This window comes from Numida meleagris, chromosome 1 (assembly GCF_002078875.1).
Source record: "Numida meleagris isolate 19003 breed g44 Domestic line chromosome 1, NumMel1.0, whole genome shotgun sequence".
Lineage (NCBI taxonomy): Eukaryota > Metazoa > Chordata > Aves > Galliformes > Numididae > Numida > Numida meleagris.
Genome location: NC_034409.1, coordinates 74860702 through 75004880, shown reverse-complemented (window position 1 = coordinate 75004880; position 144179 = coordinate 74860702). Strand labels below are relative to the sequence as shown.

The following is a 144179-nucleotide window of genomic DNA, read 5'->3' as shown; positions in this document are numbered from 1 at the left end:
CATCTGCGTGGGGTCACTTTAAGATAAACTGAGAAATATCCAGAGAAATATATTGTTGTTCCAGGGATTTTAGCTTTTTTAGGAGTGTGGAGTTTCATTCTAGTAGCAGAAATGTGCAAAAAGGAGCACAAGGTCTCAACATTTCCTTTCCAACAGGACCAGTGACAGAAATTTTGTTTTTGAAGAAACCAAGGATTATAATCTAACACTAAGCTTCGACCCAAACCATCTTGTGATAAGTAAAGCAGACAGTGGAAAAGCTGGACACAGTGGTTTTCTGCCTATATTGAAATATCACTGCAAACATCTTCCACGTTTTCTCTTGCAGGTGCGGTAATGAGCATCACAATATTTGCAATGATAAGTATTTATTTAAATGTCTTCCTTCTATTACTTGGATGTGTAGTTATGCTCCAAGAGAAGACTGACAGAAGACTGTCTTTCTGTAATTCAACTATATACTTCTGAGCTGTTACATTTAGTTGAATTGAAAGTCTTGATCACCTAAGTACTGTTACCCTTCCCTGAACATTTGGGGTTTGCACTGGTGGTCTATGGAGATTGGAATAATATGGCGCATTAACCAGAAATGTTAGTTGCCACTGTGATTTTAGATGCATTTTCTTTCACACTGAATGTGAAATGACAGGAAGGGGGAAACTGACGGCTTTTCTTCTGTCCCTGCAGTCTTGTCACTAGCTTGAAAACCTGTAGAAACTCCATTAGGATGGATCTGACTGTGGCCATTTCTACACAAGAACTCTCTTTGTGGTTATTTAATAATATTAATAAATCAAAAAGGCTTGTTAGATAGATGTGTAAGCTGTGTAAGCCCTGTCTCTGAGATTGAGTTTGTGTTCTTCTACACCACTGTTAACAATAATGAAAATTTGGACCTCAGAACTCAAAACAACATACTGACATTGCAGGAGGCAGAACAGTCATAAGCCTTTATAGACTTCTGTATCTGCCCTCCATAAAGAGAAACAAATAACAAAAAGTCAGTAGATGGTATTTTAATGAAACGCCTTTTTAAAAATTACATTCTGTAAGGGTTGACTTTCAGAATCTTTGTATAGAACCCACGCATTAAAAAATCTGCATAATTTATTTACTGTATTTGAAGTTGCCTTATGTAAATAAGAGTAGAGAAAATGTGCTGATTTTTATTATGTTTTATAAATCAATGTAGACTAAGTCTACTTAATCCAGTCCAGAGCTGAATAACAGCTATTGGGATTTGGCTTCCATTTTCCTAAGGTAACTTGAATGTTAAATAAATAAATAAAAATTGGAAAAAAATACAAAAGGGAGCAGAATCTTTTACCGTTAGTAAATGATTCCTCAGGCAACTTTGCCTAATATTTTTTTTATGAGAAGTGGTGTGGACCATTTTAAATATTTTCTTGGTCTGGAGAATCAGCAGTTTTAGAAAAAATTTCAGGCGATAAAGGCCAGCAGACATAACGGGTCCCAAAAGAGAAATATATTAAATTTATCTTGTAAATTAAGGCGTATAGACATTTGCTGTGCCCGTTTGAACCTCACGAGGCACCAGACAAACATTTCAGCTGGTTTAATGCGATCTGACTCAGATTGGGAAACAGCAATATTTGCAATAACACAAAAGGTAAAGCACTTTTGCTGTGATATTCTGCATGAATATACTGCTCCAGGATTTGGTTCAGTGTTTTGTATTTCATGATGTAGGTATATCCTAAACTTCCAAAGCAGTATTTCTCCGTTTTGCTGTTGCAATGTGTCTTTCTCTCCCTTCTAACAATATTGCAATAATTTCAAAAAAAATATTCCTGCCCTCCTTGAATCTGCTAACCTCAAAATATCTTCTAAGCCAGTGACTCCCGAGTTTATGATAATTCATTGAGAAAAAATGTTTTTATCCAGCTGCATGTAGTAAAATGTGAAGTATTTAGCTAAAAATAAAAATCTTAAATTTATGGACTGTCTTGTCTGCTCTTTTGTGTCTAAAATAAATATAATGGGATAATTTCTGTGTTTGTTTCTGGTGGTCATGGACATCAACTGACAAAACATTTGGGTCACTTTGGTTAAATTTTTTGGATAAAATCTGCTTTTCCACAACAATCCACTTAGGAAATTCCTTTATACAGTATTTGTATAGAATTCCAAATACCGATTTTCAGTGCAAAGCAGGAACTATCAACATCCCCTTGTCTCTCCCTTTTCTTTTTACTCATTGAGGGGTTGGTGAAAACTGCTGTAGAAGCTCTTTGGAGAAGAAGCTATATCTTCACATTTGTGAAATAACATACTTCCGACTGAGAGTCCTTGCTATACCTGCTTGCAGTAAAAAAGACGTAGAGAGTTTTCTCAGTAATATACATGCAACCCCCCCCCCCAAAAAAAAAAAATAGATGCAGACAACCCAGTTTTGCTTATATAGCTCCCTAAATTTGATGTTTACAACTGTTATTAAAAAGTATTTACTGCGATGTTCCTTCTAGCCTGGTTAAGGGCTTTATCTTCTATTACGCTTTTAAGAAATCACATTAAAAAAAAAAAATCTACCAGTAAGATTAATGGGACAAATCCTGATAAATGAATTTCCATAAACTCCTGCTGAAATCTATTTAATATGCTTGAGAAACTCAGCTGTAAACAGAAGGTCCTTCTCCTTTATTGAATATGAGTAAAATTGCTAATAAATTAAAACCAGGCTTTGTATTTGCACTTTTTTTGTTGTTGTTTGCAATATCTAGTTTTCGTCCCAATCATATGTGCTATGTCTCTGATTTCAATAATAAGTACAACAACAAAACCATCCTTATCTATGTGTTGTATAGAAGTAAAAAAAGTAGACCCCAACTTGATTTTTGGAAAGCTCTCCCAATTGGGAGTAAACTAATCCAACGAATACTTTGTTTGTATAGGTTTAGCTAATACTGATAACTATTTATTACAATTTAAAATAAAGAATTTTAGTGTACAAAATTAATAAGTTTCTAGGAGGACAATATTTGCGACACATCCCAGTCAACTATAGTACTGGTAAAATAAAGAGAGAATGACAGTTGTTTGGCAAAATCATTCTGTGCATCAATTCTAGCCCAACTGGAGGAAGAAGGCAAAGTTGAAGAGTGAAAGAACCTCAGAGCCAGCTACTGGAGTCATGTAGAGGAACAGTCACCCTGGCCTGTAGTGCCACCTACTAGAGGGAGTGTGGTGATCTCAGCACCAGTCACTGGTGGGATCCGTGTGTGTTTATGAGCGCAACAGGTGCAAGCAACTAGTCAGGCCAGGGCTGTTAGGCACCCATGGACTATGGTAGCTGCTACTGGGGAGAGTGAGAGTCCTAATGTCAGTAGTTAGAGGGGCCATAGCTCCTTGGATCTGAAAGAGCAGATTTGAGCTTGGAGTGCCAGCTGCTGAGGGGACCAGTGTGAATGAACTGGATGCCAGCTACTACTCAGACCAGAGGTGTAGTTGCCCCCAGCCTGTGGTGTCAGTTACTGCAATGAGTTAGAAGGAGTGGTTCAGTGCAAGCTACTGTAGCAAGTGGGGTGTAGTGGAGTTCCCTACTCCCAGCCATTGGGGTGGGAACAACGCATTTTCCAAAACCAGCTATTGGAGCTGGAATTGGAATGACTGGGCCTGTGTGTGATTTGAAATGATAAGTGCTAGATACTGTGGGTGGCACCACAGGTGGATTTAGTGTCAGCTACTAGAGTCAGGCTGAGGGTTTATGTACCAACAGCCTTCGATGTCTGCTACGGGAGCAGGTGAAGGTCACCTCTAGACCTAGGGAGAGCCCCGTGTACTCTGAGTCCATATTGCCAGCTACTGATGAACAAGTGTGAATGAACTTGGTGCCAGCTACTGGAATGAGACTGGGGTATAGGCCTGCCAACTGTGGTGCGAGCTACTAGGGCAAATAGGATACTTAGTGTTGGTAGTTGAAGGATCCTCTTTAGGGCTCGGGAAAGCCCCACAGATTCTGAGCACAGAATTCTGGTTACTGGGGGAATCAGTGTGAGTGGACTGGGCACCTGCTATTGGAGTCAGACTGGGGATGCAGGTCCCCAGGTTGTGATGCCAGCTACTAGAGTGGTCCTAACATCAGCTACTGGAGTGAGTGGAGATCTTCTACTCCCAGTCATTGGGGTGGGAGCGGTATGTGTGTTACCAAACCAGCTACTGGGGTGGACTAGTGTGAACGAGGTGAGTGCAATGCTTTGCACTGGTGGCTGGAGCAAGGTGTGGGTCACAGCTTGTGTGCATGGTTCTGGCTGCTGTGGTGGGGGACAATGGGGGAAGTGTCTGTATCTTCCCAGTCTGGTGTGAGGGGGCTGTACGTGTGTATTCACTAGAAAAGTTTAAGCTGGACCAGCTGATGAGCAGTGGAGGCTTCAGGTTCAGGTTGAGGTGACGTGTGGGTGGTGTGGCCTTGCTGGTATTCCCAGTGGGACTTGTGAATGAGGGATGAGTACGTGTGTTTGCAGTGAACTTCAAGCTAGACGAGCCAGTGAGTAGGTGACCTGTGAAGCTGCTAAGAGGGCCCAGGATCTGGGCAGGGGTGCTGGACAAACAGAGTATCTGTGCTAGATACTTGAAGTTGGAAATGTGTGCATGCTTGTGAACATAGAGGGTGCTGCGTGTCTGCCTTCAATAGTGAACTTCTATCTCTTCCAGCAGCCAGAGAGGATGGGAGGGTCTCAGCGATCTGTGCCTATGTTCTATGTGAGTCTTGTGTATAAGTGTTGTTGAAGGCAGCCTTTGGCTAGGGCAGCCTTTGTGGCCAGTTGTATCAGTGACCTGTCATTGCCTGTGTGTCTCTGGGATATGTGCTCTGCTTTGCTACTGGCAAATGCAGCAGCCATTTCTTCCAGACTGGGCTGTCGTACTGGTTTCCTGGATGCTGGGCAGTGGCTGTACAGAAACGATGCTGGGCCAGAGTGGCTGGAGGAAGCAGCCACACTTGCTCTTATTGCTCTTTTTTACCTCACTTAACAGAGGTGTTCCTCCTCATCAGGGGGTCACAGGTTTTGCCATCCAGCAGCAGTTCTTGTCTAAGTAGCTGCTTGATTTTATAGATAGTGCTCACTGTGCTGCTGTCTCCCTCTTCCAGGATAGGTTTCTCCATATCCTGGCAACACAGCACCTGGGTATTGATAATGTTGATGGGCTTAATCAGTCTGCGAATGGGTGTCCCTGACGCCCTCTGGGTAGCATAGCACTTGGGTGTTGATAATGCTGATGTCCCTATCTCCCTGAGTGCCTCCACATCCTGGGGCCAGAGAGGTGTAGGAGAGAAGGGAGCAGAGGTATGCATGAACAGCCCACTTACATATTATGGATGTTTGCCTTATCATTGGTTATGCTAACCATATTGTCAGGAGTTGGGAGAAAGGGATACAGGTCACATAGGACCATTTTGCTTCTACAAAAAATGTCCACACCTCCTTAAATACTTTTTGCTGTAGAGAGAGGCTTTGAAAAGGAAAAGAAGAATCACAGCTGTCCAATTTCTGAAGCAATTTTTGCACTAAATGAATGAGAAATATGCATTGTATTTTTAAACTGCTTATAAACCATGTGCTCTGCCTAGGTTTCTGAAGAATTGTGCTATAAGGTTTTAGTTGCAGATGATGGTGACTTAGGAAATGCTGGAACTTGAACTAAAAGTGATAAAAGCAAAAATTTCAAAGTTGAAAAGACTATGTGGGAAATAATTTGTTATCTTGTCACTGAACTGGAAGGTGAAATAGCAAGAATAATTTTGAGTAGGAACAATGCAGATGCAAGCAGAAGAGGTTTGAACTAAGATACCATCTTCACTGATCTCTGAAGATATCGCAGCTGCTCATAATCTTTCCAGAAATCAGTCATTACAACTTTTGTCCATAGATGGGCATGCTGCATGCTACTTCCAAACATTACTATTTACAAGGAACAAGAAACAACCTAAGTGATTCAGATATGAGTTAGTTCCTTATTAAGGCTTTGTCATTGTACTGTTAGCTTGATTCATCTCCTGGGAAAAGTACCCTTGACTGTGGAAGCAACAGAGTCTTGCTTGCTCTAATATAATACGGCAGGGACGTAGCTGAAATTCTTGAGGGCACTTGTGTGCTCATTCTTCTTATGTCTCAACATTCGGGATGTGCCTCATCAATTCCCATTGGCAAGACTGCATAATACTCCACATATGAAATGATCGGGAATGGATCATAAATGTCAATGTGCAAAAGGTCACTTTCATGGCATTGTATTAACAGTCAACACCGGCTGTGGGTAGGCTGCACACACATATCTGGATGTCGATCACAATTCAAAAACATGTGACCTTTAACAAATACTAATCTCACTAGGGAGGGGTTGATGGAAGCAGTGGCTCACTAGCTTGCATATGGCAAACCCAGATGGATTTGTAGCCTAACAGTTTCACCAGACTCACGCTCTGATGGAATCCATACTGAAAGAAAACATGTGGTCAGTCCAGGCTATTAGGATGTGCTAAGATCTTTAGCCACCACCTTCTCACAAGCCCAGATGTTTTCCTTCCCTTCTCTGTGAAGCACAAAGATGGGACATTTTGAAATGTTTTTCAAATTTGAACTCAATTTGATTAGAATTGTCATTCCCTCTCTTTGCCACTCCATACAGGAGTTGCTGTTTATGGCTTTCTTCAATGTTTTCTCTTTATGAATATTTGATTTGTAGCAAACATAACTGAATGTGATTGCTGAGTATTTTAAAGAGTGCTTCAAGGGCTTTCCAATACCTGTAGTTAGTGAACTGGGTGCTATGAGAATATGACGAGCACTCTCTTAGGGAAAACACAAATGTAATCAAAGTGGTGCTTCTCTTATTGACAGAAAAACTTGTGCAGACCAAATGATCTTGTGTCAGAGCTACCTCCTCACAATACAGAACACAGGTGACCTATTTAAACATGGATAGATATGAATGATGAAAAGTAAGATGTTTTCTAGCTAAAGAACTCTTGAGTCTTTATTTAGGTCTTTGGAAAACATCAGTAATATTAATTTTTAGAAAAAGATATTCTCCAGAGAATATAGAATTTCTGACTAAAACGATGAAGTAGCATAGTCAGAAATTATTCTTTTATATAATATTCTTTTATACCCTTTTCTACAGATATCCCCTTTTTTCCTTCTGCTCCTCTTTCTCTCCACACTTCATCACCCAACTCCCCCCACAGATATATAGAGCTCTAGAGTTTTCAGCACAGTCTCAGTCCAGGATCTGTCTGTGAACAGTCCTACTGGTCGCAAGGTTAAACCTTCCTCAGAGTGGTACCTGTAGCTTTTGAGCCCATCAATTAGTATGACCGAGAGGTTTGTTTCTTGTGATTATCTTCCACCTTATAAGTCCTCAATCAATCAGGTAACCCTGCTGGTAAAAACATTTCTACTTTTTAACCTGCTCATAGCATGACCAGACTTGGTTCCCAACACTACCTCCCTTTATTAATATCTCTTGTTGCCTTGGAAAAGGGCCTTAACCAGATAACCTTCTAGTAAGCCTAGGATTGCATTTGTTTGTGGGCCATCTTCACTTATGCACTGATCCTTACGCAAAATAGTGTACACACTAGTACCTTCAGTATAGGCTCACAATAAAAACAAGGGAATCTAATTAATAAAACTGAATAAAGAGAAGCAAAATGGCACCTGTTATAGTGTTGAGTGTGCATAATAATTCTAAAAAGATTGGACCCATGAGAAGACATAATTTTTTCTCTACAACAATAGAGAAAAAGGAGCCACGTCTTCTCATATCATAATGGAATTGTCGTTCAGAGTGAAATGGCTGAAGGTAAAAAATGAGATAACTTACTCATTTACAAAACAGTTATTCATGATCATCTCTAAATAATCCTGATTACTGAAAGCCATAAAAAGTCTATCTGCACATACAATCATTTTTGCCAGGCATCTATACCTAAGATCTGTTGAATCAATGTATATTTCTTCTCAGAAACTGCAGTTTGTTCTTGAACTTGACTGAGCATAAGAGACATTGTGCAGTCCAACCTTTTCTAATTCATACAATCATATAATCATTTGGATTGGAAGGGACATTTAAAAACCTTCTCATCCAAACTCCATGCTTTAGGCAGGGACAGCTTGCACTAAATCAGACTGGTCAGAGTCTCATCAAACCTGACCTTGAGCACTTCCAGTGATGGGACATAAACATCTCCTCTGGGCAACCTGTTCCAGTTCCTCACCATTGTCTTAGTAAAGAATTTCTTCCTTATGTCTTGTGTAAACCTGCTCTCTTCTGGTTTAAAACCATTAACCCAGACATGACCAACCAATGGGCCACAGGTGGAACAGCACAACCCATCATGACCCATATCACCATGGCAGTGGCTCTTCCCCACCGAGTGGCCTGGCTCAGCCCCAGGCGTGGACCATTGCTCAGCAACAACCAAACACTGGCGTGCGATTGGCACTGTCTGGGCTGAAATCAAGGCAAAGGGAGGGTGCAGTGCAGTGCTGACTTCCTCTCACACCTGTTGCACACACTCAGTTGCACTGAAACTTTCGTGAAACTTTTACTTGCTGAGTAAAATGCAGTGACTGCTGATACTAATAGTTCAACCTAGCTAATGCCATCTCAAAAGCAAACAGAATCCCCAAAAAGAAAAACTGTGGACGAAGGAAGAGTGTTAAAAGAAAAATGGGCAGATGAGTATTTTCTTTTCAAGATGAATAATATGATACTGTGCTTAATTTGTAAGGAAATTGTGTCAGTTTTCAAAGACTACAATTTGAAAATACATTATGTGCAGAAACATGCTGCCCAATTCAATGAATATCAAGGAATGCTACATAAATACAAAATAGTGGAACTGAAAAAAAGGCTTTCATCCCAATAAAATCTTTTTTAAAAAGTTCAAATTCAAACAGACTCTGTTATAAAAGTTAACTATGTTGTAGCAAATCTGATTACAAAAAGAAATCAAATCCATTTATTGATGATGAATTTATTAAACAATGTATGGAATGTGTGTTTGATATAATTTGTCCTGATAAAAAAATAGATTTTTTTAAAGTCGGTTTGTCTCACCAGACGTATTCAGGCAAACTGAAGAAATAGGAAAATATTTCAAAAGAAGTTTGGAGAGTAAAGCTGCTAATTTGAAATGTAGTGCTCTGGTGATAGATGAAAGTACTGATGCTACTGATATGGCTCAACAAGCCATTTTCATTAGTGCTATTGATAATGAATAGAATGTCGCTGAAGAAATGACTTCTTTGGTGCCATTAAAAGCCACAACTAAATCTCTTGATTTGTATGAAGCAATAAAAGAAACTTTTAGAATCACAGAACTGTTTAGATTGAAAATACCTTCAATATCACCAAGTCCAACCATCAACCTGATCTACCAAGTCTTGTCTCTTAACCATGTCCCTTGGTGCCACCTCCTTGGTTGAGGTCTTAAACACCTCCATGGATGGAGACTTACAAAATCTGGATAGAGAATCACTATAAAATTGTTAAGGTTGGTAGAGACCACTAAGATCATGCAGTCCAAATGTCAACCCATCACCACTATGCCCACTAAACCTTGTCACTCAGTGTGACATCCACCCTTTTATTGAATACCTCCAGGGATGGTGACTCCATTGCTTCCCTGGGCAGCCTGTTCCAATACCTCACTACTCTTTCTGAGAAGAAATTTTTCCTAACATCTAACCTGAACATCTCCTGGTGCAACTTAAGGCCATTACCTCTTGAGCCTGTTGTGAATATGTTGTGAATCCAGGTGAAAAGCCACATAAACAAGCCAGGAGTAAAATGCACATGACAATAAATGTTAGAAGCCTAACTGAATGACCTGAACAAGTTATCTGTGGAATACATTGACATTTTTCTATGCCAGAATAAGTTGTCACAAAATTATTATCTCTTCTCATACTTCCCACTTGTGAGTTAACTGGATTCATTACATTGGAAAGACAAACTTCATTCTTTATTAACTTTGGTACTGACATTATAGATTTAAGTGGAATCACTTTAGTGCCAAGGACTTCCAGCAATAACAAGTGTTAAGAGAATAAAAGTCAAAGAATTACAAAGTGGGCCTCCCCAGTCATTTGCTCAAGGAGTAGGATACACATACATGTAATTGTTCTGATATCTAGAATGATTTCATCACAAGGAAATATTAAGGGATGGAAAACGAATGTTACTTCAACTGTCAGGTTGAATCATAGAGTCATAGAATCATAGAACCGTAGAATAACTTGGGTTGGAAAGGATCTCAAAGATCATCTAGTTCCAGTGTCCCTGCCATGGGCAGGGTTGCTAACCACTAAATCAGACAGTAGATCAGGTTGCCCAGGGCCCCATCCAACCTGGCTATGAACACCTACAGGGATTTGGCATTCAAAACTTCTCTGGGCAGCCTGTTCTAGCACCTCACCACTCTCTCAGTAAAAAATTTTCCTCTGACATCTAATCTAAATCTCTCCTCTTTTAGTTTAAAACTGTTTCCCCTTGTCCTATCACTATCAGATCACATAAAAAGTGTGTCTCCCTCCTTGCTATAAGCAATTTTACTGATGATGTTAAGATGAGTGTTGCAGTTGATGCGATAAAGGGAGGGGATGCCATTCAGAGAGATCTGGACAAGCTTGAAAAGAGGACCCAGGAGAACATAATGAGATCCATCAAGGTGCTGCACTCAGTTTGGGGAAATCCTAGATAATGTGTACAAGTACTTAAAGGGAGCTTAATGATTTTTTGCACTGTCTGATAGTGATAGTACAATGGGGATGGTTTTAAACTGAAAAAGGGGAGGTTTAGATTAGATATTAGGGGGAAATGTAGTTTGCACTTTTACATCAAAAATTGGCTGGCACATTTCCTATTACATAATGCTGTACGACTTCTCTAAATGTTCACAAATGTGTACATTTGTTCTCCAGACTTTCAATCTGCTCTTTCTCCATAATGTTGTGGTGATACAAACCATCTGCATAGTTGCTTCTGAAGGAGAAGATTAAGTATCTCTCCTTACAGGTCAAATGAGACAATAGATGTTGCTCAGTTTTCTTTTTAATTTTCTGTTTATTTCCCCCCCCTCCTGGTAAAAACAACAGCAGCAACACCAAAACCAATGAAAAAAAAAAAAACAAAACACCCACAATCCATTCCTCACCTTTTTTTCCTTCTTTCTCCTTTCAATAAAGTCAAGTTGAAATTCATGACCTTGGGGCTACCATTAAAAATTGAGGTGACACAAAATATCTGAAAGATAATCCTTCAGCAGCTATAATGTCATTACAGTGCATATATATATAACTTTGTTTTTGATCACTATGAATGTACCTTCCATCTTCCTTCAGCACCCAAGCGGAGTCTTACTTTCTGCTTATTTAATGAAAGCACACGTCTGAATAAATGTTAGTTTGCCAGAGCATAATAACAGATGACACATAAGTAAAGGAGGAAAGCTGAACCTCAGCTTTTCATCAGCATCCTACATGATCAGTGATGCTTGAAGTCTGTAGGGGAGTGTATTTGCAAGAGGTTCAGTGTAGCTACTGCACGAGAGGACTGCACCTATCATTCAGACTATGACAGGTTTTACAACTCTATTTACTTTCCACTAATTACAACAGCTGCTTCAATTGAAGTGATTAGCATGAAGAAATGTGGATAGATATAATGCTTCTCATCTAGAGCTAAACTTAAAGCAAAAACAAGTGTCTATTTATTCCAGTAAGACCCAGGTGACTAAGAAGCCATTATGCAGTCAAGGAGAATTGGAAATAGTAAGAACTGATAATCCTAAGAGAAGAAATACACTCTCTGAGTTATATTAGGAAGAGATTCTTTGGATAAAAATGTGGGAAAATGTCTGGAATGTCTACAGGGGTAACACTGTGCTGATCATTCATAGGTAAATTAAAGCAATGAGAACTTCTTTGAAATGAAGCATTTTTCCAAAAGCCTTGAAGAAAATGAGAGTTTCTGTACATGCCACTGAGTGCAGAAGGCATATTCACAGAAAACCCAATGAGTAACTGTGGTTTCCTACTTAGATTTTACACAGTAGCTAGAATAGAGCCCATGATAAGTCCAGATTCTACTGATGTAATTGATTTTACAGGGTGGAAATGCCATGTGCTGTTGTATTATAAATATTTCTAAATAATGAACTGGAGGTGTATGGATTCTTTTACACTTAAGGCTGAGAAAGAGCACTGAACTATTCTTATAACCTGCAACTCTTTCCTGGAGAATTTAAAGAATAACTTCTGAAAGCTTACATGTGGAACAATGGAAACTTTTGGGATCTTTAATTCAGGGAAACAATCATTTGTGCTTTATTCAGACAGATATTGGGAAAATCTTCTCCAAGTATATCATCAAAGTTATGGCATAAATGCATTTTAATTGACATTTGATTCTTCTTGCTTCACATGTTAAGCATGAACAGAGAAAAAAAAAAGAAACAAGCCACCCATAATTTATGAGGAAAATAATACAAAGATAATGATCTATTGAGGTCTGAAAATGGTAATGAAGATATTGCCTGATCCTTCGGCAGACTTCTTTGTACAAACCTCCTAAATACTCTTGGCTCCATATTTCTGCCCTTGAGGTACCCTGGTCTCCAAAATTTCATTGATAGGTCATGTATGCAATTACCCAAATCCTGTCAACACTGAGTTTTAAAGTATTTAAACCCTGGAGAGATTCTGAGTTATCTGTAAACCTCATGTGTGAAATTTAATTTTCTAGGTATGTTCTCAGGCTGTGATAATGGCAGTATTTTGCCTTCACTTTGGGTGGACACAGTGCTACAGCCCTTATATCCCATACTCAATTTGAATTTGAACTCATGTTTTCCAGTATGTCGTAAGACTCTTTAGCAGTGGTCAGTTCTTCAGAGCTCTTAAATTTAAAAAAATATATATTTTGGAACTCTTTCTCAGAGCATTATGAAGAAAAGCTTATTTTCAAAGTAGGTGAGAGATGTAGTAATAATAATTCAGTAACCTGGTTCAGGGCAATCCCAAACATAAATATAGGCCAGGCAATGAGTGGAGTGAGAGCAGCTCTGCGGAGAAGTATATTTGTGGATTAAAAACTGACTATGAGCTTGCAGACCACAAATCATAACCTGGGCTGCATCAAAAGAAGTGTAGCTAGCAGGCTGAGGGAGTTAATTCTCCCTTTCCACTCCACTCATGTAAGACTCCACCTGGAGTACTGTGTTTAACATATGAAAGACTTGGACCTGTTAGAGCAAGTTTGGAGGATGGCCATGGAGATGCTCAGAGGACTTGAACAACTCTCCTATGTAGAAAGGCTGACAGAGTTGAGGCTGCTCATCCTGAAGAAGAGAGGGCACCAGGGAGACCTTTCAGTGGCCTTCTAGTACTTGAAGGGGGCCTGCAAAAAAATAGGGAGGGACTCATTGTCAGGGAGTATAGTGACAGGACAAAGGGAATGGTTTTAAGCTAAAAGAGGTAGATTTAGATGAAACATAGAGAAGAAATTCTTTACTATTAGAGTACTGAGAGACTGGAACAAACTGTCCAGAGGAGTTGTGCCCCACCCCTGGAAATCTTCAAGGCCGGGTTGGATAGGACTTTAGGCAAGCTGATCTAGTGGAAGGTGTCTCTGCTCATGCCAGGGGAGTTGGAACTACATGATCATTAATGTCCCTTCCGAAGCAAACCATTTTGTGATTCTATTATTCTATAGAAGGCCTTTTTGTTGTCTTTAACATCTCTGGCTGGATTCGATTCCATTAATTCTTTAGCTTTTCTAACATCATCCCTAGATGCTCAGAGTATGTCTCTGTATTCCTCCCAGGCTACCTGTCCTTGCTTCCAGTTTCTCTAGGCTTCCTCTTTGTGTTTGAGTTTGGCAAGGATTTCATCCTTGTAGGTCTCCTGGCATTTTTGATTGACTTCCTATGGGTAGGACTGCTCTTGAGCTTAGAGGAAGCAAACCGTGAATATTAACAATCTGTCTTGTGCCTCTCTTCCCTCCTAGACTTTATCCAAGAGGACTCTTCCAAAGGGAGAAGAGGTCAAATTCAGCTGTTCTGAAGCCCAGGACTGTGAGCTTGCACTTCATATTCTTCCCTGCCCTCAGGATCTTGAACTGCACTATCTCATGGTCACTGAAGACAAAGTTACATTTGACATTCACATTTCCAACAAGTTTCTCTTTGTTGGTATGTGGTCCAGCACAGCACCCCTTTCCTTGTTGTCTCCTCTGTCACTTGAAAGAGGAAATCAATAATTCACTCCAGGAACCTCCTGGATTTCTTATGTTCTGCTCTGTTGTCCCTCCAACAGATATCAGGGTTGTTAAAGTCCTAGAAGCAAACAATAAGCACCTGCAAAAATGAGGATGCTCCTATATGTCTGTAGAGGACCTCATGTACTCACTTTATCTGGTCATGTGGCCTGTTGCAAACTCACACTGTAGCATCACCAAATGCTATCCTCCCTCTAATCATCACCCATAAGTTCTTGATTGGCTTCTCATCCATTCCCAAGTAAAGCTCTAGACACTCCAGCTGCTCCAACTTGTCCTTCCTAAAAAGCATGTTTCTTCATTGCAACACTCCAGTTATGGGAGTCATCTCACCATGTCACCATGCTCCCAGATAGACTGTAGCTATATTACTGCACACATATCTCTAATTCATCATATTTATTCTCCATACTGCATGCATTAGTACACAGGCACCCTAGCATATTGAATTCCTAGAGAGAGCTTGGTAAATTTCTTCATAGTAGAGCCTTGTAAGCACTTCCTTTCTTACATTCAAGTGCTGGAAGTGACCTCGTTCAAGACCCTTTTTGCTGATTCTTTGATTCCTTCCCATCACATCACTACTTGCCCTTTATTCAGCAGCCTTGTCCATCATTCCCTAGCAGGGCTGCTTGCGATTCTTGCCCTCTTTTTTTTTTTTTTTTTCTTGGAAGCTAAATGCTTCCGAATCTTGAAATTCATGCCACTTTTCAATCAAAAAACAGTAGGGATTTTTAACAAGCTGAGAAGTCTTACTGGAAACTACTGCGCACATAGTGGCTCAGTCTTAATCCTCAACTCACTATGAAGTATTACTTTAGATTGTTTTTTGCATCCTCCACTTCAGGGAATAGCAGGACTTGCAGAGGTAACCAGACTTATCAGTATGGCTTACACTTTACTTCTTTTGGGAATCTGTCAATATAATACTCAGAGATATTATTCTAACTGTTGAATAAGATACCTAGAGATATCTGAATTCTCCAAAGAAGGATTTGTGAACATCAAATCTCTCACTTCATTGCTATCCTTGGCCTCCTTTTTCTTTAATTAAAACTTCTTTATATTCATAAATGTTTATTAGGATATGTATGTTAGGATATGAAAAAAATGCATCAAGAAGGCTTTTATATTTTAGAGTTTGTATTATTGCCATGCTTTAAAAATTTCGGTAATCTAATCAGGAAGCAGAGCCATTACTAAAGGATTTTGAAACCCACCATGACTGAATCTATTTGTTTTATTTGCTTCCAGATAAAATCATTGTATTAACGTGTCAGAGTTGTCAGAGTAGTCAGAGTTGTCATCATGTACTGCTGCACGATATTACTTCTGTAACACGTACCATGCTTTGCCATTTTTGATTTTGTAAAATGATTAAATCTGGAAAACAATAAAAAATACTGCTTGCCTCTTAATACCTAGTATAAACTTGTGAAATTAATAGTTCATGTGGAGTTAGACATTTAATGTTCAAATAAGAAAAATGAATCTAAGAGTATAATAACAAAGAGTAGATGATAAGTATTTATGGGTTGGCTCCATATTTAAGGTTAATTTCTCAATGAGTTACACTTCAAAATGACTGAATCAGAAGATAATAAATCAGTATTCCCAAATATCAGATTTCTGCTCTTGGCTGTGTTTTTAAAGAGGGAAGGGAGGGAGTGGGAATGTGGGAATTAATTCCCACCTGAAGTTAGCTAAATCATGATAAAGTCCTAATTGAGAGATGGCTCTTGATAATGTTAGAGGTAGTACTGTGTCCCTTTTAGGCTTAAACGTGCCTTTTAACTCCAGTGAAAACTGTAATGTTCACAAGGCTACTTACTTTCTTCTCCCTACCTGAAGTACTAAGGCCTGAAAAGTAGGCCTTAAACCAAAACTGACCTCTAGATGAATCTCACAATCCAACATTATACATCGTCAGTATCTGATCATTAGCAAAGTATGTATAATTATTAGCAAAATATATATATATATATAATATATATATTATATATAACCTCATTAGCAAGAGGTGTAGCTTAGATACAGCATTATGAGAATGTATTAACCTTTCCTTGTTTAGAAGCATAGTGTCAAGGCCTACTAGTACACAAACTTCCTTGATTCCTCTTTGAGCCCTGGCCAGGCTTGAGATGGAATCCAAAGGGAGAATGAAAACAAATGTTTCCACCTAATTGTCATGTAAACTTGTTTATTCAACAGTATAAAGGCTGGACACTCTTGCAGCAAAGTTGGAGACTTCACCTATGAGTGGACGCACTGTGTAGGACCTTCCAGTTGCTGAGAAAGGCTCTCCAAATCTTTGTTGCAACCAGGGCTCCCCAGTGACTGTGGATCTGGATGATGGTAAAGTATTAGGGCAATTGGTGATATATCTTTTTTAATCACTGTCACTATCCTCATGTAGTAATGGTTAGGTGCATTGCTTTGTTCTCTATTATTCTTGCTGTACGGTTTCACTTATCTCATTGCTTTAAACTTGAGTAAAGATAAAAGCATTCCTTTAACTTGACCTTTGTGCTGACCTCCATCCACTGGCAAAACACTACCCACTGTAATAGTTCTTACCATCAGAATGGCAAATTCAGTATGTAATTATTTATAATCTTTCTGTGCCTTACACAACAACTCTTAGTCTTTCCTAGTATCAGAGAAGTTACAGATGTTAGGAACTTAAAAGCTATCTACCATAATGGTGTTGGAAATTATCAGTAAAGACTGGGAGCTAGCTGGCTACACTGAGATAAATTAAATTTAGTATTATTGTTCCCATTTTGCATATGATGAAATCATGATGCAGAGCTGAAGTGTCCAAGGGAATAGATGCATTTGGCAGCACAGTTGTCTTTATACTATATATTTCTTTACACCAGTGCACACAGCCTGGGAAAGAAGCATGAAGGTTTGGAAAACATAGCACAACTAGAAAACTGTGACCACATTACGATCACAGAGACATAGTGGGATGATTCACATGACTGAAGCATGGTGATTGAGGGCTACAAGCTTTTCAGAAGAGACAGGCAGGGAAGGAGAGGAGGAGGAGCTGCTATTTACATTAAGAGTTGGATAGAGTGCAAAGAGCTATCTCTGACAAACAGCTATGATCAGGCTGAGAGTTTGTGGGTGAAAATCAGGGACTGGACTATAAAGGACATCTGGTTGTTGGAGTCTGCTACAAGCTGCTTGACCAGAGGGAAGCCAGTGGATGAGGCCTTTTTCTCCATCTACAAGAGGTGTCATGCTCACAGGAGGTTTTCAGTCACCTGGATGTCTCCTGAGAAGGTAACACAACAGAATGTAAGCAATGCAGAAGACTTCTGGAGTGCGTTGAGGATAACTTCGTGGTCCAGATATTAGACAAACTGACCGGATAAGTGTTTCCGGACCTGCTGTTCACCAACGCAGAGGAGCTCATTACAGAGGTTAAGACTGCAGGCACTCTGGGCTTAGTGACAATGCCCTGGTAGAGCTTGTGATCTGGAGGATGGGCTTAGCAAAAATCAAAGTCAGGACCCCAAGCCTCAGGAGAGCAAATTTCAAGCTATTTAAGGAATTACTAGATAAGATTCCCAGGAAAGCTGTCCTTAAAGGCAAAGAAGCGGAACAGAGTTGGCAACTTTTTAAGAATGCCTTTCTGAGAGCACAAGAATTCTCTGTCCCAGAGTACAGAAATACAAGCAGAGGAGGCAGGAAACCAGCATGGCTGAGCAAGGCCCTGTCAGTCAAACTGAGTAGTAAAAAGGACAGGTACAGGCAGTGGAAGCGAGGACATGTTGCCTGGGAAGAATAAAGGGAAGCTGTCCAGACATGCAGAGATGGGATCAGGAAAGCCAAGGCACAGGTGGAACAGCACTTGGCAAGTGATGTGAAAAATAACAAGAAGAGATTTTACAGGTATACTGGTCAAAAGAGACAGGCCAAAGAAAGGGTACTCCTTCTCATAAGTGAGAAGGGAAAAATGGCTTCAAGAGACATAGAGAAGGCTGAAGTACTCAGTGGTTCTTTGTCTTAGTCTTCACCGGCAGCCAGGCTTCTCATTCTCTCACATCCCTGAATCTCACATACCTGAACCTCTAGGTGGGGACTGGGGAAGAAAATCTCTCCCAACAGTCAGAGAAGAGCAAGTTCGAAACCACCTCATGACAATGAATGCGTGTAAGTCCACTGTGCCCAGTGACATGCATCCCAGGGTCCTGAAGGAGTTGGCTGATGTGGTTGTCAAGCCACTCTCCAACATATTTGGATTATTGTGGCCATCAAGTGAAGTCCCCGGTGACTGGAAAAGGGAAACATTACTCCCATTTTGAAGAAAGAAGAAAGGAAGACCTGGAAAACTGCATGCTGATGAGCCTCAGGTCTGTGCCTGGAAAAATCATGGAACAGATCCTTCTGAAAGACATGTTAAGGCACATGAGGGATGAGGAGGTGATATGATACAGACAGCGTGGCTTCACCATGGGCAGATCATGCCTGACCAGTCTGGTGGCCTTCTATGACGGAGTGATGGCTCTGGTGGACAAAAGAACTGATGTTGTCTACCTAGAATTGTGCAAGGCCTTTGACATGGTCCTGCACGACATCCTTATCTCTAAATTGGCGAGATATGGATTTGAAGGGTGGACTATTCAGTGGATAAAGAATTGGTCAGATGATCATAGCCAGAGAATTGTGGTCAATGGATCTATGTCCAGGTGGAAACCAGTGATGGGTGGTGTCTGCCAGGAGTCCATCTTGGGACCAATACACTTTAACATCTTTATCAGTGACATAGATGATGGGATCTAGAACACCCACAGTAAGTTTGTGGACAATACCAAGTTGAGTGTTGCAGTTGATATGACAGAAGAAAGGGATGCCATCCAGAGGAACCTGGACAGACTTTAGAAATGAACCCATGTGATCCTAATTAGCCTCAACAAGGCCAAGTGCAAGGTTTGTCAGGGAAATCCCAGATAGGAGTACAGTCTGGGAGAAGAACTCCTTGGGAGTAGTTCTTCTGAGAAGGACTTTGGGGTCCTGCTAGATGAAAAACTTTAGAAGCCAGCAGCATGTTCTTGTAGCCCAAAAGGCCAGCAGTATCCTGGGACACATCAAAAGTGGGGTGGCAAGCAGGGAGAGGGAAGTGATTGTCCCTCTCTAGTCTGCCCTTGTAAGGCCTCATCTGGAGTACTGCATCCAGGTCTGGGGTCCAGTCTCAGGAAAGATGAGGAGTTTTTGGAATGAGTCCCTATAAGGGCCATGAAGATGATCAGAGGGCTGGAGAACCTCTCCTACGATGACAGGTTGAAGGAGTTGGGCTTGCCTAGCCTGGAGAAGAGAAGGCTCAGGGGAGACCTCACTGTGGCTTTCTAGTACTTAAAGGGAGCTTCTAAGCAGGAGGGATATCAACTTTTTACATGGATAGATAGTGATACGACAATGGGGAATGGTTTTAAATGAAGAGATGGGAGATTTAGATTAGACAGGAAAAATTTTTCATTGAGAGGGTGGTGAAGCACTGGCACAGGCTGCCCAGAGAGGTTGTGGATGCCACATCCCTGGAGGTGTTCAAAGCCAGGTTGGATGGGGCCCTGGGCAACATGTTCTAGTGCCTAATATAATGGTTGGCAATCTTGCCCACAGCAGGGGGCTGGAACTAGGTGATCTTTGAGGTCCTTTCCAACCCAAGCCATTCTATGATTCTATGATATTAATGTTAAACTCTTTATTAAGACATCTGAAGTTTTACACTAGATATTGTGCTGTGTGTATTAAGTAAAAGAAACATCATTGTCATTGAAAAGAATGCTCCCTCACTCAGTTAAATCAGTTTATTAGGCTGCTGCAAACCTGAATTTTCTAGGATGAGAAATAGCTGCCAGAAATAAAAGTAAGCTTTCAAGTATGTCAAGATGCACCAAAATATGAAGGAAAAAAACAAGTTAGTTAAAAATTTTAAGAACAAAAGACATTCTGAACTCAAATAATTGTAATGTTTTTTTTGAAAATACTAAATATATTTTAACACTAAAAATGTTTTAGTATTCCATATGTTTTCCCCATCAACTTTAGAAAAATCAGTCAATCAGAGAGTATCTTAAGCATTTGCTACACAGTCTATCTGGAGAAAACTTGCTTCAGTACCATCATGTTCTGTAGAAATTTCCATTGGTTTATGTGCTGCGAACACTATGGCATCCAACCTGATCAGAAAAGGCCAAGGAGTGTGTACCCACTCTGATAAATGAGAATGGAGAACTGGCTAAAAGAGACATGGAGAAGGCTGAGGTACTCAACAATTTCTTTTCCTCAGTCTTCACTGGCAGTCAGGCTTCCCTCATCTCTCAAGTCCCTGAAGCTCTAGGCAGAGGTTGGGGTAGAAAAATCCCTCTCACAGTAAGCAAAGAGCAAGTTCGAGACCAGCTGATGAAACTGCAGCTGAACATGTATATCTATGGGGCTGGACGACATGCATCCCAGGGTCCTTAAGGAACTGGTGATGTATTTTCCAAACCACTCTCCATCACATTTTAAAAGTCATGGCTGTCAGGAGAAGTCCACAGTGACTGGCAAATGCCATCCAAAGGGACCTGGACAAGTTTGAGAAGTGGGCCCACATGAACCAAATGAGATTCAAGAAATCCAGGTGGATCAGGGCACTCCCAGACATAAATATGGACTCATGGAAGAACTTATTGAAAGCAACCCTGCAGAGAGGACTGGGAGGTTCTGGTGGATGAAAAGCCCAACATAAGCCGGCAGCCCAGAAAACAAACTGTATCCTCGGCTGCATCATAGAGGGGTGGCCAGCACGGTGAGGGAAGTGATGATCCCCCTTGACTCCCTGTCCTTGTGAGGACTCACCTGGAATAATGCATCCAGGTCCAGAGGGCCATGATCAGAGGGCTGGAGAATCTCTCCTATGAAGAAAGGCTGAGGGAGGTGGGCTTGTTCAGGCTGGAGAAGAGAAGGCTCAGAGGAGGTCAGGATGGATGTGGCCCTGTGCAACTTGATCTTGTGGGTAGCAACCCTGCGCACAGCAGTGGAGTTGGAAGTAAATGATCTTTGAAGTCCCTTCCAACCCAAGCCATTCTATGATAATTATGTCTATTTAACAAGAGATCTATTACCTAACTCATTTAACAAGAGACCTGTTACATATTCCATCCTCACACTTCAGTTTTCATACTTCTTTGATTAAATAATCTAAGAGAGAAAAAATAACCACAAATATATTTTTATAGATGCAACAGATGTCTACATTAAAGGGAACTTAGGGAGATTAGTCTTTGCAATCCCTTTGCTGATATACTTTTGGTTTAATGACTCACAGAAGGGGAGAAAGATTGGCTTAGAGTAGGTGAAAGGCATAGATAGTTGTTCTCCAGGGACTGGATTTTAAGCTAATACATCAGGGCATCATGGATCATCACGGACAGAGACACGAGAAGTTTTCCTGAAACAGAATGCAGAAAAGCTTCAAGAAAACCTTTGGCTTTCTTCTGAAATGAGGGACAAAATATAACAGAAAAAGAAAGAAACTGAAAAGGGGGGAAATGCAGCTAGTGACAACCTTTGGTATTCTCTACTGTTTCCCTTAAAATCTGTTCTTGGAAATCTGTTCAGGTAGCTCTCTATGGACTATAATCAGAATACAAAGATTTCACATAGGTTTTACAAAAAGTTGTGCTTTTTTAGAGAGAACAGAGCCTTCCCTCTAAAAATCAGGAGGTGGTACGGAAGAGAAGTGTGCGTTACCTTTCACTAAGCAACTCTCTAGCAGGCTGTCTCTGAAAGTTACCTTTAGCCAAATGTTGCAACCCTTTGTTGATCATCTGTCTTGACCTTTTCCACAGAAGCACCTACTTCCCTCTTAGATTGTTTATCCCGGGTGAAACAGGGAGAGAAAGTGCTGTTTACAGGCATACATTAGTGGGAGAAAGAGATGAAGGTGGCTGTTTCACTAGAGGGAGAATGAGATGACGGTAACAGTTCAAGTTCAGATGGGGAGGAAGAGCACAGAATCATGGAGATGGTCCTGTCTGAGGATCATGGGTTGCTCCTCTGGCTCTTGCCACAGTTTGCAGGGTGAAAGAGTTCAGGCTCGGTTCCTGGATGAAATCAAGCTATTGCAGCAAAAGAACTATGGCTAAAAGCTCCTGTTCCTTACTGCTTTTTACTTCAGATTTTTGTCTTGTCTGCTGTTCCACCTTGTGTTTATCTGTTTTCTGCCATAGGCAAAAAATAATTGCTGTCTTCAGACAGCTTGGAAATAGTTCTTCTCATGTACCATTTGTTGTTAAAATGGACATTTCAGAGGGCAAACTTCCTAAGGACTAACTAAAGGGCAGTGCAACAAAATGATACAGATTATTTGACTTCAGCAGGTCCCAGTTTTCAGGAAAAGAGTAACAGAGACCATAGTAATCTTCTGCCATTGTTAGTCACCTGTGGTCATGAGGGACACATACTCTAACCTTTAGCCCAATTGCAGCCAGAAATTTGATGTGTCACACCCATCCTCTGTTATCCTCTCTGTTATGTCTCCTTTTTGCTTAAATATTTGTGGAGAGGGACACATTTTTAAAGCACTTGTACTTTCTTTTGACTGTGGATAAGAATGTAACAGAGATTTATAGGAGTCTTCCACTATCTACGTACAAAGTCCTAGGGGAAGAAAATCAGCCAATTAGAAAATGTCTATTCAATTAGGCTGAATTTATGTGGGCACAGTATCTGTCATAACGTGCTTTGGCTGCCACTGAAAGGAGAAGTCTTTATCTCCCTCTTTCCAAAACCTTACTTGTGCAAACACTAATGCTAACGTATCTGTGCTCCAACTTCCAGCAGAGAAATGAAATTGCTGCAGACAACAAACCTGAGGAGAGTGTTTGTTTTTTGCTGTTTGGGTTCTTGAAGTGTTTGCTGTGAGCTGAACAATCATTAATACATGCTAAAGAAGGCAGAAGCAGAGAAAATGATGGTTCTGTTTTCTTCTTCCCCCCCCCCACTCAAAATGGCTGTGCAGCTGCAACCTGAAACACAACATGCTTAACGTCCTCCTCTTCTGACGGTGCTGAGCACTGTAATGGGAGATAGCCAACTGTCTGAAACTAGACTGCCAAAACTACCACTTCAGCCCTTGGTGTGCTTGCTGAATGAGTAGTATTTTTGAATTTCAGCTGAGAAGTACCTCATTCTTCCTTGCAGGGAGCTATATATGACAAACACCATTGTTATAAATTTTAAGGAGACAGCATCAGTGTTACTTAAATGATATTTAGGAGAGGGGGAGCATGCTCTGGGTGACCCACTGCTCTACAAGGTTGAATACAGTGAGGGAAATAAAACCCTTTTTTCATGATAGAAAGTTTTTCACAATGCAAGCATAGTAGCTGCTGTAGACTCTTTTCTTGTAAGTTATTTGGAGGAAATTGAGTGTTGTGCTGCAGATGATAATTTCCTGTGGGTGGCCAAATAGGTGACTCATAGGACTGGCTTGATTGCTTGTTTACGCTGTTAAGACTTAGGGTGCATACGCTTAATTCTGTTTGCCTTAACCGTGATGACTTGCACCTGAGGAAATTCATGAACACGAAGGCAATAAAACTTGACCTGAGATCTGAAGTACAGAGAGCTAGTAATTATATAGTAACTAGAAGTAACTGTGAACCTTTCTTCTAAGCCCTCCTCCTCCTCTATTACCTAACATTGTTCACCACCACTGATTTAACCAACTGTCCAAAGCAAATAATGAAATTTATGGAATATGTTTGTAAACAGGAAAAGTGTTAGATGTTAAAATATTTTAATTCTTACTTGTTTCCTTTTTAAATTTTAGACTATTTAAAAGTAGGTAGAGAATAACAATGAGAATATACTAATGCTTAGGGCTATAGGCAACTACAAGCTGAATGAGAGAACAGTCACAGTCACCATCATTCCAAAAACTTGCTTCTGTTTTATTCTGTAAATGAGTGAGAAAATTTTCTGCTGGAATCATGTGTTCAGCCTTGGTTATCTTATCTTCCTATCTCAAAAAAAAAAAGGGAAAGAGGGTAATGTGAGAATAGGCATAAGAACTTATTTAATGCATAAGAAGTTATTATGTAAGAAAGAGTTGAAGTTGTTTGGTTTAGAGAGTAGGTGAATAAGTGAGAGTGTGTGTATGGAAGGAAGATGTTCTAAGATAATCAATGGAATAAAGAAGGATGGCCCTATCCCTCTTATAGGGGAAGAAATATGAGATGCTGAGAACTAGAAAAATTATTTTTACAGAAAATATAACTAACTTCTGGAACAGGATACTGTGAGGTAAAAAGCACAGCACATTAAAAAAAAAAAGCATAGAGAATACAGAGGTTTGTTTTGTTTTGTTTCAAGTTAGATTAAATTCATAGTTATTAGCATAAACCCGTTGTTTGCCAGAACACAGTCAGAGATGCAGGAGACTTTTTTAATGACAAAGCTTTACCAGGAAAGGGACAGTTAAATGTCCTGCCGATGCTCCCATCCTCAATGCTATTATGCTAGTTTACATTATATCTCCCTCTACATGAGCTCTTAACTGTCTAGTATATTTCATGAGCAGATCTGGCCCAGGTATTGGCCTTAAAAAAACCTCTGACATCTTTCTCCGTCATATATGACACTGGCCATGTTCTGTAACGGAATACTGAATTAGTGAGCTGCAACAGTGTCACAGTATGGTGAAGACTATATTTTCTCAGTAGTGAAGATAATAGTGAAAGCTATTATCTTAATTTCACAAAATTTCTTAACTGAAAGCAAGTTTGTGTTGCACAAGTGTAACTTAATAATGAATTTTAGTTGTGGTTCATGGCCATGAATAACTTGAAATAAGATATTTCCTCTGGTTAATTCATGTCTTCCAGCAGGTCAATGTTGATTAAAATTTTTGACTATATCATAGTGAGTAACATCTTGGTTAAATTAAAAATCAGAATGAGTTGATCTTCCAAAGATTTCTATTTCTTTTAAAGTGTATGTACCATTTGATTATGCATTTTAATTGATAATATATCTTAAATTGTAGATATATTTTTGGAAAATGCATAGAATTTTTTGACACTACATGCATTCCTGACACAGGTAAGGCCAAAGACTGTTGTTGGTGTGTGCATGTTTCATGTGAAATCAACTTTGTTTAGTCAGATGTCTAAGAAGTGCCCCACTACCTAGCAAGAACTGGAATTTCATGTAGAACTGTCTGGGCATTCTTTTAGATGATTACACAGATAACATGCCAAGGAATGCAGCTCTGCTAACAGAGTATTAGCAACGTAGTCATTACCATAAAAGAATGACTTTTTCTAAAAGGTTTATCTAAAAGTTTATTATGTAACACAAACAGCCCAGAGCCATTGCATTTTTATGAGCTAATTCTTACTGTCAGTGACGCTGTCCAACCCCATTGACCTCAGCTAGCCTGTCCAAGTGGGTCCAAGAATGTATGACCTTTTTACCAATAGTCCTTCTACCTCTATTTTCTCACAAAGCTACGTAAATAGTTGAAGGATTTTTGTATTTGAAATCCAGTTTGATTTTGTTTTTAAATTATATCTGGTAAATAGAAGTGTATAGTAAGTACAATTAATTGAAAAAAAATGGCGTGTGTTGGGGAGAATTCTGTTTAAACACAAGTTCATGTTTTACTTTATGTAACTGGCACCTTTAGCAGGTTTACTTTTATAACAAAAGCTGAGCAAGAGCCATATGAGCACCATGGAGATGGTCTGCTGCAATGACGTGAGAAACTTGGTTTCTAATATTCATTATCCCATCATGACTGAAGGCAGGGGTGTGTCTTTCCTTGCATTAACGAACAAAAGGATTTTTGCAGATTTAGTAGCTCTTAAACTTTTTACCATTTCCATACAATTGATCCAAAAGAAGAGGAAGTCTTCTTTTACAATTCCTTGCAGGAGTCTGGTCAGAGCCATTTCCTAAGACTCTGATCTAAATTCTGTTTTGTATTATGTATTGTACAGATTTAAATTCAGCACTGCCATAGAGTAGGTGAGTGAATTGAAAGGCACAATAGGGTGTTGCTTTCCCTTTCTTTTAAATCTTGTATATGACAGTTCTGTTTATATTTGCCTCAATCTGAAAGGATTTCTCGTCATAAGATATTTGTAAAATTAGTTCCAAACTTAATTTTCATGCAGACAAAGCGTTTGCCAAAAATTGCGAAACCATCAGCAGCAAATCATCAATTATGCTAGCTTTAGTGGAGTAAATTCAATTACGGACGTTAAGATATTTAGATGTGCAGTAGTTTGATGTGCCTCAGTACCACCTTAGTCAAAAAGTTCTACAAAAGGATTCCACAGATAATTGCAATGGTATTCTCTTCATTTCCAAAACTGATCCATGATCTTGAAGTGACATTCCACCAACCTTGCTCTAATTTACTGTGTAGCCAAAACTAAGGTAATTTTGAGCCTTAATTTAGAGAATATTACGTTCTAATCTTAACCTAAACTAAGGTTTATTCTTAAAAAAGAATGAACTCTCCAGTATTCCAAATCAAATATCTAAATTGTGGCACTGTTTTTTTGATAGTCATTTACTCCACAGAGATAATCACATGTATTTCCTTTACTCAAAATAGCCTGAATAGAATCTCAAATATTTCCACTTCTTTGTCGCATTTTATATCAGAAGTTCAGAATGAATATAATTCTCAAAGCTCCATATTCTGGGGCAAAACACGGTATTTAAAGACTTAAAAGATACCAGCACTTTGTGATGTCATGCAATCCATAGTCCTTCTAATACGACACAATTCCTCTTTAGTACAGCTCTTAAAGAACTCAAGCCCTAAGGCTTTCATAATTGAAATATATAAAAGGTGAGATGATCTTCTAGGGGAAAGAAAATCCTTATGTCTTGAGTTTCCTATACCTAGGATGGAGCAGTAAATACATTTCTAGACTAGCCATACTGTATTTTGGAATAGAACTCTGGTTTAGTAGGGAAAGAAATGTATTTTGTTTGGAACTTACCAGACTTCTAAACTTGATAACCATAGTAAACAGATATTAATAACTTGTGATATTTTTCCTTACAATTCTTTTCATGAAATGGATCTGAAATAATAAATATTTGAGTGTTTTTAAGCTTGGATTTTATCTGTTGTGTTTGAAGATAAAGAGGCAAATCTTCTCTCTGGAATCTGACAGTAGGGCTTAGTGGTTACATTAGGGCACTGTGTGACACGATATCTTAGAGCTGGGCATTTTCATTTTGATTGGCTTTGTGAATTTGACAACACTTTATTCACTCTCAACATCTCAGTTTCCTCATCTGCATAATAAACAGAAAAAACTTAGCTGTGTTTTGATAAAGATTAGAGATAATCAGATGAAAACAGCAACATGAAAATGAATATGTAATACAATACCTCAAGAATTAGAAAGATGATTCACTGCAGTTTCAAAGCTATCATGACTTATATTCATATGGCATGAATCTAACTTGTTTTCAGAAATATTTCAGCTTTTTTTCCAATTTCAATATAAGGACAACTGTCCCTGGAATACTGAAAAGTGGAAGCAGCTGAGGAATAAATAGAGAAATTGGACTGGTATTATTTCAAAATAATTATACCCAAAACAGTAATATATTAGGAAAATAAATGACATAGCAGTACAGTTGGATTTTGAGAAAAATGAAGTAAGATAAATATGTCAGAAATAGTGTTGCTAGCAGGAGCAGGGAAGTAATTGTCCCTCTGTACTCAACACTGGTGAGGCCACACCTCGAGTACTGTGTCCAGTTTTGGGCCCCTCACTGCAAGAAAGACATCAAGGCCCTGGAGTTTGTCCAGAGAAGTGCAACGAAGCTGGTGAGGGGTGTGGAGCACAGCCTTATGGAGCGGCTGAGGGAGCTGGGATTGTTCAGTCTGGAGAAGAGGAGGCTCAGGGGGGACCTTATCGCTCTCTATAACTACCTGAAGGGAGGTTGTAGTGAGCTGGAGGTCAGCCTGTTCTCTCATGTAACTAGTGACAGAACGAGGGGAAATGGCCTCAAATTGCAGGAGGGGAGATTCAGTTTGGATATTAGGAAACACTATTTCTCTGAAAGAGTGGTCAGGCGCTGGAATGGGCTGCTCAGGGAGGTGGTGGAGTCACCATCCCTGGAGGTGTTCAAGGAACGTTTAGATGTTGTGTTGAGGGACATTGTCTAGTGAGAACTACTGGTGATAGGTGGACGGTTGGACTGGATGATCTTGTAGGTCGTTTCCAACCTTGGTGATTCTATGATTCTATGATTCTGTGATTCTATGATTCTATGTATTCTGACCAGAAGCTTTTTCTAATCCATGCTTCAATCCCTGTTGCTTGGTATAAGAATAGTCAAAGTTAATAACTTGGAAAATAATCTATTAGTCTCTGGGTATTATTTTGAAACAAAGGTTTTATTTTTAAGATTTACTGAAATATCCCTAAAAACTTGCCCAGATGTATTATTTCCATTAATACACTGAATATAGTGTGTTGGTGATTCTAATTTCTGCTCAGGTGGAGGGGAGGATGGTGAAAAAAGTCAAGTAGATTTGATAGGGCTGGGTACTTTGTTCTTTAGGAACCGTACAAATGAAGTAACAGTTTGTCTGCGTAGGGAAGGTAGCTAAAATAAACACTAATGAATAATGAGCTCTGCACTTATTCTTGAAAAGCTCCTTTTCTTATCAAACTATGTGCGCTCTTCCAAAGCTGAGTGTCTATTTATTCAGGAAAAAGAGCTGTTTTAATCCCACATGTCAATAAAGATCAGACTTCATAATGAGTTAGTTTATAGCAGCACATTCAAAAACTGAAACCTAATTCAAATGGTTTGTATATACTTGAATTTGTTGCACATAGATCTCCTCTAAACATAAACATACTTTTTTACATTTTAAAGTGTGATTATATGCTAGCTTTATTAAGACAGTCCAAATACATGTGGATAATACAGTGTTATTCCCTGTAAACGCAAGTTAAATTTCTAGAAACAGCTTTATGCAAATAAAAGAGTGCAGGCATAGATGTTTCAGGGTATCCAAGACACTGTTAACATAATTATCTAAATGTCACTGTAAAAATCATTGTTGTTCTCAGTGATCACAGCAGGTCTATTTACAAATAAAAACCAACCTAACCTAAATGCCAACCTGATATAATTATTTTGTACTCTGAATGCATCTGAGAGCAATCCTGCTTTTCTGTCAGTAAAACTTAGCTTTTACATCAGTTTTCCAGGTAAAATGTATGCAAACTGGCAGTTTTTGAACAGCTTACTTGTAGTCCTATACTGAGTTATATAGTTCCTACCAGAAAAAAGTAGATTTCAAGCATATAGGAATTTCAAGACGTATCTATTTTCTACTCAGGTCTCTGCTGTCACCTTGTGGTCATATAATTTCATTGCAGTAGAATGGATATCAAATTTGTATTACATCCTTACCAAAAATCGGTATCTGGGATACCTGATTCTGGGATCTTACAGTAGCAATCCACACAGACAGTTTCAAGTCCAGAGAAGTATTTATAGTAGTCATTTGAGATATACTTTTAGGTCTGATTGATGCTAGACATTTCTAGATTAGCAAATTCTTTGCAGATAATTAATTATTCCTGTCTCAGACCCACTATCTGTTCATGCTAAAGTTTTTTCCAAAGAGACTTTTCTATCCACAGAATAACAGAAATCCAATGCTTGGCAAAACACATGGTTTATGAGTGTTTCTATTCCCATCATCACTCTAGAAGCATCAGAAACACTGGTGAGAATTTTCATTTTTTCAGTGAGCAAGAAAAATGACTTGATCAATCTTTTGACATGCAACGGTTCAGAAAAGTTATTCTGCTGATGACAGGATTTCTTGCTGCTTCCAACTCTAACAAATATATATGTTCACTGAATCACAGAATCATAGAATTTCTCAGGTTGGAAAAGACCTTCAAGATCATCAAGTCCAACCACAGCCTAACCATACTACCCTAACTATAACAACCCATGTTATGAAAACAAGTGTCACGTTTATTTCTTATCTATCAAATAGTCAATTTTCACAATTTTTTTTTCTCTTTGACATGGTGGTCTATCTTTCCAGAAAGGCTTATTGGCCTAACAGACCTAAATACCACTGTATTTGTTGAGATAGTTTTTAAATGCAAAGAAAGAAAAACACAAGCTTGAATGAAATTTTATTTTATGTTTTAATTAGATAGAAAAGATCCACTTGCTCAGTGAAGTAAAAAAGTGAGAAGAGCTGTTTTCTTCCTATAGTCATATGTCTGAATAATAGATTGTAAAAAGAATAGAAGGAAAGCTGAAAATCTGCTGTTATGTAACTCAGAGCTAAGTCCTGCATCTGAAATGGAACCAATTGCATGTACAGGCCAGGGACAAAGTGATGAGAAGTTTGCCTGGCAGAAATGAAATTGGTAAACATCAAGATGAACATGTGTAAGAAGTGTGTCCTTGAAGTAATGCCTTTAACTACTTGCTATGATGTACCAGAAAAAGCATAGTCAACAGGGCAGAGAAGTGATTATTTCAGCACAGATGAGGCTGCATTTAGGAACAGTCTTGGGCTGACATCTGTAGTACAGAAATGAGTACAGTTAAGGATCACTGTCGTGTTTAGAGTGCTGGAGGAGGGTGATTGAAAAAGGAGTCATCCCACTCTTCTCGGAACAACACAGTGAAAGAGAGGTAACTGGAACAGATTGCATTACGGAAAGGTCTGACAGGATTTAAGGCAAAAATTCTCCTCTTGATGGTAGTTCATGCTCAGCACGGGAAAATCTTCCCAGAGTTTATAGCCTGAGGAACCTAGATTCTTGGAGATGTTCAGAATTCACTTGAAGGACCTGATGAGCAGGCATTTCAAGTAGAAAATCCCAAAGCAGACACCTCCTGAGGCCTTTTCCAGACAAAATACTATTTAAATTCTGACAAGATAAAATCCTTTGTTCCTTGAAGATAGCCTCAAAAAACAGGTGGTGGTTTTTTGTTTTGGTTTTTTTTTTTTTTAATTTGTGGGGTTTTTTTTTTTTTGTGTGTGTGTGTGTGTGTGTTTTTTCCCCAGTTAAAAAAGCAAACAAAAATCCAGAGAGTTTTAAATACTGGTTTGTGGTTGAACCAGTATTAAAAAAAATGAGATGCACAGTATAATATTCCACAGAAGGAAGCATGGTCCTCTTTTTTGGGTTTATGTAGCAAGGTTTTGGTAGCAATGGGACTGCAGGGGTGACCTCTGTAAGCACAGCCTAGCAGTTGGTCCATGTCTGGTCAGAGCTGGCTCCAAAAGAGACCACCACTGTCCAGAACTGAGCCAATGAGCAACACTGGTTGTGCCTATAGGACAACATATTTAAGAGAGGCTAAAAGATGCTGTGCAGAAGCAGCTATAAGAGGTTTCATTGTATATCCTACCTCTGTTTTGCTGAAGAGTGAGAGTGACAGAGCAGCTTTGTGGTGCTTGGCTACCTACTGTGTTTAAACTGAAGAGACCACACAAGGTCATAAACCTCAGCTATTCTGCTGCCTTCTGGATCCTGTTGACTCTCAGGTTTGAAAGTGAAGCATTTCCTTCAAATGTCACTTGTGAGCAGCATTTCTAGGTATCTTGTGGATACTGTTAATCTGTGTAGAGTTATAGTATCATAGAATACCCCAGGTAGGAAAGGATCTCAAAGATCATCTAGTTTAAATCCCCCTGCCATGGGCAAGGTCGCCAACCACTAGACCAGGCTGCCCAGAGACACATCCAGCCTGGCCTTGAATGCCTCCAGGGATGGGAGGAGTCACAACCTCTCTGGGCAAACTGGTCCAGTGCATCACCACCCTCTGAGTGAAAAACTTCCTCCTAATATCTAACCTGAATCTCCCCTTAGTTTAAAACCATTCCCCCTTGTCCTATCACTATCAACCCATGTAAACAGTTGTACCCCCTCCTGTTTATACGCTCCCTTCAAGTACTGGAAGGCCAGAATGAGGTTTCACTGGAGCCTTCTCTTCTCCAAGCTAAACAAGCCCAGTTCTCTCAACCTCTCTTCATAGGAGAGGTGCTCCAGCCCTCTGATCTTTGCATGATGATTAAAACTTCAACATTTTCTCCCTTTTCTCTTTCCCGATAGAAACAGCTTTCTTCTGCAATGTTAAGACATATGGTACATAGAAAGTAACATTTGGAAAGTGCTGGCAGTTCCATCACTTTATTTTCTTCTATGTAAAAACAAAGGGGCCAAGCTTCAAAGATGTTTCTTCAGGCTTCTAGATTTTTCTTTCAGTTTTCCTTCATGCCTGCCCACTTGCATTAGACACTGCCATGTAGGAGCATAATCACTAAGTTACCTTATAACCTTGGAACCTACAACCCGTCTGGGGCAATATAGAATCATAGAATCACAGAATGGCCTGGGTTGAAAAGGACCTCAAAGATCATTGAGTTTCAACCCCCCAATGAGTGCAGGGCTGCCAACCCTACTAGATCAGGCTGCCCAGAGCCACGTACAGCCTGGCCTTGGATACCTCCAGGGATGGGGCATCCACAACCCCCCTGGGCAACCTGGTCCAGTGCGTCACCACCCTCTGTGCGAAAATCTTCCTCCTAATATCTAACCTAAATCTCCCCTGCCTCAGTTTAAGACCATTCCCCTTTGTCCTATCACTAGCCACCCTTGTGAACAATCGATCCCCCTCCTGTTTATGTGCTCCTTTCAAGTATTGGAAGGCCACAATGAGGTCTCCCCGGAGCCTTCTCTTCTCCAAACTAAACAAGCCCAGTTCCCTCAACCTTTCTTCATAGGAGAGGTGCTCCAGCCCTCTGATCATCTTGGTAGCCGTCCTCTGGACCTGCTCCAAGAGCTCTGCGTCTTTCTTGTGCTGGGGGCCCCAGGTCTGGACACAGTACTCCAGATGGGGCCTCACAAGAGCTGAGTAGAGGGGGACCACCACCTCCCTCTCCCTGCTGGCCGCTCTTCTTTTAATGCAGCCCAGAACATAGTTGGCCTTCCGGGCTGCCAGCACATGCTGCTGGCTCATGTCCAGCTTCTCGTCCACCAGGACCCCCAAGTCCCTCTCCGCAGGGCTGCTCTCAAGGAGTTCTTCCCCCAGTTTGTATAAATACCTGGGATTGCCCCAGCCGAAGTGCAGCACCCTGCGTGAGATACTCACACAGAAGCTGTTTCAGAGGTGTAAAAATATGAGCAGGAGTATAACTAGAATGAACAAGGCACTGAAACAAGTTAATGAGAAGTGCTTAGAATGAATGTTGCACATTTTGATTGACAATTCATTTCACAGCTATGGTTTTTCTGTTTTGGTCAAAATAAAATCTGCATGTATGAGAAACTAAGCCAGATCTTCTCCTAGGAGAATGTCCAGAATGTCTTCTATGAAGTCTCTGTCAACATGTGAATTAGATGAGAGTCTGTTTTGAAAATTACAAGAAAATCTAAGGAATTTAGAAATTCAATCTCCTTAGATCCATGTCTATTCGTTGTTGATTCCCATGGAAAACTGAAAATCCCATGTTTCCCCAAGCATCTCTCTGAGTTTTCCACTAATAAAATATTTCTGGCTATGTTGTGGATGTTTAATTGTTGATGAGCTTTTGGCACTTTTGGTGTGGCATGATGGGCACCAAAGACATACTGTTTTCACATCACTGAGATGAAAAAAAATGTCAGTCTCATAAATGCAATAGTGGAAAAGGGAGTTGATGACAAGAATCCTTGAGCTGCAGGATACTCTCATCTACTTTGGTATTTATGTGAGAGCTAGACTGATATGACGCATTTTTATCTGACATACCAGCAGAATGTCTTTGTATTTGTCTTCCTTTTCTTCCTCTTTATATCAATATCTCTAGCCAGTAGCATGGCTTTTTGTCTTCCACAAATGCTTACTTTAGAACTGACAAGGAAATCTAATCTTGTCAGAAAATTTTGCTCCAGAAATTCCATCATTATTTAAAAAAAAAAAGAAACGCACTCCATTTACTAAAAATTTCCTATCTAGAATCAATTTTCACTATGGGGAAAAGTCTGTCTGAGCCTGCAGGCAGCCTGAAACCATAGTTAAAAAAACCTTAATACTGGGTAATAACTTTAGTCTTCTGTAATATAATGATACTGAGAAGAATTGTTCGTGACTTCACTGTCAGCAATTACAACACTAATAGAAATAAGCTGAAAACTTCATATTGTATTTTCTCTTGTGGTTAAGAGCAACAGCTCTTCTATATCCAATCTAAGCAACTTCAACTATGCAGTATGAAATTCTGAGGTATATTGAAAATAATAACAAAACAAAGCCAGCATAAAAATGCTATGAAGAGCAAAAGAGCAGATTGCACAAAGGTGTTCATCTTGTTAAATAATGTTTTCTTCTCAGATTTTTCTGTTGTTCTGTGGGCCCACACACGTTGAATGAAAATATCTGATATCAGCTATAGCTCTGCTATTCGCCCCTGAAAATAATGTAGTTAACTTTGTGTCAGTTACACTGTTCATTCAAAACATAGCTTTCCAAAAGTGAAAGTATACACTCACAACATTTCTTATGTACTATTTTGAAATTAAAGATCATTGCCTCTGAATGCACAGAGACTGGTAATTTAGTCATCTATCTTTTGTTTCTATCTTGTGTGGATGCACTTTTTTCTGCTGCTTTCTCAGTAATCATGTCACATCACATCACACAACATCACCTCATTTCATTCAATTTCATCTCGTCTCATCTCATTTCATCATATTCTTCAAAGAAGCATATGACAGCCAGGGAGAGCATTTTTTTCAAAAAAGTCCCAGAAAACATAAGAAAAAGTAAAGGAATTTAATGAAGAAAAGTATAGGCTGAGCACCAGGGAATACAGTCAGTAAATTTGGGTATGAAGTATTTCCCCTAGGATGTTTGTAGAGATTTCAAAGCACTATTCACTTAAAACAAAAGCAAATAAATTTCCTGAGAAAAAAAAATGAAGAGGAATTATTTGTTTGGCTGGCAGTCATTGAGGCTCTCATTTGACACAAGATGCTGCCTGAAACGTTGGAATAACTCTTCTGACAGTATTTGGCAAAATAGAGATGATGTGAAAGCAGGATGGTTTCAGGAGATAAGTATATTTTTGTTTTACTGTTTAGCTGATTAACTCCTGAAGAGCAGAAAACCTCTGCAGAACAAATGGAAAAGAATGCAAATCCAGAAATCTTTACATTTTATCATCTCTTGGTATATTTCTTCTCTCTGTAAGTTTGGGTTTTTCTTTTAAGATGTTACAGGCTGAATTGTCATTTGATAAAAACTGGAATAGTGCAATAAATATCATTAGCTGATTTAAACTAGACCATATTTTTTTTAGTAATTGTCCACGCAACTATCAATGACTGTAAGCAAAATACTTACATTTAGGAATAAATTTACTATGATTTTTTCATACTGACCCTCAAATTCAGTTTTTAGTCAGAGATCTGTGCTGTGTATATATAACTGTGATATAAATATATTTGTGTGTGTGTTTTTAATATTTATATGTGTATATACATAAAACGCATGTATATATTTATTAGATGCTGCAGTGGAAATGCTAAGTCATGGCTTGAAACAGTGATTGAGCACCTAGTGGGAAGGCAAGGCCAACTCAGGGGAGCTCAGGTGCATGCAATGCACCTGAGTGACCAGAAGGATTGGATTCTGGCTCCACCCCTTCCCAGGCCTCATTTAGGAGTTTGCGGGGGGGGGGGGAGTGGGAGTATCTTATTTGGTTATCTCTGTCTATGTAAGATTGTGTAGGCCTTCCTGAGGTAAGCAAATTATTTTCCTTTTTTCAGCACCTGCTGCTATTACGTCCAAGCAGACTATCCCTTGCCTTAGTTGAAGACCTTACTGCTCTGCCTTCTTGTAACAGGCATGTACTTCCTTTTCTTTCCTGATAACATTAAAATCAACTCCTACTGGAACTAGCATCATAGGTCTTTCTATCCTATCGAGCTTTTAATATTTCCTTCTAAAACTGCTTCTAGGTCATGTCTTAACTACAGACTGAGAAAGCATGAACACTTTAAAAGGCAGGTCACTGATATCTCTATGTGTTTGCTTAATAAAAGCAACTTTTCCTAGAGCTGAACATTCTTCAGAACAGATCTGCTGATTGTAGGCTAATCTTATTCCTGATTACATCACTCTAAATACAGTAACATTTCAGTGAAGTAAAGGCATTTAAAGCGAACTATTTTTATCAGGCAAAGATCATCTTTGTGAATAGAGTCGGTATGAGGCTGATGCAATCCTACTCACATCAGAAAATAGGACCATAGTGGGATGTACGCCCTGCACTACTTTGTGCTAGAGGAGCTTCTGTCACATGAATGCTAAGTAATGTACCATCCCCTCAAGCTCTATTTTGCTCCATTGACAGTGATCATATGTAGCAAATAAGACTGTAAACAGGAATAAGATTAATAAAAACCATTCCTCTCCCTTCTTTTTTTGATTTTTCTGATGCTTATTAGTAATTTATAATGAAGAAAAGACTTAGTCTTATACTTCAGTTTATACTTCATTATTTGAATTGTCCCTTCTCTCCATTCCGTAAGACCAAAGGAGGACTGCTTGTTCTACTCCTACACCAAAATGAACCCATGTAACAATACCAGCTTTTGGCTGTGTGACTTTGCATAAAAAAACGAGGGTATCCTGGTGGATGCCTGGTTGAACATGAGCCAGCAATGTACCCTTACTTCTAAGAAGGCTAGTGGAATCTTGGTCTACATTCAGTACAGTATTACGAGCAGGTCTAGGGAGATGATCCTTCCCCTCTGCTCACTGCTGGTAGTCCTTGTCAGGAATGCTGTGTTCAGTTCTGGGCCACCCACTGCAAGAGAGAGATGGCTCTTCTAGACAGAGTCTAACAAATGGCCATAAAGTTGATCAGGGTACTGTGCCTTCTCTCACATGAGGAGAGGCTGAGGGAGCTGTGACAATTCAACATGTGCAGAAATATGAAGAGGTGTGTGTGTGGGGGGGGGAAAGGACTGAGATGTGCACTTCTCAGTGGCGTCCAGTGATAGGAATAAGAGGCAAGGGGCACAAACTGGAACACAGGAGGTTCTGTCTGAGCATCAGGAAATTCTTCTAGTGTGAGGGTGCTAAACCCTGGCACAGGTTGCTCAAAGAGGCTGTAGAATCCAGCTATCCCATTCTATGTTCTTCACATATTTGCTGTATTTTCAGCCTTTTAGAGACTTCAGGTCCAAAGCTGTTGCTTAGTTTTATGTTTTTTCCTGTATTTGCTCCATGCTGTTTCAAAGTGTTTGTTATGTTCTTCCTTCCCAACCTGGAAGATTTACCTTCTCTTCTGAAGAACATTTTCCACTTGCTCTGCCTTTATTCTTTACTATTTACTCTTCATTCTAATTTGATTCTTGTCAAAATCATTTTCTCTCTTTCTCAGTCAAAATCTTTAGACTCCTCTGCTGCTTTCACCTCCAGAAAGACATTTTGGGATGTTGTTGCTATGGGAACTTCAAATTCAGTGGTAGTGAATGCCTCCAGATGGAGGCATTTTTGACACCTTAACTTTTTCATTACTTTTATTTAATTTCACCTTACTTCCTGCATTTCTTTTAAATGCTCTTTGGGGGAAACATATTTTTTGCTGCCTGTACTGGGACTGAGGAAACTGCATGTTTACTCTTTGAAAATGCAGTTGATAGTAGAACACAGGACTCCTAGGTTAAGAACAGCTCGGTAGCCTCTTTCAGTTTGTATTAAATTATACGCTGTCAAAAAGTATATGACACTTCCTGGACCGTTTCTGTCTGCAGTCACTTCACTTTGAGAATGGTGAAGCATGAGGTTCAAACAGTCAAGCAAAAAGCAATGAAGTGGTCTTGAAATATACATGTCTTATGTCCCTTCAATAAGAATATTTTCTATGTTAATGTTTATAAAGTTATATGATAAGGCAACACTGAAAGCTGATCTCTTTAGTTTCCAGAAATCTAAGTTCTGTTGATAAACTTTGGTTTAAAAAAAAACAAAAACAAAAAAACCTTTCAGTTCAATAAAGTCTGTCTCCTCTTACAAAACAAAACTCTGTAGAGATGTGCATGTGAAAAATGATTCCTGGAAAACTTTGATCCATGGTTAGTTCTTGACAGCTAGGGAAATAAGTGCATATTCCTTCTACACAGAATGGATATGCTAAAGAACATTGTACTGAGAAGGATCTATGTGTCCTACTGGTCAATGAATTCCATTGTGAAAGGCTTACTGTGGTCTGTGGTTGGATCAACAGCAGACAGAGTCAGTGTGGGGGGCTGATTTTCTGTCTGTGTATAGTATTAGTGATACTAATGGTGTCTGGTCTTGATATTCACTTCAAAACAATGGCCAAAAGTGCGATGAAGCAATGAAACATAATATTATGAAGGCAATATCAGAGTTGCAACAGGAGTCATTTAAATATTTCAGTTTTTTAGAATATAGAGAAGTGAAGATGGGACCTAGTGATGATAGGAAATCTAGAAGTATCATTTTACAAATAGCTCTTTATTCTAATTTGGTACAGCAAAAGAAGTATAAGGCAAACTGCAATTAAAGGTTGTGTAGCCTTGAGGGAAATGAGTCTAGGTGTCTGGTAGATTCATTATTCCTGAATTAATCAAAACTAGATGTCTTTCTAGCAAATATCCTTCAGTCAAGTATAAATTCAACAGTGAGTAGAAGGGTGAAAATAATGTACTGAGGAGTAAAGGTAATCAAAGTAGACAATTAGTGTTCCCTCTTCTGACTTAATTTTCATGGTAAGCTGCTCATGGTTCTTCGTGATACAACTTGGTCTTTTTACTAGCGCTTTGCCTAACCTGCAGATCTGTGGAGCATGGTCCAAACACAGCCTGCTGAAGAAGGGGAGAGGTCATGCAAGATCAAACAATGAGATGGGCTGTAGGTCCAGTAGCTGTCCTCTAGTTGATAACAAGAACTGCCCCCTAGCCATGCAGGCTGAATAAAAGGCCCTAGCTATGCCTCTGTCACTCCCCTTGCCTTAGCTGCCTAACGACATGTGGTCTAGGACTCATGTCAAGGGCCCAAGCTATGTCCAGAACTTCTCAGGGAAAAGAGAAAGTACTGCCTTTTGCAAAAACACAGAGACCTTAAAATCATGTGATAATTAACATATAAATAATCCTTCACATTTCTGGGATCTGAAAACAAGATCTTATGGACTCACTGGAAGTTTCTTTGCTTTTCTGCAAAGTCATGTGTTTTTCATACCCCCGTTTATATCTTAATCTGCATATATTGTAACAGTTTGCTCCCTGCCCCTTGCTTATCATGGCAAACCATGTGTAAAAGAGGTATAAAGTCAGGATGCTGGAGGACAACTTTCAGAGCTCCACCACTCAGCCAGCCTGAGACCCCTCCAGCTTGCAGGCATGCCTCCATCCTTGGACACCATCTTGCAACAGATGTGTTAACGAGACAGGTTGTATAACCTTTCCTGCCCTAGTTTACCTTCCCCAGAACTTGTATAACCTTACCCAATCTAATTTACCCTATCTACCCTAACTTCCTGCCCCCAGAATACTGATTAGTCATATTCTAATACATTGTTTGCTTAGAATACATGTGATTAGAGATTGTATGTGCAACAGATTGCTTGGAATGCATTTAATTATTTTTTGTGCGCCTGATCTGTGTCAGTGAAGTGTGCCACAGCCACTGTCTGTGACTGAGCAAAACAAACCTCAGAACAGCGTGGGACAGTAAAACTTGAATTGTTTTGGTGCACCTGGTGTGTGTTAGTGAAGTATGCAATAGTCTCTGTCTTCTCACTGGGTGAAATAAACCAGGGGATGGGGTGTGACAAGATGATATTTGAGGACCTCATGTGGTTCAGCTGGCTTGTGGTAGATGTGATCTTTGATTTTGCATCTTGTGAGCAAGCATATGTTAGACAACAAGGTGCTACAAGCAAACTAGAAGATATTAAAGGCTAACGTCATTCTCCTAAAGGTAGCATACTTTAAATATTCACCAACAAAATTCTGTAGAATATTTGTATGTGATTTTCCAGTATTTGTGTAAGTCAAGTTAGCACACATACATATTATGAATATTTACAAATGCCTACTCTGTTTCTCTTCTTTTTCTGCATTCTTCTGTTCTGCATTTTTTTCCTTCTCATCCAATCCCTTCTGTTATAGGTGACCTGATAAATCTTACCAGAAAAGTTGTTTTGACTTGGTTCCATTAAAATAAAAGTTACTTAAAGGACCTAAATTCAGGGTATAAATTCAGAAGAAGAGAACTAATGAAATTTGATTGAACTGTGGAAAAATTCCAGTACCGCTAGTAAGAGAATTTACACTCTTCTCATTTTTCTGCAGAGGGGCAATATGAATTCACTTTCAATTCCTGAGCAGCAAAAGCATCCCCTGGCCAGCTACTGCAGTTCTATAGTTCAGCATGATGTCATGTAGTATGGAATATACCTTTGGCCTTTCTGGACCAGCTGTCCTGGTTCTGTCCCCTCTCAGCTTCTACTGTACCCTGACCTCCTTGCTGTTAGGACAATATGAGAAACTGAAAAGTCCTTGACCTAGTGTAAGCACTACTCAGCAACTAAGATGTTGATGTGTTCCGATCCTAAATCCAAAACACAGCACCATACCAGCTACCAGGAGGAAAATTATCTGTCCCAATTGAAACTAGGAAACATACATAGGAGACCAGGATGACATATCTTGCTGTTTGGGCTAAAATCTGATGCTATAGTTCACAGAGATCATCAGATTATGCTGGCAAGGGCCATGACAACAGTCCTCATTTTTCTTCTTTTTCTTTGCTAGCATTTTACATCATCTTCCAGACCCAAGATCCTGATGGCCACTTTCACAACTACCCTATGTCACTTTTCAGTACTTTTGAGTTCTTCACCAAGACGAACAGACCTCCCAACAGTGAAATAGACCTACCCCTTATGTATGACATCAGATATTCAACCTTTACTGTTACTGCCACTCTCCTTACGCTCCGCTTGCTCATTGCTGTGGTGGATGCCACCCTGTGGAGAGTGGCTCATGAACAGGGTAATGTTTGGAGAATGCAGTTAAGAAAACTCTTCAGATACATAATTCCCTCTTGTGAATTGTGAAGAATATGTTGGAAAGGACAGACTGCTTTCCAGGTTTGGAAGAGACAGAGCTGGGGTCTCAGACACATATGCGGCCAATTCAGTTCAGAAGAGTTGTGGTTTTTCTTCTGGAGGAAGAACAGAACGCTTACGAGCAGAGGTGAGACTAGGTGATAACTACGTGTATGTGATGTGGAATACAGATAACAAAAATTGTAGAACCATGACATTCATGAATTTCAAGGTGATTAGAAAAATGTGGCTTTTATATTTGCTACATTGGTTTCATGGCAGCTATGGATATTCTCTATTTCTTCTGCTTCTGATCCTGCAATGCCTGCTAGTATCTATTCATTTATTTACTTAGTTACTGTAGTTCATTGATACTACTGTCATGCTGGAGGGGATGCTGCCATGATGCTTTTCACCTTGCTTAACAATCTGTGGCCAAGGCTATAGGGACAGATGGGCTCTCAGGTAAATTCAGACAACAAATCATAACAAATCACAGGAAGTTCATATATGTAGACCTCTCAGGAAAGACTACCCTGTTCTAAGAAGTGAGGCTGAGTGAAAGAATGTAGGATAGAATTATTGAGATTATTGGAGAATTGAAATGTGAGGCTATATGAGATCCAAAAAGAAGACAGAATCAGGGCTTCAAAAATTTAGTTATATTTTCTCCCACTTCACTGTCCTGAGTAGCTAATTTTACCTATAGTTTATAATGAAGTGAGGAACATACTTGCATCATGAAATGAGGAATGCATGTTATCGAGGTCCTAAGTAAATGTGTCAATGAGATCAGAGTCCCATAAATTGTCCTTGTTAAAAAGTGCCTGTTTATACTTAATCTTGAATATCATCCAGTTTTTCCCGTTGATTCCTTCTCCTGAACTGTACTCCTTTAAACAATCTCTGTGTCCTACCTAGGCATCTTGAAGTGATAACCAGGTGGCAAAGAAATTTCCTAATGTTAGACCTTATCAAACAAAAGTTAAGGGGGAGTATTAACTGGTGTCACACAAAAGGCACAGCAAAAGCATAACTTAATCCATTCTGAAGAGAAGTCATCATCTCACAGCCATAAATAAAAGGACCACATTTAAGAACATCAAGAAGTGAGCAGAGCCTGCTTTTGATATAAACGAAGGGTGCACAGCTATGTATCTCCTGGATGGGAGTTCCATTTTGCTACCAAAGTAGAATAAGTGGGAACTGTCTTGCCTGAATATGCTCTTTTGCAGGACAGTCCATGAACTGACATATTTCTGCTTATCTAGTCATCTAGGAGACTGTGCAGCAACTGATAACACAAAGACAAGGGTAAGAAACCTCATCAGGAATAATTTTTTGAAACAGCTTGCCCTAAGAAGTTTTTTTTTTGTTTCCAGAGAGTGAAAAGTTGGTGTTCAAGCAGAAGGACTATTAGCTTTTGCAATACATTCTTTCCTGCTGTAGGTGTAACTCCAAGTTTTTATACAAAAGCCTAGTGGCCTCGTGAAGGTCTAGGCGTTGATATTAGTTACTCAGTTTTCTTATACATGTTACAGATATTATATGGAGTAAATGTGAGTAATAATTTGTTAATCTCCCAGCTGCTTTTCCAGCAGATGATATGGTTCTTTAAGACTTTATTACATTGCTTCTCTTTTTTTCTGGTAATTACAGATGGCAGATGTCTAGGTGGATCCCACTGCTTTCCCTCCTGATTCTCATTCCTACTTTTTGAGGGTGCTCATATATTGTAGGAGATCCCAGTTGATGTCTGTTGGAACAGAAGGTGAGATTTCTGCTTTCACATAGGATTGAGTGAAGTGAGATCAGGATATTTCTTGTGCTTTTTTTCTTATTCTTATCTTTTGTTTATTCACTAATACAGGATTACCTTTCCTTCATGCTTGCAGAGTTGAGGATTGACATGATGACAAATCACACAAGATATACTACAACACAACAGCCCTTGCACCCCAAGTTACAGGGGAAAAATAGATGATGCCCTGAGAATATATAGAGGGACTTCTTACAGAAGACAGTCACCCTTTTGCACTCCCTCTGTGACCTCAAGCCTTTCTCTTCTCAACTCTAGCTGCAGCAGGACATCTTGAATATTGATCCTTTGGGCCAGTTGTAGGAATATTTCAACCTAGCTTTAGAACAGGGAGAACATCCACGATGTCTTATCACTACTTACCTACCCTGGTATAGCAATGTCCTGTTTTCAGATAAAACTTCCAGTTGGACACTGATGTTTGGTTGTTGCTGAGCAATGGGAATGTGAAGAACAGCAGACACCATGATGGTGCAGGGAATGGGATGTGGAGCCAGGACAGGTGCCTGAATTAGGCCAAGGGTTATTCCTTACCTGGTGACACCATGTAGAAGGCCATAATGCTGTGGGGAGTTGGCCAGAGAACAGCTGCTGCTTGGGGACTGTGCAGCACTGGTCGATGGGAAGGAGACCTTGCATTGCTGGTAGGATGTTACATTTATCGCTGAGTATTGGTTGGCAAGTAATTGTGTTGTGGCTATATATATTGCTATAATTACATTTTTGTTTCTGTTTTCCAGTTCTTTCTTAGTAAATAGTTTTTTATCTCAACCCATGAGTTTTATTTTGTTTCAAATTCTCTCCCTCATCCCAGACAGGGGGGTAGGTGGGAGATTGAGCAAACAGCTGTGTGGTGTTCAGCTGCCTGACATATTAAACTACAAGAAGCAAGAAAATTGTTATCCTTTGTATGTGAAAACAGCGTTATCATAGGCTTGATATGCCATAGTAAATGTCCTATTGCCTGCACTCCCACCAAGCAGCTAAATTTGTTGCAGATCCCCATGAGGCTATTAAACCTCATTGTCATTGGTTGGAGAGTCAGACAAGGCTCCTATTTTGCCTCCTATTGCTGAGAGAATTAATCCTACATGTTTTCTCAGCATGTAAGTTTCCATTAGGCTAAAAAGAGATAAGAATTTGAACTAGATCACTAATTTTTCCACTAATCTTAACCACCAAAAGGGACCACTGTGTATGAAAAACATTGCCTGCTGTTTCTCCAAATGGCCCGCAGAATATGAATGCATGTACATACATTTGTGCCCTCTGTGGAGGTGCTAGAGACCATAGATTCCCCTCAATGTTTTCTGCTTAGTATCCTTTCTGAAGAGGGAAACTCTTGCTCAGTCTCATGTGCTGTGGGTGTAACTGATAGTCAGCATACACAAAACTGTGGATTTGTGGGCATTACAAGATCCTAGAAACCCTTTAAAAAACAACAGTGTGTAATTTTTTAGAGGTGGACAAATTCTAGTCTGGTTTATTAAAAAAAAAATCTTCACATTCTCTTTGTACTGTTATGATTTCTTCTTGTTCCTTTGTATTGTTTTTGTATTGACTTTTTATTTCTGGTAAAAATGTGCTTCTGTTCTTACTCTTCCAACTAAAAATATTAGCGTATGTTGCTCTTATGTTGTAATAATCTGAACTGTGTTGGCTATTAGAGTACAGCTACTCTGATGCACCTCCTATCGTATCATGGAACTGGTCAATAACTATAAAAATAATTTGTCTTTAATTGCTCAGTTGACTAGGGAAACTCTTAAAACGATACAGGAATTAGTACTGCTGAAGTTGTGCTACTCTAACCTTGACAGCTGGAAAAATATAGTAAATTGATGACTAGTTCATGGTGAACCAAGTCATCCCCAGATAGGGCGGTTCTTTCTCTAGACACAAAGTAGCTAGCTTTTTATGCAATGTCTTAATTGTGGTCTTGCTTAATAAGGCTATTTCCATTTCCTTTCTTATGTCTTGGTGAGCTGAACAAGTGTATTGTTTGAGTTTTACTTTCAAGCTGAGCTTGTTGTTTTCATGCTTCTGCATAGAGCCAGACACTGGGATACAGTCCTAAGTTCTGAAGCTCTCCTCCTGCACAAAGAGATCTTTTCTTAAGCAGGTACTAGCCTATCAAAAGGGAAAGAGAATCTGCCTCCTCTGGTCATTCTCATTCACTACTGACCAGACAGCATGATTGATCCTGAGGACATAGTTGTTATTATTTTAAAGACCGAAGTCACTGCTGGGACTGGTACCATTCTCTGACAAGAATTTATGAAGCAGTTTGACATCCGTTGATCCAGTTGTCTATTTGGAGTTGACTACTGCAGATCTGCATTTTCCTCAGAAAAAGTTTTCAACCAGTATTAGTGTGGACTGCTGTGACTGGTGAGGATGAGAAAAGGAGAAAACATTTTTCAGTTGCAAAGGACTTCAGGTTTATTTCTGTTACTCTCTTCCATATCTGCATGGAGAGAAGGCAGGGAGTGGAGGAGAGTTGGAAGAGAATGAAACCAGAATTGAGTGCTCAGGTTATCAAAACCTTGCAACTTACACCTTTCTTCTCAAGGATGGGCTCTCCAATTGAAAATTCAGCAGGATGGATTCTAGGAATCCTTACTGTTTGATTATGTTTACACTCTCATAAATAGAGCTGCATAGCATCTAAGTCTTGCTGTTCCTTGCCTCAGCAAAACGGATTAGTGAGGTTTCCTTCCTGGATCATGGGTCAGACCCAAGAATTGCATGTGATCTAGCACAGAATTTTAACTCCTTTACTCTCTACCTCTGTAAAAATTACCAGGTGATGCATCTTATTGTTTATCACATTGTGCACTAAGTGGAACTTCAGTTTCTCACAACTCTGGCATACCAAATGATGTTAATTTCCAACTGAGTGATAATCTCTCAAAACATGCTGATATTCTTCTGGAAAAATTGTGATTTCTTTGGCCTTTGTTATGTCTTTACCACTTTGCTGGGTTCCCAGTCATAGCCTGCTGATGGTATTGGAAAATTTTATGGTATTTTTATTTAGTGGAGAAGAGCTAGCAGATGCTTGTGATATGTCCAAACTATTATACCAGCTCCCCCCTGCACCATTATAGCTTTCCCTCCCCTGACCTAATCCTAGGGTATGATGCCAGCCACATTTAAATGTCACCAGCTATTTAGCTCTGCTTTTAAATCATGGCAAGATTCTCTTTTTGCTGATGGAATGGGACATTTAATGTCTACTCTCTAGGTGCAGTAAGTCTTCAAGAAGCATCTTGCCATCTCTATTTCTTACAGTGAAAATCCCTCTGAATCCCCTCAGAACTCTCTCTAGAATTTGAGTCTGGTGAAATACAGAGAGTTTAAGCATCACACTTCAACTGGTTCAAGCTGATTCAAATGAACTTTCATGAGCTGGATGCTGTTTAGAATCTTTTTCTGATGACCAACCAGGGTGATTCCAATACGTTGGAGATCCCTGCAAAAGAATAGAGGATGTGGACAATGTTAAAATGGTTTTATTATTCTGAACAGTCCCAGTTCCTTTCCCTGTAACTCCCTATTGATATATATGGATATAGATGTCTGGGAAACAGTTAACAACGTTTCTGCTTTTGCTTGGCAAATGTTTGGATTGAGGAGGTGTGGGGAGAGCTTGATAGATTATGATTAAAAAAAAAAAAGAAGCATTTTCCTGCCTCCTATGCTCTATGTAACACTTCATAGAACCACAGAATCTTAGAATTGCTTGAGTTGAAAGAGACCTTAAAGATCATCCAGTTCCAACCCAGCTGATATGGGCAGGGTTGCTACCAACTAGATCAAGTTGTCAATGGTCGTGTCCAGCATGGTAGAATGGTTTAAAAAAAAAAAAATATCGCCCTAGTATAGAATCATCATAGAACAGTTTGGGTTGGAAGGGACCTTTAAGATCACCTAGTTACAACAGCTAACATAAATCTCACTCTTCTAGATTAAAACCATTCCCCCTTGCCCTATCACTATCAGATCATGTAAAAAGTCATTCTGAATTTTTTTTTTTAATAAATTCTCTTTATGTACTGAAATGCTGCAATGAGGCCTTCCTGGTGCCTTCTCTTCTTCAGACCAAACAAGTCCAGCTCCCTCAGCCTTTCTTCATAGCAGAGGCATTCCAACCTTCTAATCATCTCCATGGTTTCCTCTGGACCCACTCCAGCAGTTCCATGTCTTCCTTGTACTGGAGGCTCCAGGCCTGGACGCAGTAATCCAGATTAGGCCTCATGAGGGCAGAGCAGAGTTGGGATCGTTCCCTCCCTCTCCCTACTGACCCCTCTTTTGATGCACGTCAGCATACAGTTGGCCTTTCAGGCTGTAAGCACACACTTCTGGCTTCTCATCCACTGGAACAACAAAGTCCTTCTCTGCAGGACTGCTCTCAATGAATTCCTCTCTAAGTCTGTACACGTATCCGGCATTGCCCTGAAAAAAGAGCTGCACCTTGCACTTGGCCTTGTTGAACCTCATTGAGTTCATGTGGGCCTACATCTCATCCAGGTCTCTTTGGATTACAACCCTTCCTTCGGCAGTATCAACTGCACTACTCAGCTTGGTGTCATCTGCAAGCTATCTGAGGGTCAACTTGGTCTCACTGGCTATGTAAATATAAAAAGCATAGGTCCCAAGACAGACCCCTGAAGGACACCACTCATTGCTGGTCTTCACGTGGACATAGATCCATTGACCACAACTTCAGCTGCAGCCATCCAGTCAACTCCTTATCCACTGAATAGCCTACCCAACCAATCCACATCTGTCCAAATTAGTTATATTGATGTTCCGTGGGACCACATCAAAGGCCTTACAGAAATCCAGGTAGATGATGTCAGTTTTTCTTCTCTTATCAACTGACACAGTCAGGCCATCAGATTGGTCGGGCATCATTTGCCCTTGGTGAAGCCGTGCTGGTTGTCTCAGATCACATCTTTGTCTTACATGTACCTTAACAGGGCTTCCAGAAGGATCTGCTCCAGAATCTTCCCAGGCACAAAGGAGAGGCTCACCAGCCTGTAGTTCCCGGAGTCCTCCTTTCAGTCCTTCTTAAAAGTGAGAGCACTGTTTGTTTTTCTGGTCACCAGAGACTTCTCCTGACAGCCATGGCTTTTCAAATGAGATGGCATGGCAACTACACCAGCTAGTTTCCTTGGAACCCTGGGATTGGGCCCCGTAGTCTTATACACATTCAGTTTCACTGAACCTGCTGTTTGCTTACAGTGGGAAGGATATTGCTTCCCCAGTCTCCACCTAGAAGTTCGGGGAACTTAAGAAATGTGAGAAGCCTGACTGCTAGTGAAGACTGAGGCAAAGAAATAGTAGAGTACCTCAGCCTTCTCCATGTTTGTTGTAGATGGTTCTCTCTTCTATCAGAGGGCCTTTCTTTTCTGATCAGTGTGCCTACCAAATCCCTTCTTGTTATTCTTTGCATCCCATGCCAAGCTCAGTTCCATATGTGCCTTGGGTATCTTGATCCAATCCCATCCTTACGTATTCTGATGGCAACCCTGTTCTCTTCCCAAGCCACATGTCTCACTTCCACTGCCTGTGATTTTCCTTCCTTAAATCTCGGTTTGACTAGCTGGTCCTTGCTCAGTCATACCGACTTTCTGCCTCCCCCACTTCATTTCTTACACATGGGAACAGAGTGTTCTTGCACTCTGAGAAAGGTTTCCTTACAGAGTTGCTCGATCTGCTCAATTCCTTTGTCTCTAAGGTCAGTTTTCCAGAGGATCTTTTCTAGTTTGCTCTTCTAAAGTTCAGGGTCTCTGACTTTGCTCTTCGTTGGCTTCCTGTTCCTTGAGATCATGAACATAAATAAAACATGGTCACTGAAGCCCAGACCATCTCCAGTCTTAACCACTTTAATGATCTCTGAATTGATGAGCACCAGGTCTAGTCTGCAAGGCCTCTTGTAGATGAAGCAAGGTTCATTACCAGGCTCTCCTTGATGAGGCGTGCAGTAGATCCTGACTACCACATGTCCTTTATTAGTCTGGTCCTTGATGTTTAATCACAAGCTCTCAGCCTATTCATGGCTGTTTCTCAGAGGCAGCTCTCTGTAATCTGTCAGTTTCTTAACATGGTGGGCAATGTTCTTATCTCTCCTTCTCTGTCTCTTCTGAAAATCTTGTAGCCCTTGATAATAATATTCCAGTTGTGTGATTCATCCCACTACATTTCCTTGAAAGAAATTACATAATAGTTTTCTAATTGCACTATGACTTCCAGCTCCTCTTGCTTATTTCCATTTCTGCATGCATTGGTGTAGAGGCACTTCACCCAGGCTGTTGGCTGCATTACCTTTTTAGAGGAACCCTTTCAAATTTTGGGGGGAAAATACAAAATTTTTTCCCTGCTGCTTTCTAAAGTGTTAGTGATCCCCTGGAACTTCTCTGTAACTCAGAATCGCATCCCCTTCCCTCACTGAATCTAGTTTAAAGCTCTGCTACTAAGTCCAGCCATCTTGCTGCCCAGAACATTCTCATCTGAACTGGCCCGGTGTGTCCCATCTGGTATCATTATATCCAGTTTCTCGAAGGTGTGTCCAAGATCATACAGTGAATATCCCTGAGCATGGTACCAACCTTGCATTCAGTCATTCACTTGATCTATTCATCTTCTTCTTGATTCCCAGTCTCCAACTGGGAGGACAGAGGATAACACTACCCATGCTCTCAATCCCTTCAACATTTTTCTGAGGGACATAACGTCTCTTCTGATATTTTGGATTCTTCTCATCACAGCCTCATTTGACCCTACTTGAAAAAATAGGAATGGGTCGTAGTTCTCTGGCTTTACCAGGCACCATAGCCTCTTCATGATATTGTGAATCCAGGCCTCCAGCAGACAGCAAACCTATTTAGAGAGAGTGCCTGGATGGCAAATGGGTGCTTCAGTGTCTCTTAGTTAGGACTCTCCAATTACTAACACTCACTGTACTTTTTTGGTGCCACTGATTCTAATACAGGTGGTTGGTTGGACCAACTTTATGCAGTCGCCTTTTCCTGGGTCTTGATCATTACTTATGTACTACTCTTTTTCTAGTCCCAGAATCTTGTATCAGTTGTGTGACGGTGCATCAGGACAAGGGGGAAATATCTCCTTCTGCTCTTAGCAGAGATGACTGTCCAGTCTCCCTTGTCTTGTGTGTCAGCGCAGCCGGCCACCTCAGGTTTGGAAGCTACTCTACCTTCCCCTTTCAAGGATCTAAGGCATGACTGTCACTTAGTCTGTGTAAGTACACAATACCATGCATCAATCTCTTGCTCGGATTCTTGGTTACTACACTGCCTGGTGATTTCCTCACGCAACCTGGCAACTTACTCAAAAAAGTGAATCTAGGTGGACACACTTACCCACCTCTGCCCTCAGACTCTAGGGGCATTTCCCTGGAATCTGGAGTTCCCTGAAAGCGAAGGTCTGGGCAGCTCTTCTGGCCCTTTGGAGATCTGTTTGGATACGTGGGTCTGCATGGAAAGGTTGTGGCCTCTTCATCTGGGTTTCAGCTGATTGCCTTAGCAAGTGACTGTTAATGATGTTTACGCTGTGTGTAAACGCACTGTTTCTGTTCCTGACCTTGCCCATGCCTTGTCAGCCACTCTCACAAGGTCTGCCAGTTTCTGGTGGCTATTTCCACTTCCCCAGAGTCTCTTTAATTACAGGAAGATCCCTACACACCTTGATCCTCTGGTCTGCTGCTGAACATGCCTATGCTGGTGCCGATCACCTCAGCAAGCTGTATATACTTAGAAGCATCTACACTATATACTACACAACCCCCTGTAAGTGATCGTTTGTGTCAGGTGTCGTGAACTTTCTGATATAACATTCTCTCTGTAACACTGACAATATGTTTTGCATTGTACATGGGACAAGTATTAGTGCTCACAGAAACAGATTATACATATACAGTGGTAGGGAGGGCAACCAGAAGCCCTAATAAAGATGCAAGATAGAGTAGCTACTTTGCTCTCGATTCTTTCTCCTGTTTTATGCATACATATTCTCCATGTAGCCCTTACTCTATCTCTCACTTTCTGCATTGTATACTATGCTCTCTGCCCCTATACTTACTCCAGAGTCATGCGTGATACGACATCAAATGTAATCAGACCAGCCTGGTCAAAATTCTCCTTGTAACGACCCATCTTGATGGCATCCAACCACTCATGGGCATTGCTGAGTGAAGGAAAATCTGGAGGGGAGTTGCTCAGAAGAGGCTGAGATGGTCTGCAAAAGAGTCAGGTTCTAAAAATCCTTGTTATCAACATAAGGTGACCGCGCTGATAAGGTCAGAGTTATGAGAGAGAGAGAAAGAGAGAACAGTGCAGAATGAACTAAACAATTACATTTGTTCTTCATGCTCTGATACACAAAGCCCCACCTTAATGTCTTTTTCTAGATTGTGTCTTCCCTCTTCTGCCTAAAAACTATCCACCTAACCTAAGCTGTTGATCCTTCCTTCCCACTTTATACTCTCTCGGGAACAACCTCCTTTTCTTATCCCAGGTCTTTCCACGCTTTCTGAGTCTAAACCTATAGTCTGAGTTAAGATCTGCAGTTTCCAAGGCACAGAGATGAGACCTTGTACCTTTTAACCTTTGTGAATAGCTCTCCACTTCTCTAGGATGTGTTTTTTTAGATCACAAAGGAACCTATAAGACAGTGTGTCATTTGGGCTCCAACACACATCAGACAGAAAAAAAGCAATAAAAAGTCAAAGAAAACACTGTTTATGAATGGCATGTTCAGTTTTTCTTGGCATCTGAATCTGTCTCAGAGCAATTCTCTTTCTGTGCTCTTTTTTAGTAAATTGGGCATTACTTTGCGCTTTTCCTTGCTCCAAGCTTTGCAGTGCATTGCAGTGAGCCAAAGTCGATAACTGCAGCAAAACCCTCCGTATCATCAGGATGTAATTCTATTATCAGCCCAACAGCTTTCTAATCTTAGCTCCATTTACCTCCCCCTGAAGACTTCTACTTTACTAACATTCTCCCCCTGGTTCCATCAGGTAGCAAAATGCAGATGGGAAAATACGAGATGTAAGCTGCAGTTCTAGTTAGTTTTAGCTACAGAATTCCTTCACTCCATAAGCTATGGTCTTTTTTTCCTTCAGCACCTCTTGTGATCGCAGAGTTCTATAATATCTTGTATAGCTGCACCAGATCTGTCCCCACTTCCATCCCCAAAGGTCCCTCAACTTGTCAAGACCTTTCTTTCTTGTCACATTCAGCATTCACAACTCCTAATTCATCCTCGTCACCCACAAATTGAATCAGGATATACATCTCTTTCAACTGTCTACTCCTTTTTTTTCTTCTTAATTGGTCTCAGCCTTGGAAGAGAGGATTGGAAAAACACTATATAGACTGATTTACTGCCTAGTTTTCCTTATGCTGTTTTCACAGAAACCAGCTGTATTATTTTACATTAAACCCTCATCTCACCTGCTGCTCCCAGTGCCAGTGGCTTTGAGAGCAGATGGTTTGCGGATCATTTTATCTAGGGCACTGACTATTTGTTCAAATTTTGGTCTCTGGACTCGCTCCTTCTGCCAGCAGTCAAGCATCAGCAGATGCAAAACAGTTGGGCAATCTGGGGGTGGTGGCAGGCGATAGTCCTGGTCAATGGCATTAATTACCTGCCAAAAAAGTAGAACAAAGTTTTATCGCAGCTGAGAAAACAAAAGACAGACAAGCTTCGGTCACTTGGCAGTGTACGACTTTCTTCTGCTTGAACGGATGCAGAGCAGAGAGGCAGATGTACATTCCCACCACTTCCCCAACTTACATCCTGATTGGACATGTCCCAGTAAGGTCTCTCACCATAGGACATCACCTCCCACATGACAATGCCATAGCTCCAGACATCACTGGAGGAAGTGAACTTGCGATACTGGACAGCTTCAGGGGCAGTCCAACGGATAGGGATCTTGCAACCCTAGAAAGCATCAGAGAGTAACCAAGTTAGTGAGATAAGGACTACTTGGGAAAATGACAACGTTGACCAGGTTAGATGCCACTAGAATGACACAACTCCAAAATGATGTGTCAGTTCAGTTAATTTTTGTCTTGTAGACATTGGTGGTTTAAATTCAAAGTATGATGAAAGTTTCCACCTTGTTCTATCGATATATACAAGTTAAAAAAAAAAAAACAAAACACCAAAACCAGAATCATACCCCCTGACTGCTACAAATCCTTAATTTAATGGAATTTAAGTTTTATAGCTCTTCTGTGCTGCATTTAAGTGGTAGGCGATAGTCAAATCCTCCTGAAAGTCTCAACAATTTGGACATTGAAAGCCATGAGCAACTCTCTTTCTACTACTTGTACTCAGGAAGTTGTAGAGAGCAATGAAGCCCCTTTGAGCCTTCTTTTCTCCAAACGAGAAAAACCAAGTGCCCTCACCCACTCCTCATACAACATGCTTTCCAAAGTTTTAACCAGCTTTCTTGCAATCCTCTGGATGCATTCAAGTATCTTAACATCCTTTTTAAATTGTGTAACCCAGAACTGCACATGATATTCCAAGAGAGGCTGGATCAATGCTGTATGTGATAGGATAATTACCTCTTTTGACTGGCCAGCTATGCTGTGCTTAATGCATCCCGGAACACGGTTTCTCTTAGCTGCCAGGGTACATTGCTGGCTCATATTGAACCTACTGTCAGCCAGCTTCCCCACATCCCTTCTTGCAGCACTGCTCTCCAGCCAGTCTTCCTGTATGGCCTGACCTTGCCTAGAGAGATCATAATGCTTTGTTTTTCTACCTGAATTCCAAGAAGAGTTCCTTATTCAGCCAAGCTGCTCTTCTGCCCTGCTTACTTGATTTATGACACAGTGGGTTTGCCTGCTTCTGTGCTTTTAAAAGGGGTTCTTAAAAATTAATTAGCTCTTGTAGACCCCCAGGCCCTTAGAGGAAGATTCACAGGGAACTCTGCTACCTCCCTGAGTCGTGAAGTTTGCTCTTTTAAAATCAAGAATGACAACTTTGCTGACCATTTTTCTCATTTCACTAAAAATGTTAAATTAAAACATTTCATGATTGCTTTGGCTAAGACAATCACCAACAGTCACATCTCCCACGGTGCCTTCTGTACTCATGAGCAAGTATAGGAAGACATCTTTTCTGGTTGGTTAACTAAGTATCTGTGACAAGAAGTTATCTTTGACGTATTTCAGGAATTTCCCAGACTTACTTGTCACTACAGTATGATATTCCCTGCTAATACCAGAGAATTTGGAATCTCCCAAAAGGACAGGGACTACCAATTCAGAGATTTCTCCTAATTGTCTATTAAATAACTAATCAGTACTGTCATTCTGTATCAGTGGACTATGATAGAAATCTATGATAGCATCTGCTTTGTTGCACATGCCCCTAATCCTTTTACCTGGAGGCTCTCAACCACATCATCCCTAACTGAAAGGACTGCACAATTAAACCTCTTCCTTTCATACACTGCATCTTCTCCACCTTGTCTGCCCTGCCCATCTCTCCCAGACAGACTACAGCCCTCGATCCCAGCACTCCAGCTGGGGCACTCGTTCCACCAAGTCCCATTATTACCAACCATGTCATAGATCTGGGAACAAACTGAAATTTCGGGTTCCTCCTGTTTGCTTCTCATACTACATGCATTGGTGTACAGGCATTTCAGATGGACCCCCAAGCCCTCAGTGCTCCCTGGACCAATGTAAAACACTCTCATTAACTGTGTCATTCCTTGCCTTGCCTACAGAATGCCTAGTGGTTACAAAAAAAGAATTCTGGCAAAGACACCAGTGTTGGAGCTAGACATTGTTGTCCTAGATTTGCCTGTTTCTTCCAATATCTTTCCACATCAATGGGAGGATAGAGGAAAACACTAACTAAGCAACTGAATTCCCTAGTAATCATCCCAGGGCCCTTTTGATGACCTAAAACTTCCTGAGGCAACATCATTGGTAACTACATGAAAGAGCAGGAGATGGTAAAAGTTGTAATAAACTCTTCGTTACTCTAGTGACATCCCTAATCTGAGTCCTAGGGAGGCAACAAACTTGAAAGAGGGTCCAATCTGCAGATGGTCACCTCAGTACCACTCAAGAGAGAATCCTGTATGACCATAACTCACAATGTGAACAATCTCAACCGGCAACTCCAATGAGTGGCTATCATTAAATCTCTCTTCTTTCCATCTTAACCTCTCTGACATGCAATTACAACCTGCCAGATGAAATATGATTCAGGTTTGTTGGTTCTTTAGAATATGTACATCTAAAACTATTCTCACCTTTCAGTGACAGAATTCTTCATTCCTTGCATACTAAATAGTAGTTTCAATCCACCTGTTACATTCCCACCACTTTTGTGGAAGGTATAATGGGCATCAGAACATTATAGGCAATAAGTTCATTTGGCGATTGGTAGTAAGTCCATACATATATTTAGGCTGATTATCTTTTCCACAGGAAAAAAAGCATTCTTTCCTCAAATGGGATAGTACAGACTTCAGTCTTCCCTTCAGTCCTTTTAATTTCCTGTAAGAAGCCAATGTAAGGGAAAAGATAGCACCTACACCAGTTTAAGAAATTTGTCCTGTTTTTGTCCTATTCACCATCATCCCACAAAGAACTGCACTTAGACTCAATTTCACATGGCAGAGGGAATCAGATACTCAGTTATTGTTCTTTGTTGGTTTGGAATAGACAGCGTGCAAGGTAGAAGGCTTCACCCTCAACCCACTGGTCCCACTGGCCTCGAGACAGGCTAAAAAGGGTGCACACAGAACAAATTTATAGTGGGCAGCAATGCAGTAAATCATTCCACAGTGGTAACTCACCAGACCTCCAGTGTAAGTGGCATTTGAAGCATCATCTTCCAGAAAGCGGGACAAACCAAAGTCTGACACCTTGCATACAAGGTTACTGTTGACTAAGATGTTACGCGCTGCAAGATCACGATGCACATAGTTCATATCTGAAAGGTAGCGCATGCCAGCTGCAATCCCTCGTAGCATTCCCACCAGCTGTAACACGCTGAATTGTCCCTCCTTCTGCTGCAAATGAAGAGGCAAACATAGGCTTTTATGACCACAGAAAATGAAGCCTATAGGGCAGACTAACAAAGAGCAAGTTAATAAGGTGGGTTTATGAAGTTAGAAAACGCATGTCTTAATATCAGCCAAACTCTAAGGCCTAAGACTTTGGTGATCTACTTCTGAAAATAAATCTCATATTGTGGTCGTATCCTACTTTAGCATCCTATGAGTAGTCTCTCATTAACTACTAAGATGGCTAAGTGAAGGGGAGCATAAAATCTGCTCTTAATGTTTTGAGATTTTTACAGGGAGTTCTATTCAATTCCATACAATGGTTTCATGTGCTCTTCAACATGCACCTGCTGAAGTGGCTGGGTTGAATTGTAATCTGCATCAATGAAGAAAGAAGTGAAGCATCTATACTACAGAAGCATCTGTATTTTTATTTCATTATTAGAAAAAACATGGTAGACACTCGAGTCCAAAAATAATAACAAATTTAATTATTGGAAGTTACCTGAAAAAATTCAGTGGAATTAACTCTGAACAGCATTATTAAAAAGACAAATTTGGAGTATGTACATCGTAACTGAAAGGCCATGTACAAAGATGAATAATTTCATATTGTTGAGTTTGAGAGATCTAAAACAATGCAGAGATGATGGGCGAACTTTTGTAATACTGGCTTCAAAAACAATTAACCTGATAATTTGCTGTTATTCCTATTGCACATACAGAGGGCTATTGAGGACTTGTGAAGACAAGGGGAAGAGGAAGGATAGGTAATTATCAGGTCTGAGAATGGCACACAGCAAGATGAAGAGGTAAAAGTTGTGGGGGACTCCAGTTATGGTACCCTGAGGAAGGAATCCAGTGATCCATTCTCCATGAATTCTGTGACAATCATGACTGGTCGGCTTTTGGTGACCACGCCCTCCAGGTGGATGACATTGGGATGCTCAAATTGCCCCATGATGCTGGCCTCGCTCAGGAACTCTCGACGCTGTTCATCTGAATAACCTGACTTCAGGGTTTTAATAGCTACTGTGTATTCACGTTTCCCTGGGTGTTTTAGGCGCCCAAAGCACACCTCTCCAAATTCTCCTGTTAGGGAGGGATGAAACACACCTCAAGTAAGGAAACACAGCAAAGTGTTTAGTCAGGTGCATTAAAACATTCCTATATGGAAAAGTCCAGGAACTGCTTGGAAATAATGCTACTTAAGACCATTCAGGTCAAGGTAAAATTCTTGATGAAGGCTCTGAATTCAGTCAGGTTGGGGACTACTTGCTCAGAGTTCAAATGAGGAAGTCAAATGAATCTTCAAAGAGTGTTTTAAACTTGGTTTGGAGAGAGCATGTGAGTGATCTACTTAGATCAAGATAAATTTTGGTAAAAATGAAGATTAGCTATTCTGAGAGACTTGATGTGTCAGAACTTGGTTCACTTCAGGCCACTTGTGTTCTAAGTCAGGACAAGAAGGTTCAAAATCTGAAGATTCTCATACTACCTGATCCAATGACCTCCTCAATTTTGATGAAGGACACATCAATCTCCTTGGCAAACTCTCGAATAGCTTCGTTGGGGTCTTCATATGTGGAAGGATCAATATAATACTTCACTCCAAGTCCTGCAGTGGAGGAGACAGTCCAAAACATCACCAGAATCAGCCCCTGTGGAAAACGGGTTCTACGGAGTCCTGAAGAGATGGGTCTTTGCCATTTGCTCAAATGGCTCTTGTTGCTCAAGAACACTTACCTCGTGTACTGATATACTGCTGCAGGCGGTCTGTGTATGGAGTCTCTCGCCTTTTACTGCAGGACATAAAGGAAAGGAAAGTCAAAACATGCAGAAGCCTGCCCTCGATGCTGCGGTAGGCTTCTCAGTGAAAGACTCAAAGAACCCTTGAATTTAGATATATATGATAGTGTTAAGCTCCTGCAAATCTCTTGGTAACCTAGCTTGTTTTCTACTTGGTAGTTCTTACACCACTGTGTGCAGCCCCAATTTAGACATGAGAAATGAGATGAAATCCAACAGTTAACTGAAAAAGAAAACTGCAGTTTAACTTTACTGTCTTGGAAGTTTTCTTGATATTCTTGTTAATTTGCATTTTAATTTCATTCAATTACAACAAATTATTATTTTCAATAGTAATCTAGGCCATCTCCTCTGAAAAAAAAACATTCAAAAACATTCTGAGAGCAATCTACTCAAATTACAAATGCTTGATGTATATAAATTCCACTCTTTATTTCTCATTCTTCCCTGTTAATGGTGTGTACTTTGACTACTCTTTTCAGTACAGTACCCAAAAACAATCACACAGAACAAGATGGATAGACAACATCTGTTCCATTATGTGATCTCCACATGCGCAGCTTAAAACAGTCTTTATTACTGTAATAGTTATTGTAAGTAAGAATCTAAATTCCAGTATGCATAGGTGATTCTCAGCATAGGTGCTTCTAAGATTTCAATATCATTATAAATGTGTTTTATTCAAGCCACTTTTATCACGTGATCTAGTTGTTTTCCAAGTATTATCTGGTTCTTGGTTTGATCTTAATATTTTCAACTTTTCCAGTCACTTCCTTTGTTCCCAGCAATGTTTATAGTTTTATTTTCCCCCTGAAGATGTACATACTAGTTTACTATCTTTTCTAAATCATATTAATTATACCAGATTGTAAATCAAACCCTGGTTTCCTATAGAATCTCTGCTGTATACAAGAAGTCTTACCAATTCATACGCTTTGCTGTTTCAACACAAGACCTTCTATCTGATTCAATTAGCATCTGAAGTCAGAGATTTGTGAAACACAACATTACTTTCCTTTCCTATCATTTTATCATTCTAACAGGAAATGTTGTGGATTATTCATACTTATGTAGCTTATTTCTTAAAATTCTGCTAAAATTCCAAAAACACAGATATTTCCATCTTCTAAGTCTGTTCTTTCTGTTGGGGAAAAAATGGCTTTACTGGGGACTACAAACTCTAACTCTGCTATTGGACATGAAAGTCAGGTCAACGTTCAGATTTTTTATAGGTCATCTGACATATTAGTATTTTTCCATCGTAAAACTAAAACAAAAATTAGCTAAAATACGTGTTTCACATTGTATGTTGGCTGGACCAGATGTATCAAAAATTTGCAAAACCAACTTAAAATTATTGTATTTGTCTCCATGTATATTCAATCTTTTAAAGATTTTCATGTGGATTTCCTCCATCATCAAATTTATTTTCCTTATCAAGGACACATTGAAAATAGCAATGTTATTGCTTCACTTTCTCTGAACCACTACGACATGATTCTTCATGTATATAAATGTATCTACTTTTATGATATTTCTTTTTACATATTTAAATTTACAAAAAAAAATTAATCTCTTACCCCTACTCAGATTTGGTAATATTAATTTACTCTGGGTATGGATTTTTTTTTTAGAAAAATATATCCTTTATTGACTTGCGCACATAATATCACATTTCCATCTGTAACAAGAAATTGTATTTTAACAGTGAATATGCACTGATGAAAAATACAAATTTAAAAAAATGAAGAGAACCAAAAAAAAAGAAATTACTAAAACTAGGTGTCACTCTCTAAAGTGAAGTGATTTATGTAGCTCTTTAGTTCAACAGACAAAGCTGAAAAGTTCATTTTGTGCAGTGGCAGGGTGGAGAAAAGATCCAGGAATCCATTACTGACAGTCTAGGGAATTAAGTTCAAACCTTTAAAGGAGCAGGTGATGACTATTTTTTTTTTCAGCCCTCCTCCATTGTTTACTTTTATACCTCTACACAGCTCTGCTAGTGACCCTTACTTTTCCTTCTTTTTAAAATTTCTGCCCTGCTCTTTTACCATATCAGTCTATCTCTACATTGCCTTATCTGCCATTTCTTCTTTCCAAAATTGAAAGCGGCATTTGCTGTCTTTAACCTATGTTTTATGAATCTACGTTCCACGGAGTGATCTGGAACGTACAGCTTTTATCCTTCAGCAAACTGGCTACAGACAATTGTAGATCAGGCAGCTTCCCTGGGGATTGTATTATGTAGCAGGGGTAAGAAAGTTCCACTGTCTAGGGTGCAGGCACTGGCACTGAGCAGGTCAAAGAATTCACCTCTTGAAGATGATGGCAAGAATGGCAATGGCAGCAATTACCAAGAAGGCTAGACCACCAAGTGCTGAGCCCACAATAAGTGGCAGACGGTCCTGCGCCATCTCTGAGTGCTCTCCTAGAAAAGAAGACACACACATACAAATGTACAGAACAGGTACAATTCGAGTTTCCCATCTGCCCATCTAGATTTCAGCCACAGTTCTACCCGTATCAGCCTTTTGCCTACCAGGCTAATCCTGATCATTTAACAAATGCTTCCCTTGATTATCCCTTCATCCCTTCAACTGTGCTTCTCCAGTGCTTTCCTTCCTATTTTTGAAAAGCCAGTATTCCCTCCCAGTTCATTCTTCCTTTCCCTGTTTCACTGACATCTGACTAGCCATTTAAGTATAGGCTGGTTCTAAACCCAGGCTTTGACCCCATTTCCTTCTATTATTTTAGCTTGTAGACATATGTACCTTTGATCCAGACCAAAGGGCATCACAATGTAGTATATTACTCTCTGTATGAGTGGATGGTAATACTGCTAGAAGGTAAGGTTTTGTGTATGTGTCCTTTGTCCCACTTGTCTTAAGACTTTCACAGAGCTGTAAGATGTCCTGTAACAGGTGGAGATCAAACCACAGCAGCCTATAGTGCTATGCACTGTAATACTCTCCTAAAGAGAGTTCTACTAACACTCTGCTCCTGCTGAAAGTTATATGAGAACAAAGAGTTGGATTTGGAAATATGAAGGTAGTAAAGGCTAAGGGATTGTAAACAACATGCTGACGACATGAATTTTCTCTGAGTGAAAAAGATCTGCACATGCAAATTGTGATATACAAGCACACAAGTTGAGTAGCAGTGTCTGGCAGCAATCTCCAGAGGATAAGCGAATGAAAACAGTGACACAAATAAAAGATGGGCATGTGCAGATATGAATACAAAATGGTAGTACTTACCTCCCATTAATGTCTGGAAGTACATCTTTCCACTGTATGGGCCATAACCCACTGCTGTTCTAGCTCGTACTTGGAAGACATAGATCTTGCCTGGACTCAGATTTAATATAGTGGCCATGTTAGTTTCGCTAGTCAAAGTAAGTGAATTATCCTCATCTTCTGCCTGTGAATGTCAGTGACCAAAAAAAAAAAGTGAGACTTTTGCCCATATGGCTGAATCTTCATATCAAGGAATGCTATGTGGAGCATTATTGGAAAATCGTGAGTGAGAATATATCCGAGAAGCTGGCAGGCACGTTGTTAGAAACAATATGGCCCTTTACTGCTATAGTAACAGTAGCCCTACAGAATTCTTATATAAGAGATCAGATACAGAGAATGGGAGCTTGTCTGAACAGCCCTATGGACCTCTTCCCCTTAAGATTAGGAGTTGTGAAAGAAGTGAATGGAGAATGACTTTGTATTTTTCACCCTGTCATTTCAGCACATAAACATGTAACTGGGATCTGCCAGCTAGTAAATGAAAGAGACCATTCTTTCTCTCAAAATTTCTTAGAGATGTCCATCCAGGCATAAATGGAGACACAGCACAGTTGCAGTGAGTCCATTTCCAATAAAGACATTTGGAAACCTGAGGACTGATACTGAAAGAGTTTGATCTTCCTTCATAACTGGATAATTTTTTTCAACCATCCAACCTGATCCAAGGGTGAATCTTCCAGACAGAAGACTTCCCCATTCTCTTCTGCATAATATCTATCCAGCAATCTGCACTGCATCACTCTGTTCTCACCTTGTCAAAGTACCGTAGCTGGTAATCCAGGATAACCCCATTGGGCTGGTCTGGCTGAGGCCAAGACAATGTGATGCTACTGGTAGCACGACTCACCTGATGCATCATAGGGATTGCAGAAGGCACTAGAATAAAAGAGAGAAGGAAAGTGAAAAGGTTAACAAGGACCTATAGTTGAATATTTATTATGAAAAACTAAAAGGTTAGGTCACTCCCTCCCTTAGTTTCCCTTTTTACTTTGTAAAATAACCAGAAGAAATCCAAGTACAATTTTACTCTACTGGGAGTAGAGATACAGCCACTGAAAACTGGGACAGACAATGAAGAAACCCACATCTAACTGATCATGCACAGGAATTCTGAAAAGACATATGCTGTAGCTAGAATTACTTTGGGCTTGAAACTTTACATTTTTACATGCAAGATGAAAGTACATTGACAGAGTGTTCAGTGCCACCTCCTTGTTCTAGGGTTGTGATTGGACATACAATATGATAAGAGCAAAAGAGAGCACACTACTTCTCTAATGCTTCTCCCCTAGAATGTAATTCTTTGCCTGGGGAAAAACAAAGCAAAACAAAACAAAAACCAAGCATGGGCTACTGAAATAACAGAGTTTTCTCACTTCCACATCACTGTTGCAAACTGGAAGATGGCAGTGCAGGATACGGATGAGTTAAGGAACGGACTTTCAAGTATTCCTCCAGTCAGTGGTCCCAGTTCAGTTGCAGATCATAGAGAATGAATGCATCTAATTTTCATAGCCTCATCTGCAGCCTAGCGTTCAGACTAGCTCCTGAATCTTAGACCAGTCTTAACAAGACTGTAATCCAGATGGCAAAACTACTGCTGTATTTGAGACTGTCAGTATCCCTGCAGTCCAGTCTGGATGGACTTCTGACCAACACTACTGCTTGAAACCATCAGCTCAAGGGCCAGAGTCACTGTTAAGTATGTATGTGTGGAAGCTTCATACAGAGTTTTGTTATCTGCTCTTAAGTAACCTAACCTTCTGTCTTTTAGTGAACAGGCAAGCTTGGCACACTACACAAATGGAGCGGCCAACCCTCTTGATTCCACTATGATACTTCGTGTTTAAAGTCTGTGCCAGATACTATGACATTTACTTTATGCACAAAGCACCGATTTGGTCATCAAACATAAAAGAGGGATTTGGAAGAACAAACCTAAAACAGAAAGCAAGAGCTTGTGTCTACTAACTTCAGAAATCTTTTGATTTGTTGTTCTGTAAGTCTGATGCTCAGCTCAAGACTTTTGAACTTGTGGAACTGCTATTACTTTTTATTACCTGAATTCATTACATCAGTAGGAAGGAAACAAAATATTATCTTGAAGACAGTATGATTAATGATTTCAAATACTGTTCACCCAACTAAAGTTAGATTACAATGAGGAGAAATCCAGCTACAATTTGGGGTAGTTTTCATTTTATTGTCCTTCTATAAACATCATTCATATATTCTGACATCAGAAGTACAGAACACCTGCTTAACAGCAGGCCCTTTCCTGAAGTAGTTACTTTGAAAAAAAAGAACGAGAACAAAAAAGTCCTTAGAGCAGGAAGAGAGATGAACGGATGTTAAAGCCATGAAACTTTCTGGAGAATGAAAATCTGCTTCTGCTGAGGGTGAGGGGGAGGTGGAATTCTCAGCATAATTCAGTCCCAATGTGTTATAAAAGATAGTCATTTCAGTGTTATGTTCTTAATAAACAGGCACTTTTTAAAGCAAAAGGCTAAACTAGTAAAAAACAATCAGTAATACAAACAGCCATGAATTGATCCAGGACAAGCTGTTGTTAATCTACCTCTCTAAGCCAGTTCAGATTTTTATATATGTTTCTCTCTTCTCTAACCTGAACTTCCACTGGCGCAACTTGAGGCCATTTCCCCTCATCCTGTCACTTGTCACCAGTGAGAAGTGACCAACCCCGCTCTCACTGCAATCACCTTTCAGGTTTTTGAAAAGTGCAGTAAGGTCTCCAGACTAAACAGCCCCAGACTAAACAGCCCCAGTTCCTTTAGTTGCTCCTCATAGGGCATATTCTCCAAGCCCTTCACCAGCCTTGTTGCCCTTCTTTGGACCTGCTCCAGCACCTCAGTGTCTTTTCTGTACTGAACTGCCCAAAACTGAACACAGTACTCGAGGTGGGGCCTCACCAGCACTGAATACAGGGGAAGGATGACTACTCTAGTCCTGCTCACCACACCATTCCTGATACAAGCCAGGATGCCACTGGCCTTCTTGGCCACCTGGGCACACTGCTGGCTCATAGTCAGCTCCCTGTTCATCAGCACACCAAGGTCCCTTTCTGTCAGGCAGCTTTCCAGCCACTTCTCCCCAAGCCTGTAGGGTTGCCTGGGGTTGTTGTGACCAAAATGCAGGACCTGATTCTTGGCCCTGCTGAAACTCATACGGTTTACCTTGGCCCATCAATCCAGTCTATCCAGGTCCCTCAGTAGTGCCTTTCCACCCGCTGGCAGATCAACGCTCCCTCCCAACTTGGTGTCATATGCAAACCTACTGAGGGTGCACACAATCCCCTCATCAAGATTACTGATAAAGATGTTAAATAGAAGTGGCCCCACTACCGAGCCCTGGGAGACACCACTTGTGACAGGCCGCCAACTGTATTTAACTCCATTGACCACAACTCTTTGGGCCTGGCCATCCAGCCAGTGTTTCACCCAGCAGGGCGTATGCCCATCCAAACCATGGGCAGCCAGCTTCTCCATGAGGATGCTGTGGGGGACAGTGTCAAAGGCTTTACTGAAGTCCAGGTAGACCACATCAACAGCCTTACCTTCATCCACTAAGCAAGTCACCATGTCAGAACAAAATCAGGTTTGTCAAGCAGGATCTACCATTCATGAACCCACGCTGACTGGGCCTGATCCCCTGGTTGACCTTTAATTGCTCCATGATGGCTCCTGAGATTATCCATTCCATAGCCTTCCCTGGCACCGAGGTGAGACTGATAGGTCTGTAGCTACCAGGATCATCTTTCTGGCCCTTTCTGAAGATGAGCATCACATTTGCCAGTTTCCAGTCCACCGGGACATCCCTGGTTAACCAGGACTGTCGAAAGATGATGGGGAGTGGCTTGGCAACCAGTTCTGCCAGCTCCCTCAGCACTCTAGAGTGCAATCCATCTGGCTCCATGGACTTGTGAATGTCCAGCTTTCAGAGCAGGTCCAAAACCATCTCATCATAGATTATGCAGGGCCTATTCTGTTCCCCATCCCTATCTTCCAGCGCAAGGGGCTGTGTGCCCAGGGAGCAACTAGTCTTACTATTAGAGACTGAGGCAAAGAAGGCATTAAGTACCTCAGCCTTATCCTGATCCTTGGTCACTGTGTTGCCCTCTGCATCCAACAATGGATGGAGATACTCCCTAGCCCTCCTCTTACTGTTGATGTATTTATAGAAGTATTGCTGTCCCCTCCTTGTTTCTTTAAGAATGGAACAACCTGGAATATCCATCCAGGCCATGTAATAATAATTGTTAAAATAATAACAATAGCAAGCTAAACTAATGTGAAAAACTGCTGAGGGGATTGAAAGGAGGGTGATATGGATGATATGGGCTGTGTCATGGAGGATGCAAGGCTTTGTTACTGACAGCAGAGCTATCACCACTGTGAGTTGAGGGTGGCCCATTTCAAGCTCACTCTTAGCGATGTCATGGAAGAGCAAGAAAAAAACATGGGAACACAAAATCAAGCCAATTAATATACACTGTTTCAGGAATCTGGCCTTCTTTCATTGAAGACTGCCTTAGTGCATGAGAGGCCACTTTGAGAGAGAGATCCAAGAAACCCAACATGCCCAGACATGCTAAGAGACACCCAGGAGAATAGGAGCGGTGAGGAAAGTCAAACAAAATCAAAAGAGCAGACTTGGTGATTTTAGGCAGAAGGAGGAAGCAGCTGTTCACTTAAATTACATCAGATGAAGAAGGGTGAGGAGAAGCAGGAAGAAAGAGAATTCTTTAGGATGTTAATAGAATACCTGCCTATCTTCAGCAGATGTCAAAGGATTTGCCTGAAATTACCAAATGAATTATCCAGCCAGATCTTTTACTATAAACAAAAACTGACCACCTACTTGCAGCCAGCCTCTTAAGAGGACCAGGTATCCTGTATATGTTACTCAGTGTCTTTGAGGTAATGGTCAAAAGAAAGCAACAGACTTTTTTAAACCCTTGGCATTTGCTAAAAGTAGGAAGTTGCTTGGGTTGTGTATGTGTTCCCTTACTTTTGAAGGCATGGAAGAAGCAGAAATCAAAAGATGTGATTTAACCAACCTCATATCCTGCAGCATTTTTTTTTTGAGTTTTACTGGTTTTGTTTTTTTCTGTTTTGTTTTGTTTTGTTTTTTTTTTCCCCAGTGTTTTCCGCAACTACAGTGTGAAATCCAATTAGTTTTATTTTAGTTTAACATTTACACATCTCTAAATGTTTAAAGATATTTTATGCTGCCCAGTTTAAATTGTTCCCCCTCATTTTCCTCATCACATTATTCCTCTCCATACCTTCTTAATCAAGCTGTGTACAGTTCCTCTCCATACTTGCTTATACATGCTTATAAAGAACAATACATACCCAGTCTCTTACTGGTAACATTTAATAGAACTGTACACATGCTCTCTCCAGCTGTTTCTGTAATTCAGTCCTTGTGTAGGATATTCACAGAACTACAGAATTCGCTTGATGCGGTTCTTTCATCCGGATACAAAACTTCTTTATTTTATACATCAATTTGACTTCTTCTACAAGTCCTACAAACTTCTTCTACAAGTCCTACAAGCCTACAAACAGGAGGGGAGTCAACTCTTTGAAAGGATAGATACTGGTAGGACAAGGGGAAATGGTTTTAAGTTGAAGGAGGGGAGATTTAGGTTGGATATGAGGGGGAAGTTCTTTACCAAGAAAGTGACGAGGTGCTGGAACAGGCTGCCAGAGAGGTTGTGGATGCCCCATCCCAGGAAGTGTTCAAGGCCAGGTTGGATGTGGCCCTGGGCAGCCTGGTCTCATATTAGATGTGGAGGTTGGTGGCCCTGCCTGTGGTAGTGGGGTTGGACCTTGATGATCCTTGAGGTCCCTTCCAACCCAAGCCATTCTATGATTCTATGATTCTGTGATTTTAAAATTCTATCATGTAAACGGCAAAAAAATCTGTTCCTTACTGACAAGAGAATAACATTCCAAGATCATTTAGCAAAACAAAGATAAAAAGGCAAGAGCGAAGTACAAGTAAACACAAGATGTGTAAATAACTGAGTGCAGCTCAAATAAAATTGCAATGGTGACTCTGCTTCTGGATATTTTGTCAAAATTCAGTTTAACACTTCCCCAGTAACAGTAAAAACTGTAATTTTCATTTTCAGTATATGTAGGTGATTAGTAAATATAATCGTGTACATTCTTGCTGTTACAGGCTGTTATACCATTATACAGTGCCTCTCTGTATTCTTTATCTATATCTTCATCTTTACATAATTCCTCTCTATTTTCTACCTTCTTACTTTTAGTAAGCAATAAGGCAAAAGGTGAGTAGATTTGACAAAGCACTCAACACTATTTGTTAAAATGCATTGAGGTAGAAACTGAAATGAGGGGAATGGAAGTTGGTGTACTGGAACAACAGAAAAACAGTAACTCAGAATATGGATTAAAAAAGAAAAGTGAAGAGGTGAAAAATGCTAAATGTGTATATGAATGTATGTCAGTGAAGTATAAGAAGATAAGAGATTGAACACTTCTGTGAGGACAGGCTGAGAGAGCTGTGGCTGTTCAGCCTGGAGAAGAGAAGACTCTGAAGAGACCTGATAGCAGCCTTTCACTATCTGAAGGGGAGCTACAGGAAAGAAGGGGACAGACTCTTCAGCTGGATCTGTGGTGACAGAACAAGGGGAAATGGCTTCAAGCTCAAAGAGGGTAGATTTATGTTAGATATAAGGAAGAAGACTTTTACAGTGAGGATGGTGAGGCACTGGAACAGATTGCCTAGAGATGTGGCTGATGCCTCATCCCTGGAGACTTTCAAGGTGAGGCTGGATAAGGCCCTGGGCAACTTGATTTAGCTGTGCATGTCCCTGTTCATTGCAGGGGAGTTGGACTAGATGACCTGTAAATGTCCCTTCCAACTCTAACGATTCCATGATTCTATGATAAAATGGAGAAGAATAGGAAATAGACAAAGCAAAGAGAATGAAAAAAATTAAGAAATGCTAAGAGCTGCTGCGGCAAGCTGATGCTCACAAAATTCTAGTCCTAGTAGCAGACAAAGCAAGATACTTTGTCTGACCCACAGATCTACATTGCTATATACTCTAGGGCAGTTTCTCCTCAACATCTACTTACCATGTACAAGAACATCAACTGGTATACTAAGTTGTTTTTTTGCAAAAAGGGAAGAAATAAAAGCCATTCAAGATAAAGCAGGAAAGAGAAAGACAGGGGTGAAATTGAGGAATTGATAGAGCAAGATAAAAAAGAGTAAAACAAAAAGCTGCAGCTCCACTGAAGCAAATGAAGTGAGGGACAGATGCAAATTTTAGGACTCAGATGCAGGGGGCTTCTCACCTGACTGGCTGGTGCTAACGTTGATGGTGGCATACTGGGGTGCTTCTGAACTCAACTCAGTCACCAAATTGACAGCCTGGATCTCAAAAGTGTACTGCACACGGGCCAGTAGGTTGGAGACTTGAACACGACTTTCTGTCAGGCCCACTTGGCGTGGTTCAAATTGTACATTGTCCCCACAGCGCACACATGTCCCTGGTGACCGTGCTGGGCATTCTTTGCAGATGACATTGAAGAAAACATCCTTGCGGCCACCCAAGTCCTTGGGGAGGCGCCAGGTCAGGAGCACGTTGGAGCCAACGATTTCATAGCTGAGGTCACGGGGAGCAGAGGGGATGCCTAGAAGACAGAATGAAAGATAAAAATCTTATGACAGAAGGGAAAGAGGTAGAAGAGGGAATAAGACAATGAAGTAGGGAAAAAAAACAGAAGATTAAAAATAAAGATGCTTTTTCTTCTCATTCTTACTCTTTTCTAGATGTTCCTCCAGATAAAATTATGAAAAATGTGCTCTTTGCTACATCAGACATACATTTATATACATAAGGGAGTAGCTACACAATCATATTTTAGGGACACAAAATTGACTAGAAGGGTCCTTGTATCAAGGGTGTGACTTATATTTTTCTACAAAAGAACAGTGTTTAGAAAGGTTCCAAACTTTTGAAATATTAAATTTTACACAAGCTTAGTGAATACTGGTCTCTACTGAGACCTCTAGATCTCTCCTTTGGCACCTAATACCTCTGAATTCTCTCAGATTTTAGTTAGCCTGTTCCATCTATTGCAACAGTTGAATAGCACTTGCCCTACAACTATTCCTGCTACAGCAGGATTCTTGAATGGCATTCTGACAGCATTAAAAACAGCCCATTCTGTGCCTCCACCATGTCTTAGTTTCACCTAGGCTGGAATTGTTTTTTTCAGTGTCTGGTATGATGCTATGCTTTGGTTCTAGGAGAAAACACATGTTGAAAATACACCGATGTTTATAGTTGCCTACTAAGCAGTGTTGTAGAGAGCCAAGGCCATTCACAGCGAAGGGCCCAAGGAGCTGGGAGGGAACAGAATTAGGACAGCTCCTGAACACCTGCAATACATTGACAACATTGGGACATTCAAACATTGGGTCACACATTTAGCAAAAGCTATCTGGTTAATCAACATTCAGAGATCTGCCAGTAGAGCTGGTCCTGCCCAGTCAAACCTCCTTCGTACTGTAGAAGGGGATAAAGTGCTGGTGGTGTACATATCTGCATGTCTTCCATGCTGGGCAAGACAGTCTGGGTTATTCCTGCCTCAGGCAAAGGCAAGCCTATTCATGGGATTGCTTTTGTTCAAGGACCTGGGTGCACACTGTGGGTAATGTGGAAGGATGGGGATGTCCATTGTGTACCTCAAGGTGATTTGATGCTGGGTGAGAACAGCCAATAATTTAAATTGTAAGATGTTAAATTACTACTTAATACTGCATGCCATTTTATTATGGTCATTATGTGTCTTGTTAACAGTAGTACAAAAAGAATTTCCCAGGTTAAAGAAGAACAAACTCCAATGGAACCAGAATTAGCTTTTGCATGCAGTAACCCAACACTGTGAATCATCCTTCCTGCACTGAAGGACTGTTACAACAGATGAAGCCCAAAGTTGTGAACTAAACTGAATACCATGGACAATCTACATTAATGGCCCATGGACTGCGGGATTAGCTAGGATGTATAGAAATTGTGACACCTGAGCATGATGTAGTAAATGGTATGGAATAAGGGGTGGATATTATCTTAGTTTCATCTGCGATGGAACTGTTTTCTTCAGAGTGTCTGGTATGCTATATTTTGTTTCTAGGAGAAAAACAATGTTGATAACATGCTGATGTTTATAGATGCCTGCTAAGCAGTGTTGTAGAGAGCCAAGGCCATTCTCAGTGAAGGGCCCAAGGAGCTAGGAGGGAACAGAATTAAGAAAGCTGGCTTAAACTGGCCAAAGGGATACTCTATACCATATGACATCAAGAGGAAGGAGTTTTGAAGAAGGTGGAAGTTCATCTTGCTTTCTTCCCCTGCATGGGGCTAGCTGGGTATCGGATGGGAGATGGTGAGCAATTGCTGGTGCATCACATGTTATATACATTTATACAAATATATGTCATAATTATTATCCTTTTCCTTTTCTCTGTCTTAGTAAATAGTTTTATCTCAACCTATGAGTTCTACTTTGTTTTTCTCAGTTCTCTCCCCTATCCCACTGAGAAGTGGGGGAAGTGAGTGAGTGACTGTGTAGTGCTCAGCCACCTGCTGGGTTGAACCACAGTACACCACTTGCCCTGTCAGAAAAAGTAAAGTGAAGGCATAAAACGCAGAGGATGAGAAGGCAGCATGAGGATAAGAATGGGACAAGATACTGAAGGCTAGACAAAGCTGTCAGAAAAGTAAAAATAAAAAGCAGAGTTCACTGCTAAATCTGGATGTGGAGACAGGAAAGGCAGGGACAGAGTAGCTGAGCTCAGGAACAGGGAGGAGTAAGGAAAAAAGAACTACAGAACACATCTTTCCAAAAGGCTTTAATGAAAACCAAGAATTCTTATTCTCACTATTTCTCTATTATCTCTCTATAGGTTTCATAGATACTTGCTGATAGACTTTTGTCTATTTGATATTGATTAATGTAAAGGATTATATTATTTATTATTACAGCTGGATGAGGTTTTTGTGGAGGATCTCTCAACCTACAATCTTGTTCAATGCTGGAGCATTTGGACATTTCTTGTAGACATATGTACCTGGGGGACTCACTTCCAGTGTTATGAACAAAATAACAATGCTGGAAAATTGCACACAGAAGACTGGTAAAAATATGTTAGTGGTAAGATGAAGCATTAGGATGTCAGGAAATATCAGAACTAAATTTGATTTTGTTAACCTAACTCTGCCACTTTGTACTGTATTTGTATTGTATTGTATTTATATTGTGATATAGTATTTAATTGTATAATCACATACTAGTTTTCCCTGAGGATTCTTGTCACAGCCAATGCAAAGGATAGACAGCTGCTCAGGAAATAAATCCCCGTGAAGTAAAAGTTGCTTGATGTTGTTGAAGATAGTGTCTGTGCAGTATATAAAACAAGGGATTACAGAAAAACAAAACAAAACACATTTCCTAGTTTTTGAGTGTTTAACTTCATAGCCATAGAGTGACTGTAAGTTGCTTTGGGACATGAATTAATTCCTTCACTGCCACAAAATTCATGAGTGATTCTTGATGTGTTATATAAACTAGCCTTTTGAGAGTTCATCACCAACCCTAATTCCTTTTGTGGGGTTAATTACTTTCTTGACCTATTAATGTTCATAATTATAGAATTAAAGAATGGCTTAGGTTGAGCCTTAAAGATAATCAAGCTCCAACCCCCCTGCCATGGGCAAAATTGCCACCACTAGATCGGTCTGCCCAGGGCCCCATCCAATCTGGCCTTGAACACCTCTAGGGATGAAACATCAAAAACTTCTCTGGGCAACCTGTCTCTCCGAATAAAGAATTTTTTCCTAACATCTAATAAGCTCCCTTCAAGTACTGCAAGGCTGCTATGAGGTCTCCCTGGAGCCTTCTCTTCTTCAAGCTAAACAAATCCAACTCCCTCAACCTTTCTTCATAGCAGAGGTTCTGCAGCCCTTTGATCATCCTCATGGCCTTTTTATGTTCCAACAGCTCTGGATCCTTCTTGATCTGGGAGCCACAAACCTGGATGCAGTACCCCAGATGGGGCCTTACACGGGCAGAGTAGAGGGGGATGATCACCTCCCTCCCTCTGCTGGCCACTCCTCTTTTGATGCAATCCAGGATACTGCTGGTCTTCTGGGCTGCAAGTGCGCAGTGCTGGCTCATGTCCAGCTTTTTGTCCACCAGAACCACCAAGTCTTTCTTTGTAGGGCTGCTCTCAAGGAGTTCTTCTCCTAGTCTGTAAACATATCTGGGATTGCCCCGACTCAAGTGCAAGGAGTTGCTGAACCTCACTAGGTTCTCATGGGTCTGCTTTTCAAGCCTGTCCAGATCCCTTTGGATGGCTTCCCTTCCTTCTGCGGTGTCAACTACATCACTAAGCTTAGTGCCATCTGCAAACTTGCTAAGGGTGTACTCAATTCCATCATCTATGTCACTGATAAAGATGTTAAAGAGTACCAGTCCCAAGATAGACCCGTGGGGGACACCACTCATCACCAGACTCTACGTGGACATAGAGCTGTTGATAACAACCCTCTGGCTATGACCATCTGACTGATTCTTTATCCAATAAATAGTCCAGCCTTCAAACCCATATCGCTCCAACTCAGAGATAAAGATGTGGTCTGGGATGATGCCAAAGGACTTGAGCAAGTCCAGGTAGACAACATCAGTTGCCTGAGTCTGCATGTCTGATATTGCAACGCCCCGATATTCTAAATACATATTTTCACTAGCGTACCGACTTTGTAAATAGCATGTAGGAACACTTCTAACTTCTTATCTACAGTCACCGAGTGAAGGAAGCCCAGGGAAGTTTTGGTCTGTTTCAGTGGTTATGAGAAGAGATGAGCTGGAACTTCCCTGAATCATTCAGGGAAATTGTCTCTCATTAACTGCCCTTCTCCCTGCTTTCAGGTACTCCTTTCAAATACTTACCAGTGCAGGGAGCATCGGAATTGTCAGAAGCAGATCGATAGTAGTTATTCTGACACACACATTCAGTGGAACCTGGCAGCGGAGCGTGGCTGTGGGCAGGACAGAGAAGGCAAGGGTCATCTCCCACAGATGCTTTAAAGGAACCAAGGGGACAGGCTAAGGGGAGGAAAATAAGACAGGAAAGACCAGGAAACACATTAATTCAGATTCCAGAAACAATGCAATTTTATTTGCATTTAACTCATGTTGGAAAAACTTGTTACTTAGATTAGCTGTGGCACATTTCATTGTTTTATGGCAGTACAGAAAATACCAGCTCTGAACTTGAGCATTGTTAAAGTTGCAAATTTAACACAGTTTATTTTATTCAGTAAAATAGATGCTTAAATTGATTCATCAGCAGATGAAGGAGGATCAGTTCAGGAATAGTTTTGGCCATCTGAAATAACTGTCTTCTCTTTACACACCTAAAGAGCGTTAGCACTGGAGAAGCCAGAGTGTAGTCATGTGATCTGTTTGGAACCAGCCATTAACAATACACATCTACTTTCCCACAGCTGGAACAGCCACAGAAAACAATTTTTTTTTAAGTTGCTTTAGACAGTTTCATTGCTTAACATAATGTAAGCTACCATGGCTGATTTTGCATCAAATTGAAGCCAGAACTCAGAAAGGCAATCCTAATTGTTTTTCTGTAGTTCTGGAAACTTGCCAGGCATGGATAGAAACCTCTTAATTTAGTCAAGTTGAATCTGCAAATTTATAGGAACATGCCTATGGAGAAAGCTGTAATGAGTATGGAAACCCATTGTAAAGGAAAGAAAATTTAAAAAAATAATAAATTATTATGAGCATGGGAGCATAACATATTCTAGGCCCAGCAAAGATGCTGTGCTGAATTACATAGCAGAAGGTACTCAGATCTTGTGCTGAAATATTAGGACACAGCTTTTACAATTTTAATGCAAGTTTTACGCATGTTTTTAAAGCTGCTTTTGCTTATAAATAGACGCAGATTTTTTAGATGTTACCAACTAACTAGCTCTGATGAAAGTTCATTCATGGACTGACATTCATTTACTTAGTTTCACAATAAAGAACATTTCTAGGGAAGGAGAAGCTTTCAGATAGACCCCAAATGAGTGTTCGATTTCAGAAGACAGATGGGAATGCTGCTTTCTACATTCAAGAGAAAAACTGTCTGAGTGATTACCATAAGCAGAAGAATCCAAAAGACTGAGAATAGCAAAAATGTTTTATATCAAAGAGGACTGTGAAAGAGAAGAACATTGTGTGCAGCTGTTAATATGAAGTTAGGACATCTAATGAGTGTTCTGAAATGGAACACCACACCAGAAACTGCAGAATTAACCCATCTGGTAATTAGTTACTACACTAAAGGAAAGCAGGCTTCTACCTCCGATAACAATACTTTGGAAATTATTTCTAACCCGCTTAAGAGCTAAGTGACCATTTATGCACCTTTCTTAACAAATAACTTCAGAAAAACAGAGTATCTCATTTATTGGTCCTCCTTTCCATATGCATTAAAATCCTATTGCTTTGAGTTTTCCAAGTCCATTGGGAATTTCTGATGTATACTTTGGGCCTGTATACAGCCACATTCCAGACACAGCAGTCAGTAGTATCTATGAAGTCCTGTCAGCTTTAGGTCTCTGGTATTATTTCATCTTCTCTGTCTGCAGCCTTCTGCCTACAGCGTAACCTCCACGTGTATTGTAACACTGATAAGTTCTGGAAGAGTCAGACTGTAACAGGGACTTCAGTAATGGTGAATGGTAGTAATTAGATTCTAGGACACTGAATCTAATCAGCACTCAGAAAATAACAGCGTTCACTGGGTGACACATGGCCATATGGAAACACAGGGGTAGGGAAGAAGAGATGGTTATTTTGCATAAGATGGTAAGAAAGAGCAACAGCCTTTGCCTTCAGGCCATTATCCAGTGGAAAGTCAAAATATTTTCATACAGAAAGACCTGTCCCTATGTTCCTAATGAAAGAAAAAGGGAAATAACATTTCTTCCACTTTATGAATTACATCCCCTTCATTCAGTTTAAGACTCTACTATAAAAGTCACTGATGTATAATATAATTTTCACATTTCTTGGCAAATGCATCAATACCAAAACTATGAGTGTTATGAAAGGGCAGTTCTCATCCTACTAACTCTGGAATCATTCAATCAAAATTTACCATTTTCAGGGCTCTTCTCTTATTTACTTCAAATTTGAGAAAATGCTGAACTGAATGTGAATTTTTTTTTGTGTTATTTTTTTTCTTATAAGTAATTTTACCTTATCCATGTTTTCTTGCATCATATTCCTTCTCAATCTTTAGAACTAATGACACACACATTTTGCTGTTTGAGCAGGGAAGTTGGACAAGACGACATCCAGAGGTCAGTCATTCTGTGATTTTGTGATTTTCCTGAACTATAGACAAATTAAAATGTCTGGATAGACCACTGTGGTACTGGCTGCTCCATGGTCAGAGCTTCCATAACATATACATGATTGTCAGAGGACAGGGAACAGTGAAAGGGAAAATTCTTGCCTCTAGGCAACATCTCATTTCAGATGTTCAGAAACAAGATGAGAATAGAATTGCCAGATTCCCTCTGAGGAAGGAATCTGGGGGAAAAAAAATCATGGGAGACAAGCAAAAAGGCATAAAGAAATCAGTTGGAGAGACTCACTTGTTCAGTTCAACTCATATGACAGAAATGGCAGTTGGAGAACTATGAAGAGGAATCCAGAGCAACTCTGGAAGAGGGAGCTCTCTGCAGTGATTACTTTTATATTGTCTAATTAAACAAATTAACCATTACCCTGCTCTGTATGAATCTATGATCTCATGCTTGTATTTCCAGGAGGAATGGCAGATATAGAGCAAGGATCATGCTTTCAAATTCTGTTTTCTGCCACCCCCTAGGTATTACTACTTCCTATGTCAAGAAAAAAATAACCAGCAAAATGAAATCACATAGCATACTAGAAGCTAAGCTGATTTGTATAAATTAAATAAGATTCATATCTCCCTCATCTTCCTAATGAAAAGCTGAGGGAAAAGAAAAGAAAACAGACTATGACCTAAAATTTCTAGTTAACTACATTTTTCATTTGCAGTTTGTCCAGTATAGCTGGACTGACTATATTAGAGACTAACTGACCTTCAGGTAGCTGAAGAATAACCTGCATGGTCAGGGACCATAGCTGTCACACACCTTCTACTTCCATGTGAACTCAGCCTCTGTATTCAGTCAGATAGCTGAATACATTTGCGAGCATCTTTATCCCTTTCCAAAACTGCCTAAGATGTGGTAGCTCACTGCTCACAGATGGCACCAATAATCATTGCTATGACGTGAAGCTTTTCCTAGCATTGCCTCAGTCCAGTCACATTATAAATAAGATATCAAAGATTAAATCTGAAGGAAAGAGAAAAAAAATTCCCTGGTAACCTAAATATGCAAAAGCTACCTTGTTTTAGTCCAGCAGTTATAGTGAGTGTAGGACCGTCTTCCCATAGTGCCCAGCTCTCAATCATTTCTGCAGGATTCCCTTTTTCACACTATCAAAGTTTTCAGTTTTTGTGTACCTTACATTCCCTTCTTAATGCAGATTACAGCATCATATTCACTTTCTGTGATCCTACAGTCTCTGCTGATGTCTACTGTGCTGCACTATTGACTGGAGACAGTCAATAAAGAACACCCAAGCTGAAAGGAGCCCACCATCACTAGGACTAACATGTATTGCCTTAGTGAACATAACCATCTTAGGACCATCCTGGAGAAAGCCTGAACAAGAACAGCTTCTCCTGAAACACCTTCCACTATTTGCCTATGGAACAACCTCACAAAAACCATCAATAGAAATTAAGCCACAGGTCTTGTCACTGGATCATTGTGTTGCTAGCAGGAGCAGGGAAGTAACTGTCCCTCTGTACTCGGCACTGGTGAGGGTGCACCTTGAGTACTGTGTTCAGTTTTGGGCCACTCACTGCAAGAAAACATTGAGGCCCTGGAGCATTACCAGAGAAGGGCAATGAAGCTGGTGAGGGGTCTGGTGCACAGGCCTTATGAGGAGTGGCTGAAAGAGCTGGGATTGTTTAGTCTGGAGAAGAGGAGACTCAGGGAAGACCTTATTGCTCTCTATAACTACCTGAAGGGAGGTTGTAGTGAGCTGGGGGTTGGCCTCTTCTCTCATGTAACTAGTGATAGGACTAGAGGGAATGGCCTCAAGTTGTGCCAGGGGAGATTCAGGCTGGACATTAGGAAATACTGCTTCTCTGAAAGAGTGGTCAGGCACTGGAATGGGCTGCCCAGGAAGTTGGTGGAGTCACCAACCCTGGAGATGTTCAAGGAACGTTTAAATGTTGTGTTGAGGGACATGGTTAGTGAGAACTATTGGTGATAGGTGGACGGTTGGACTAGATGATCTTGTAGGTCGTTTCCAACCTTGGTGATTCCACGATTCTATCATCCCCCTGGCAGCAGTACTTACCAAGAAAACACAGATTCAGGCCTCACTGATTGAGAAAATCTAATGCAAGGACAGAAGGTAGAAAAACTAGCACCTCAAGGGATGTAGCAAGCTGCCACTTTGCATTAATCAAGGCTATGAAAGGAGAAGGTTGAGTTTGCCATGCGCAGATGCTTTTTCTCCCAGCATGTCTCAGTCATTTTCACATCTTGGCCCAGCGCCAGAATGCCACAACAGTTCATTTGGGCACAGCTCATCTCAGAGACACTGACCCAATTTTCCTTAGCTCCTCCCTAGAATACTCTCTCCTGTGCTGCCTGCATTTGCCTGACTGCCCTGAGGAAAAGTTCCATCTGAGAGGCTAGAGAAGCAGTTTCTTACAGAGGACTAGCATGTCATAAACAGCAGAGAAAAATCCTGGGATCACATGGGGAAGAGGATGGAACAAGAACTAAAGAAAGCAAGAGAGAAGAAGGGACATAGAGAAAAACTCACTTCGGCAACAAGCACAGAAAGGAAAGCTTCTGAGAGCAAACAAAATAGAGTAAAGAGAAGGATCAAGAAGGATAAACAGAATTTCAACAGACCTACATGTACCTGCAGTACCATTTTTTGGGCATGAGACACAGATAATGCTTTGACTGTTTGTACCTCATCACGCTTTGGAACGGAGCTGGGACATAGAAAGATACTTAGAAGAGCAAAAAATCACTCTCCTTTTGACTGAGACAGTGATAGACATTGAGGTGCTGGAGCAGGTCCAAAGAAGGGCAACAAGGCTGGTGAAGGGCTTGGAGAATATGCCCTACGAAGAGAGACTAAAGGAACTGGGGCTGTTCAGTCTGGGGAAGAGGAGGCTGAGGGGAGACCTCATTGCTCTCTTCAAATACCTGAAAGGTGATTGCAGCGAGAGTGGGGTTGGTCTCTTCTCACTGGTGACAAGTGACAGGACAAGGGGAAATGGCCTCAAGTTGCGCCAGAGGAGGTTTAGGTTGGATATCAGGAAAAACTTCTTTACAGAAAGAGTTGTTAAGCACTGGAACAGGCTCCCCAGGGAGCTGGTTGAGTCACCACCCCTGAATGTGTTTAAAAACTGTTTGGATGTGGTGCTCAGAGACATGATTTAGCGGTGGGTTGTTAGAGTTAGGGTAGTATGGTTAGGTTGCAGTTGGACTTGATGATCTTGAAGGTCTTTTCCAACCTGAGCAATTCTATGATTCTATGATTCTATAAGAGCTCTGGGGAAAATTCCTTTCTTGCATTTTCTTAGGAGAAACTCATGTTTCCATTTTAAAATGCAGCAATTTTGTGACTGATCAGTTCTCAAATAAGACATGTCTGGGAAATATTGGTTTTGACTGCAAGTGTAGGGAGAGAAATAGTCCATGTACTAGATGAAGAAAACTTTTTGATCCAAGAGAAGAGAAGGTCAATATATAAAAACAGGTAACAACGATAAGGGGTGGTACATCTAGGGAGCAGTTGCTAGTCCAGAAAAGATTTACAGGAAAAATTGCCCAATTCTTACATATACATACATACAAGGTTAATACAGCAACATTCTCAGAACTGAAAATAGTACAAGAGATTTGAGCAACAGAGTAAGGGAAAGTTAAAGAAACATTATTGGATGGGATGAAACAATTTTAATCAGAGCACTCTCTCCAAGTCACCAGTCTGTTTCTGGTTGCTGCCATACTATGAAGGAGAGAGCACAACACTATTAGAGGACAACCGCTTGGGGAGGTCACGTGGAAAGAACTCTAGAAAAGGGCAGAAAAGATCCACTGGCTTTGATACTGGCTATTGATACAATTAGTAATCTGAAAATATTTGTTATTAAATTGCACTTGTAGGATTGAATGAAAGAAACCCCATGCCCCTACAGTTATCCAGCAGAGATGCAAAGTTTTTAGGACTGCATTGAAATTACTACATGCAGTTTTGGATCCCTCAGAGCTGTTGAAAAACTGGAGCAAGTTCAGCAGAGGGCCACTTATGTATTTATACAACTGGGGCAACTGTTCTATGAAGAAATGCTGAGGAAACTTCATTTTATTAACCTGAAGAAGAAAAGGCTTGGGGAATCTAGAAGCAGCCTTCCAAAGTCTTCAAAGACTTTACTGGGAAGACAGACCTAAGTTCTTTGCAGTTGCACACAGCAGAAAGATGAGAGATAACGGGCATAAATCAAAACACAGAAGATTCTGGCAAAATACAAAGAAATTCTTTCCTCCATGACAACCATCAAGGAAAATTTCCTCGAAGAGGTTATACAGTTTCCACTTCTGGGGATATTCAAGGCCATACTGAAATAAAGCCCTGAGAAACCTGTCTGATCTTTTTCTGAGGCTGTTTTGAGCAGGAAGTTGGACAGGAAATATACATCAGTCACTCTTCTCTAATATATATATATATATATATTATATTATATCTATATAGATATCACTCTTCTCTAATCACAGAATGTATATGCAAACCTTTTACCACTGCCCTATTACATCAGTTCAAGACAGTGTTAGTGAGTCTTAGGACATAGTTTGCATAACTGCCTGACCTGATCATGATTCATTCCTGAAAAATCAAACACCCATCGCTTTACTTGCATTGGACCTAGTGACTGTGTGGTTTCAAAGTGAGTCAATTCACCTATCTAATGTATTGGTAGACCCAACAAATAATAGTTGGTAGACCCAACAAGTAGTCCAACAAATAAACAGAATGGGACAGCAAGAATGAATGTTAGATGTGAGAGTATCAAAAATGAACAGAGTATCAGAGCTGACATTAGAGTCAAATTGGGAGGAATACAGGAGTACTTGAGATCACAGCCAAGGAAAACTGGCTGTGCAGAGAGCCTCACATGAGAATGACTCAAGACAAAATATTATCAGCATGGTGTTTAAAAGAAGATAACTCTGTATGGGTCATGCTGCTTGCCCTCTTGAGATAGTAGAAGACAATGCAAGATAAAGACGTGAAATGGATCACCTGAAAGAGGGATGGAGTTTGGTAATTACAGAAGTGGCTCAGCTCTGGTCAGCAGTGGGTTACTGTTGATGCAAGCTGGGACGGGCCCCTTCCAACATGGGGTAGCTCCTGATCTCTCCACAAGGAAATCAACCATGCAGTCGCCCTAGTGACAAAACCTTGTGAATCCAATACATTATTAAAAGCATTTTTCCCCTATCTCTATCCCTTCTTCATGGAGGGGCTGAATGGAAAAGGTTTAATAACTGATACTAGCTCCTGGAATTATGAGTAATATGGTTGTGATTCATTCTACAATCTGAATGGCAATTTTTTCTTCTCCAGCTTACTTATTTATACATTGGCAAACAGCCAAATGCCCACCCAGCCACTCCCCGTCCTCAGCAAGACTTGGGGAGAAAACAGGATAAGAACGTGGATTGAGATAGAGATGGGGGAGATTGCTTACCAATTACTATCACAAGCAAAATAGATTTGCCTTTCGGAAAATTAATTTACTGCTCTTTAAAACAAATTCGGGTATCTGAGAAACAAAAACAAATGTTAAAACAACACCCAAGAAGCACAGAGAAAGCTGGGATGTGTAGTCAGAGCATAGGAACTCCTTCCCTCTCACACTTTTCCCCTTCCCTGGCATGGGTTCTCCACAGGCTGCAGTTCCTTCAAGAAGTATTCACCTGTTTGAGCACTGAGTCTTCCACAGCCTGCAAGAATATCTGCTCTGGTGGCTAGAGTACTTCCTCTTCCTCCGCTGACTTGGTCATTCTCTCTACTATTTCTCACTCTTTTTATTCCCTCTTCCTCTCCCTGTCTGGTATTCTTTCCCTTAAACATGCTTGCCTAGAAATGCCATATGTCTGATCAGTTCAGCTGTGTCCTGTCCTTGGGCTGCTGCAGAATCATCTGGAAACAGTTGTGTCTGGCATGGGAAAGCCCCTAACCTCTTCTAACAGATGCTGCTCCTCCATTCTCCACCACTACTAAATCCTTATCACATAAGTTGCATACATTGTGATACCCAACAAGGGGGCAAAGCAGTCTAACTCCAACCAGGAGACTTCAATAAGGATATTTATATCTCATGATCTCATGATCTAAGTAGCTCCCACCACTCCATCCCTTTCAAAGTATGGTTCAATCTGTGTTCTTTCCTATACTTCTATGATCTTTTCTCCCTCAGAGATCAAAACTGGATAAAAGAAGAAAAGCTGATTCTCTGAGATACAGAAGGAGCAGGGTAGCTGGTGGGTAATTGCAGGTGTAGGAATACCCTGATGCTGTAATGGCACATCTTCAATGATGTGGGGCAAACATTGTACTGGATACTAGCGTGAGATAGAGAAGAAAAACAAATATAGAGCTTGATTGACAGAATTGCTTTGGAATTAATTTGTATTTTGGACTTAAGAAGGGAAAAAGAGAAACACAATATTATTAAATTAATAGTTTTATTTTAGTGACTTTTCAAGTTCAGAGCTCACCTTACTCCTTCATTTGAAAGAGTTAGCTTAGCACTTTGTCAGGTAGTCATTTCTTCTCTTTTCCCCTGACATTCTCGTTATTGAAATATTTTCTAAATGATGTTTCGGTCCTTAATTCTAAGTACTATTTGCAAAAGCATGTGATAACCCATGGGACTCTTAGCTAAGAGCCCATGATAAACAGTGGGCAGTGAATGCCAAGAAACACATCACATTGTAAGCTGATTTGTGGGAATGGAATCCAGGAGCAATTGTTTCCATAAATGAATCTATCAATTTGAGATTTACAAACGAGTTGAGTAATATGGGATCCAGTAATCTAAGATAACCCAATCACTCAGAAATTTCTATTTCAGACCCTCCATGAGGAAAAACCCTTACAGCTGCAGAAAACTCTGCAAGACAAGAATCACAGAATCACAGAACATCAGGGATTGGAAGGGACTAACACCCCTGCCGGAGCAGGAGCACCTACATCAGGTCACACAGGAATGCATCCAGGCAGGTTTTGACCATCTCCAGAGAAGGAGACCCCACAACCTCTCTGGGCAGCCTGTGCCAGTGTTCTGTTACCCTCACTGTGAAGAAGTTTTTTCTCATATTTATGTGGAACCTCCTATGTTCCAGCTTGCACCCATTGCCCCTTGTCCTATGATTGGATGTCACTGAGAAGAGCCTGGCTCCATCCTCCCGACACTCATCCTTTACATATTTATAAACATTAATGAGGTCACCCCTCAGTCTCCTCTTCTTCAAGCTAAAGAGACCCAGCTTCCTCAGCCTTTCCTCGTAAGGGAGATGCTCCACTCCTTTAATCATCTTTGGGGCTCTGTGTGGGACTCTCTCAAGCAGTTGCCTGTCCTTCTTGAACTGAGGGGCCCAGAACTGGACACAATATTCCAGATGTGGTCTCACCAGGGCAGAGTAGAGGGGGAGGAGAACCCCTCTCGACCTACTAACCACTCCCCTTCTAATACACCCCAGGATGCCATTGGCCTTCTTGGCCACCAGGGCACAGTGCTGGCTCATGGTCATCCTGCTGTCCACCAGGACCCCCAGGTCCCTTTCGCCTATGCTGCTCTCCAACAGGTCAGTCCCCAACCTATTCTGGTACCCGGGGTTGTTCTTGCCCAGAGGCAAGACACTACACTTGCCCTTGTTATACTTCATTAAATTTCTCTCTGCCCAGCTTTCTAGTCTGTCTAGGTCTTGCTGGATGGCAGCACAGCCTTCTGGCATGTCAGCCACTCCTCCCAGTTTTGTGTCATCAGCAACCTTGCTGACAGTTTCAATAGTTTTCACTATTCACTATTTCACTACTCAGAAGTTTTCACTATTCCCTCATCTAAGTTGTTGATGAATATACTGAACTGTTGTGGTCCCAGTATCAACCCTTGAGGGACTCCACTAGGTACAGGCATCCAACTAGACTCTGTCCCATTGACCACAACTCTCTGGCTCCTTTCCTTCAGCCAGTTCACAGTCCACCTTACTACCTGATTGTCCAGACCACACTTTCTCAGTTTAGATGCAAGGATGCTGTGGAAAATCATAGAATCATAGAATTAGCTAGGTTGGAAAAGACCTACAAGATCATCCAGTCCAACCATCCACCTACCACCAATAACCCCACTAAAACATGTCTCTCAACACTATATCTAAATGTTTCTTGAACACCTCCAGGGACGGTGACTCAACCACCTCCCTGGACAGCCCATTCCAGTGCCTGACCACTCTTTCAGAAAAGTAGTATTTCCTAATGTCCAGCCTAAATCTCCCCTGGCGCAACTTGAGGCCATTCCCCCTTGTCCTGTCACTAGTTACAAGAGAGAAGAGGCCAACCCCCAGCTCACTACAACCTCCCTTCAGGTAGTTATAGAGAGCAATAAGGTCTCCCCTGAGCTTCCTCTTCTCCAGACTGAACAATCCCAGCTCCTTCAGCCGCTCCTCATAAGGTCTGTGCTCCAGGTGGTGTCAAATGTTTTAACGAAATCAAGATAGACCACATCCACTGCTTTACCATCATCTATCCACCTGGTTATGTCTTCATAAAACAGGTTGGTTAAGCATGACTTCCCCTTGGTGAAGCCATGTTGACTGCCCCTAATGAACCTCTTATCCTTGATATGCCTGGAGACAGTGCCAAGGATAACTTGTTCCATCACCTTTCCAGGGATGGAGGTGAGGCTGACAGGTCTGTAGTTACCTGGGTTCTCCTTCTTGCCTTTTCTGAAGACTGGAGTGACATTAGCTTTCCTCCAGTCCTCAGTGACCTCTTCCCTTCCCCATGACTTATGAACGATAATGGAGAGTGGCCTAACAGTGACTTCCACCAGCTCCCTCAGCACCTGCAGGTGCATCCCATCAGGACCCATGGATTTATGGATGTCCAAATTGCTTAACTGGTCCCTAACCCAGTCCTCACCAACTGAGGCAAGCTTCTCCTTTATCCTGACATCCTCTGGGGCCTTAGGGGTATGGGGCTCCTCAGGACAGCCTCCAGCAGTACAGACAGAGACAAAGAAGGCATTTAGTAACTCCACCTTCTCTGTATCTTCTGTCACCAGGGCACCCACCTCATTCATCAGTGGGCCTACACTGCCTCTAGCATTAGTTTTATCTGCAATGTATTTGAAGAAGCCCTTTTTGTTGTCTTGACCCCTCTCACAAGGTTTAATTGTAAGGGGGCTTTAGCTTTCCTAGTTGCCTCCCTACATCCTCAAACAACAGTCTTATATTCCTCTCAAGTGGCCAGCCCCACCTTCCATGATCTGTAGACTCTCCTCTTCCACTTGAGTTTGCCCAGCAGTTCCCTGTTTAACCATGCAGCTCTCCTGGCTCCCTTTCTTGAGTTCCTGCCTGTCAGGATGTTCTGATCCTGAGCTTGGAAGAAGTGCTCTTTGAATGCTAACCAACTGTCTTGGGCCCCTTTACCTTCAAGTACCATGTCCCATGGAATTTCCCCTAGAAACTGCTCGAAAAGGACAAAGTTGGCCCTTCTGAAGTCCAGGGATGTGATTCTGCTCGGTATTCTGCTCCTCCTATATGAGATCCTGTACTCCACCTCTTGGTTGCTGCAACCAAGGCTGCCCTCAGCTTTCACCGCTTCAACCAGACCCTCTTTGTTAGTGAGAACAAGATCCAGCAGCGCTCCTCTCCTAGTTGGTTCATCCACCATTTGCATCAGGAAGTTATTATCAACGCATTGGAGGAACCTCCTGGACTGTGGATGACTGGCTGAGTAGGTCTTCCAGCAAATGTCAGGGTAGTTAAAATCCCCCTTGATAACCACGGCCTGTAATTGCAAGGCTGCTATCAGCTGCCTGTAGAAGGCCTCATCAACTTCCTTGTCCTGATCTGGTGGCCTGTAATAGACACCCACAACAGCATCACCCATGCCAGCCTGCCCCTTAATTCTCACCCACAAACTCTCAACTCGTTCCTCATCCGACCCTGGACAGTACTCAATGAATTCTAGTTGCTTTCTCATGTGAAGAGCAATTCCACCACCTCACCTTGCTGGCCTGTCCTTCCTGAGAAGGACTTAGCCATCCATGACCACATTCTAGTCATGTGATCTGTCCCACCAAGGCACCCTGTTTGTATGCAAAATATATTACAAAATATACTAGGAAAATAAAACAAGATTCCAACTTTCCCTTTTCTTCTCTAACTCTGCCATTCTCCTCTCTGGCTGTTTTGCATGAGCAAAAATTCTGCTTGGATAAAGTGACAAGTGAATCTCCCCCACACCGTATCACCTAGAGGGCCGACTGATCTCAGATGTCATTTCACCATTCTCTTCAGCTGGAGAAATTTGCCATATAATAAGAATCATCAGGCACTCTTAAATGAATGAAAGAAAGAATATCTTAACTGATGGTAGGAAGCAGAAAAGTAGAAGGGCTTTCTATCTACTCTGAATGCTTCTTGTCAGATTCTACCTACTAAATAAACAGGCAACAGCTGGTCCAGGAAGGACTCCATGGACTTCCATATGGTGAGGAAGAAGGCAATGCCCACACACTCTTCTACTTAAGTATAATAAGAGACTTTCTTAGGGAATATGCTTCTCCTTCCTATCCCTAGTTCACTCTCAGTCTCAATAAAAAGAGCTCTATGCAGAATGTTCAGTAGAGGTCTGCTCTTAGACTACTGCTTTTGCTCTGTTTTTTTCATATAGAACACTATATAATCATGTATATAAGCCTTCAGTTCTTAGGAATAAGTGAGAATATACAAAGAGAAGTACTGGAAAAGACACTGTACAAAGATAATGTATAAACAAGAGGACAAAGTGCACTAGCTGAATGTGGCTTCATTCTGACAGGTCAGCAATGTATCTTTAGCAGAAGAGATCAGGAACTGCCCTCAAGAGTTTACAACAAATGTGAGGAGAAAAATAATCTTCTAACATTAAGGTTCACTAGTTGGTTGTTTTTCTTTGCTTATTCTAAGTTCAGGATGCAATTAATAGGAGTAGTGTTCTGTAGTTTGATAGACTGTAATACTTAAAATATTTGCCTATTCTGATCTATATCCAGCTCCTGCAGTAATGGGGCTGCAGGGGAGTATCTATGCACACTGAAGTTTCCAAAAGACAGAATGTTCAAGAATCTAGAAGATTTTTTAAAAAATCCTCATTTTTATTTGCCCATTCTAATTTCCGTAGTTTTTGAGCGCTTACAACTACTATCTGATACTATATTTTTGACTGTTAGTTTACCTGGATTTTGGATTAGTCACAGTACTGATAAAGACAGTAATGGTAGTGCCATATACAGCCACTATATGATTGACTGAGTTTCCTCTTTTAAGGCCAGTACTCTATCTACATTTCTTTCAGCATGAGCAAGACAAAAATACAAGCACACATTTTAATTGTTCTCAAAGAATAAACAAATAAACAGTACTAACTTTAATTCCTTTCATAAATCTCCAGCACAGTGAACTGTGTTTTAATCATGTTATTTTGCATAACCCCAACCACTTCATAAAACCAGAAAGTGGGTAATATGTTGACAACCATTAAAATCTATTGCATTTGTACTTCACGTTAACCAGAATACTTGTACTCTCAGTGTCCCAGTCAAACTCTTACTTGAATAAATTATAGTCCAACTTAAAAGCTGTGTCTGCAGCTGAAATCAAGCTCCACATTAGATTTAATTTTTTAGAGTACGAATTGAGGTGTAGCAACATTTTATGTTGCTGAGATCCTGAGTAGATACATATCAAAACCAGGGAAGAATGAGAATGACATTATACATAACATTATATATAAGCAAGATAAGCCACAGTTTGGTCTAATGAATTGTCTGGAGGTTGAAATGGGAAGACAGTCAACACATTAGACTGCATATTCAGGTTTTACAAAGTTTTGGCCAAATACCATTATTTAGAGATGGCCAATTTATTCTACTTACTCCTACAAACGTTTCACACAATGTACCATCAGCCCCAGGGCAGAGAGCACATTAGAGGTCTAAGGATAATACAATTATCACTGCTCCTTACCAAGTCAGGCTCACAGATCTCTGATCCGTGTTCCTTGTTGCGTGACCAAGGATGCTGCCACTTCCCCTTTCTTTTTTTTACCATTGGTTTCAACAGCACCAACAGAAGGGCCCAAGATAGTTAGGATGGTAGGTTATATTAGATCTGACCTCAGCTCTGCTCCATGTGACGTCTCTCCTGTTATATTGTTGCATATTCATAAAGAAGTGGCAATACATTAGAGCTGGCTAGTTACCACTTCTCATTCTGGAAGAATAGCCCAACAAGCTTTCTCTGGTGGCAGCTTAAACTAAGGCCTGAATGGAGTTTCCACATACGTTCCTGGCTCCAATATATAGTCCCTGAAACTCTAGTCTGAGGAACTGGAAGCATAAGGAGAAGAAGTTGCTAGTAATCATTCACTTTCTGTAGAAAAGATTTCATCTTCTAGCTCTGTGAATTTCTGGCAAATCCCAAATGTTATCACAGGGGAAGAACAAAAAAGTGTCTACCTAAGGGGTGGGAAAATAGCATCTCACCTTGACAAGCTTGTTCACTGTCAACAGACTGGTAACCAGCCTTGCAAGAGCATCGTCCAGTGGCCACCATCCACTCTCCTTCTCCATTGCAGTGCAACCGAACACCTGAAGACCCAGTTGTGCTTGCCTCTTCAGCATTTGCTACACATGTCCCTGGTGACTCCACCAGTGAGGTCCTCTCTCCTCCAGCAAAAGTTTCAGGGAAGGAGGCAAATCCTTTCACCACAGCTGGACACTTGTAGAAAAAGACTTGGACTGCCACCAGGGACATGCAGGCTCCTGAGTCCTGGAAGGCCAGGTAGAATCCATGCTTTGTGAGTGGCCCAAAGCTACGTACTTTAACGTTCATCCTTACCACCTTCCCAGTTCTGTCCACCTGGGAAAAGCTTTCATCAGCTGCGATAGTATCCACCTTGGTCCAGGGGCCTTCGTGCCACTCTGGCAGTTCCTGAGAGGCTATGTCGACATTTGACTGGTGGTAGTAGAGTGTGAAAGTCTCTTTGCAAGTAGAGGCCACAGTACGCATGCTAGCACAGTCTCTCACTGAGAAATGTAGGCGGACATGGACTCGGTGGGCTCCACGTCGCTCTATGAAGTGAGTACGCAACCAGTTATTCTGACCCGGTTCATCCATGTTACAAACTTGAAAGGTTCGGATCTGGCGCTCCTTATCATCCCGGACACTTACTTCTTCCCACTATCAAGAGAAGAAGAAGAAACAATATACAAAATTTAAAAAGAAATTTGGTGTTCAACTGTGCCAGAAATACAGGAAAGGCCTTCTCTTCCCCTTTCTTTTGTTTTGCCCTGTTTATGGTAAGATTTGAATCTGCTGCTGTCATGTGCAAAACAGCACTCTAGACAGGACTAAGTATGGCCTTATAAAGAAGAGCTGTTAAGGCATGTAGGAAAGAACTGTTGTGAAACATAACTCATGCAAAATTGTCATGTGGCATTGAGAATCTTAAAGCCAGACAGTCACATCTTTCCCCACTACTTCCCTACATGCACAACATGCACAAACACAAGATAGAGAAACAAGAGATTACTATGGAGACAACATTAAAGCATCAGTCTCTCCTACCCAACTCCATCGGTTGGTCTGAGTGGAAAGCTGGATTGAGACCTTATATGTATTTTAGAAGCAAAGAGATAAGCAGTAGTATCATACCCAGTATCTTCTTTTAGTAATCTGGTTTGAACAAACTATGTTCAAATTCTTCATAAGTACAAAAACCATAAAACAAGTCTTGTTTATTCCAGTCTCCCTTTCTTCATCAGCTGCATGCACACCTTCCCAGCAGAGATGAAGTCAAGGAGAGAGCAAGGGAAATGCTTACCCCATCAGGAGGGTGAGAGGTCCAGCCAATCTCTGAGGTTTCTCCAGTTGTATCCAGAAGTATTTCTGTTTATATTTAAAAAGATTAAATAAAAAAGTATTTTGTGTTTTCCAAGTCAGTCTAGCATCTTTTCTGTCCCTCACACATTGTCTTTGACAATTAGAATCAAAGAAGCCATCTCTTGTAGAGAGCTTCTGCACACCCATAATATACATTCATATTTTGAGATTAAAGACAATAGCTTACATCTATACAAGGAAATTAAGCATGCCCAAAGCAGAAGCATAGGGCATGTGATCATGCCTATGCCATGGTTAGTAAGTTGTTTGGAAATATTCTGGCCACACAAAATCTCTACCAGGCAGTGTAAGCACGCTCACATTACTGAACAGCTATTGTAATGAGCAGTACAGGTGAGAACACCCTCCTTTTTTTACATGAACGTTAATTACATGAACATAAGACAGGCTTTCCATAGAACAATGATTGTGCATTTTAGTTGCATATATAAATATGGACACTAAGCCAAAACATCTTTGTTTCCAGCTCTGGAACCAAATTTCTGTGGTGGAAGTTCAGGATGATAACTTAATCCGTAATGTATTTACTTTGTTCTGGAACAGGGCATTAGGCTGCAAGCCCAGCTTCATCAGAAGCTCAATATTAAACAGTCTCTTGCATTATTTGCTCAAGAGTAGAGTACATGAAGAATTTCACAGGCCTAATTTATTCCCTGAACTAGTCTGCATTTCCACTGAATATGAATCTACCACTGGAGTTGGGTACTAGACTTCATTGTTCCTGAAGATGGCATTCTCTGTTCAGGTACAAAGCAGTATGGAACAGATTGTAACAGTGCAAGCTATACACATAGTATTCTCTAGCAGTGCATATCGGGTCTGTAAATGCCCTGGAAAATACTGTTATGCAAGCATGTGTGCTCTTCTGCGTACATTTACAGTGGGACATGGAAGTAAAAAATATTCAGTCAAATAGATATTTACATGTATTGATACACACTGTACAAGTCAACTGTTTTTTTTCCCCTAAATTCTGGAAAGTCACTCCCTTTTCCTTCTCTTATTTAAATTTAAATTTTCTGTCTTTCTATTTTGTGTAAAAGAAAAAAAAACAACAAAAAAAAACACTGGAAAAGAGAAACAACTGCAACATCCAGTTTATTTACACATGATATTTATTAATTCTCTCATAAGTTTTTTTTTAAGGAGATGATTACCTCATCTTTTATGCAGACTTCTATTTTCATATTATGGATTGCAAGTTTCACTATCAGTGATCTTTGGGATTTGGTCCACATTAGTCACAGAATGGTTGGGGTTGGAAGAGACTTTAAAGTTCACAACAACTTCTCAGGGCAACCTGTTCCAGAGCCGCACAAACCTCATAGTGAAGAATTCCTTCCTAATATCTAACCTAAATCTACCCTCTTTTAGTTTAACACTATTACCCCTTGACTAATCACTACATACCAGAATAAAGTGTTTTTCCCTGCCTGTCTTGTTGGCCCCCTTTTTACTACTGTCAGCTCATGCTGAACTTATCAACAAACACCCCAAGTTCTTTCAATCAGAGTTGCTTTCAATCTATTCTCCATCCACCCTGTATTTGAGCTTGGGATCGCCCCAGCCCAGGTGCACCACCTTGGACTTGGCCTTGTTGAACTTAATAAGATTCACATGGGCCCACCACACAAGTCTGCCAAGGCTCCTGTAGATGGCACACCCCTACAGCATGCCGACTGCAATGCACAGCCTGGTGTCATCAGTAAACTTGCTGAGGGTGCACTCAATCCCACTGTCCTTGTCACCAACAAAGATGTTAGATAGCACTAATCCCAGTACTGATCCCTGAGGAACACCACTGGTCACAGGTCTGCACCGGAACATCAAGCTATTGATAGCAACCCTTTCAATGTGACCATCCAGACAATTCCTTATCCACAAAGTGGTCCATGTGCCAAATCTATGTCTCTCCAATTTATAGACAAAGATACTGTGTAGGACAGTAGCAAGTGTTTTGCACAAGTCAACGTAGATGGCGTCAGTTGCTTGTCCCTCACTACTGTAACCTTGTTGTAGAAGGCCACCAAATTTGTCAGGTATTGTTTGCGCTTAGTGAAGCCATGTTGGCTGTCATCAATCACCTCCATGTTCTCCACGTGCCTTAGCATAGTTTCCAGGAGGATCTGCTCCACGACCTTCCAAGGCACAGAGGTGAGATCAAATGGCCTGTATTTCCCCAGGCCTTGAACCTGCTCTCCTCCAGTGGGTGGGTCTTCATTCTCCCTGTCCCTGCCTTCGTATTCTATGCGTTGGGCAATGTGGCTAGAGCACTTGCCAGTGAAGGCTGAGGCTTTTGCCTCAGTCAACAAGTACCTCAGCCTTCTCCATATCCCAAATAACCAAGTCACCCATTTCCTTTGGAGAAAGGATTACATGGGCCAGTAGACCAGGTTTCTCTCAAAGCAAGTCTCGTGGTTCAAACAGCTGAAGCCCAGACTGTAACATCAGTTCTGTAACCATTTGTTGATTCACTAAGTTCAACTGGCCCTTTTAAAATTCCTTTTATTTGACCAGGAAGGTTGATGAAAAAACTACCCACACTCCGAAGTCCCTTAACTTCAGCCTTCATGGCTGTGTAATGCTTTATGATATTCTTTAGACTGCTCCTGGCTGTATCACTGATGCCCACACAAAAAACAACAGTGGATAATAGTGGGCTGTATCAAGCATGGTAGTCTCTCAGTTACATCCCTGATATGAGCTTCCAGAAATAAGCATGCTTCTCTAGATAGTGCATCAAGTTGGTAAATTAGTGCCTCAGTATCTCTGAAAAAAGTTGCCTACCACTATCACCTGTCGCCTTTTCTTAGATACACTTGTTGTTAACCTAGAAGTGGACCGGACTGGATTGGATTAGTCAACTCCAACATCTCTCCTGATGTGATGAGACTTCCCTCTTCATTCTGCAGGGTGGTGAAGCAGATCTGCAGTGGCACCTCAGGCTTCAGGGGAAATCTGTTCCTCCTGCTAGTCCCTGCTGTTGCAAGCTTCCATCCCTCTAAGTTATTGCCCACCCTCCCTACTGTGTGCCAGTGGGGGAATTTTTGGTTGTTTGGCCACGGGGTGTGGGTCTGCTGCAGAGTGCATTTGGAACAGGCTGTCTATCTACTTCTTAGATTCCCTAATGTTACACAGCCTTCTCACCACCTCCTGCAGCTCAGCACTTGCTGCAGGATATTCTCTACCTTGGCACAACTTTTGCAGGTGTATCTGCCACCTGTCTCAGGAAAAAGGTCTAGGTACTTTCTGCAATCTGAGGTCTGCATTGCACTGCAGTTCCACCTGGGTGGAGGCATCATTTACTACTGGGGTAGATGGTGCATATCTCCCAGCCGGAGCTGCAGTCTTTGCTCTCAGATGAGTACCCACCATTCTGCCTTGAGGGTTAGATAGGATGAGTGCCCTTGAGGAGTGCAGATGCTTATGGAACAATCTCAGCTGCTGGGTTATATGCACTGTGAGTCTTCCCACTTGGCTAGTGGAATGGCCCTCCTTCAAAAAGGGAGAAATCAGCAGAAAGGATAGAGGAGACCCATTCCACTCTAAGGAAAACATCATCAACTGACCACGTTTATCCAGACCTCAGTTTTCAGCATGTCCCAGAACTTATGTTCCCTACACGATTTATTTCTTAGGATTTTCTGAGGAGCAACTGCAGTTCTCAGCTTCAAAAGCAGTGCAAAACATCCCAGCTGGCTTGCCGGAAATTGAAAGTCCAACTGCTTACTGCTAAGCCAGACCTCACTACAATTACCTAATAGGCCTCATGAAATGCTGTGCAGTGATAGCCCATTTGAGGAGAAAATATCTAAGAAATGCCTATGCCTTCTTGAGGTATAGTCCCTGTCCAGGCTGTCCCAACAGCAGAAGGACTTCACATTCCCCTGTGGACATTACTGACTGCACTGCACAGTCTGAGGGGCAGCATGTCATGTAATATCATGTCAATCCTTCACCACCGGCTTCCCAAGCATGACTTTGATATGCTGAAATAACATACGAGGTCATTTTCAAACAAAGAATGAATATTTTTTTTCTAATCAGGTCTGAGTCCATCTGCTTTACCAAAGTGTAATGCAACTATACCAAGGAAATGCTGGGAGAAAATAAAAGAGAAAAAAAGAGGATCAGAGCAGGGAAAGATGGATAAAAAGTGGGAAAAGTCAGGAAAATAAAGAAGACTGAAAATACTTGCTCAGTAGCTTGGGTTCTGCCATGACTATGAGGAAGCATATTTTCCAGATGGCTTCTCATCAGTAACCAAGGTATGTTTTACTGAGCACATGAATATACCACAAACAAACACGCAGAGGCTGTCTGAAGCACAGAACTGTACATCCCACAGTAAATATTTTGTTAGGAAGAATTAAAAAAAAAAAGGTGCACAAAAGTCCCTCTGTTTTTCCACTTCTCCTACTGGCTGTACCCCTGAAATCTACTCCCCAGCCTCACTGGCTGTATACACTCATAAATCTAACAAGCTGTTTAATTCTGAGAACAACAGACACAGTACAGTTCACGTTCACACAGCTGAAAACTATGCACCCACGGAATCGTACGATTGTATCCAGACTGTCCACTAGGGTTTAGGAGAAGATTAGGTAGCATGGGCCAAGCAGACAAGGGACTGTTATAATATTTTAACAGAATAGATGAGTACATGCCAGTATACATGTGTAAGCCTTCACTCTGCCAGTTCAATAGTACTGATGTATCAGTCCATATTCTCAACGTGCTGAGCCAGACCAGTATTCTGCTGCACTTCAGCACAGACAGCAATGATCTGTTCAGATGAATTTATTGGTCTGGAACAAAAACGGCTTGCACCATTTCTATCTCATTCAAAATCAAGGGTCTTGCAATCAGCAAGTCACTTCCAGGACCAGGACAGTCCATAATGCTGCTAGAACATTTAATTAGGTAACCCTAGAGCACCAAAGTAATGCTATTCCACTCTGGATGAAAATTGAGGAATAGTCAGGATAACTGAGCAATCTGCAGGTTTTTAAACACAAGAGATGACGAAAATTCTCCCTTGACTCCTGCTTTAATCTTACTATTTTTTTCCAAGTATGAGATTCCAGTTTCTTAAGAAGACTGTTATTTCAGTTTAAAGAAAATAATAACAGCTGAGGAGAGATTCTCCTAGATTTCTCTTCCCTAAATTAAGAAAAATACGATCTTTAATACAACAGTCAAACAGATTCACTGTACTCTTCCAAAAGCAAGTTCAGAATTAACTACATACTCATTTCAGTGTTTTCTGCTCTTACAGGCCAGAAAGGGTAGAAAATCCCAAAAACTAGTACTGGCATCAGCCTATTCTTGAAACATAAACCAATCTCTTCATCTGCATTGTATTAGATTGTGAACATCAAGCTCAACTGGGTGGAGACTGGAAGTCACATTACAGATCAGGCTATTCACAACAGGCATATTAATAATCTTCTAGGTTATTCTATGCTGTCAGCAAGATGCTGAAATATATTGCCTGTGTTATAGGCAAAATATTGCCCTGATGCAAGAAGATGACAGTTCACCCAAGGATGACTGACTTTGGGACAACATCCTTGAAGGCAGAGATGGCCTAATAGCTTTCTGGACTGAAACTCACTTCTCCTTAGCATTTGAACAGTGGAGCAATGCAAAGGGGAGTTATATAACCCAAGTCTAGGCCAATCCATAGTCAGAGATTAAATCTGATCTTGAGAAGACAAACAATCCCTTTACCTCTGGTTTTAGAAACTTGTGCTAAGAATGACCAAACCATAGAATCACAGAATGAAACAATATGGAACAGAGGTGTGCAGGTCATCTTGTCCAATATCTCTCTCAAGGCCAGGCTAAATTACAGCAGATTGCTCTAGGCCTCATCCAGTTGTATTCTGAATATTTCCAAGTTTACGTGTACGTTGGTAGATAAGGCAAAGGGCACAAAGATAAAAGATAGCCTTCAGGAAATTTGCTTTGCTATGCCACTGAATGCCCAAGCACCATAGGCCTCTGGCTTCACATACTTCTTGAAAATAACTGAAATATTACTGGGCTTATTCTTACTTTCATGATCATGTCTTAAACATGAACAAGGGGGAAGATTGTGAATATTCTCTGAGAGTTCTGGAAAGAGAAACTATTTTCTGGTCTTGTCCAAAAAACATTGTTAGGTTCTGCAGAATCCAGTAATCTGGCAGAAGCAAATCTGATCCAGCTCAATGTGCCCAAGTTTAATCAACACAAAGGCTTAATGTTCCTCAGATCCAACCAATAGCAAGGTTGAGTGTGAATTCTCAATAGGCACATACACACAAACATGTAGGCACTGCACATATATATGTCTAACCAAGAAGATCAACACAGTCAGAAACACTCACCAGTCATGACAGCACCACCAACGGCCTCATCCTGCTCACATTTCTGGTTGGTCAGGATGAAGGTCTGTTAGTGGGAAATATATATATGCATTTATATACAATATGGATCCCTGAAATAACTGTCCTCAAACACTGACCGCCCAGTAACTGACCTCTGGGTCTATGGTCTCTCCATTTGCCGGCACCTGAACATATGAGCATTCAAACCTTGCAGCCCCACTCCAGCTGCTGCTATTCAGACACACTTGCTCACTTACAAGCACACATAAACATAGAAAATAAATGCACAGGCACACCCACTGTGGATTCCTCCAGTGACTTCTCTTAGATACTCAGCCTACCCAGTAGCTGGCCCTTGGATCCTCTTGTCTCCAGTTGCACGGAGATACACAATATACAGACAGGACTCTTACACAACCCCCAGAACTTACAGTCTCCCCAGCAGCTGGTCTGGATCTTGTGATCACCTCAGTAGGTAGCTTCTCCAGCTGTATCACTCACAGACACACACACATACAAACAAGACATCTAATTCAGGCCCAAGTCCTCCTCACTCCTCCAGAAAGGAACTTGCAGACCCTCCAGACTATACCTTCCTTCCCAAACCACTTGTCCTATTCACCATCTATTTAGTAGTGATCACAAACTCACCCAAATAAGCTCCCACACTCCAACAGCTGGCATCACAGGTGCACAGATTTTGTGACCCGTGGTCCAACACCAGTTCTTGGCGCTTGATTTGCATACACTCCAGTCTCTCCTGTTGCTTGTAAAACTGAACCATGAGGCCCTAGAACCTGTGTAATACAACTTCAGTTGCTGGCATTTAAACATTCATATACACACACAAAGTGAATCCCCCTCACTCAGGAAAACTGTGTAAATTTGAATTTCACAAGAGGATAGGACAGACTGTGGTGATCAGGTGCAGGCGAAGGCCTGACAGGCATACTGCTCGGCAACCTATTTACAACTGACTTCCTCCTCTATTTTCCCCATATTTGATCTTCCCCCAGATCACTCTGATTCCTCCATTTCTCCACCTATGGTTCCTCTCCTAAAGATTCCACAAAGATTTTGACAAGCCTCAAATGATCCTCCCTACACGCAACAGTAAGTTCTATGCTCCTGTTGGCAGTAACCCCTCCCAATTTGAAGGGCGTTCCAGAGAGCGCTTCCCATTGGCTTATCTTAAAGTGCTACATTTCCACCCAATGGGCTAATTAATCACTCTTGTGTTAGTCCTGAAAGGAGCTGGGTCAGAATGTTTCTCCCTCTGATTAAGAGTCATGGGTGTCCAACCTTTAGGATTGCCTGGGCGTCAGGCAGGGTATATGCCAGGGTCGCATATACGTAGGCTGCACCTAAAGTAATGTCTCCTATTTATTTCCATGGAGACTACAACCAATACAAAGAGCAAAATAACATTATTTAATAGGGCTACAAAACACTTTTTCAGCAACCACCCTACCCATGGCAGGAGGATTGGAACTAGATGATGTTTGAGGTCTCTTCTAACTCAAGCCATTCTATGATTCTATGAACATAGTCACCACCCTCAGCTATGAGTTTTCACCAGCAATGAACAAGAGCGTGCAAGCTGCACACATAAAATTCTGTATCAGCAGAGGTGACACACTGTTGCTGTCACCACTGCTGAAACACACTATCCACTGCCTCACTGTGCTCACATCCACTGTTTGCTCTCCATTAACATTCACCAAATGTTGCTGAATGTCAACAGATGTCATTTTTTCCATATAGAGGAACTCAGTTCTACACCTTTTTTTCATATGTACTTGCATCTCAGATGCCATTTTGTCAGACTGTCCCTCTGCTGCCATCTGTCACATGGCAACAAAATGTAATGAAATATTGGTGGGAAGGTTCAACCTCTACTGTCATACCACCAATATCCTTTTCTGACATAGTGGACCAACATAATAAAACAGGAGGCATTACTTCCAGAGCAGCTATAGTAAAATATATGATATAGTTAATGCGTATAAGTAACAAAACTTATTTTAATCTTTAATATTTTTATTTTAAAAAAAAGAGGACAACAAAAATGTAAAACTAGTGGGATATGTGAAATTTTACTCTTCCTGTACTTCATACTTGAAAACAGTTGCTCACAAATGTGTGCACTGCCAAAAACCAAAGACATGAATAAGGACTGATTGTGAAGCAAGGGATATTTTTCTCTGGTAAGATAGGTCTTATGAAAGTCTGGTAAAGAGACATGATCAGATTTTTGAACTGAATATTTGACTGAAATTCCATACATACCGTCTGAAAATTCTCAGGTAATTTATTTTTGTCAACTAAAAAAGAATCAGAAATATACCAAAAAATTGATGATTTTTTTCAGCAACCTTGAAACCTGTTCTTAAATTCCCCTGTCAGAATGAAAAGCAAGGCTGCATATTTTTCACAGGACTGCGTTTAGTCAGTGCATCAAAATGCATAAAATTATTTGCCACAACTTGAAAATTAATTCCTGCAATGAATGTTCCTGTATTGCATCTGTATTCAAATGAAATCAATAAAAAACCCATTTTGAGCCAATGGGATATGTATTTAATGTGTTATATGCAGTAAAATAATTTTTAACCACTAGTTATGTCAGAGCGAAATGCTGACTATAAAAATATCAGTTCTCATCAGCATAGAGGAATTCTCTTACTCTGGTCAGGAGTGATGTACCATCTGTGAGAGACAGAAATGACAGCCAAATAGACCAGGCTGGGAACTACACAGCTATTTGCAAGATAGCACAGCTTTTAAGCTTCATAAATGACTATCCATTTTTCCTCTTAAACTGACTCAGTCTTTTGTTAAAGGTCCTAGGAAACTGCCAGCATTTAAGCATTGAATTAAGGGCTTTTTGTTGTTTATTTTTAAATCCTACACTGATGTCATGAAAAAGAAATTAAAAACTTAAATAAAATGACATGCTTAGATTCAACTTTGCACATGCAATCAAATTAAATGAATAGCTACAACTTTCCTACTAATATTATATATTTCTCACAGTTTAAGAATATCATTCTGCAAACACTCACGACTGAATCTTGAACATATCCAACTATGTAATTGCATCAATCTGGCTACTTTTTATAATATTTTACTATGTGAGTTTATTTATATTCTCCTGTTTTTTTCTTTTTCTTTTTTTTGTTTTAGAAACATTAGTAAGTCTGCTTAGGTGTTATGTGGTTTTACTGAAGCATATACTGAAAGTCCAAGGTACTGTGTTTTACAAGAATGCAGTTCCTTTCCTTTGAAGATTTAACTAGTTTTGAATGTAAACGGTTGCAGAATTAATAACCTCTACTACCCTACTGGCCTTCAAACAGCAAGAGCTAGCCTGAAGCTTGCAAACTGTTTCAACATAAGTACATACCCAGGAATGGAGGTGTCCTAGCACAAGATTAGGGAGTAATCTATTATGGGGGAAAACAAATCAAACGGAGCTTCTGAGACTGACCACTGTGATAATCCTAGAACTTATTATTCCCTTCCAAACAAGCCAAACATCCAACTCAGTTCCAGAATCTTCTGTGTTCTACAGTAGGAGAGTCCAAACATGTGGCAAAGATTTTAGCACACAGAAAAGTGTCATGAAAGAACTGGGAAGAATAAAGCAGAAAAATATTTGCTAGGTTATATTTGCTAACCCTAACCCTATGCTGGAAATACGATACAGCACAGAAGAGTCTAGCAGGTTTCTAAGAGTGTGGAAGAAATTTCCTGATGCAGCTGATAAGAGGGCCTACGAGGGGAGGTGCCCCGCTAGATCTGCTGTTCACAGAGGACTGGTGGAAGATTTGGTGGTCGGGAGCTGTCTTGGGCAGAGCAATCACAAAATGGTAGAGTTCTCTATTTCTGTTTAAGTCAGGAGAGACGTCAGCAAAACTGCTACCTTGGACTTCAGAATGGCAGACTTGAGCTATTCAGGACACTGGTAGTGAGTTTCCCTTGGGACTCTGTCCTGAAGGGCAAAGGGGTACAGGAAGGCTGAATGCTCTTCAGGAAGAAAGTCTTAGAGATGCAAAATCAGGCTGTCCCTCCGTGCCCTAAGATAAGCTGGTGGGGAAGAAGACTGGCATGGATGAACAGAGAAATTTTTCCGAGGCTCCAGGAGAAAGAGAGACTTGAAAACATTCCCCTTGTTCTGTCACCACAGGCCCTGCTGAAGAGTCTGTCTCCTTCTTTCCTGCAGCTCCCCTTTAGATACAGAAAGGCCACTTTCAGGTCACCTCGCAGCCTTCTCTTCTCCAGGATGAACAGCCCCAGCTCTCTCAGCCTGTCCTCACAGGAGAGGTGCTCCATTCTGTGGATCATTTTTGTGGCCCTTCTCTGGACACACTCCAACAGGTCCACATCTCTCCTGTACTGAGGACTCCACATCTGGACACAGTACGCCAGGTGAGGCCTAACTAGCACAGAGCAGAGGGGCAGGATCACCTCCTTCCACCTGCAGGCCACACTTCTTTTGATGCAGCCCAGGATACAGTTGCTTTTCTGGGCTGCGAGGGCACACTGCTGGCTCATGTCCAGCTTGCCATCCACCACTACCCCCAGGTCTTTTTTGGCAATCATTTCACTCCCCCGCTTGTATTGGTAATGGAGGTTGCCTCAACACAGGTGCAAGTCCTCGCATTTGGATTCAACCCTGAAGCCAGTTCTTTGTCCATTGAACAGTCCACTCATCAAATCCATATCTTTCCAATTTGGGGAGAAGGATGTTGTGAGGTACCATGTCAAAGGCCTTACTGGCATCCAGATAGATGACATCAGTGGCTCTTCCCTTGTCCATTGACGCAGTTGCACCATCATAAAAGGCCATTACGTTGATCAAGCAGGATCCCTGTCTTCCCCGTGCTTTAGCATAGCTTCCATGATCTTTCCCAATAGAGGTGAGACTGACAGGTTGATAATTCCTGGGATCATCCTTTTTACCCTTCTTAAAATGGATGTGATGTTGCCTTTTTTCCAGTCACTGAGAATACCGGTATTTTAGAGTATTTTAGATACTGTCTAAAATATTTTTGTAAGGTTTCTTAAAGACTAAAGTCAATATTACTTACATTTCTCAACTTAAATCTCTAGTCTGAAGTTTCAAGTTTCTACTATACATAATCATAAGTTAACAAAATGGCTATGGCCCTTGTTTTTTTCTTACGGATAACTGTAACAAACCAAAGCTTTTTACATGGCAATTGTCATTTACTTTCCTTCCACTAATGCATAATTGTTATTTGACCATAAAAAAATACATCTGTGATGCAAATTAGTCTTGGAGTGATCCTAGGACCACGTAATACTGTCACGACATAAAATCCTGTCTTCCCTGACTCAGTTGAGAGCTGTACTTCAGCTTGCGGACAACTGCACTTCTTAACTGCCTTGTTCTATCACATGTGTTATCCGTGAAGTTGTTTCACACAGTATTTTCTAAAGTCTTTCATAATTAAAAGATTTCAGGAGAGATTCTGAATTCTGAAAATGTTCTTACAGGCATAGTGATGCCTATAAGAGTTACTTCATGTTCTGAAAGTTCTGCCTTTTGTATCTCAGTTTCCTCTACCAGTTACACAACCATATAACAACACTTACAGTACTTTGTAAAATCATTTAAAAAATCAGTAATGAACAGTTTCAAATATTAAAGGATTTATGTTATATTGTTATATCAATTATTTCCTCTCTGAACTTCCCCCTCATTCCCCCCCCCCCCTTCTATTAAGTGAAGCAAGAATTTAGCAAGCTTTCCTCTTCACTGTAAGAAAAAAACATTTTTTTTCTTTCCATTCTTCACTCGCTTTGTCTTAGATCTCCACTGCTCTCCTTTCTGTCCCTCCAGGTCTTTCCTTCCTTGTCTCCCTTTGATTCTTCTCCTTTTTCAGAAGCTTTCACGTGTGAGAGAGATGAACGTTCATCACAATGTAGTGCAGTTCAGTGAACACATGTAGCTGCAAGGATACTTCTTGAAACAAACAGGATTTTTTAAAAAAATTCCTCTGCCCTTCTACATCTTGCTCCCATAGCTGCCATTTTATATCCTGTTCTCACCATCCTCTCGCCTATCATCTATTTTTCCTTCTCTCTTCTTAGCCTTTTTCCTCCTTTTCCTGACTTTTCTCTGTCTTCTCACCACTGTCTTCTCCCTTTGTCTCCTTTTCTGCTGGCTTAACACAGACTACCTCTTCTTGTTAGTGCAAAGCATTCTCTCCATGTCTATTATATGAGACAAATGGTTCGGATGGAAGGGGCAAAAATTCCTGATTTCAGCCCACTGGATGTTGCCCTGTAGAACAGTATAGATCTTTAGGGACTGCTTCACCAACATGCTGCAAGAACAGTAACACAAGAATCAAATGCATGCAAAGCATGAATAACCAGCTTATTCCTGGGGCAATTAAGTTTATTAGTTGAGACTGTCACTTCTGAGGTAGCCAGTAGAAATATTTATTAATGAAACTAGTTTTTCATATGCGTGGTTGTCCTTCTCTCTAGATACAATATTGCCCTTTCCTCTAGAACCAATATTAATACTTTTTATATCTCAGGAGATAGTGATCAGCCATCACAATCAAGAAAGACATTCGCTTAATGATCATCTTTACTAGAACAAGCATCCTGAAAACACTTCTTTCCTATAAAGAAAATTCTCTTAAGAATTACATGAAATTGATTCTTACCTTCTAGCGAGGTGACTAGATGAAAGAAGCAGACCATCCAGAGCCAATCCATTCCCGACACTCTTCTTGCACTGATGTCAGTATTAGAATCCATGAAGACTCTCTGTAGACTCCAGCATATCCAATAAACACACACAACGCTCTTGAATTGCTCAGAGGTTGCCTGGAGTGCTTCAGTACCTCCTCAAGTCAAAGCACAGAGACCTTCACACTGAAATACTGGTTAAGAAAAGACAGAATGTGGAAACAGAAGTCAAGTCACAATAATACAGACCTGACAGTTATACACCTACTCGATCATTTACTACTTCTGAGCTACAGGTGAGAGAGCAGCAAAGACCCAGTATGCACCATATTCCCATACCTCCCACCCATCACCCTTCAACCTCAGTTGTTTTGTATGCTGCCAGTAAACATAGATTCTGAGACATTCATGGCATCAGCAAGAGTGGATTTCCTAGATCAGCATTAACTTGCCCCACAGTATATAGCATATTCTTACTTGAGTCCTAACCATTTGCATCTTTGGCAATGTCCTTTGGAAGGTTTCCATTCCAATTCCTCTGCATTGTTTCCAAATTCCATCTCCTGTAATTACACCTTGCCTTTGGCAGTAGCCAAGACAGAAGAGTTTTCATCATTTATGACAATACAAATCTGCACTGTTGACATGCTTCACCATAAAACTAACTACATTTCGTAAGCAGGAATTTGTCCATGTAAACATCTTGCTGCACAACAGTACTGAAGATGGACAGTATTTTTTCCTATAAATGTGTCATTAATGAGGAAGCAAGCACAGTGATTTTTAGGTCAAACAGCAAGCTTGGACTACAACCAAGAAAAGAGTACAAGTCCAAATTATATTTATAATATAAAAATATATTATTTATGTAAAAAACAGGCAAACAAAAAACCCGCACAGCTGTTAAGAACCTGAGATCAAGGCTGCTCTCACAATGTGAGAGCATGGAGCCTAATCTAAGACTGCATTAAATCAATCCAGTACAATAATTTTACTAAGGAAAGTGTTTTTGGCCTTATCTGCCCAATTCTTGATCCACCAGAGAAGTGTCATGGTAGTATGCAGGTTGCATGCAAAGAACAGTATGTTTTGTTTCTTTAGGCGCGCTTTGTGCAGAGCACTGAAAACACTTCAGAGAGACAGTGAAGCATGGCTAAGGAGAGAAAGAGAAAAAAAAATATCTCAAGCAGTATAAATAAGAAACGGCCCAGTAACTCATCTGAGATAGGGAAGAGTTGTAATTAAAAGGGGTAGCCTCACTGCAATTATCTGAAAACCCAGCAAAGGGGAAATTGAACAGTTTTGGAGTAGAAGAGAAAAAGCAGCCTGGAAAGTATGAGATCAGGCAACAGAGTGGAATTTGATTTGCTTTGTTAAAGATGAACAGAAATTACCATATGAAATGGGATAGTTCTCTCCTGTATTAACCCTACTGAGAACTCAAAATACCAAACCAGAAGCATCTGAGCATCAGAAAAGAATGTATGAAACTAAAGGGTAGAAACAAACTTTGATTCAAGGAAATTATTTATGAAGAAAGAGAAAATCAGCTACACGTGACTGAGTAAAAGTGAAGATTATATAAGCAGATGCAGGTAATGTAGGTACTATGTATTAGTTTAGGAATCTTGTAAATACCACGGAAGAAAAACATCACACAATAAAACTAAAAAGGAGAAAATTTCAGGCAGAATGATCAGAAAACCCTCCCTTACACAAAGGACCCTCCTAGCGTAATCCGAAATCCAAGAAGAAAACTCTCTAACTCCAATGTGGTGTTAGAAAGCAGCATTCCTTTATGCCTCACGTACCAGGAGACTTTACAAGCAAGCACACCCTCTCAGAGTTCATGTTCTACATTCGAACAGTTAAGACATACATATGCAGTACATGGGAATACATATTCATTTTTTTCCAAGGACTCATAAATACGTGCTAATGTCCCTTTGGACATGCTCAGTGGTATCTAGGGTAGTCGAGTGCCCACCTACTTCTTCCCCTTTTTTCACCATCAGCTTAATCGCTGAAGCCTTTGACCCACTGCCTTCCACCTTTCCCCACTTTGGAAGACTTCCATTGCTTATTAGGCCATAGTGAGCCACTTTTTAAAAACAATGTATGTGGAACTCGAGGAAAATGTCCTTGCACATTTTGAGGCAAAAGATAAAAGTTTTATTTTTTTCACCATAACAATTTTTTTCACCATAACAATTTTTTTCACCATAAAAAGTTTTTTTTTTCACCATAAAGTTTTATTTATTTTTATTGTGACTCCAATACTTCTTGAGAGGCAAAATCATTGAGGCAAAAGATAAAAGTATTCTATCATGTCCCCAATGCAAAATTATTGAGGAAAAACAAGACTGTTCACTCACTAAAGCTGAACTGAATGTTTCAGAACTATCACTTATGGATTCCTTTTGCTAAACTAATATATTGGTTCTTAAACTAATGTACTAATCCCTATTGCTAAACAAAACCAACGTATATCATTAGCATATAGCAGTGTCTTCCAGGAAAGAGTGGAAGACTATTTCTTGAGCCACCTGAAACAAGACTGCTTGTAAGACTGCTCAAGGTGCAAATATAAATGCTCAGCATCTGCCTCCCAGCTAATCTCTAATATTCTAATACCTAAAAGCCCTTTTTCAGGCCAGACAAATCTTAAGATATAGGGACTTTTAAACATTCATTTTGAAAGCAGATAAATGCAGAAATAAAAATCAAAAATTGAAAAAACATCTTTTCATTTCCATTAGTGGGATGGAAAAAGTCCAGTGTTCAGACTCAGTTACACAGCTTCTGAATGACAAAGCAGGAAACAGAACATAAGTTTGTTCTGGCTGCAGGTATTCAATTCTAGTAGTAAAATTACTATGTAATATGTAAGGAGCAAATTAGATTGCTACCACAAAACAACTAAAAAAGTCTTCTACCAAGAAGCCACAGAAATAATTTCTGTCCCCAAAGAAAACTTTTGTTCTCCTTCCCTCCCTACCTGCACATCCATCCCTCTTTCAACACCTGTCCAATTTACTCTACTAGGTCCTGTGTCCCATAAATTTTGGAAGACTCTTTATAATGCATCATAAGGCCTCTGTCTGGACTATACTCAAAAGCTATTTTTCCCCAAAATTAATTGTGACTAAAGCAAAAAGCTGGGTTTAGTTTAGCAGTTAAAAAGTAAATCTGTCAGATTTTTGGATTCTGCCTCTTCTACAGCCCGATGAAAAATGATTATACCACAATGAAGGGTAAAGGAGAATATCAGGGAAGCACTTAGAGGAGTTGAAGGGAATATCTGGCCTCCCTGAGTTAATGACTACCAAGCCTGTACACTGCTAACGACTGCTGTGCCAGCACTTGATGCGTGTGGAATTTGACTATGCTCAAAGACACTCATCTAAAATTCTTCACTTCCCTTACTGTTCCTTCCCCACACCAAACTACTTAAACAGAAACTTCAAACCATCTCAACTTTTGCATTGCCTACTTCTCCTGTGCATACAAGTCCTTTTCCATGACCTTCTCAGCTTATTATTTCTTCCAAATTTGCTTTCAGATTACCTGTCCTTGCTACAGAAGCCACTATCCTCTCCAATCCTCCAAATCCAATATTTGAATACAACTTCCCTGCACAGGATACTTCAAAAAACTTTCTTAAATCTCACTCAGAACTTGCGACCCATTAATCTTTCCTACAGTAGCCTGTCCATTTAGGATTCTAATCAACAGATTCTCCAGCTCCTTTGTCATCTATTCCAGTGCTGTACTACTACTGGAGATTTTTTTTTCCTGTGACTATAGATATAAAACAGAAGATTCTGACTACATAACGTAGTCAGCTCTTGCCCAGCATCTTCTTCTATAGAAGACTGCAAAGGTAAGCTGTTTTGATTAGAAAGTCTGAAATTCAAAGAAGAGTACACCTAATTGACAGTATTTACAGCCTATTTTCTCTCATCAGACAGAGCCAGTAATGTAATTTCTCTTTTTCTGAACTCAAACTTGAAGTGTGAACATTTAGTTCAGTCTTCAGGCATACAAAGCTAAGTAGTACAGCACAGACAGCAACAGTGCTCTCATGTACTAGGACAAGCGACACTTGTATAGGCCTGTGATTGTGAGATTTCTGTAAAAGAGGATTGCTGTCTGCCTAACCTACATCTAAATAGTGGCAAGTGCAAAGAATTTCATGCAGCCAGTATCCCTGCAGCAGTTTCTTTATGTAGACAAGGGATTTCCACAAATTTCAAGCACTGTCAATGATAACACTTGACACACAAAACTAGTGTTGCTAAACAGGCTAGCATTGATTACAAATTCACTTCCACCACTGCATATGTTTTAACTAGAGAAGAAGCAGGTTTGTGTAGTCACTTATCACAATGTAGTCACATTATCACATGCTGGTGTCTGAATGAAGGTGGTCACAGAATCTTAGGAGCTGCAAGTGACCTCTGCAGATCATCTACTTCAACCTGCCTGCTTAAGCAGGTTCCCTAGAGTAGGTTGGAGAGAAAAGGATCCAGACAGGTTTTTAATACCTCCAGAGAAGGAGGCTCAACTATTTCCCTAGACAGCTTATTCCAGTGGTCTGTCAGCCTCAAAGTAAAAAAGTTTTTCCTCATGTTCAGATGGAGCTTCCCATGTTCCAATTCATACCTGTTGCTCCTTGTCTTGTCACTGAGCACCACTAAAACGCGCCTGGCCTCATTCTCTTGATACCTGCCCTTTAGATATTTATAAGCATTGATAAGATCCCCTCTCAGTCTTCTCTTCTTCAAACTAAACAGTCCCAAGTCTCTCAGACTTTTCTCGTAAGGAAGATGCTCCAGGTCCCTAATCATCTTTGTGGCTCCCATGGGACTCTCTCCAGTCATTCCCTTTCTTTCTTGAATCGAAGAGCCAAGAATTGGACACAGTATTCCAGATGTGGCCTCACCAGGGCAGAGTAGAGGTTCTCCTCCCTCAACCTGCTGGCCCAGCTCTTCTTAATGCATCCCAGGATTCTACAGTTCTTGGCCACAAGGGTACACTACTGGCTCATGGTCAACATGTTTTCCACTGGCAAACCCAGGTTCTTCTCTGCAGAGCTCCTTTCCAGCAGGTCAGCCCCTGACCCATACTGATGTGTGGGGTTATTCCTCACCAGGTGAAGGACTCTTCACTTGCCCATGTTGAACCTCGTAAGGTTCCTCTTTGACCAACTCTCTAGTTTGTCCAGGTCTCACTGAATGGCAACACAGCCTTGTAGCACATCAGCCACTCCCCCCAGCTTCGTATCATCAGCAGACTTGCTGTGAATACACTCTACGCCTTCATCCAGGTCACTGACGAATATGTTAAACAAAACTGGATCCAGCAGCGACCTCTGGGGAACACCAAGAGCTACAGGCCTGCCAGCTAGACTCCGTGTCTCTCATCACAGTCCTCTGAGCTCTGCCAGTCATGCAGTTCTCACTCCACCTCACTGTCCACTCATCTATATCACACTTCGTAAGCTTACATACGGCGTTCTTATGGGAGATAGTGTCAGGAGCCTTGCTGAACTCAAGGCAGACAACATCCACTGCTCTCATCTACCCAGCCATTGTTGACATTCCAGAAGGCTACTAGATAGGTCAAGCATGATTTCCCCTTGGTGAATCCATGTTGACTACTCCTGATAACCTTCTATTGTAGTCACATACATGGCAAATCTAGGAGGGATTTCCTCAGAACTGACTTCTTTTTTTTTTTAAATTCTGGGTTTAGCTGAGCAATCTGTTCCAGTGCCTCAGCACCCTCTATGTGAAAAGCTTCCTCCTAATATCTAACCTAAATCTCCCCTGTCTTAGTTTAAAACCATTCCCCCTTGTCCTACCACTATCTACCCATGTAAACAGTCATACTCCCTCCTGTTTATACGCTCTCTTCAAGTATTGGAAGGCCACAATGAGGACTCCCCGGAGCCTTCTCTTCTCCAAACTAAACAAGCCCAGTTCCCTCAACCTTTCTTCATAGGAGAGGTGCTCCAGCCCTCTGATCATCTTGGTAGCCGTCCTCTGAACTCGTTCCAAGAGCTCTGCGTCTTTCTTGTGCTGGAGGCCCCAGGCCTGGATGCAGTACTCCAGATGGGAGCTCACAAGAGCTGAGTAGAGGGGGGACAATCCCCTCCCTCTCCCTGCTGGCCACTCCTCTTTTAATGCAGCCCAGAACATAGTTGTCCTTCTGGGCTGCAAGCGCACACTGCTGGCTCATGTCCAGCTTCTCAACCATCAGGACCCCCAAGTCCTTCTCTGCAGGGAGGTTCTCGAGGTGTTCTTCCCCCCGCTTGTATAAATACCTGGGATTGCCCCACCCAAGTGCAGCACCTTGCATTTGGCCTTGTTGAACCTCATCAGGTTCTCATGGGCCCACTTCTCCAGCCTGTCCAGGTCCCTCTGGATGGCTTCCCTTCCCTTCAATGTATCGACTGCACCGCTCAGCTTGGTGTCATCTGCAAACTTGCTGAGAGTGCACTTGATCCCATCGTCTGTGTCATTAATAAAGATGTTAAGAGAGTCAATAAACTACTTCATCAATTAATTTATAGTTTGCACACTGATTCATCATGTTTAGGAGTTAATCCTTCTTCCCATTCATGTTAAATGGGAAATCATGATAGCACCATTCATCAATTCAGAGGCCTTTCATCCCACCCTCCCAGTTTTCTTCTTCTTTTACACTGAGATACCCTTGCATCTATGGTCATGCAGCTTACCAGGATAAAGCTTATCCACTCTGCTTACAAAGCTCTTGTGAAACGCTGTCACTCAATGTCTGCAGCACTTTGTACATGACATAATACTGCACACCTTCTTTCTTTAAGCATAATTACATTAACTGTTATTCACAGAAATCTTTCTATACCCCAAACAGGAAGTGAATGTGGGCAGAATAGCACATAATTTACCACTAAGGGTTTTAAAATTATGAAGTTAATGTGATTTTCTACAAAATTAATCACTGGGGCACATATAGCAGCACAGTGAAATATTTAACTGTGTAACAAAAGGGAGCTGTGGGCTGCTAAACTCCTCCTGGTAGGCTAAGTAGCCTAAAGTTATCGGAGGAATTGTCTGTGCATGCAGTCGTTCAACCTGTCCCATACTCAGAATTGGTACTTCTTTAGCTAACCACCGTACCTTCCTTTAAATTTCTCTTCTTGTTACCTGGCTGTATGTCACAGCTTTACTTGTCACTCCAGTTTATCTTCCCTTACCACAATTTGTTTGACTTTGCCTTGAGTTTCCTTAGACTCTTCCCATTCCTTCCCATTATATTTCTGCTACGCTTTTCAAAAGGTCACTATCCATCTTGTTATTGTAATTAAGAAAAAACAGTAGTCAGATTTTTAAAAAATTAAAGATACAAATTAAAGATAGTTTCTTTGCTTGCTAGGTACTTGAATTAAATTTGTAATAAGTGCCACAAAATGTGTGTTACAGCTCCTGCAGAAGGTCTCTTGGCACCTCCCAGGATCTGACTTGACAATTTTTACAGTGATTCATAAGTGTCTCATACCACTCATGAGTTTTCAAAGAAACACTGGTAATTATACTCAAGTTTCTAACACAAACACCCAGAAGCAAACTCTCAGATTTATTCTATTAAATACATTATAGAATGTATATATTATCAATCACTTGTCTGATATAAACTATCCTAAAAATAATAGGAATTGGAATGGCACAGAGTTGAATTCAATTGAATTTTCACACAGTAAGAGACTGCATAAAGGAGAGAACAGCAAAATAACTAAGTATGGTTCTACTGTGCTCTTACAATCCATTTTACTCTAATGTTTCTCAGGAAACTTCTCTTAGTATGAACAGTCCTTTGCAATGAACTTCTGTATATGTGGAAATATCATGTATCTTCCAACTTCAGTTGTGATTAAGCTTTTACAGGTATCCTTTTATCTGTATAAAAGAAAGATACACGGCTTTGAAGAGACAAAAATAGATAATTTTCAGCTTCTCAGGAACAGAATCAAACCTTTTTGCAGCATTGTGTAAAAGATTTTATTTCCAAAATAAGGACACCTTGCTTGCAAGCTGTGCAGAAGCTTACAAATTCCTCTCTGCTTGATGGCTGTATACTCTAACCCAACAAGGCTTCAGTTACAAAGGCCGATTGACAACCTGAACTTAGGAACTTGGACTTACTACACAGACTTAATAGACTAATTAATATTAACTTCTTCGCCCTGGGCAGTGTAAAGTTGGAGTTAATTATACATGTGATGTATGATACACAGGGGACTCACATACAAGGCGGAACATGTATGAGGCGAACCAGGAAGTCTGTAACCTCTGAGTACTTCAGCCAGTGAGGAAGGGAGGAGGGATAATTTGGTCGGGAAGAAAGGATAAAAGAAGAGGGTGCATTCTCTGATGGTTTGAGAGATCACATGGTAAAATGCCCCCAGCAGACTCTTCCTTTATTCAAATACTCTTCTCTGTCTCTTTTTCGGACAAAGATAATTTAGCAAGCCTATTTGAGCAAAAAAATTTCCCAACGGAAATAAACCTTTATCACGAATATTATTAAAACAAAGGATGTCTGACATGAAGAAAATGTCCCTAAAATCCTGTTGTCATCTTTTCGTTAATTCTGATCTTGTCTCATTTGCATCTGAAATTAATGTCTTATTATATACCAAGCTTTGATCCCTAGTAGATGGAAAAATAACAGAGATACCAACTACAATGTCAGTAACGGCAAGATGAACAATGCCACAAATCAGACAAATAACCTTGACATTTTCTGCCTAGTGTGGGAGACCATCTGCAAATCTGCATGGACAAACTGAGCACAGAGCTGCAAAAGGGCCTTAAGGGCACTGTCATGACGTTGGAAAAGAAATCAAGGCCCTGAAGGATTGGGTGAGGGGAAGATAGTGGTCTTACAAAAGTAAGACATGGATAATGAAAGCTTAGAAGCCTAAGAAAAGGGATATTTTATCCCAATGCTCTTTGCAGTTTTCAGTTAAGAATATTCCCAGGCATGCCACATAAGGCTATATATAAACCAAGATTTACGCAGGAATATTTAAAATATACACTGGATGGGAAAAGCAAACAAACAAATGGAGAATGTTTTTCTTTACTTAAACTACTCCTTGTGTACAAAAATTTGCAAAACTCATTAGTAAAGGTTTTGGTTTTTTTTGTAATCTGCAGTAAATAACTTTTTAAATTTATTTACTGTTTTCACCTCTGATTTTTACTTTATGGGATCTTTACAGCAAGGAGTATTGGCATAGGCAGAAAATGCATGCTATTCATTTTCACAGTATTAAATGTATGTTGTCTATTAGGAGACAACTTCATATTTTATGGAAATTTACTGCATTTTGAAATTGACTTTCATTCCATGAGAGAAACTGACCTTTCAAAACTGATTACAGAAAGAACTAATATTTAAACATCCTCATCTAAGTGCTGCTCTTTTTATAAACTTAGAAATCTCCCCCTTCTCGATCCAAAGATGCAGGTTTTATGATTTAAGGGTTAATTATAACTACTTTTTCCATTTTAGTCAGTCTTGTGGCCCTGGGATGTGAAAAAGCTTGGATCTCAAACAGTTGGTTGCAAGCATTTCCAGACACAGGCTACTCTTACTTTTAAAAATTATTTAATTATTAGCATTATTTATCATTGCTGTTTTCATTTCTTTTAAGCAAGCACAGAATGCTTCTTCGTAAAACACAGCAAGGCATGAGTAACACTGAAGCATATACACATCACTGTTTTTTTTGTTGCCCTCGTCTTGCTGTCCAAACCTCCTTCTCCAGCCCCACTCCATGCAATTATGAGCTGGCTTTTATCCAGCTATACCCCTACATCTCCTATTGCAAAGATAAGTTCTCTAATTCTAGGTCTCTAAGTATGGAACTAGGAAATAAATATTATCAACAGTCACATTAATTCACTTAGTTTGTTGACAGCACCAACAGGCTATACAATATATAGGCTTTAGCAGCAGCATGTGAATTGAAGTGTAAGATGTAGAAATACATGCACAAAACTAGGAAATGGATAAAGAGAGAGAAAATAGCTCATATATGACCACTGTTTGCCAAGATAGGAATTTGGTCTTTTCCACCAGTAGTATGAATAGCTTCACATCAAAGCACTACCTAGTAATGAGGGAGAAAAGGGTAGAATATGATTTCAAACAAACAATAAAAGATGGATGTGGGTTAATGGGGCAGGGTAACCTAGAAGCTGCTGACTGGTTGATGGAACTGAACTGGAGACTACATCCTGAAGAAAACCAGCCAAAGCTGGATCACCCTCTTCAACTGTGCCAAGGTCAAGAGTACACAGTGAGGAAGAGATATGGCCTTCATCCCCATGACCCCCGACGACAACCACCAGCAGGCACTACGCATGCTCAAGGGGTGTGACTCTGGGATGGAGCATATTATAATGATTTCTTGGAATTAATTGTAATAGTCCCTCCCTCCCTCCCTCAGGAATGCTATGAATATGTATGCCTTTGATCTTTAAATATGGAAGTTTTCTACCTTTCGATGTGCAAGCTAGGATGGGGATACCCCCCTTGCACCTGGTGTCTGGGTGCAGCGCCATTATAAACTTACCTACTTTACAACCTTCCCTGGTTGTAAAGTTTGTTTCCACAAGTCAGTAATCCTATACTATACTGCACATTCTCCCCAGAACTGCACACCGACACTAACTTCAGTCTATACCTAACCATTTTTGGATGAGAATGTAATGTGAAAACAAAATGCTATCTTGGTAGCAACCCCTCTAGGCAAAATAAGAGCACAGAGACAGGGATTATGGAACTAGAACTTATTCCAGGCCTAAGAAAATTCCTGATTTCTCCAGTTTTTCTCTCTCTAGTTCCAGCCTCTTTATGCAGAATCTTCATTCAGACTCAGCCCCCTCTTCTCTCATGGTACCTTGGTCTCAAGTGTTAAAATGACTGAAATCAGCAAAAAGAACATAGAATATAATTGTCCCATTCAAGTTCATGACTGTCTTATTTCAACACTATTTTTTAGTTAAACCTTTTGTCAATGATATGCAGATATTTATTACAGGACAGTAGTATAGATTAATGCCAGTTCAAGGCTCAGACTAGGCTCCTCCTTTGATTTTATACGTCTGGTTGCCCAAAGTCAGCTCTTGTTTAGGAGACAGTTGAGAGAGCAGCGAGGCAGAAGTGGCAGCTTGAAGAAGAGATTTATGTTGCAAAGAAGATAGAGACGACCTGAAAGTGAATGCCTGGGTGGAACAATTTGCTGAGTTGACTGAAGCACCACAGGGAGTGATGTGCCTTGAAGGCAGGTTAGACAGCCCCACCAAAACTCTGAACTTGCCACTGGCAGAGCAATCAAGTCTATTGTCAGGTCCTTCCCTCCTCTTCCTCCATTCTACATTTCCAGTTCATTGTTTCCAGCCTCAAGAAATGGGAGCATTATGTGTCACTAATACCTCACAAGAATAGGAAAAGTCCTAAGAGGAAAAAGGAAGGCATAGTTGTACTATTTTTAGTGACAGAGAACAAAGGAATAAAATACAAACCTCAGAGCTCATCCTGGCTCCTCTGTGTCTCAAAGGCTTATTTAAATTGATACTGGGGCTCACTACTCTTAATACAGTCATGTTCAACATCAGAACCAAAGGGTTACACTTGAAATGAAGCAAGGACAATACACCACTTCCTCTCCTCAGGTACTAGTCTCTGTTTCTTTCTTGTAGAACAGCAGATCCTAAATGCATTTCTGACAGCAAGGCTGTCTCCCTCCCCAGTTGCTGGAGAGATTATGATAAGAGGAACCAAACAGAGGGGAAGGGCATCTTTATTTTATGACTTCTGATCTGCTGCCCACAGTCAAAAGCAAGACTGTTTCCTGCGTGTTCCTTTGAGCTTTGTTAGTTATGGTTGGTTTTGTTTTGTTTTAAATGACATAAGCAGTAGGGCTTCCACTACTTCTCTGATGGAAAACATATATTAATACTGAACTTGAAATAATCTACTTTGGGCAATTTGAGACAGCCATGTTACTTTAAACATTCTATCATACTGAGATCCTATAAATCATCTCCCAGGTATTACAGATACGGTGGAACAACCCTTTTTTAGTCATCATTAAGCTAGGACTTTTTAATAACATGGAAAAAAATCCCTACAGTTGTATAATCATTTCAGTTGCTCCTCATGAGCTCTCAGTTCATCAGTGCCCTGGCACAGAAGTTCACATGATCAAATGCAAATTGCTCATGTGTATTTACATCTCTGCAACAAAGTTAGGGATTGTCCAATTTCAACACCGTAGGTTCAGAGGCATCAGAAAAATAGCATTGGGCCGATCTCCTATTATATGGGAAAAAAAGAATAACCTTTTTCAAAATAATCCTCCAAAGGCTCATTTGAAAGAATTTTCTGAGGTTTTTGGGCTAGTTTCTTCTTAACACTCTGATTTTTGTCCCTATAATATTTTATAATACTATTGTACACTGTAGCATTATTCACTGCATACACTATCAGTCATGAGAAGCAAGACAGGTGTAACAATTCAATTCTGATCCTTTCAATTAGAGTTGTTCAGTAAGTGCTATTTTAAGAAAAACAGAAGAAAAACATGCTTTAGCTTAATTCCTTCTTTCAAATAATTGAACACTGTATTTTTACTCTGTTTCCAAAGACTTATTAATTTGCTTTACACCCTACTTTCACCCTGACACACAGTATTTCAGGGGTAATAGGAGTTTTAAAATAAAAAATATATAGGAAACAATTTTTGAATCCATCTCTCCAAGCAGTATGTATTTAGTCAATATTTTCATTCCTCAGTTGCAGGAACCTGTAGCATTCAGAGCAAATTCTAGCTCAGAATTGGTAAAATTATCCATGAGGAACAAGAAATTGTCAACATGATTCATTCAGTCAACCTTAGGAGGAATTTTGACTGAAACAAAGAGCAGAAGGTGTGCAGCATTCCCATAATGCTCTTTCACAAAAAGTCTTCTTGGTAAATAGCCTGAGGCCCTGAGCAAAATGGTGCTATAGTAAGACACAAAAAGAAAACTAATTACTTTTCAGGATCTGACTTCCAAATTCGTATGTCCCAGTGGAACACAACACTAAGACACATGCAAACTAAAGAAAATTCCCTCTGTCAAGTCTCTGTTTATCAGTTAGATCTGAAGAGACCACTAATTAATACGTAGGTCAACACAATTTGTTATCAAACCACGCTATACTGCCAAGTCCCAAAGTATGTTTAGGGAGGTACTAGAGGAGAAGGCCACTAAGGTACTTTCTGTGCTAGTAATTAATTGAACATTCCTCAACAGAATTCCTGATACTACAATGACAGCAGTGTTAACTGCTGGTATGATGGCCCTCTAATGAACAACACATGCTCCAAATGGGATTAGTAAAGTCACTGAAAAGTGAAAATGCCAGTACATTTGCATTCCCATTGCTGCTGGCACTAGCTCAAAGCCTACTGGCATTAGCAAGGGAAGGGACTATCTGGGAGAAAACTGCAAGAAAGTATCCCAGTCTTGCTGTATTTCCAGCAGCAATTCTTCCTGGCTTAAAGCCCAGAAGTAATTCCAAGTATCTTCCTTAGTACAGAAAGTATTTCTGATCCTGTTTACTGAGATTAGACTTAGCTGAGCTGTGAGAAAAGGAACATTTGGAAGTTCAATTTTTATAAACGTTCCAAAGCTTAAATTTCCAAATTGAATAACTTCAGTTCAAAACCTGTCTAGAAATCTCTGCAGTAATATCCCTTGTGATATTCCATCTTCTTCTTAAAGAACTTAATAAGGAGGAAAAAACAGTTCTGCCAAGGAACCTGGTTCCATTTGTAGACATCCTCAGGATCTGTGAGAACCTGTTGTGTGATGCTAAGAGCCCCACACATGCATCTCCATCCCACGCAGTGCCTCTGAAGTGGTCAACTGGGGCAAATAAATCCATATCATCTGTGTGTTTTATATTAAGTGGGAGAGAAATCGGGTCATTTGGGGAGATTTGAAAGCTTTACAGAACTTGGAGGTTCACCAGTACACCACATTTTACCTTTCAAAATCAAAAGCTTACTAAAACAGGAAAAAAAAATAGGTAGAGATAGTAATCCTCCGTCTCTTCTTCTGGGGTTTAATTATATGATTTAAACATACAGAATATTTTCCAGAGACATGACACAGAGAAAGGCTGCATTTAGAAACTCCAGAATCAGCAGAGGAATCATTTACATGGTAAGCCTGGGGAAACAAAACAGAACAAAGACTGTCTGAAAATGAAGTCATGGATGCTTTGATCCACAGGTCTGTACAGGCAAGAATTTCCATCCTAAGGTGAATCAAGGCCTTAAGGATCTAGCCTTCGTATTTAAGGCATCAGTTTTCAGACTGGAGAGGCTGATTCTATCCAGCAACTTCTCTAGTCCCAGGATAGCACTTTTATTCTCGTCATTAAGTGCAGTTGTGCATGTGTATGCACATGGGCACATGTACGTATGCACGTGTGTACACATGTGTGCATGAAACAACTGAATAACCACTTTCTTGGCAAACAAGCCCTGAGTAGCAGAATACAGAGGCTTCTGGAAGCATGGAAAACTGACAAGGTAAGCTTGATTCCCAAGCTCAAAAGTGGTCTCCAGAGCTCCAGATCAGTCATCAAATACAAGCTCCCTGACAGGAACATTAGCCTGCTCCATGGATACTTTTCTTTTTTCTTTAGGAGAAAATACAGCACTATCTATTATAAACAAACAAAAACAAACAACACACACACACACACACACACACACACACACATACAAGTGCCAGTCCCTTATAATATAAAAACTTTTAAAATAAAATAAAACACACATGCACAAAAACCAACCCCCAAATGGCAAAGTAACTTAAAACATCAATAGTACATTTTTAAAGTACACTTAAGAAATTCTGTTCCTGATGGCAGAAGAATATTTCATCAAAGCACAACACATGCTTCTGAGAAGAAAGCACTAGTGTAGTTCTTTTCTTTGTTAAATATAAAATTTCCAGTGTAAACTGAATGCAAGAGTGATAACATAAAATGGCATCTTCTTACTCAGCAGATTTACTCCTTACATGTGGCTGACACGAGTAATTAAGAAGTTTTTATCCTTTTGGGAGTCTGCTTGCCTTGCTCAGTTGTCACCACTTAGCAGAGAGCTAGTTTTCTGCTGCACAACATCTACAGAATTACTTGCTAAATTCTCACAATTCATAACCTTACACATCCCCTGAAGTCCATGACACTGCCAAAGAGAACAAATATGGAGAGAAGAGGGATGTCTGGCACAAGTCTCAGCAGGCAGAAGCTTAATAATAAGGTTGTAAAGACTTGGAAACTTGCTGAATTTGTGGAGTTAGCAGCTGGAAAAAGTATGTTAGCTGCATGCTGTAAGATGATATGAAGCTTCCTGACAAAACAAAGATATTCCTTTTTTAAACAGTAAGACATAATAGTAGCATATTATTAAAGAACATTTAAGAAAAATATATAAAAGAAAATACTGACAGAAGTATAGGAGACTCCTCAGTTTCCTCTTAAAGCTTTAACCAGCTTTTCTCTTCATAGAAATGTCTTGGATTTCTGGAAAAAAGAAAAAAGAAAAAAAAAAAGAACCTTATTGTGTGTTTATGAAAGAACGCACCCTCTCTGGAATACTCTTTATAAATACTTTTCACAATAGTACCCTTTATTTATATATTGCCACCCTTTTTGGTTGTTAAATCACTGTATAAATTTAGCTTGGCCATACATACCAGTTCCTACTTGCATCTTCTATTGCTTATGTGTACAATAACCATGTATAAATAAGGCAACAGAAATGAGAATAAACTATGAAATGTTATCAGTATGCCAAAGGTTTTTTTGCACTGATTTTCAGTGACTTTAGGAGAATCTTTCCCACAGGAGCTACTAAGGAATAATGCATGCCTAACAAGGACAAGCAGGTTTTAGCAGGAGCAGACCTGTAGAGGGAAGCATTCCTGAGGCCAGGGGGAGAGGATGTATAAGTCTCATAACAATACAAGGGAAGGATAAACTGGCCACAAAGCAACGCTTTCTTAATGGAGACATAGAGGGTAAGAGGTGAGAAAGCATAGCAATCTCATATGATTTTTAATTCTACACAGGGCATATGTAGTGTAACAGGAGTGAAGAGGAAAAACAGCTGCATCTGAGCACAGTGAAATGTACACAGTGAATTTGTATAGGCTTTACGCCTATCTAAGACAATTACGAGACGACTGAGCTATCAGCTATCTTGTCAGATTTGTATGGCGGCAGGGTACAGAAGCCCAGTACACACTGGGCAGTAAGCTGCTGTCTCCTTAGGACCACTAATTGCCTTTTACCAAAAAAGCATTTACACCACATCAGTGGGTCAGCCTGCAAGTGAAATACAGAAGGTGAAAATGTAACAGCCTTAGGCAAAAGAAAAGAGAAGACATTCCTTAACTAATCCCCTCTAAAAACAGTCTCTATAACCCAAGCTGTTCTTACTGCAGTTAATAGCTTGGAAGAGCTGAGGACCTCAGAACAAAGCAAGAGAGCAAATCTTTCTGCATGGTTTGAGTGATTAGAGAGGATACAATCCTGCTTCACACACGCCAATTCCTTGAAGTAGTGGACTTTTCTAGTATCAAAACACACAGCCATACCTACTAATCTGTGTTCCTCTGAAAGAGTAAGTCAAATAAAAGAGAACTCAGAACAGAGGATAAGAACACCTAGGGATTATAGAGATACCCATGCATGAGAAGGAACAAAATTTTGAATGTGTAATTTGACTAAGAGCACATACATGCAAAAGGCAATACAGGAATGTATGCAGTCACCTGCAATTACGTGAGGCTAGCAAAACAAACTGAAGCCGCAACGCAGGCTGAATTTAAGGAATTAAATTCTAAAAAAAAAAAAAAAAAAAAAAAAAAAAAAAAACCCCAAACCTTTTCAGCATAGAGATCAGGTAGCATCTAAAAAAAAATTATTATTAGATTGATAAATACCTCTTCCTTCACTCGTCAGCTTTATTTTTACTTTAAAACACCTCAGCACTGGAGTGATCTCAAACTGGGAATGAAGACAGCCCTAAAAACAGCTATATGGTCATATATTAGTGGCTCAGGGCAGGTGGATCCTCTTTGACTAAACAAGAGATGCATCCACATCCAGACTCCATGTTTATGATTAAGAACTACATTGCAAGGAGAAAGGGAATCTCCCTTGCACACCCCAGCTGAGGCAGCATTTCTGTCTCTGTAACAAATGTGCCTGGTAGCAACTATTCTTTTCCCCTGACTTGACTTTGTTCTTTCCACTTACCCTCTCACTCTCCCTCCTCATCAATCTGCATGAGTTGATATCATTACTAATGGACAATGCCCCTTGGGAGATATGCTTCACCATCTTGAATTTCTTATTTCTGTAACTTGTTGGGGAGGCAGGTGAAATTCAGTCCTCTCTTCAACCAAATGAGTGTGGTAACAGCAAACGAGACTTAAGAGACAGTGAAATAATTTCAGTGGATCCATGAAAGGGAAATTTAAATTACCTAACACAGCAACAGTCCTTCCCACACTACAGTTTAATATGAGAAGTAGTAACTTTTCAGCATCTTGAAGAATAGAGTAGCATGGCTTTCCTCTGCCACAAACAAACAGCCTACTGTGTCCCACAAGGATATTAAACAATGCTATCCACAGAAAAGGCCACAAAGCCTTCCTTACCTAGTTGATCCACCATAATCAGGAATCTATACCAGTATAAATCTATCCCTGCCTCCCTGATTCAGAGACTTCTAAGGCAGCATTTAATTATGGCTCTTAAACGAGATAGAGAAGGAGAAAACAACCAGAACAACAAAACCACATAGTATGAGACAAAATCAACTGTGCATGTTTGAAAAGTATCTGATTTTGATAGCAATTTCCATGAGCAGAGAAACTGTGACACCATTTAATGCAGCTTTTCTCTCCTTGCCCGCACACGGCAACAGACATGAGAAAGGAGCTTGGGGGAGGGTCTCTCTGGGCACTCCGAGAACCAGTAACACAGTCTTTGATAAGCAAATACCAGGAAGGGGAAAAAAAAAAAAAAAAGCTGTACAATTTTAGGAGTTCTAATCCCATTCTTTAGTACCTCGTTTGTTCTCTCACCCCACCCCTTTTGCCCCTCAAACAGCAGAGACCCGATGATACTTGAGCCCGTGGCTCTCTTCCTCCCATCTCTTCCGCCAGACTGAAGTCTTCCACTGCCGGTCTGCTTGCCTGCCACAATATCTTTGATAGGACTTCAGCAACATCCGCTTTACATCCCAGAATTACTCGAGCAGTTTTCACAAAAGCCCTTCCCACCACATCCATAAAGAGCTGCTTCATGACATCAGAAAAGTTAGACAAAGACCATTTTCACCGTGTAAATTGCACCATCTCTGTGGGCCAGTATTCGGTTGTTCCTGCTCGGCTCCCACTGCCGCTTTGTCTCTGGGCCCCAGGCACAGTGGATAGATGTTTTCAAGAAGTCTGACACCCCTGCGAGCAGTCCCAATCCTTGCACCCTTCTCCTAGCCCTTCTCTGGGAATTTTTTTTTTCCCTGTCCCCGCGCCAATTCCCTCTCCCTCTCTCTTTCTCCTGCTTACCAGTATCCGCTGCGCTCCCCTTCTCCAAGATTCAGTCTCTCCTTCCCAACCCCCGCCCTCTCCTGGCTACTCCTGACGTGCCCCTCCTCCTCTCTCCGCGCTCTTCCCCCTCTAGCTGCCTTCCTTTGGGAAGGCCCAGCTTAGTGCAGTACACGATTGTAAAGGGGGACCATGTACTCTGAGGCGGTAGCAGCCAGTACTGTCACCGCTCCTCTCTACCGCTGCCACCACCAGTCCCCCCGCACCCTGCAGCCATTTCGGACTCTCCCGAGTGGGCCCTTGTAGCCAGGGCTCCTGAGGGTGTGCAGCCACTCTCCCTTCATCCCTGCGGTTGCTCGCTGTCCCCTCTGCAGCCCCCACCCAGCATCTTTCAGAGAGACTCCGGGTAGGTCTTCTCTCAACTGAGCCTCAGAGCTGCGGGACTGGACTGGGCCTTTCCCACCGCCTGTCTTTCTGCAGTGGAGCTTTCCACGGGGATGCCAGATAGTGATAGCTCTGCTGCTCAGTGTGCCTGCCAGCTTCATGCTGGATGATACATACTGCAGCAGAACATAAGTAGCAGCATGAATTACTGATTCTTGGCTGGTCACTCAAGGCTTTGCTGAAATCAGTGTTGCAGTATAGCATCTGCTATTGTTCTGTGGAACCCTCACTTACAGTTATATGTATTTCCATACTAGAAGGGGTTTCTGAACACTAAAGATCAAATTTCACATAGGCTAAGTGCTTCCTTATTTCTAGATGCTAAAAAGCCTCCATTTTGCTTTAATTTCCAGCTGTGGCCTAAATAATCCATCTGGGTATCCCCCGTAAAGGGCAGATCCCCACTGAGAACCTCAGCTTCAAATACGGAAACAATAGAATAGAAGCATCTTTCTGTGCCACTCTTGCCTCCTTTTAGGGAAAGAATATAAGCAAGAGTCTACGTATTCAGTCTGTGAAACAAAATCACTTAGGTTAGTTTAAGACCTCTATGGTCATCAAGTCCAACCATTAGATCACTGGGCTGAATCTGGAGAAAGACTGGAGTACTAGAACACCACAAAACCCTCTGTTTGTATCTGTAATCCACTAGAGTTACATTCACAGTAAGTTATAAAGTGGCAGAAAGTTAGTGCGCCTTAAGCAACAGTAAAAGTGTGGACTGAATGAAAAATCTACAAAAGTTACAGCCTTACTGTTTCACAGATACTTCTGTGATAACACAGAGTGGAATTTTGTGGTTCTTCTTCAAAAGTGGATTCCTTTTGGTTTGAAATATGAGCTATTTAAGTATGACATGGAATACAATGTGACACAATACAAGCAATTATACAAATGATTTTCTTCAGTGTAAAACACTGGAATACATATGAAATCACTTTGGCTACCCCATTGAATGGAAAAAATATATAAGATTCAAAAAGCTAGGGAGTTTCCACATATTGCAGTCTTTTGTAGTAGTTTCATATATTGGTAGAATATGCATAAGTACTTACATCATATCATCATAGACAGTATAATTTCTCCTTGGGGGGGTAGGAGGTAAGAATTTACAATATTTGGAAGAAGGATCAGGAAACTCAGAAAGAGTTTAAGGATATCACTAAGGTTTGCAGAGGGAAAATAAGAAAGGCAAAAGCCCAGTAAGAACTTAATTTGGCCAGCATTGTTAATGATAATAAATGATAATGTTTTTAAAAAATATAGTAATAGCAAGAGTAAGGCCAAGGAAAATCTCCTGTCTTTATTGAATGAGGAGGGGAACATTGTCACTGAGGATGAGGAAAAGGCTGGAGTCATCAATGCTTTCTTTACTTCTGTCTTTTATAGGCAGGCCAGTTATCCTCAGGCTACTCAGCCCCCTGAGATGGAAGACAGTGATGGTGAGGTAAATAAACCCTCACAATTCAGGAGAAAACAGTAACCTTCTACTGCACCTAGACCATCACAGGTCAATGGGACCAGATGGAATCCACCTGAGGGTACTGAGGAAGCTGGTGAAAGTGATCGCCAAGCCACTTTCCACCATCTATCAGTGGCCCTCCTCAGCTGGAGAGGTGCCAGACAATGCTTGCTAATCTGACACCCATCTACAAGAATGGTCTGAAGGAGGATCCAGGAAATTACTGGCCTGTCAGCCTGACCTCTGTTTTGGGGAAGGTCATGGAGCATATCATCTTGAGTGTGATTATGTGGCATGTGTGGGACAACCAAGGGATCAGGCTTAACCAACATTGGTTCATGCAAGTGATCTCCTTCTATGACCAACTAACCTGCCTGGTAGATGAGAGAAAGGCTGTGGGTATAATCTACCTAGATTTTAGTAAAGCCTTTGACTGTGTTCCCAGCAGTATTCTCCTGCAGAAGCTGGCAGTTAGTGGCTTGAGCCATGTACTCCTCACTGGGTAAAAACCTGGCTGGATGGCTGGGCCCAGAGAGTGGTAGTGAATGGAGTTAAATCCAGCTGGCAATTGATCACTAGTGGTGTTTGTCAGGGATCACTTCTGGGGCTGACTCTGTTTAATCTTTATTGATAATTTGGATGAGAGGATTGAGTGCACCCTCAGTAAGTTTGCAAATGACAACAAACTGGGAGAAACTGTCGATCTGCCTTAGGGTAGAAAGGCCCTACAGAGAGATCTGTGTAGTCTGGATTGACGTGAGGCCAGTTGTATAAGCTTTAACAAGACCAAGTGCCAGGTCCTGCACTTTGGTCACAACTAACCCATGCAGGCTTAGGGCAGAGTGGCTGGCAAGTAGCATGGAGGAAAAGGATCTCATATTGTTAGTTGACAGTCAGCTAAACATGAGCCATCAGTGTGCCCAGGTAGGCAAGAAAGCTAATGGCATCTTGGCTGCCATCAGAAATAGTGTAGTCAGCAGGAGCAGGGAGGTGATCATCCCTCTGTACTCAGCTCTGGTGAGGCCGCACCTCGAGTACTGTGTTCAATTTTGGGCCACTCACTACAAGAGACATTGAGGCCCTGGAACATGTCATAGGAAGGCCAATGGAGATGGTGAGGGATCTAGAGCACAAGTCTTATGAGGAGCAGCTGAGGTAACTGGGATTGTCTGGAGAAGAGAAGGCTCAGGAGAGACCTTATAGCTCTCTACAACTACCCAAAAGGAGGTTGTGGTGAGGTGGGGGTCAGCCTCCTTTTCCAGATAACTTGAGATGGGACAAGAGAGAATGACATCATGTTGTGCCAGGAGAGGTTCATATTGGATATTGGGAATTTCTTCTCAGAAAGAGTGGTAAGGTACTGGAACAGTCTGGTCAGGGGAGTGGTGGAGTCAGTGTCCCTGAAGGTGTTCAAGAAATGTGTAGGTGTGTCACTGAGGGACATGGCTGAGTGGGCATGGTGGTGATGGGTTAATGGTTGGACTAGATGATCTTAGAGGTCTTTTCCAGCCTTAATGATTCTATGATTCTGAGTCTTTCTCAGTCCTCTTGGGAGCAAGGAAGAGGGGTGAGGTTCTATACACAAATGAGTATAAACTCTTTTACTTCCAACTCCACTCACCTCCTCCATCCTAATTCTAAAAGAAATTGACTTCAAGAGTAAATATGGGTACTCAGCTCCTCTCAGAATCTGGCCTTCACTGAGTTTGATAGTATTTTTTTCACATTTTCCATTCTTCATTATTTTAGTACTGTGTGGATCATCCATCCACTAGAAAGAAACAGTGAAATTCTACTATTGCACTGGGGTTAGGAAAGTGGGCAACTGGCTGCTTTGTTCAATAACCACAGAAACACTTTCTCCCCTTTACACTAATGGAATATTTCCCCCCTGCCACCTCCTTCTTGTGAAATGAAATCCAAGCATGAAAAAACTCTGAGTGGTGAAGTCTGAGCAAAGTTTCCTGTGCTACAGGCACACAGATGCACATGAAGTGGCCAATAATCCTGTTTAAAATCTCATTTACTGGAAGGGAAGGTGACAGCCCATCCTTTACTAGGGATTAACTTTAAGGCAGTGTAGAAATATTTTCTCTTTGTTGCTACAGCATTCTGCAGTGCATACATTTGTACCTTTAAAAACAATTCCACTTTATTAAACTTTCCTCTGCTAGGCATATTGTCACTTCACGTCAACAAAACCTGAACAGGCCACTCTTCTCTAAAATATAAACAATCCCAGTCCAGACCTTGCCAGAAATGGAGAAGCAAAAGCTCTCCATCCCAAACTACTTTAGGTGCATCAAATTCTCAGGTCAATCTTAAATGTTACAAAGCTAGCATAACTTATGCAACCATGAGTCTCCATAACATAGACCTGTGGTCTCCAAAGCAGAATGCCTGCTTCCAAGGGGTTGCAGAAGATGCTGGAAGAAAAGGTTAGTACCTCAGTAGTACATGTGAAAAATTTATAATCATATAAAATTCATATGCTCAAAAATACATCCTAAGTTTTTACTGATAGAGATACTTGATAAGAAATCTTTGAAGTGTGACAATACAGATAATTATGTGAATAATCAGACATTCATTTTATGGACATAGAATTCCACAAAATATTGAGACATAAATATCCAGACAGAAAAGCAGATATCATAATATCTAAAACAAAATAAGAAGACGCACTTCTTAAAACAATGTTCAGAATAAAGAAGCATATTCCATCTCAAAATAATTTCCTCACTGTGTAAAACATGTTGGATCCTGAAGAGAAAAGAGATGGAATGTGCAGGGCAGATCTCATTAGCCAAAGAGAAATAAAAAAGACCCTTGTGAATAGCTGAGAAGGATAAAAGGGAGGGGTGACTCTAAGACATGGGGAATTGATTTTCAAAAGAAAAAGGGAGAAAAAGGAGAGTGAGAGTGAGAGCGGTGGAAGACAGAGACAGAGAAAGCAAGATATACACAGAGCAATCATAAAAGACAGGGAAAGAAATGGAAGCAATGAGGAAAGGAAGGAGCTGGGAACAGCAAATAGAAGGGCAGGCAGAAGAAAGAGTAAAAAGGGTACATGAGAAAATATACTTTAGAAGCAGTTTTGAAGCAGAACTATTTTCAGTGGATAAAATCTTCTTCAAGAGGGTTGTTTTCAGGGGCAGGTTTATCAGAATTTTAAAATATCTCAATTTTCCTTCACATATTTCTAAAAAAGAATCATACAGATCAGATTTGGTAGGTGTAAATTGAAACCGTATGATCCTTTTCAGGATATCATATATTTATGAACTTGTTTTGTTTGCTGCCTAGTTTGATGATGCACAAATGTACTTTCTAAGAAAGCCCAGTGTAGAAAGAAGGTAAACTTACAGAAAATTAGTAGTACATAAGTAGAGAATTTAGAGAAGCTCAAAAGTATAAAAGGACTGCAAGGCAGGCCAAGATGGAGTGTAAAAGAAAAGAAGCTGCAGCTTTCATAGAATCATAGAATGATAGAATTAGCTAGGTTGGAAAAGACCTACAAGATTATCCAGTCCAACCATCCACCTACCACCAATAACCCCACTAAACCATGTCTCTCAACGCTATATCTAAATGTTTTTTGAACACCTCCAGGGACGGTGACTCAACCACCTCCCTGGACAGCCCATTCCAGCGCCTGACCACTCTTTCAGAAAAGTAGTATTTCCTAATGTCCAGCCTAAATCTCCCCTGGCGCATCTTGAGGCTTTCGAATTACATTGGCTCTTGGTAGCCAGTAGTAGTCAGGCATTAATTTTTATATATTTTTTAATTTTTATTATGAATGAGACTTTCTATGAACAAGGAGACTTCTTAAGGGGTTTCTGTTTTCCCTTGAAAGAAGTGGCATGTTTCTGCTTACGGAGCAGACGTTCTCTTCTTTGATCCTTTTCTTCTGTCACTCATTTCTACCTAGAGCATTTTTTTCCTGAACTTCAATGGCAATGAAGTTAAACCCAAGATGTAAAGAAAAACCAACAATCTACATTAGCTGAATGTGCTTGTGCTTGCATTTTTTTATTACTATTGTTGTTAAGTATGTGTATCAGTCTCAAAGGTGAAGAAAGAGCTAGACACTTGCCTGTCCACTGAGACCTAGTGCTTGGTTCCATGCTAGTTCCATGCTAGGGCTGGGCACTTTGGGTATACTTACTTAGTTCTATATAGATTTGCAGTCCAGCTGGGTGAGTTCAGTAGTGGCTGCTGGCTTTTCACCTGAATGCCCAGACCTAGTAAGTTAATTTGAAGTTCATGAGGACATGAGACTCTACAAGGATTCTGAAGATGCAAAAGGAGGAAAATAATTAAATAACTAAAAAGCCCAACAGCTATGGCTCAGGAACAGAAATGTGCAGTTGTGTGACAGATCTATATGTATATGTATAGCTTGTGCATGCTGTTACTAGAGCCATATGTCATGGTTTTATGATTTTTGTTATTGGTATTCCACATCATAACATCATGTAGTGCACTGGGTGTTAAAGAGTTAATGCTCCAGTTCAGTGGATGGTCAATACTTCCTGGTGCCTGGTTCTCGGAAGAGAAGAACTACATCTCCCAGCAGACTTCACTGTTCCATTCCCATTTTCCGTTTAGAGGGAAGGATAAAATTGCTCGCGAGTCACAAGATTGCCCTTCTTTTACTGCTCATCTCTGCGGTGTGTGCTCCCTAGCCATCTCGCCATCAACATTAGAATAAGGCCTTCAGTTTCAGACACTTTCTCTCTCATTCATTTGATTTATTAGCTTCAATTCCAATTATACTGTGTTATCTCATGTTCCGCTATCATATTTAGTAAATTAGTTTTCTCCCTTAGCTCGTTGCGGCTGTTTTATTTTTAGGCCCATCTCTTTTCCCATTTCTCCCTTCCCCCTCTCCTGGGGTGTGGGTCAGTCAGCCCCTCTGTTCCATTAGTCACAGAATCGGGCTGAACCATGACATTGTATGAACTCCCTAGAAGGTATGAATGTATACATATATATTTTAAGAGGTATTTATTGCTCCTGCAATCTTCTCTGTATTCTGCGAAGCACTTGAGCTTAGCCTTTTCTATCTGCTGATCCATGTTGATGCATGTTTCTAAGTTCAGTTGGAGTTAGCTTTGTTTTCCCTTCGGAGGTGTACAGTGTCCCTGATTCTTGACCAAGCATGAGATTTCTGATTTCTGCTGAATTTCTGAAGTACAGGGACTACAAACTCTGGTTGAAATAGCATAGACAAAGTTTGGAAGTATTCCATACTTAGAACAGATCTGTGCTAGATTCAGGTGGTTGATAGTAATATGAAGAATGACTCCAGAAAGCTGCCTAAGATGTCTAAAAGCTCTGTTTTCTGTTACATGCTTATGCTCAAGTAGAGCAAATGGAAAAAGAAATACGCAGATGGAAATATCACTTCTCTTAAATGTCTTGGAATTTAAGCAAAATTGCCCAGCTGAAAAAGCCCCATAACATAGAACATTTTCTTGGAAGCCCAGTAGAAAATGAGGAAAGTAAGTTACTAGAGTTGAAAGGCTGAGCAGAGGAGGTTAAACACTCTCAAGAAGCTGAAGGGTCAATAGAACTGATGTTCTGTAAGAGAATGTACCAAATTACTGCTTTTCTTTGGATCCTAAACTAAGTAGCTTGTACAAACCAATGTCAAAGCACAGGGTCTCTGAGCCTGCTCCAATTTACAGTATGGGATTATATAAATGGCTACAGTTTCAGTTTCACTTTTGGCTGAAGAAATGAATAGGGATGGAGGACTACAAATCCAATTTGGATTGGAATGAATTTTTTTTTTTTCCTGGAAGAAAAAAATGGGAAAATATTAAGCTTAAAACAGTTCATTATGCTTAGCATGAAACACTCTATTTAGCTTATTTATTTAAGAAGTCCTTCAGAGAAGGAAATGTAAAGTCAGATACATTAAGCTAGTCACAGACAAATTATTTTATGAGTAGTACACGTGTGCAGCCTGCTAATTTGTCTACTCACTTGCATCTCGGTTCCAATTTCTTCCCCATGGAATGACTATTTGCTTGTAAGGCATCTAAGAAACATCTCAACAGGAGACACTGTGAATTTCTCCCTTCACTCATCCTGCATTCCATTAACAGACTAGCATGCTCAGAAGCCTGGTGGTGATGATATCTTTTAAAAAAAAAACTGTTTAATGTCGCCTTAGTACAAACTGGGAACTGCTTTTAAGGTTGTGGCTCCACAAACATTTCAGCTCCAGAAGAGTACAAGCTTCTGCCAAGATAGACAACCTTTCTTTCTCCTTTATCTGTCCTTATCCTTTGTCTGAGTTTTATAATATTAAGGATCTCATAGTAACTACAGATTTTTCACTACCTTTTGCTCTTGAAGTCTGTGACTAAAACTGTTCTCTTCCCAGTAAAAATACAAGTAGAATAAAATAAAATAAATCAGAAATCCAAGAAAGTAAAGCTGAACTTAGAATGCTTCCAGAAATTGCCGAAATTGCATTGTTTGTTAAATCTGCTAAACACAGGAGAGAAAAATCATCCAGCTTTAACCAAAGTATAAATGAAAAACAACAACAATTGAAAAAACCTCCTATAGACTAGGTAGCACTCCTGCTGAAGGGGGGTAGGCACCTTGTAGGCAACAGCAGGAATGAACAACCAACTCTGTTCATCATGTTGGGGGAATTATCTATTGTAATCCTACCAGATCGCCTGCTTATCTTCCCAAGTGCTTGCTAAAAGAGTCCAGGGTGTAAATAGAAAGAACACAGATCTGTGAAAGAGATAGGAAAAAAAAATTAAAGATGAACTTGGAGAAGGGAGAATTTGGACGCTCCAAAAGTAATACCTCCATGGAAACTATAATAACACAAAAGAGCACTATAACTCAGTTTGATAGGGCAAATTCTCAACTACATAACAGTATTTTTCAACATAGCCACCAATACTAGCTATGCATTTTTATCTGTGATGACAAGAGCCTCCATGCTCTGCTCATTAAAATCTGCACCAGCTGTGCATGGCCATCTGGAATGTGGCTTGTTTTACATGTCACTGTCACAATTGCCACAATACACCACCCATCACCTCATTTTACTAACATCCACTGTTAGGTCTCCAGAAATGTCCAACAGGCGTCAATGAATGTTAATGAGTGCAATTTTTTCCACATGGAGGTATTCAGTGACAGACTTTTGTTTCATATGCACTTTCATGTCAGACACTATTTTGTGTCTGCTGCTCTGTCGCATGGCAACAAAATGTAACGGAATACTGATGGAAAGGTTCAAAATCTACAGCTGTACCACAAACATCTGCCTCTTATATAGTGGATTAAAATAATAAAATATGAGGCATTACTTTCAGCTCAGCCCTCATACTTTGGAGCTAGGTCTCAAGGAAAATAATGTCAACAGAATTGTTCGAGAAGGGGTAATTTTTTCTTTTTTCTTTTGCTTGTGCTGAAGTCTGTATTTCAGAGAGGCTAAAGAAAATACTTGGAGGGTCTAAAATTTTCCTGTTCCTTCAAAAGACCTTTCCAGTTCCTTCAAGTGGACTTCTAGTTCACTGTGGGTATAAAATCACACAAAGCAGGTAACGTAATGAGTGCTTTCAAAAATCATGTATTGGGGCTGGAGGACTTTGCTTTGCTTTCTGTAATCGAACAGTGCCACTCAGTGGAAATAGGTGACATTGCTCCTTAACATCTAAGCACGCCAAAGAGCACTGAAACCTGAGAAATGGGTATCAAAATTCATTGTCCTCCTGCTGATGCTTCAAATGAGCATCATTTACTGGAAGGAGCAGTATAAACATATTGTGTACAAATTTTATTTATTTTTCTTTTATTAATTTCACAGAAAAACAAAACTTGGAAAAGTACTAACCCTCTCTAAAATTATGTAGTAGCACTGCATGTTTCAGGCTAGAGTTATTTCCTTTAACCAACTGAATCCAGTGGAGAAAGCATTCTGAGAATCCCTACCATGTTCCTCCAGAATTCTGTGTGGCTATGATTAATCACTAACTACTTGGCTTTTCTATGTGGCAGAAAGTGTCTTGATGCAATGGGTGCTCTCTATTTCAAGTCAGCATTATCCTAGCAAGAAAATGTGATGGTGCAATATAGAGAATTAAGTTTGTTTATAATAAGCCTTTCTTTTCCTATGAGTCTAGGATTTCTTCTGTGATGCAAGTAGAATCTGTACTGTTTCAACCAAAACAATCAGGATCCTAGTTGCATTGATAAGTCTTAATTGCCCTAAATAACCTCATCTGTGCCCTCAGTTGGTCCAGGAGCTATATTTAAGATGAAATCTAGGCATTCATTCCCTGTCCAAGCTCTGCTGTAGATAGGTTTGTGCCAAGATTTGACTCTATTGCTTCTGGCTTGTTGATTGGATTAATAGACTGAATATGAATTTGATGTTCCATTGATGGAAACTTTCATTCTCACCAACCCTTAATGGGAGCTGTGGCCTTTACTGTGGCCTTACCAACAAGGATGCTACTTATGTTGGTCTTGTGGTCTGGTATTTCTTCTCTTGTGGGAAGAAATGACCTTCTTTCCTTGCTCATACTGCTTTGTCCCTGACAAACTCAACACTCATGTCCTAATCACTAGGTTTTTAAAGTTACTGTAATATTTTTTCTTAAAGCTAGAGTTAGGGGTACATTTTGGTACAATAATTACATTGCGTCTGCAAGTGCAGTTCCTTTCTTAGGACATCTTTGTGTGTTTTACTCATTGGGAAAAAAAAGCAGCTGCAACTGGTGAAACAGAAATAACCTCAGAAAATTAGAACACAACAGCCAGTTTCTATTCAGTGAATGAAGTTGCTGCAGAGAAGTGCCATACTGATTAATTTCATTTGGTACTATCTATGGTGGCTGAAGCAGAATTAAGACTAAGTCAGGGTATTCTTGCATAATTTACACCACTGACCCTTTCCTCTAGAGAAGCTATTGGTAAGTGGTCACCCTGCTGTCTGCCTGTGATTTCAGAGTGAGACATTTTCACTCAGCTTAATCACATGGAGAAGCAGTATAGAAAACTTAGCTTTTCAAGTGACATACTCACCATTGCCAGTTTACTGGTACAGTTGTAGCTATTTCTTTGAAAATAAATAAAAAATATCGTATAAAAATATCGTGTAAGAATCCACCTCCTAATGGAGGGAGCTGGGAATTTACAGACAAAATTAATTCATGTACTAAACCGGGACGTTTTTTTCTCCAAATTTGTGACCTGTGGGACTGTTATTGCCTGACCCCTTAGTTTGTTTTTTCTAGTTGCTTTAGAAGATGAAACATTCAAGCATATGCAAATCTGGCAGGCTGTGCAAATATTATAGGCCCTGGGAACATTTTCTTGCTCCTGGAACTGAGTATGTGCTGAATATATCCTGATTTCCTGTGTAAATGAAACCTATGTATCTTCTATGTCTCTTGTTTGGCTCTGTTTTACATATGAAGGAAATACTGTTATGTAACGTAAGACACTGACAGTGAGCTCTAGCAATGATCTTCCTCCAGTATGATGGCCAGGATGTGGAAGATTGATCCCAGGACAGATATGGGGATAAGGGTAAACTTACACGCCCTTTCATAAAGAGAGGCCCTTCAGATCTCAGTAAAACCAGACATTTTTGCCTTCTGAAAAACGTGAGTTACTTTAGCTCAACCATAAAACATATTTAAGAACTCTAGTAGAAGATAACATAAAGTCTGGAGCCATCACTCTTCTCCTGAATCTATGCCTGGCATAACTGATTCATTCAAAACTGAGATGGGAATAAGATACTGATAGGAAATGCTTTTAGGTTTTGCACTCTTCCCTGAGCTTATTCACAAGATATTGACTTGGTTATCTGTAAGGTACTCTGCAAACAAACAAACAAAGCACTTCCCCTCACCCTAACATTTTAACAACATTTCTCTTGATTAATATGTGGGCTTTTTGATCAGCCAGTGAGCATCAAAGAAAAAAAAGCATAATCTCAAAGCTCATATTGAGAATGTGTTTTCAGTTAAAAGTGCTCTCAGAAATATAGGTTGAATTTTGGGTGGGCTGGTGTGGAGCCAGGGGTTGAACTCAGTGATCCCTTCCAGCTTGGGATTCTCTGATTCTGTGAAATGTTAAAACATTATGATAGTGTTAGGATTCGGCCTCTAGAGCCAAGCAGTGTACAAATTACTAAAGGAAGGTGTGAAGGAGTCTAGACTAAGAACTTTAATAACCAAGAGACCTAGAACTAGAAACCTGATCAGTTATATGTCTCTGCCATATAATCTAAAGCTCTCAGCTAATGTTGGAAACAGCATATTTTTCCTCTTCTGTCATAGCAACGGGCAGCTGGATTCTATCCCTAAATCCAGTACGATAGCAGAGATATCTGCTTTAAGCAACAACAAAAAAAACAACATGTGAGTTGTATAAGAGCAAGGTGCTGTTGAGTTCTAAAGCAAAAAAAGCAGAGTGAAATGTAGTTCTGTGAATGTGAGGCATTTTTATTCAAGAGGACTGTAGTACAGCTCTGTATCAGCAACACTTGAGTCTACTTGCAGTGAAAGAGTGCCTCTATAGCACGTAGTAAGCTGGGTACTGGGCTAGTGAGTTTTTTTTCAGGCTTCACCGCAGAAAAACAGAAAGCAGAAAAACAGGAAAGAAGCAGCTGCATGTTGTGCTCATGACTAACTTTGAGGCTTGCTTTGGCAACATTTGTGATGATTCTGGTATGCTCAGAAAATGCTGATGGCCTTTCTGCAAGAATGACACGTGAGTTCATGGAACATAGGGTATGTGAGAGAAAAAATGGTATCTTGTAGGGGAGTTTTTAGGCTCAGGAGCTGAAGAGAGAAGTGAGAAGCCCAAAACTACGTTTCCACAATCACTGCAAAATTATGGATGAATAGATGATCCCTAGCCTAGCCTGCAGTAGTGTTGTGCAATCTGCATTGATAAGAACTCAATAAAAATAAAAAATTTGCAGAGTCATGGCCTTCTCTTCTCTGCAGTGACTCACTCTGAGACACATTGTGTCTGCATTATCATGTTACCTGGTGCTGTTCTCCAAGCCAAATGGCTGATCATCAGCTCTGATGTTGGTGTACGTTTTGGAAAGGTATGTGAGCCCCTACCATGAGTGCTTGGGATAAACTTCATCATGACCAGGTCCTTTCATCATTGTTTTCTGCTCTCCTACAGTTATTTTGTCACAGTTACGAGCAGAGAGTCAGCCTAATGGACCAGCAGTCTCCCCTTCCTTATTGAATGGTATGCCATGGCATGAGTTTGAACTGTAATAGTGTTTGCACACACTTGTGCAATATAAGACAGCCTGATAAACAGATTGTGGTCATCACACTATAGTAAAAAGTTATTAATGTCATTCAGATTCATGTTCTGGTTCAGTTTAGTCAGTATGCAACAGAATTTTTGAGATAACCTCAACAGTGAACAGATAGATACTTGTGTTAGAGAAAAAAAGAGTAGCATTACTTTTCTTTCATTAACAAGCACATTTGGAATACATACATCGAATATACAGCTATATATGTTAACTAAAATTACATTAAATATTGTACAATCAGCAAGAAATATTTCCTCTTCCCATATAGTCTTGCTGATCCCATAAAATCTAAGTTGCTTCTTAGTCCTGACAGTGTATGATCTTCACTTTATTAATTGCCTTGCTATAGATTATTTGTATATGAAAATGAAGAAAAACTGCAAAGTTTAATTGTTCGCAGGGTCAAATGCTTTGATTTAATCATATTGACAAGATTGGGAACAAAGAAATATCTTCTCTCTGGTAGTCATTTGCATGGCTTTTGCACTGAGGTGTCAGAAAGAAACCTCTGCTGTTAAATACATTTATCTCCATGTGATAAATTAAGAATTTCAGACTGGTTTTACGTTTTTGCTGACTCACTTACTTTTCTCAGTTTTCCACTAAACTGTTGAATAATAAATGTGCAATGTCCTTTGCTCAACAATGTAGGGCAGCCAGCATCTTTTAGGTTTTACTTGCAGTTGTGCCATTTAAATCATACTTCTTTACTTACACGAAAATTAAGCTTCCATTGCTTCCACTGTAATCAAAGCTATCATTGATTTCAGTGACAAAAAACATACTCGAAATCAGTGTTTTTTGAATGTTAGGTATTACTTAATTCAAAGTCATGCAAGTATTTTTACTGAATCAATCTGTAGGATTGCAAGTAGACTAAATGTAACTTTTCTTTGACTTTCTGTTTGGATGTCTCATGCAGTTGGGCAGGAGAAAGACCAGGAAAATGGGAGCCACATCACCCATACTAAGAACAAGAAAGAATATCTGAAGTTTTATGATTGAAGAATGTGAAATTCTGTGCACATAATGTCTCTTTCATTCCAAGCTATAGTAATATTATCATACAAGGAATTGAAAACATAATTTTATGTTAGAACTTGGCAGACTTCAGAGAAGGTGTCACGAAGTGGAGTGGACCCTATTTCCTGCCACTATCAGTCACAGGTTCCCACTCTTCCCTTGCCTCATTCCTAATGATTAGTCGGCAACTGGCTGACCCAGATCTTCTTCCTACTGATATGGAAAATGAATAATTTTGATGTGCGTTTGTGCATGTTAGTTTTCTAATAGTCAATAAATTTTCCTGGCTCTTTCTATAGCCAAAAAGCATTCGGATTATTTCAATATAAGAGACTTTTACTAGGGCAATGGCAAAAATATTGTACTCAGTGATTGTGCAAGGTTTGACAGAAATCACTAGGTTAATCTGTGAATGGATAACAAGAATATAAAAACTAATCTTTTGCATAGCGTCATCATTTCCATACCAACATAACAGAATACACAAAATATCCAAATTTGTAAATGCAAGTTTTAATTTTATCTGTTTATATAGATGCTCTTATGATAGTGATTAAAGGTTCATCTCCACAAACACATAGTGCAGAGGAACAATGGAAGATAGGGAACCACAGTAAACCTTATTATACATCAGAGCAACCTTATATGGCTGCTCTCGGGGCTATTACAGGACAGTGATTAAACCATTGTCCAGAAATGAAAGGCGTTCAGGTGAATAAGTAAGATAGGTTATTTGGATCACTTTGTAGACTGAGGAGTGTTATGGCCTAAATGGGTGTGAGACTTATTATGGGATGTATCAAGGATTGTACAAAATTTACAAGTCATCATTGGACATAAACAGTGCAAATCTGTCCTAGAATAAATGGAAATTAAATAATGGTTTCTACTTTGTAGGAATGAAAAGAACTTTGAAACCTTGCAGCAGTAGTGGGTAAAAGACAGGTCAAACCTATCTGAGCTGTGAAGGAGCCTTAAAGTAAATAAGTCAGGGCCTTATACATGTATCAGTGATTTGGAGTTCGGTTGTTTGGCACAATGCCTGGAACATAATTTTGCTTCGTAAGATAGAGAACAGTAGAAAAACATATGATGATGTTATGTGTTAATTTGTCTATTCCCTTTGAATAAAATAATGTATATATATCTTATTTGAGTGTATATTTATGCTTGTATTTGTATGTATATGTGTATATATGGATATATGTTTAAACAAATCTACATTATTCTAAATTTAAATTTATCTAAATTTACTGTCATTTATTAAAATATAATCACATTTAGTTGGCAAAATCTCTGAATACTCTTACTTCTCTGGCATGCCTGGGACAACCACCACTCCAGGCTTAGGAAGCTACACTAGACTTCTCCTGTCATGTTTGTACTATTAAGTGTTTGCCTTCAACCTTCTTAGTTAGGAAGAAGCCTCAGTGAAACACCATGTGGGTGGGCCTGAGTAAAAATGCTGTAGATGTAAAACCTCTGCTGCTAATAGCAAGATTCTGTGAATGTTCACAACCATCCATTGCTACACTTTTATGACTCTTCCTGACAATGTGTTATTTCTAAGATCGATAGGAATTTTATTGTCAGAAACACTTCAACTGCCTCTCAGAATGGCTCATAGGAAGACACTTGTTTCACCATAAGAAAGCACTTCGTATTTGAAGACTTACAAAATCAGTACACAGGAAGGTCTTTATTCACCTCTCCATCTAGATGCTTTTCTATGCCTCTGTTTCCATATGTAGAGCAGATTAATGTTCAAATGTCAATTGTGAGACACTCTTGGTGCTGCCTTAGTTCAAAAGAGTAGCTTTTACCTGAAGTAGGACTGAAAACATGCTTGCAATAATACCAAAGTGTGGTTATTTAAAATGCATGATTTCCTGATCCTTATTTCATGATGTATTGCACTAAGTCTGGCAAGAAGATCCTGACAAATATGTTTCTGACAACATCCATTCTTAAAACAGTCTTAGCCTTGACAGTAGTAGGCAGCTTGGTATATTAAGACTAGCCGTTTTTGTTATGTAGATGTCTGGTTTCTTGGGGGTGCACAAGAGGTTCAGCCTCCTACAAACTCCACCAGACTTAGGTGATGAGGTCTCTCCTTCCAGAAGTCCACACTTAATAGAAATAAAAATGCTCACCATGGAATTAGTGAACTAGGTTTGTTTCTTCCCTTTGCTTACATTATTCACCCACTGTTATGTGACAGGATATTGTGAGTCAGATTTTTCTCTCAAAATTCTTTCACTTTGTATTAAATACTTAAAAAATATTAATAAGATGTAGAGTCTGTCCCATGTAAAAAGTCTAGGCTGTAAGTTTTTGTATTTTTTATGCAGTAGAAAAACATTTGTCATTAATCTCTTTGAGATATCTTACAACTCAGTACACTCTAGAGAGTTAGGTTATCTGGATTCAGAATCTGGCTTGGAAGAATGACAATGTGGGATTTGAATCTAGATATTTGCCTTGGATTTCACCTGTTACATTTCTGCAAACCACCTCTCTAGCTGCAGTCCCACATAAACTCAGACAAACATTCTAACTATGTGTTATGAGTAGAAGGAGATTTCTCTTTCCAGGCTAGATATCTGGACCTTAGGACAGCTTTTACATCATATGTGCCCCACAAGACGGATACCTCATCAGCTACTTCACACACTAGCACCCTCATCTGTGTTATTCTGGTCTTGTGAAATCAGATTCTTAATATCAGCCCTGAGGTCTTTATGCTACAGAGAAAAAGAACTTGTGTACTCCTGAGTCAACATTTTCTGAATTTCACAGTCACAAGTCTGAAGATAAACATATGTTTCTGTCTGGTGTAATAGTTCCAGCTCCTTTTCCATGTAGTTCTGCCCATGCAAAAATAGGAAACATGAATCGCTGTAAACATCCATTCATTCCACCAGATGGTATCCTTTCACATAAAAAAAAAAAAGAATATTTTCAGTAGCACAGATGTTAGGTTATTTAACACTCATTTTACAGCTATAGATGGCAAACATGACTGCCATGATTACTCCACTATGCATCCAAAATACCAAAGTTGGACCGTGATTGATCTTCTTAACGTAGGTTAGAAGATTGTGTTAGAGACTACTGTGTCACACAGTCATGGAAGTTGGACTTATAATTAATTTAGATTATCCTAGGTTGCCATCTCTGGTAGGTGTAGCATATGTATTTAATTTGCACGTAAAATAACTATTATTTTCCCTATGCTCTGCCAAGAAGAATCAAAATATTCTGTGGATCTTGAAAATACATATTCGTGTTCCCTTAAGTCCTGCAGAATCTGTAGGAAGATGGCGATCAACAGCCATAGGAATGTAGAGTACCAAAAATGGATGGAGCACTCCCTAATATAAAAAAGAACAGCAGACTTAAATTGATTGCACTAAAATATTTGTATTCAATTCTGGAAAGAAAATATCAAAAAGTAAAAATAAAATATACGAGTTTAAATGAAGAGACAGCTGTCATGTTTGATAGTATCCTGTCTGATAGAACATTTTCCGTCTGAGTCAGTTTGAAAGTTTATGTACATTTTCAACAGGCACTCTTAAAACAACATGTTTGCTTGAAACTTCACACAGGAAGAAGCTTGGTTTTCAGCAAAGATCTGGCTGCTACAGAAAACATTGCTATTGGCTTAAGAGTAATGAAAACAGTTCTATATAAGTCCCTTACCAAGGCACGCTGTCTGACTTCTGAGGCAGAAATGAGGATGTGGACAGTATGGTGTATGGTCTTGTACTTCTTTGGAGCAAGTAAGGCATCAGCTCAGACATCATACCTATTCTGCTGTGGGGAGAATGTAGTCTGCTTTCTAACAGTGTTTCTTTTGCTTTGTCTCACAGGAGCTAAAATAACCCAAAACCCAAGTCTGGTGCTGAAAGAAGATGAGAATGCTACTCTGACATGCAGTCAAAATGACAATCACAATAATATGTACTGGTATCTGCAGCAGCCAGGGAAGGGGCTGCAACTGATCTATTATTCAATTGGTGCAAATCAGGAATATGAGGGTGATATTCCCAACGGATACAAGGCAAAGCGGTTAAGCCAAGAAGTCTTCCGTCTAGATATCGTACCTGTAAAGAAGAACCATTCTGCTACCTATTTCTGTGCCTCCAGTTTGGACACAACACTTCAAAGTCACTTGCTTTCTTTACATAAACCCCTCTCCAGTACGTACCTCCCCTCAGAAGGGAGTAGCTGTGAGCACAGGACAATGGTGTGCAGGCCAATTGGCCATTCAGAAGCCATAGTTTGCTGAGGAGCTGGACCAAGAGAGGTCAAGCAGGTTCCATATAATTGTTGAATTCCTCTTTCCTGATCAGCTGTTGTTCCTCTATCATGTCATAACTATCCTTCAAGTTTGTTAATCAAATCCAGACATAAAATGAAGGAAATGGAAATACTGTAGCATGCACATCAACAAATCAGTGTTCCACAAACCATTTTCTTCCCCAGTGCAGAACAGTTAATGGAAATATCTGTGTGTCTAAGTCAGAACTACTTTGGACAGAGACTTGTAGGTACATTCTCATACCACTGTGAATATTATCAAGCAGTCAAAGCCACAGTGGTACTCACTGTGGCTGGGAAGGTTGTTCTAATATCAAGAACTCCAATAGAACAAGGACCACCAAAAGTAGTGAGAGGCCTGAACAAAAAATGACGAAAAAAAGCTAAATAGAACTGATATGCTACAGATTGGCCGTTACAGTCCTGGTAAGTTATATAAGTGTATAAGTGTATAGTGGACATGAAGAGTAAAGGGAAGTGGCATAAAGTAGTATGCAACCTAAAATGAAATTATATTCAAGAAAAATAGGAATTTATTTTTATTCAGAAATTGCATACACAATCCAGCTTTCTTCTGCATGAAGCATATGTTTTACATGTGCTATGTCTACCCATTTATGCATCATACCTCTGCCTTTGCTACAGCCTGATAAGCTGCAAGACAATCTGCATTCATTTAGTTTATGCCTTCCATCCATGGATGAGTTGTGAGTACATTTCAGGAAACCCTGTGATGATTCTTCTTGCACATTCTCAGTGTTCTGTTTGACTTTCCGCTAAGTCCTAAGCATCCAAATTTTGATCACAAAAAACTAGGAGGAGGAATAAGCAGGATGTGAATGTGATTTTATTTACTATATGATTTATTCCTGAAGGAATTTTTCACGCATGCACAAAGAATGTTAGGTCTCTCACACACAAGGACCTACCAGTGTCTTTCTAGGTAAGGATTGTGAAGCAGCATCCCTCTCCCACATAGTGTCCTTATTGCAGTGGATTACTTTTGAGGTGTAAGCATTCAGTGAGAAATTCCTAAATTTTTAGAAAGCAAGAAAGCACCAAGCAAAGTCCTTGTGATGTACTGCAAAATCCAACTGCATAATTTGATAGTCCTGAAATAAATAAGAATATTCTCTTTCCAGTCCAAAGTTTTTGAAGGGCTTAAATAAAGGATGTATGAGGGCTTCTCTGAAAATAATTCTTTCTATTTTATTACGTTGTTCCACTATGTCAAAGGTGAAAACTGGTGGTAGAGGTTGAACCTTCCTGCCTATATTCCATTATATTTTTTTACTACGTGACTGATGGCAGCAGAAGGGTAGTCTGACAAAATGACATCTGACTTGGAATTGCATATGAAGCAACAATGTGGAACTGAATTCCTCCATTAGGAAAAAAATGCACCTATTAACATTCATAGAATCATAGAATGGTTTGGGTTGGAAGGGATCTATTCATCTATTAAGGAGACCAAACAGTGAATGTTCACACGGTAATAGTTGGACTGCGTTGTCATCTTTTTGTGAGCAGCAATGTCATCATGGCAGCTGTGAAACATTGGGTCACATCTACTGGTGCAGACATATATGAACACAGCATGCAGGCTCTTTTTCATTGCTGGTGAAAATGCATGGCTTATGGTGGTGGCTGTGTTGAAAAACAGTGTTTTGTAGCTGAGTTATTGTGTTTTTTGTTTCCATGGTAATTTCCATGGAAATAAATAGAAGGCATTACTATCAGAGCGACCTACATGGAATGCAGTCATTAAATAAATACAGACACAGCATCCAAATTCTGATATTATTCTCATATCCATCTGAATTATGTTAAATTATACTATAAGTGCTGTAGGGCAATTGATTATCTGTCAACTGTCACAATATGATATTTGGAAGATGTATCTTGGAGCTATATCTGCTTTCCATATACCCCAACTTACCCTGCCTCAGTCCCAGTACAAGAGAAATATCAACAGATTGGAGAGAGTTCAGCTGAGCACCACTAAAATGATCAGGGGGCTAGAGAAGAAGATATACTCGGACAATGATAAGTTAGGCTTAGGCAATTAATTTTGTTCAGCTTGGAGGGGAGTAGGCTAAAGGATAGCTAATTGTGTGACCCTAACAGGGTTGAAGTTTTAGAGGGGCACAGTGGGTGAAAGGGCAGTGGGAACAATGTCCAGCAAGAGAAACTCATTAAACATAAGGAACAAATACTTCCCCTTGATGGTGCTTCAGCACTGGAAGAAGTTTCTCAGAGAGATCATCAAATCTCTGTCCTTGATGATATTCAGAATTCATCTGGGCAAAGCATTGAGCAACATGATATAGCTTTGGAATTAGCTCTATTTTGAACAGAAAGTTGTATTGAGACATCTCCTGTAGTCTTTTTCCATCAAAATTTTCATCAAGTCTATCTATCTTGTTTTGTTGTTTCAAGACACCTAGAAAACACCTGTCTTTTTTTTTTTTCTTTTAAAGCAGATCAGCAACCCCCCCCCCCGCAAGTCTTTATTTTTTTGTTGTTGTTGCACAACAGAAACAGCAGCTGCACATGCAAAAGCCATCTGCAGACTTCAACAACAAGATTGTGCGATAAGAAGACAAAAAACCCCACTGGCTTTCATAAGACCCATATATGTCGCTATTTCTGTCCAACTGTAATATGGTGAACAGGCAGCTGCTCCCTTACACCTCATCCTGAGAAGTTGGGGTGGTGCTGTGGTAGGAGAGGCCAATGAGTTATCAAAATATCTTTTTGAGTAAATGTCAAACCACATCCTGTTTTAGCTAAAACTCAACTGCTGTTCACTGAAAGAGATTTTCAAGCACATTTAGGCACATCATCTGCTCAGAGGAGATGGACTTGTGGGTGTAAGTTGAAGAAAAACTCAATGTGAGCTGGCAGTGTGTGTTTACACCCCAGAAAACCAACCATATCCTGGATTGCATCAAAAGAAGTGCAGTTAGCAGGTCGAGGAAGGTGATTCTTCCCCTCTACTCCATTCCTGTGAGACCCCACCTAGAATATTGCAACCAGATCTGGGGCCCCCAGCATAAAAAGAGTATGAAGCTGTTGGAGTGAGTCCAAAGGAGGGCCACAAAATTTATCAGAGGGCTGGAGCACCTCACCTATGAAGACAAGCTGAGGGAGCTGGGCTTGTTTAGCCTGGTGAAGGGAAGGCTCCAGGGAGACTTCATAGTGGCCTTCCAGTACTTGAAGGGAGATTATAAACAGGAGGGGAATGACTGTTTATACTGTCTGATAGCGATGGGACAAAGGGGAATGGTTTTAAAATAAAAGAGGGGAGATTTAGATTAGATGTTAGCAAGAAACTCTTTACTATGAAGCTGGTAAGGCACTGGAACATGTTGCTAAAAGAAGTTGTGGATTCCACATCCCTGGAATTGTTCAACTCCAGGTTGAATGGGGCTTTGAGCTTTGAAGGTATTCCTGCCCATGAAAGTGGGGATCAGAACTGTACAACCTTTAAGGTCTCTTCCAACCCAAAACCTTCTATGATGATCCTGAAGCACCATTTTCTGCTGAGGCCTTCAGAGATGTTTTCCCTGGCTGTATTTTCCCCTAGAGGACCATGGCTATCCCCTCAGGATCTCTTTGTCCCCTTCTTATTTATTCCCAAGTGAGGTGCTTCTCAATCACTAATTGTTTAAGTTGTGCCACAAGCTAATATTTTAATGAGATGTAAAGTGGATGAAAGATCTCCAGAGGCACTCTCAAGGATTAATAATCTCTTGGCTTTACTGTTTTTTCTTCACAATAATCTCCCTGACACATATTTCCCATTTAAGGCTGACACCTATAACTCTTCCCAGTTGTTACTTTAATCTCCTCTCCTCCTACTTCCTGTCTTTCAC

The 144179-nt window shown here is 40.4% G+C and overlaps 1 protein-coding gene, 1 long non-coding RNA gene and 1 gene segment (V, D, J or C); 2 read left to right on the top strand and 1 right to left on the bottom strand.

Moving 5' to 3' along the window:
• On the top strand, nucleotides 36055-43496 carry LOC110397998. 3 transcript variants are annotated; one of them, XR_002438134.1, is made up of 5 exons: nucleotides 36055-36116; nucleotides 41169-41408; nucleotides 41507-41612; nucleotides 43124-43235; nucleotides 43335-43496. It is a non-coding gene; the product is annotated as an uncharacterized LOC110397998 (long non-coding RNA). The 3 variants fall into 3 exon arrangements; XR_002438133.1 differs by adding an exon at nucleotides 42700-42778 and having other exon boundaries at nucleotides 41169-41612; XR_002438132.1 differs by having other exon boundaries at nucleotides 41169-41612.
• On the bottom strand, nucleotides 44817-121811 carry LOC110397993 (ephrin type-B receptor 5). The gene is made up of 18 exons (XM_021395140.1): nucleotides 121724-121811; nucleotides 118593-118667; nucleotides 102995-103213; nucleotides 89834-89898; nucleotides 88494-89190; nucleotides 73478-73633; nucleotides 68819-69157; nucleotides 62212-62336; nucleotides 61419-61581; nucleotides 60475-60589; nucleotides 58099-58154; nucleotides 57851-57970; nucleotides 57197-57444; nucleotides 56143-56358; nucleotides 53106-53255; nucleotides 52763-52956; nucleotides 51390-51545; nucleotides 44817-46758 (listed from the first exon to the last, which is right to left on the bottom strand). The coding sequence occupies exons 3-18, from the start codon at nucleotides 103086-103088 to the stop codon at nucleotides 46650-46652; spliced, it is 3003 nt and encodes a 1000-aa protein (XP_021250815.1). The 5' UTR covers nucleotides 103089-103213; nucleotides 118593-118667; nucleotides 121724-121811; the 3' UTR covers nucleotides 44817-46649.
• LOC110392456 lies at nucleotides 139651-140720 on the top strand. The segment is given in 2 exon segments: nucleotides 139651-139760; nucleotides 139851-140720. Coding segments are annotated over 2 exon segments (528 nt in total).

Excerpts from the sequence above, each read along its gene's own strand:
- LOC110397993 (XM_021395140.1), bottom strand. The coding sequence starts at position 103,088 with ATGGATTCTAATACTGACATCAGTGCAAGAAGAGTGTCGGGAATGGAT. Across the intron at positions 89,191-89,833 it reads CCTCTCACCCTCCTGATGGG|TGGGAAGAAGTAAGTGTCCG; the intron begins GTAAGCATTTCC and ends TTCTCTTGATAG. Across the intron at positions 61,582-62,211 it reads AGCTACGGTACTTTGACAAG|GCAGAAGATGAGGATAATTC; the intron begins GTGAGAACAGAG and ends TGACATTCACAG.